This window comes from Camelus dromedarius, chromosome X, assembly GCF_036321535.1.
Source record: "Camelus dromedarius isolate mCamDro1 chromosome X, mCamDro1.pat, whole genome shotgun sequence".
NCBI classification, from domain to species: Eukaryota; Metazoa; Chordata; class Mammalia; order Artiodactyla; family Camelidae; genus Camelus; species Camelus dromedarius.
In genome coordinates, this window is record NC_087472.1 from 64586730 (window position 1) to 64730908 (window position 144179).

General features: G+C 36.7%; 1 protein-coding gene and 1 pseudogene across 3 annotated transcripts; one reads left to right on the forward strand and one right to left on the reverse strand.

Annotated features, from left to right (window-relative positions):
* Positions 1-9976: 9976 nt before the first annotated feature.
* On the reverse strand, positions 9977-106090 carry HEPH (hephaestin). 3 transcript variants are annotated; one of them, XM_031446532.2, is made up of 21 exons: positions 105797-106090; positions 99249-99451; positions 97347-97591; positions 96145-96357; positions 95240-95422; positions 93870-94124; positions 91409-91577; positions 90100-90236; positions 80445-80576; positions 77300-77511; positions 76182-76332; positions 73645-73857; positions 67236-67449; positions 65545-65684; positions 64623-64754; positions 21239-21345; positions 19917-20142; positions 17262-17401; positions 16233-16395; positions 13263-13307; positions 9977-10893 (listed from the first exon to the last, which is right to left on the reverse strand). In XM_031446532.2, the coding sequence occupies exons 1-21, from the start codon at positions 105824-105826 to the stop codon at positions 10661-10663; spliced, it is 3543 nt and encodes a 1180-aa protein (XP_031302392.1). In that variant the 5' UTR covers positions 105827-106090; the 3' UTR covers positions 9977-10660. The 3 variants fall into 3 exon arrangements, with proteins under 3 accessions (XP_031302392.1, XP_031302393.1, XP_010980298.2); XM_031446533.2 differs by having other exon boundaries at positions 9977-10890; positions 99249-99454; XM_010981996.3 differs by having other exon boundaries at positions 99249-99454.
* An 8388-nt stretch (positions 106091-114478) lies between these two features.
* LOC116151073 (U6 spliceosomal RNA) lies at positions 114479-114575 on the forward strand (annotated as a pseudogene).
* The last annotated feature ends 29604 nt before the right edge of the window (positions 114576-144179 follow it).

Genomic DNA, 144179 nt, shown 5'->3' on the forward strand with positions numbered 1-144179 from the left:
CCTTTGCTGTATGTTTACCTTTACCAGTAAGCTTTTTCATTTTTTAATTTTCATGATTCTTGTCATATCCCTTTTTTTCACCTAGATAAGTTTTTTAACATTTGTAAAGCTCACTTGTTAGCACTAAATGTTTTCAGTTTTTGCTTGTCTGTAAAGATTTTTATCTCTCCATCAAATCTGAATTAGATCCTTGCTTAGTAGAGTCTTCTTTGTTGTAGTTTTTTCTCCTTCATCACTTTAAATATATTGTGCTACTCCCCTCTGGCCTGCAGAATTTATGCTTAAAAATCAACTGAAATCCTTATGGAGGTTCCCTTGTATGTTATTTGTTGCTTTTCCTTTGCTGCTTTTAAAATTGTTTATCTTTAATTTTGTAATTTTAATTACCATGAGTCTTGGTGTGTTCCTCTTTGGGTTCATTCTGTATGGGATTTTCTGCACTTCTTGGACTTAGGTGGCTGTTTCCCTTCCCAAATTAGGGAATTTTTCAGCTATTATGTTTTCAAATATGTTCTCAGGCCCTTTCTCTCTTCTTCTTCTGGGACTCTTATAATGTGAATATTAGTGTGCTTGATGCTTTTCCATAAGTCTCTTAAACTGTCCTCATTTCTTTTCTTTTATCTTTTTTCTGATCACCAGAAGTGATTCCAGTACTCTGTCTTCCACTTCACTGATCAATTCCTCTGTATCATTTAATCTGCTGTTGTTTCCTTCTAGTGTATTCTTCAATTCAGTTATTGTATTCTTGATATCTGTTTAGTTGTTGTTTATCTTTTCTAACTCTTTGTTAAAAGCTTCTAACTTCTCACTCTGTACATCCTTCTTTTCCTGAGTTCTTTCATCATCTTTATGATCATTACTCTGAACTCTTTCTCTGGTAGACTGCTTATCTCTACTTCACTTAGTTTTTCTTCTGAGGTTTTTATCTTGTTCCTTCATCTATATCTCTTTACATAGTATTATACCAGATGTGGTCTAAGTACCCCTGGAAATGCATGAGACTCTTCCAAGGTTAAAGTATCAAAGACTGTGGAAGAAATTGAGAGTAGTGATTGATTCAGTTGTTAGAACTCAAAGGTTTATACAAATGAAGGTATTATCCTGGGACTTTGGATTAAAGCAGGAAGAGGATTGAACAGGTAGTTAGGAAGCCTAGGTTGGGGACTTCCAGTTCCAGTCGTGAGCAATGGGAGCTGGACTTATCATCTTACTTTGAATGACTAGAAGAATAAAATATATTTATATTAAATAACTGTTGTAAGATATTGAAGAACAGGCAACATAGAACTGTGATCTCTGAGACATGAGAGTGAAGTGAACTTTATGATTTCCCTAGCTTATTACCTGAAGGCAGAGACTAGGTAATAAAGCACCACAAGGAAAAACCAAAACTTCCCAGTGGTCTTACCAAATTGATGAGACAGGGAATAGAATTCAGAGAGAGTAAGGAAGCTAGAATATTCAGGGGAGGATACCAGAGAAGAGGTAGCTGATTGGAGAGGTAACTCCACAAGCTGTAGAATGTTCCTCTTCAGACTTCAGCTAAGTACTGAATAGTAAACATATGTAAAGACTCTTCCCAAAGCCAGTGAAAGAACCAAAATGATTAGAGGAAACAGTCCTTAGGTAATACATGGACCAGAAAAAATCCCTGTTCCTTGCAGCCAGACTTATAATTAATGGGGTATGAGGTAGAGAATTCAGAAGGAATTTGTCTCAGCAGCTTAGAAAATCTAGCCTTAGACTAACTGCTGCTATAAGTCTGTCTAACAAAGCCTAAAAACAATACTTGAAATAATTAAATTGTCTCCAAGTAGTTTAGCTATGCTTCAGAACAAAGATCAAAAATACTTATAAGAATAAGAAAATATACAGCATGAACTATTAAAATTTATAAACTAAGCCACCACAATTAGTAAAAACAGACATATGGATCAATGGAACAGAATAGAGAGCCCAGAAATAAACCTACACACTTTGGTCAACTAATCTTCAACAGAGAAGGCAAGAATATACAATGGAGAAAAGACAGTCTCTTCAGCAAGTCGTGTTGGGAAAATTGGACAACAGCATGTAAATCAACGAAGTACAGAATGGGAGAAAATATTTGCAAAAGATGAAACTGACAAAAGTTTAATTTACAGAATATATAAACAGCTCATACAACTTAATAAGAAAAAAACAAACAACCCAATCCAAAAATGGGCAGAAGACTGAAATAAGCAATTCTCCAATGAAGACATACAAATGACCAATAGGCACATGAAAAAGTGCTCAATATCACTAATTATCAGAGAAATGCAAATCAAAATTACAATCAAAAGTATCACCTCACACCAGTTAGAATGGCCATCATTCAAAACTCCACAAATAACAAATGCTGGAGAGGCTGTGGAGAAAGGGGAACCCTCCTACACTGCTGGTGGGAATATACTTTGGTGCAGCAAATGTGGAAAACAGTATGGAGATTTCTCAAAAAACTAGGAATAGACTTACTGTAGGACCCAGTAATCCCACTCTTGGGCATATATCCGGAAGGAACTCTACTTCAAAAAGATACCTGCACCCCAATGTTCATAGCAGCACTATTTACAATAGTCAAGACATAGAAACAGCCTAAGTGCCCAATGACAGATGACTGGATAAAGAAGACGTGGTATATTTATACAATGGAACACTATTCATCCGTAAAAATGACAACATAACGCCATTTGCAGCAACATGAATGGCCCTGGAGAATATCATTCTAAGTGAAGTAAGCCAGAAAGTGAAAGAAAAATACCATATGAGATCCCTCATATGTGGAATAATAATAATAAAAAAAAAAGATAAATGAACTTACATATACAAAACAGAAACAGAGTCACAGACAGAATACAAACTTGTGGTTGCCAAGGGGGAAGGGGATGGGAAAGGATAGCCTGCGAGTTTGAGATTTGTATATACTGACAGGTATATATAGAATAGATAAACAAGTTTATACTGTATAGCACAGGGAAATATATTCAAGATCTTGTAGTAGCTCATGGTGAAAAATAATATGAAAATGAATATATGTATATTCATGTATGACTGAAAAATTGTGCTGTACACCAGAAAGTGACACAAAATTGTAAACTGACTATAACTCAATAAAAAATAATAAAAGTAAATATCTTTTTTCATCCTTCACACTCAGCCTTTCTGTATCTTTAAAGCTATAGTGAGTCTCTTGTAGACAGCATATCACTGGATTTTTAAAAATTCCTCCAGCTGTTCTATGTCTTTTGATTGACAAAATTAATCCATTTACATTTAAAGTGATTATTGATAGGTAAGGACTTACCATTGATGTTTTGTTAATTATATTTCTGACCACTTTGTAGATCTTTTTCCCCTTGCTTTCTCTCATGTTGTCTTTCTATGTAATTTGATGACTTTTTGTGTTGTTATACTTTGATTCATCATAATCTTTTTTATACATACTATAAGTTTTCCTTTGTCATTAGCATGAATCTTACATAAAATATCTCATTGTTATAACAATCTGTTTTAAGCTGAGAATAAGTTAACATCAATACTTTAACTACTTGCCCTCTTACATTTTAGGTTTTGATGTTATAATATAAATCTTTTTAGAATTGTGTATTTAATAATAAATTTTGTAGTCATAGTTATTTTAAATATTTGTTTTTTAAATTTAAACTAGATTTGTGATTTACACAGCACTATTACACTAGAAATTATGACTTTGACTATATATTTACATTTACCAGTGAGTTTTATAGATTCATATGTGTTTACAATGTTAATTCACATCCTTTCATTTCAGTTTTATGAACACCCTTTAGCATTTCTTGTGAGGCAGGCCTTGTGATAATGTACTCTCTCAGCTTTGGTTTGTTTGTGAACATATTTATCTCTCTTTTATTTCTGAAACACAGCTTTGCCATGTTTTGTATTCTTGATTGACAGTTTTTTTTTCTTTCAACATTTTGAATATATAATTTCACTGTCTATTAGCCTGCATAGTTTCTCCTGAGAAATCCACTAATAATCCTTTGGGGCTCCCTTGTATGTGACAAGTCGCTTTTCTTTTGCTGATTTCAAATTCTCTCTTTGACCTTTGACAGCTTAATTAAAATGTGCCTAGGTATAACCCTTTTCTGATTCAACCTATTTGGGTTATTTTGGGCCTTATGAATCAGGATGTTCATTTATTTCTCCATGTTCAGCAAGTTTCAATCATTATTGCTTTCAATTGACTGTTATCCTTTTTTGACTCTTCTAGGATTCCCATGATGTGTATTTTGTTTTTCTAGTCGGTATCTCACAAGTTCCACAGGGTTTCTTCAAGTTTTTTCTTCCTTTTTTTTCTCTTTTTGATACTCTGCATAATTTCAAATGTTTTATCTTCAAGTAATCTGATTCTATCTTCTGCTTAGTTGAGTCTGTTTTTAAAATTCTCTATTGAATTCTTCAGTGCAGTCATTGTATTTTTCAGCTGTATGATTTCTGTTTTTTATGGTTTTTATTTATTTGTTGAACTTCTCATTTTGTCCATGTATTATTTTTCTAGTTTTGTTTAGTTGTATTTGTGTTCATGTGTTTCACTGAACTTCTTTAAAATGATTATTCTAAATTCTTTTTCAGATTGATTTTAAACCTACATTCTTCAGGCTTAGTTATGGGCCTTTATTAATTTCCTTTTGTTCTATCATCTTACTTGATTCTTCCTTATTTTTGTATCCTTGCATCAGTACCTGTACATTTGAGTAAGTGGTTTCCTCTACCATAATTTTCAGGTTCAATTCAGCAGGGTAAGTTTTTCACCATTCAGCTCTGTTTGGGTTATTGGATGGGTCACCTAGTAACATTCACTTGCAAGTGGGGACTGCTATTGGTGTTGCTAGCTGGATGAGACCATTGCCTGTTTTCTGTAGAAGGGTACCACTGGCTGGGCTCTGTGGTTCGGTGGGCCTGCTGGCCAGGCTCTGCGTTCAAGCAGGGTCACTGCATAGTCTCCCTGATGAGGCAAGCTTATTGGGCTTTGTAGTCAATTGGGGATACTAGCTCTCCAATCATCGTTCATTGTTTGGTGCTGTGGGCTGTGTTCAGTAATCAGGCAAAGATGTGGACTGGACTCTGGCTGGGCAAGGTTGTAAGCAGGGTTCAATGGCTGCACAGGTCACTGTTTAGGATCCCTGGTTATGCTAGGCCAGATGCTATGTTTGACAGTTGGGCAGGGATGCTGGCTTGCCTCCCTGCTTGAGTGGGGCTATAGGATAGGTTCCTCAACTGTCCAGGTACTCTGGCCTTGTAAGACTAGAGGCTATACTCAGCAGATAAGTAGGGTTGTGTTTTTGCTTCCTTGCCCATGCAGGGCTGTAGAACTTGCTTTGTGTCCAGTATGCTGGGCACCTAATTCAGGCAGAACTGCCAAGCAAGCTCACTGGTCAGACAGGGCCACCCTTTGTCTCTGCCAATGGGCAGAGCTGTTGGCTGGATTCTCTTCTCAAGTGTCACTGAAAGCAAAAATATGGCCCATCAAAATCTAAGCACTTGTTGCTATTAGTCCTATCCCCCTTCTCTATGTTTCATCCCTAATGTTTAAGTCCCACAGATTGCCCAGTGACCCCCAATAAGAATGGGCTTCCTGAGAAGCATTTTACAACTCTGGGGTAGCTGGAGATCTATCTTTGGCTCTCTTTTCTCACTGGAAAAACAATGGAATCAGAGAGGCCCTCTCAGTGTGGTGTTGTGCTGAAGGGCGAGGCTGTCAAAATAAAGCTGCTCTTCTTACCTTCTTAATGTGGCCCTTTATCTCTGTGGTCCAGTGTGATACTTCTGCTTCTCCTCCAGGTTCTGGGATTTTCCAATGTTGTCTTCTCTATAGATAGCTTATATTTGGTCTTCTTGTAAGAGGTGCTGAAGTTGGAATGACCTATGCTGCCATCTTGATGATGTCACCTCCCATGTATGCAGAATTTGCATTGATAACCCATTTCAATTCTGATAATAGTGGTTTGTAACTCTATTTTTATTTTGCCAATATTTCTAGTTTTATTACTTTTATTTTTTCATTAATGTTTTTGAAGAACTAGTTTTTAAGTGTTTTCTCTCTTTTTTTCCAATTATCAGTTTCATTGATTTTTGTCCTTACATGTATGTTTTCCTTTTTTCTGCTTGCTCTGGGTTTGTTTTCTCTTTGCTTATACTTCCTTTATGCAGAAACTTACTTTATTAACTTAGTAAAGACTTTTCCCTTTTCTAATACATTTTAGTTCTATAAATTTCCCTCTCAGGTCTGCTATGGCTATATCCCACAAATTTTGATATGTTTTGTTTTCATTTCCAATCATTTTCATGTATTTTCATTATTTCCTTTGATATATCTACTTTGATTCATGGGTTATTTAGAACTATATTGTTTAATTTCTGAGTGTTTGGAAATTTTCCACTTGTCTTTCTGTTATTAATTTCTGGTTTGGTTCCATTGTTGTCAGAGAGCACACACTGTATGATTTCAATTCTTTTAACGTTGCATTTAACAGCAATGTTGAAATAATTATTTTGTGGTCCAGTAAATAGTCTGTTTTGATGAATGTTCTATGCTTGTTTGAAAAAAAAAGTGTATTCTGCTATTCTTGGTTTCTGTTGATTGATTGTATTATTCAAATAATTTATATCCTTATTTACCCTTATTTTTGCTTTTCTATTTTTCTTTCTTCTTTCCTGATGTTCAAGGATTGTTTATTTCATCATGTTTCTTCTACTTGGGCAAATTTCTTTTAGGTGTCATATAAGGGTGGCTCTGCTAGCAACAAATTCTTAGTTTTACTTACACTTAGAATGTCTCTTTTTCTCCCTTTATTTACCTTTTATTCCTGAAAGATAGCTTCACTGGATGTACAATTTGTGACTGACAGTCCTTTTCTTTCAGTACTTGAAAAACGTTGGGCTACTTCATTCTGGCCTCCAGAGCTTCAGATAGAAATCCATTGTCCCTCAAATTGATGTTCTCCTATAGGTAATATACAGCTTCTCTTTGGATGTTTTTAAGTTTTTTTCTTTGATTTTAGTTTTTAGAAATGCAATAGGCTATATCTTGGCATGGATTCCTTTGTGTTTTCCTATTTGAGGTTCATTCAACTTATTGAATCTGTAGACATATCTTTTGCCACATTTGGGGAGTTTTCAACCACTATTTCTTTGAATATTTCAGTCATATCTTCTTTCTTCTCTTCTAGGAATCCATAATGTAAATGCTGGATTTGTTGCTTTTATTGTATAAGCTCATGGGGCTCTCTTCACTCAGTCCATTTTCTCCATTTGCATTGAGTAAATTCTGTTGATTCACCCTCCAGTCACTAAATTATCTGTCATCTCTACTATTGCACCCAACCAGTGAGTTTTTTTTTTTAATTTCAGCTATTCTCTTTTCCAGTTTCATATTTGTTTTCCTTTTTATAACTTTTATTGCTTTGCTGAGATTTTTCTTTTAATTTATCTCAAGAATATTTGTAATTGCTTGTTGAAGCATTTTTATAATGGCTGATTTAAAATCCTATTCAGGTAATTTGAATATCTGATTCATCTCAGTGGTTGTGTCTGTTGGTTGTCTTTTCTCATTCAAGTTGTGATTTTCCTAGTTTTTGACATGGTGGAAATCTGAACCATATTAAAACAATGTGTTTTAGAAGGCAAAAACCTTGTTTATGTTTAGCATGCAAGTCCTGCCATAATTTTGTTTTCCAGTGGCAATGGAATGTTCAGAGACATTCAGAGACTTTGCTGTGCTGGTTTGTTGTGCTTGATTTCTCTGATGTCACTGGGGCTCCTGTTGATCCCTGCCAGAGCCACTTATTTTCTCTGGGCAGGGAAAGGGATTCTCCAGCTTGCAGGCGCAAAGAGTGCTTCCTTAGTTGCAGCTTGCTATGTTGAGATTTTCCTTGCAGTTGCTTCCTAATATCTAACTGGGGGGAAGGGACTGTTTAGCCAGCAGAGATGAGAAGCAGCTTCCCTGGCTACTTGGTGTCAGCAAGGGTCTTCCCCAACCCCCCTTTCCAGTGTCTCCAGATCCACTGGTGGTTGTCACTAAGACTTCTCTTTGACCTTGGGCTTCATTCTGCTAGGTTAAGTGTTAGGGACATGCCCGGTTGCTGTGTTTCTCTGTTCTTCTCCAGGCTGCTTTCCTATTTCTACCTTTTCCAGTCCTTCTATTGTTGCTTCTTTTATTATTTCCAGTTTTTATTTATCTCCAGGAAGAGATGAGTCTATGGCAGCTCATCTAAACTGGAAGTCCAATTTATTTTTTCAAAAGTGACTTTTCTGCATGGAGAATCAATTGTAGAGGATAGAGTGAATGTAGAGGAAAGAAAGCAGGAGGCCATCACATAAGTCCAGGTAACAGATAGTTGTGCTTTAGACTGGGATGATAGCAATAAAAACAGAAACAGATGAATAAATAAAAGATATTTTTGAGGTAAATCAAACAAAGACTCACTTATGTGCTGACTTAGGGGATTTCTGGCTTGAGCAATTGAATGTATGAAAGTGCCACTTAATTGTCAAAAACATTTCCTATGTTCCTACAAGGATCAAACCCACCACCACAAAGATACATCCCTTCATGAAAGACATGGGCTTGAGCTTATGTTCCCCAATATGGAGCAGAATTATACACTCAGAAGAAATATATTCTCATCCCACTTACTTCTACTTGTCTCAGATTCATGACTAAGACCAAGTTAATAACTTTTCAGTTGCTAGTTAATAACTAATAATTGACTGGGGTCCCCAGAGTACACTGGCTTTTAAATAACCTCCATGTTAACAACACACTGACAGTTCTGCTGTTAAGTGCATTGATTATACAATGGCTTAAATACCCTCATTTGATTTTATGACTAGCAATCCAAATCTTATCCTGCCTCTGCTCCTGATATATTTCTGAGATTTCCAGTAAAGCTCTCCACAAAGCCATTGATCACAGTAAACCACGATGAATGATAGGCTCTGGTCTGTGTTTTAACCTCCAATCTTCAACATTATTTGGCAATTGAACATCAGTTCTGTGAGTTTCTACATTTAATCTGGAAGGATATGATAAATAGGCAGACAGGTTTGCTGAAAAGAAAGGAAAGTTGGATTCAATGTAAGTACAAATGATGGAGATTAGTAGAATTTCCATGATATAGAAGGATGAAGCAGGTATTTAGAGTCAAGTAGATGAAGACTTGAATCCCTGCTTAATTTGTAGCTGAATGATCTGGGGCAGAGTCATTTACTCTTTCTGATCATTTGTTTACTGAATCCTAAAACAAAGTAGCACCCTGAAAGAACTAAAGTAAGTCAAATGCAATCAAGTATTAGATGCTTTGTAATGTATAAACCACTATGCATTTCAGTCATTGTTTCCACTCTCCTTGATGTGTCTTCTCTTCTCCACTTGCCATGTAAAAAGGTATTATAGATAATGTAGTAAGAGTGGGCCATTGTATCCCATCCCTACTCTATCTCTTGTCTGTGTTCTCTCATCCAGGTTTTAGAGAGCCTTGAAAGGAATATTGCTTTAAATTACCAGAGGGAAGGGCTCTGTCCTATAAAGAGGCCCCCAATATCGCAAGTAGACCTCTCACATCCCTAGCTGCCAAAAGAGCCCTCTAGATCTGTGCCCACCTCTCCTTGCTGAGTGGAAAGGTTTCAGCCCAGTCTTAGCACTCTATTTCCCTTTTCTTAGCATTCAGAATACATTTGGCGCTTAAGGGCCAAAAGATGGTTCCTGCCACTCTGATGTTGAGGCTTCCTCTAGGACAGCATCTTCACTTCCAAAACAAAAACGTGAAGGGTCCACAAAGGATAGGCAGAGATTCATTCTATGTCCAACCCTAGCACAACCGTCACAAACCCTCACTCCCTGAGTGCTCTCTTTTTTCACAGTCACAACCTCCCAGAAGACACAGAGACAATCAAAATCACCAAGTTCACTCTTACAGTGTTTTAACAAGCACTTTAATGTACCAGAATTTCTGCCTGAAACATGGAGAGGACGCTCAACATTCTCTTTAGGAGGACTGGCTTCCTGAGGAGCTTCTGGCTCCAGAGGTTGTGGTTGCTCATGACAACAGTATTCCATTTACCCACTTCTCCAAAACAGTCCACTGCCAAGGAAAATCAAAATACAATTTGGATCTTCAAATCCCACCCACCCATTCCCCATAATGCTTATGTTCTTAGCTCTTAGTTTAGATGTGGATTATCTTCACAGCTCACTTAGCCTTGGTTCAGAATGAAATTGCCTAGGTCCTGGAAAGTAGTAGAAACCTAATCAATGAGCCTTACTTTTGGTATCTACTTTGTGAGAAGAATCAGCTTTTAGAAATTTCCAGAACTTCCAAGTGTTAATGGGTGATATATCTGTTGAAATTTGTGATATACGATATTAGTGGGCTTACCTATCCCCAGGTCCCAAAGTGGAGCAAAGAAACTAAAGAAAAAGAAACTAAAGAAAAAGAAAGCATATCATTTCCATGTAAATAAATAAGTGAAGAAACACTCAGATGAGTTTGATTCTCTCCTCTGCCTCTGTATCACTCACATCCCTTTGACAGTGGAGTCAGATGCTAGTCTATGGCCTGATGGGAGTGTATTCCTGATGTACAGTTCCAGGATCCATCTGTTACTGCTTGAGAGACAGAAGCTTGAAGCTGTCATCTAGGATGGACCTCCTGTTGCGCCGTAGCTTTCTCTGCCGATGCTGGTACCACACCACACCACAAAGAGCCAGAGCAATGAGCAGGAGAATAACACCCATAGCAATCAAGACAGAAGCCAGCAACTCAATATCCTTTACAGGGATCTGCATGCCCAGCATCCTCACATTGCCTTCTTCAATGTTTCTGAGGATTGCTGCTGAAATGAAACAAGAGGAAAATGAGGAGCCTAGGTTGGAGAGTACTCTAAAAAGGCATCTTTTACTGTCAACAACCAGGAGAAGAGAAATAAGCCCATCCAAATAAGACAGAAGAACTGTCTTTATCCCCAAAAGATCAGCCAATGATGATAGATTCAGAGGACAGAGAATCAGTGTAGCAAAATGTCATAGCTGAGAAAATCCTTAGGAAGCACTGAGGTTCCAATTCCCCCAAGAAAAGAGCTCAGATTCAGAGTGAGAAGGTCCTTGACATATTTCTTTAAATATATAAAGGTCTGAGATGTAGAAAAAATAAGAATTGGATTTGGTTTGCATGGTTTCAGAGGTTAGAACTGGGAGCAGTAAGTAGAAACACCTGAGAAGCAGTTTGACTCAATCCTCTAGCTTATCAATATTCACTTTGAACACTGGAGTATGACAAAAGCCTGCCACTGTGCTGTCTGATCTCTTACCTCTTTGGGTCATGGTAACACTGAAGTCACATTGATCTTTCTAGGTGAAATACCTGATTCTTTTAGTTCCTGGCTTACAAACTTTTGATGATCTCCAATTAACCTAAGGAGTAAAGCTCACACTCATCAGGCATTCCAACTCTCACAATCAGGCTCTATGGTACCCTACTCTTATTTACCTTGTTTACTACTCTTTAGCCACAACAACTCATTCTTTGTTGTCCATAATGGGCTATCCTCCTTCAGACTTCCAAGATTTTCTCAAGCTGCTCCCTTTGCCTGAACACCCTTTCTTCCTCCTCACCTTTCTATCCCCAGCTTAAACATTATAGGTCTCAGCAAAGGTTTCATCAATTCAGTTGGACAGTTAATGGTCCTTCCTTCTGTGTTTCCAAAGTACCTGTACTATTGGTACTTCAACAATTTACTTGCTTGGGCCAACTCCCCTCACTTCTGGATTTCAGTCTCCTCTTTTAAAAATAACCATACTTATTTCAGAGGTTTATTGTGAAGTTTAAGTGAGTTAATATTTATAAAGTATTTAGCATAGTACCTGGAAGGTATCAAATGCACAATAATTAATAGTTGTTATTATTATTTGTCCCTTTTTAAATAATGTATATCATCCAGCACTGCAATTATTGTTTCTGTGTCTCATTCCACTTTTAGACTTGAATCTCCTGGAAAATAGTGACTACATCTTACTTTTTTGGTGTTCCTGTAAGTAAGCATGTGTTTAGCGACTATATAACTGGATGAATGAATGTTCTTACAGAACTGAGAGAAGATGAACTATAATGAGTTCAAACAGAAACTGGAAAACATCCTGGTTTTGAGTTTGTATTCTATCACTTACTCCTCTTGTGACCTTGGAAAAATCACTCCCCATCCCTCAGTTTCTCATAAAGAAAATATTGGGTTTTATTAGATCACCAGTTTTGAGGATTTTTGTTCCCACCATGGAACTTTTCAACAAACAAGAGTTTATGAAGATGTTTGTACGTATATACACACAAATATGCACAAATGCATATATGTATATATAAATATGTATAAAAGTATAAATATATGCACAAAATATGTATATACACACAAATATCTGTGTGTGTGTGTATATATATATATATATATATATACAAAAACATACACATATATGTACAGCTCTCCACTCTCCACCTCACCTTACCTCTCCCCAACCCCTCTATGTCATACCCTAGTCCCCTGTTTGACAGTTTATAAGACTCTTAGGCAGATCATTGGGACTATTCCAAACAGAGCTGAAAAATCTCCAGACTAAACCGGTGATCTCTAACATTCATTGTTTCATAATTTTCTGAGCCTTTCTCAGTCCAGGTACAAATGGGGTGGAAAGTGAAAGCACTATTTTAACTGAGCTTGGATAAGACAAGAATCTCTATTTTCTTGAAGGGCTCTTGGTTCCAAAGAGTCAATTATTATTCCATGGATGCAAGCATAAAATTAGCCAGTGCAGACCGAATGATATTTTTCCTAGTTTCACACTGTCCCTGTGGGTAAAACATCACTACAGATAACTCCTTCACACACAACTCAGCAAGATCTTGAATTTTCTTCCCCATCACATATTAGATGGAAGGCCTAAGACAGGAGTCTTCAGCTGGAAATGAGGCTATTTTCCCCAACTCAGGAGGTTGGGCATGGGGGTGAGAGAGAATAAACCTGCTAAAAGTTTATTCTCTGAATTCTGCTGAACCTTAGGTTCTTGGCTTCTGAAGTCTTAAATAAATCTCAGGATGCTTTCTGCTAGTGTTGTGGTCCACATTTCAGTCATGTGAAACCCATCTTCTAGAGACATTGCACATTTCCCCAAATGCATAACACGTATAACTACCCACTCTATGCATCATTCTCCCTACCTTTTCCAATTTCTTCAGTGATGGTGGTGGTAGTGCTTAAGTGTTCTAGAAGGAAAAAAAAAAGAGGTTAGTCCTGTTTTTCTTCCTACCTATCCACAAGCTTGTTGTAGGATGTTAGCATTGGTTTGAAGAAACTGTCTGTGGTATAGTAAGCAAAATGATGGTGCCTTGAATTAACTATCTTATATTCAAAATCAACATTGGTATGTTAATTTAATTTTGAGCAGTGACACAAAATACGAGCAAGTGCATAGGCTTAAGAGTCCAAAAGATAAGTCACCTCTCTGCCATTATTTACATATTTATTGGCACTTTCTCAATCTCCATTATTGCTCTCTTTACTGCCCTTTTCCAGCCTCCCTTCAGGAAGCCCCTGCTCTTTGTCAAACTTATATCCCTGCATATTCAGCCTCTTCTCAGAATACTTCTTCTTGTTATTTTAATGAGGCTGAGCTCTTCTCTGAGGACTATGCTTCTTTTATGTCCTCTCAATACTGCTTTGAGATTATTTATTATCCATTCCCTTTTTGCAAAGATCTATCCCTTTTGAGGCTCCTATTATTTGACTAGAAAAACCACAACCACTTATTGCCACTGTTACCTAACAGTTCTCTTCATTCATGGAAGTCTTTGGTATGTGGCTCAATCTTACTCCTCCTCAATTCTCATCATGAGTGTTGACCTATCCAACACTGAAGCCTCACAATTTTTGGATTGCTTAGCTCCAATGACTTTCATATATACTCCAATTCTGTCAACCACTACTTTGGTCACATTGGACTTATTATGCAAAATTGCTCCACTTCAGAAATCTAAAATTTAACAACAGCATCCTATCCTTTCCATGCTCTTATGCTATTTATTCCACTTCACCTGTTATTCTGTCATGAAGACCTCTAACTCCTGGACTCTTCTATTTTTTCCTAGACCCACCAGCTTCATCCTGTCTTCTCTTCTGTCCCTAGTCAGGCTAAATTCCATTGTCCATCACTTCAACTACTAACTTGTGGGTTTTATAATCATTCACTGAAATCCCAGTAACTATGCTTTCCTTGCATTTTTTTTTTCTGGTATGCTGACTGCTGGTGGGGAAGCATCACACAATTTTAAAGATCAGTATTCTTTGTGTCCAACTTTAAGTTCTGAATGCTGCTTAGCAATAATTTATTTTCCATCACACGGAATAACTTTTTTTCTCATTTTCCAGAGTGGTTATTTCAAACCTATGCCCACTTTCCTCAAGCCCCTTATCCTACTATCTATCTATCACTCTCAGCAGATGACTCTCTCTTCCATCACAGATGAAACACAAATGAAATAGAGAGAAATAATCTACCTTTTTGTCAAGCCTCTCATCCAAATCTACACATTAATCCTTTTCTGTTTTCTCTCTTATTTTAGTAGAAGAAAATGACCTTACTCTACTTTAATCTTTTATTGTAGCTCTGATTTTCATCACCTGCTTCTTCACCAGGGTCTTTTTCTCAACAATTAGTTCTTTATTCCCTACTTGTCTTCAACTCTTCCCTCTGGTTGGCTGTTAACTCATATGTGGTTGGAACAATATCAAATTAGATCACAGTAGGGTATAAACAATCAAAAAGGCAAACAGATAAGATTTATGGGCTGGCTCATTCTTATTAAGAGATATGAGCTATCCTTATTCATGGAAGTTCTTTGATGATGTGTACTGATAGCCTCTTATCTATTAGATAGTCCATATTTGGGATGACCCACTATTACATGTGGAGACAGTCTGTCACTTTGGATTTATAGCATATTGATCAATATAGCATCAATTCATCACTTTGGTTCTGAGGGCTGACAGAACACAACAAAGAATTATGTGTGCTTGTCTGGGTGGTGGAAACAGTAGTAGAATAGTAACTGGGAGACACATTCTAGCAGTATGGGTTACCAGAGAACAAAGCTTTCCAAAGATATAGGAAATCATAGTGTACAATCATTTGTCTCCATCCCTGGGTGTAAATGGCAGAGTTGTATCTTCTACCCTGGTTTGCTAGTCCTATTTGAATGCCCAAAATGTTTTCCCACTTTCTATTCCTGCTGATAGAGTGCCAATGGCTGGGAATTCCAGAACACCTCCCCTAGTACTACCAGTTTTCAAAATAGTATGATTTAAAAAAAAAAAAACATAAGAGAAAAGAAACTCCCCTGATTCCTGTGGGTCCCAGGAGGTTCTATAGGGCCTCTTAGAAGGGGGATAGTTCTGAGTACATATTCATGTAAAGAGGCTTAAGAAGTGAGATACTGCCCTTTAATGATCCAAAGACATACAATCCAACACAACCTACCCTTCTATGTTCTTGATGATGAATGAAGATTGATTAGTAAAGAAATTACCTCAGCTACTCCTTCATTATATAACAAATGTAAAGGAAAAAAAAAAAAACTTTTTCCACTCTTGGTAGCAACTCTGGGATAAGCTGTAATTGATGGACAATATCTCTTTCTAGTCTTAGACAGAGTTGTTCCAGGACAGAAATGACTGCCTTTCACAATCCCAACAAAACAAACCAATTAAGATGTTACTTTTAGAATTATATTTCTTTTTCTTTTTTTTAAAGAACTCATTAGCAAGATTCTTTGAAATAGTCAGTGCCTCTAATAAACTCTGAAATAATAAATTTATATACAAACTAAATGTATTCAAAGGAAGCAAACCTTCACTAAGCATCAATGCATAGAGTTCAACCAGTTTCAGCCTAGGTCAATCTATGTGAACTCAACAGGTGTCAAAGAAATTAGGAGGGGACCAGATCAGGGGAGCAATAGAGAATGAGAAATATTTGTTGAGAGAATACCTTAGGGTGAATACCTTTTCTGTCTCAAGCCCTGGTTCTTCTAGGGATGAGAAGGACAGGTGCAAGACACTTCTTGGGATTATCTGGCTCCTATAAGCTGGATACAGTGCTAGAAGATAACCTATCTTGGTTAATTAGGCCTTACCTCTTTGGGACAGGACCGTAAAGAGGGTCTCCATGCCAGCATGGACATGGTCTGTAACATGGCAGTGCATCAGCCATGTCCCAGGGTTGCTGGCCACCATCTCCACAACCTCAAAAGTCCCTGGGAACAGATCTACCACATCTGCCCGGTAGCTCTCTCCACTCTGCAAGAGAGATTGGGGATGGGGGAGAGAAGATGAAGGGTATAGAGATCATCTCAGAGCTTATAGGAACTAAAGGCTTGGATGTCTACATCAGGGTCTTGAGACTCCAAGATTTGTAGACCAGAGAGCAACTTAAAAATTCCACCTTATCCATCTCCCCTATGAACCCACCCATACAAACTGACTCAGCAGAGGAGACTCTCTCATCCTTACTTTTTCATAAAGTGACCTAAGTTAAAAGCCATTCCAGCTTTCATTAGGGGGCTAAAAAACTGGTATCTCCATAATTTTCATCAGGTTTAAGCCTTGACCCCAAAAAGGATCCACATATTTCCTTTAGAAATGAAACTCAATTGTTTCTCCTCCATGTCATCACCTTTATCAGAACTTCTAGATCTTTAAGTCTACATTAATGCCTACAAGTCTGACCCTTTTTCCTAAGACTAAATTTTCTTCCTCAAAACCTACATGTTTTTCCATGTAGTTCCTAAAGTAAAGTTCTTATAATGGATTAAGGACTTTCAGAGTTTCCGAAATATCACTCTGAAATTCCTTGCTCTTAGGATGACTGTTCACTGAGTCTCAAGTCCTTGACTGAGATCCAATTACATTCCTTCAATCTCCTTATCCCATAAATGAGCCACTCATTTCTTCTATATCAGAGGGGAAAGCTAAAACCTAGAGAGAAATGTCTGACCCATGGATACAAAGCCAAACTAGAATTCCCAGTTTAATACTCCATGTACAAGAACTCTCCTCTTTTTAACTGATTATTATCTTGTTTCTTGCTATTCTCTTCTTCCTTATTGGGTATCAAATCACTTTTCTAATCATCCCTGAGGGACTCAGCCCTCTTTCCAGCTCACCCGATAGAGAAAGCTTTCTGCATGGAAATGGATAGTGTGTAGGTCAGTTTCTTGGCCCATGGCAAGCATGTACCAGGCCACTCGTTCTCCTTGGTACATGGTAAGGCCCTTGAGGTTGGCATAGAGCTTTCCATTAATGGCTGTAAAAGAACAAAAAGTATTTTATATCTCTCATTTTGACTTTCCATTGCCACTGCCCTAGAGCTAATAGCTATCATCTCTAATGATAGCAATAGCCTAACTTCTCTTATCTCTATTCCATTTGTCCTCCTTTAGTCTATCTTCCACATTGGTGTTATAAGAGTAGTCTTTCTAAATAACTAATTTGACCAAGGCATTTGGCTACTTAAAATACTTTTAATAGCTCCCTCCTGCCCAAAAGATCAAGTTCAAGACTTCTTATCTCAGTCAACAATGTCCTTTAAAATATAACCCCAAACTACCTTCCCAGACTCGCATACCACTATCCAACACATTTATTCTCATTAGGGTGATTTCTTTACCAACTCCTCTGATATGGCTCAATATTCATGTTCTTTGTGTCCTTGCTCATGCTTCTGATCTTCTCTTCCAGAAATTCTGCCTCTCTTTATCCATCTTTTCAAAGCCCAGTCATACCTTCATCTCCTCCAAGAACACTTCCCTGATCTAGCTCCTCTTAGTATCTCTCATTCCCTGCATCCTCTTCCACTTGTCCAGTACTCTCTGTACCACTCTTTGAAATTCACCAGAAACTGCTTTTTCCATTTGCTTATCTTTTTATTTGGGGAATTTCATATCCCCTCTAGGTTGCAGGTTTCTAGTTAGCAAGAAGTGAATGTATGTACTATAGTACTATAATTTCCTTGTATTCTTCAGAACAATCATAAGACACCTAAGCCTACAATAATTTAAAAAATAATACTTGTCACATTCTTGGAATAAATAATGATATTAATTCATGGGATTCATCATCTGCCTCTTCCCAGGCCACATCCTATGCTTCAAAGATGACAAACCACTTATCATCATGTTAATACACATTGTCAAAACTATACTCAGGGTACCTTCCCCCACTTTTCATATTCTCACAGAGGGAAGATAATTTCCACTCCATATCCCAAGAGGGGAAATAATGGAAGGAGCATTTATAGCCTGCTTCTGTATTTACTCTCACTAAATTGTGCATTTTGTGTGAGAAAAGGAACCAAATATGCTCAACTCAGCCCTTTCTGATTCTTCTCTCTCTTGGATCAGTCTGACCACAGAAAGCAGTGCCAATGATTTACTACTACATTGTGGAAAAGATTCTGCCCCTGTGAAGGAGGAGAACTATTGTCCCTCTATGTCAGGGACATGGGTTGAAAATCTATCCATTACAAGGGGAGTGTTAGCAAGCCCATTTAGTTGCAGAGCTAAATTCAGTTTGCCTTCTTGGTAAGTTCATATTTAATCTTAAGCATCTCGTCTTTTTCTCAGTTGGTTCAGGAATATGGAAGGAAGGGGAAGGATATTATTTATTTGCCCTCAGATTTCAACATTATTTATCTCTTTACCTCCAGTGCCTCTCTGAGTGTTCAACAAATAATTGATAGGTAGGTATATAGGTAGGTAGGTAGGTAGGTAGATAGATAGATAGATAGATAGATAGATAGATAGATAGATAGATTGATACCTGAAGATTTTGGATGAATAAACACATAAACAAGCAGATGGACATGGGCATTAGCCAAATCCCTGCACTAGCAAGATCTTTGTCCTCATTCCCTTTTTGTCTTGGGCAGTTTATTTCTCTGATTTGAAAGGAGCTAACAATTTCACTTTGTAAGATTTGTGAATCATCTGTTCCAATGTGAATCACTTATATCTCCATTAAGGGGAAATAGCTAAAATCTGTGTGATAATGAGATAGTACTTTTGAGTTCCATTAAAGTCACTATTAAAGGTGCAACATATCCTCAAATCAAAGAAATATTGCACTCCACTGCACTAAGTTCTTCCTCTTATTTGAGATTTTCTCTTTCTTCAAAAAAGAAAGATACACAAATCTCTAGAACAAAGAAAGGCTTGGATGCACAATTTCCCTCCAGAATCCATTGGAGGATCAAAAAGCTCTTATTTGTATATAATAAAAACCCAGCATGCTGCTCTCTAAGGCTCTCTCCAATTCTTCAATCTGTAAATTGAAACTTTGTTTTAAAAATAGACTACAAGGCAAGCTGTTCTTCATCTATCTATATTAGAATTTATTGAGAAAGCAGATCTCAGATCCAGAATGGTAAGGAAATAAGATAATATTGAGAAAATAAACTGAGAATTTTTAAGCAGAGGGGCCCTAATCAGCCAGTGCATCAGGTATATTGAGGGTAATGAATGTCCAAATTGCCTTCTTTAATATGTTAAAATGTGCTGGTGTCACCACAGCAGCTTTAGAGTCAACTTCCTGCTTTCTGGCACCTGATTAAATGTGGACCACATTATCTGTTCTGTGTATAAAATGTATAATACTGTAGTAGGAGATATTTCTTTTAATTTTTCCCCATTCCACCCTCCTACCTTCCTATCCTTTCAGGAATTATGCTCCCTTAGGTAGTGATGGGTCTATCAGATACCTCCATGCAATCGTGCAACCAGTAAGGACTTGTTTGGAAGAGAGGTAGGTTCTTTTCTACAGACCATGCATTTTATTGCTCTCCAAGAAAGTTTCATCTTGTAGGTTAACACGGCCTGGCTCCTGGGGTCCGTGAGTTGCCACATTCTCCTCCAGATACCAAGACTGGTTCTCATCAAAAATCAAGAATAGCAAGACAAATTCTCGGTCCATGTCACGCCGTCCTCCATAGGGCTCCAGGATGCCCTTTCGGCAGATGGTCAAGGGTCCCACCAGGCCACTATACATGTCCTGAGGATAGGAGGGAAGGGGAGAGGCTGAAATAGTTGGAATTGTTCCTGGGTGGTAGTGCTATGCAGGGAGCCAGGCTGATAAGCACACTGTGTTTCCAGCACTTCATCATAATGTCTTGCATTTATAAGCATCTAAGCTGTATTTTCTAAATTCATCCTCACAGTCATCTTGGAACACAGGTAAAATGTGTTATCTCACCTATGCTTTAGCTCAGCTGGATTATTCATTGATCTCCAAACCTACCAATCACTTTCACAACCCAGTACCTTTTTCTCAGGCTGTTTCTTCTTCCTATAATGCCCACCCCTCCACCATATCCTTTATCTTATGTCATACTGCTGTTCAGCTTTCAAAGCACAAGGTACATGTACCTACCATTATGATGCCTTCTCCATTTCTCTCTGATTCATCTCCTTCTCCAAGAAGAAGTAATCACTGTCTCATGGATCCCCCACAGCACTTTCTATTATATGGTTTTAAGGAGCTGCTAATACTGTGCTATATTTAGAATATATTATATATATATTTATACTCATATTTTAGATTTTTACTGCTAACATTATGTTTATATTCATCTGCCTCCCACAACCAGATCACACTCTTTGAAAAATGGGAACTGTATCTTACATTCATATCATCCAAAGCGCCAGGTAAAATGTCAAAAATGTAGTAGGCTCTCAATAAGTGATTGCTGATAGATGGCTGTGGATGAGTGGCTACATAGGTATGCTCATTTTCCAAATAAGTGAAAAGAGGCAGAATGACTTGTCTGAAGTCACTCCAAAGGCAAGACAGAACCAAATCTTGGCTAGAATTTCAGTCTCTTAACAACCAATTCTAGGTTTCTTAAAAGAGAACACATTGCCTTATATGATCCAAGAAGAAACAAGGAAGAAAATCCTCAGAACAAATATGAGTACATATTCCTTTCATCTCTCCTATATATTAAAATAAACTCAGCATTTGAGGAATTTCCCCAAAACCCTAGGCTTCAGGTTTGGGTTTCTTACTACATCTGTTTAATAGCTTCTTTTTTGCCAACCAGTCTGCCCATTTCTGAGACTCACTTCCAGAAAGCCAATATTGTCTTTACCTTGATGGGATCCACTGAAGAATAATAGATCCAGGAAACACAAGCAGAATCATTGGGCCCAGGGCCAGATCTCTCTGGGATGTTCCACTGGTAAGTGAGAACCTCACCTAGAAACGGTAGCAGGAGTCTAGTTGGACCAGGTTAGAAATTTCTCCCAATTCCTGGGTCTCCCTAAAAGTCTATGCTGAGTGAGTCCCAGGACCTATAAGATATTTCTCCATCATTTCCATACCAGTTTTCATTTTTTGTGACTTTATTTTTCTCCCACCTGGGACACTCTCACCCTCTCTTCTGCATCCCTATCCTAAAAGATCCAGGTCCAATCCTCTGGTAAGGCAGCTCTGCTACTGTTCTCTCTGCTTACAATGTCCTTCCTTCTTTGACTTTGTTTTGGTCTCCTTTTCCTGCTGCTGCTTCCTATATGCAGCTGTTTCTTCAAGGCTCTGTCTCTAGTCTTCTCCTCTTTTTCCATACTTTCTCCATGGAAACTTTCAGTCACTTTCTGATCTGTATGTATTGATGACTCAAATACTTAGCCAGACATTCCTTATCATTAAGTACCAATCCAAAGTTTTCATTTAGATACTGGGCATCTTTTAATTCATTTAAATTAATTAAATATTTTTGACAGGATTAACAGATACAAACTACCATACAAAAAACAGATAAGCAACAAGGATATACTGTATAACACAAGGAAGTATAGCCATTATATTGTAATATCCTATAATGGAGTATAATCTGCAAAAATATTAAATCACTATGCTGTACACTTGAAACTGACATAATATTATAAATCAAAGATCTGAGCATCTTTTGAAGATTATCTTAACACCAAAAAATAAAGTTGCTATGAACTCACATTCCTCCTTTGAAGAAAGAATGCTGTTACTAAGTCTGTGCTCCCAGTGTCTAGTAATTATGTCAAAACCCTTCGAGTTACTCAGATTCAAAACTTGAGTCTCCTTTGTCTCCCCATGGTCATACACTGAACCTCCAACCAAATGGCAAGTCTTATTGATTGTACCTCTACAATATATTTTATAACCATATACTCTTCCTTCCAATTCTCAATATTTCTGCCTTAGTTTAGACTCAGTTTTAAGATTGGACTACTATGAAACCTCTTAATATGCTTATCTCCCTCCAAGTCTTGCCCTCTTCAATGCATCTTCCAACTGATGCCATATTAATTTTATAACAGCTTTATTGAGACATAATGTGCAAACTAATTGACACATGTAAAGTGCATAACTCAATAGTTTTTAGTATACTCACAGAATTTGTAACCATCATTATGACCAATTTTAGGAAAATCATTACCACCAAAAGAAATCCCTGCACTTCTTAGCCATCATTTGCTAATCCACTCTCATACCCAAGCCCTGGGCAACAACTAATCTACTTTATGTCTCTATAGTTTTGCTATTCTAAGCATTTTATACAAATCCGATTATGCAAGAGAGATGTCAGCAAGATGGTAGACTAAGGAGGTCTCAATACTCATTTCCCTCCACAATAATGACCAAAACAAAGAATAAAGAACTATATACCCACTAAATGACTCTGAGATAGCTCCAGAATACAAAGAAGAATGTGAAGCAACCTAGTGGGACAAAAACAAAAAATAACTGAAGATGGCCAAATAAAAAAGTGTAGAGGAAATATCTTAACTATATCACTCCTGTCTGTCATAGCTAGGCATCAAGAAGGAATCCCCACTGGGGAAATGGATAACAGGAGGACACCAGCATCCCCCACCACCAGGCAGTCTTTCTTGACACTGACTCATCAACTTAACTGCCTGAAGTCCATGACCCTATGCCACCTCTACAAGAAGGAATCACCATCATGCTGCCCCAATCCAAAAAGAAGCCATAGCTTCTCTGCACCACCAAGGAGGAGCTGCCATCAAATCACATGCAAGAAGAAGCCTCCATTTCCCTGCTCTCCCCAGAGGAGCCACTGTTCTGGCCCCTACCCAAACAGTCATGGCAAATCTGCCCTTCCCCCAAGGAGTCACAGGTACTCTGCCTCTAGCTCTACGAGGAGACACTGCTGATATATCACACCAGAGAAGGAGCTGCCACTGCTCCACTCCCTTAGAAGGAGCCACCACCACTGCATCCTACTGAGAAGGAGCCACTGCCCCTTATCCTACCCCCATAAGAAACTGCTGCCCTGACAAGAAGCCATCAATGCTGCATTTGCCAGGAGAAGCTACTGATTCTTTGTCCTTCCCCAGAAGGAGCCACCACTGTTCCCTACTACCCCAAAAAGGATCTGCTTCAACTTCTCAGCCAAAGAGACACTTTGCTTCCCCAAAAGGATCAATCAACACTCCCACCCTCAAGAATGAGCCATCAACCCTCCAAGACTCAACCCCTCCAAGAAGGAGGCTCTGATGTGTCCCTCCCACACAAGGAGACACCACCTCTGTGTTTTTCCAGAGAATGAGTTACTGCTACAATGACACCCCTGCACGACGAACTGCTGCCATTTAGCCTCCCAAAGGAAGCTGGCTCTGTTCTGACTCCACTACTTAGAAAGAGTTACTACCGGTCCACATCCACTACAATAGCTACCACTTGACCCTTCTCTCTCAACAGGAGATGCTCTTCCCCTGAGACATCAGCACCACTGCAGCAGTGAGTGATCCCACACCACAAAATTCTGGAGCCAAAGCTGTTTCTGGGCATCCCAGACACAGCTGCACATGCACCCACATTGTGGTCTTGGTGCCAAGAGGAGTGCTTTCATTTATCTCTGCCCCATGGGGGAAAATAAAAAGGAGGATTCAACTAGTCTTCACCATTGAGACCTCAAATAATCCTTGTCACTACTGTGGACACCTGCAGACTTGGCCACTGAGGATCACTGCAGTATTCACTGACACCAATCTCAGTTAATGGAGCTGTATGTAAACCATACAACTGTGCCCTTCGCAGAGACAGAGCCAATGCTGATCGCCCACAGAGCCAAAGTTGCCACACTCCACCCAGCTAACACCATTGCACCCAACTGTAGGTGAAGGGCTTTCCCCATGGCAGCCAGTCCATAAATTCTGCAAGAAGAGGTGACTGATTTCTCAAAAGTGTAGATATGATTGGTTCCTATGTATCATTCAAATATCAGGCTAAATATCACTTTCTGAGGAGCCTGTTCTGACCATAGTAACCAAGCTTTAACCCTTTTATCCAGAATACATAAATAACTCTCTAAATCTAACAATGTGAAAACAAACAACCCAATTTAAAATGAGAAAAATTTGCTCTCGAGAAGATGGCAGAGTAGAAGGGCGTTCACAGCTCACCATCTCCCACAAATACACCAAGACCCACATCCACAGACCCACTCAGCCAACCAGAGCACCTGCAGAACTCCGACAGAACATCTCCCTCTTCAAAAGATAAAGGCACCAAAAATCTGGTAGGAGAAAAGGAAAAAAGAAAGAACAAAAGGCAAAGCAGAGCGGGATGGGTCCCGCGGGGAGGGAACGGCAAAGGAGGACTTGCGCTCGTTCGCTGAGGCCAGAGGGACGGAGGGGGAGCCTCCAAGGCTTGGATCTATACGGAACAGCCCTTGACTGACAGAACTAAGATAAAAGGGCACAGAGGGTCCCCCCGACACCCAGCCTGAGATGCGGGCCAGCAGTGGTGGGCAGGGCCAGGCTGCACAAGCCAGGTGGAGGACGGGGGTGGCTGCACGGAGGCACCCCCGGGGTAACGCAAGGGGCTGCGTGCGTGGCTGTGGATGCACAGGGCAGAACAATCTGGACCCTCCATAAAACAGCAAGGTTGATGTGCTCTCGGGGGAAGGGTGCATACACCCATCTCTGAAAACCCGCGGAAACTTTTCGGGGGAAGAGAGGCGGGGCTCAGGCACAGCCGCCATATCCTCCGGCGCTTAGCACCCAGGTAGGGGCGGGGGCGAATATGCAACCGCACTGAAGGGCTTAGCAGCCTCAAAGTCCAGACTGAGACTGGCCTGCAGCCCAGGGAAGATAGGATCCTTCCATCCTGGTCCCTCAGACAACTTGCTACTCAAAGACAAACAAGGAGCTAAGCTTTGGCCTGAGCAGGGACAAGGCTGTGCCTGGGTCTTCCCCGAGCCCACCTGTGGAGCGCTGACCAGGGCGGAGCGCGCATCCACACAGAGCAGCGGACCTACCAGCGCTGGGAGAGGGAGAGTGGCCCCCCGAATTTTGGTCAGGAACACAGCCCCTGACCGAGGTGCTGGGAGGGGGCAAGACCCGCCCTCATACCTGGCCAGGCTGCAACATCTGACTGTGGCATCCAGAGGGGCAGTGACCTGCCCGCCCACAGTAGAGGAGAGCTGCACCTGAACCAGTGTTAGGAGGAGGCGCGATCTGCTTGCCAACAGGTGCTGGGAGCAGCACAGAAGAGGGCGCCAACGGAGGGCCTCTGAAAACAGCAAGCTGAGCTTCCAAAAGAGGACGAAGACAAAAAGACTTCACATTAAAAGCACACAGACTCCAGGAGAACACCGACACCCTCCCCTTCTTTTTTAATCTGTTTTAACCTGTTCTATTTTCTATTACCCTCTTAATTTTTACTTCTTAATTCATTTCTATTTCTCTTGGGTTTTGATGTCCTGTTATTGATTAGACAAAGGTTCCAAATACATCTATTCATCTTCCCCCAACTTTTTTTTTAAAGGTTTTAAAAGGATGTCTCAACCCGATTGATACTCTGCTTCAACTCGCTTTTCTATTATTCATTATACACTGTTTTCAAACCCTCTTTCTCCCTTCTTTTAAACTTCTTTCTCTCTCTCTCTTATTTTTTTTTCTTTTTTTCCTAAGTTCTATTCCTACATAGGCATTAGATAGATAAAATCCTTAAGGACCAAAATAAACAACTGATACTCCATAAACCATAGTGACAAAGAGGTATGAGCAAGATGAAGAAGCAGAGAAACCTTTCCCAATTAAAAGAACAAGAGAAATCCCCTGAAAGAAAGATCAATGAAGTAGACATCGATAGCCTACTAGATTAAGATTTCAAAAAAAGAGTGATCAAATTGCTGAAGGAATTAAAAGAGATAGTGTTTAGAGATATAAAATATGTCAAAAATGAAATTGAACCTATAAAGAAGAGCCAAGTAGAATAGGTAAACTCATTGACAGAGATGAGGAATGATCTAATAGCTGTGCAAAGCCGACTAGATAATGCAGAGGAACAAATTAGTGATCTAGAAGACAGGGCAACAGAAAGCACCCATTCAGAAAAACTACAAGATAAGCAAATAAAAAATAATGAAAATAGCATAAGGGACCTATGGGATAATATAAAGCGTCTGAATCTTCGCATAATAGGGGTCCCAGAAGGAGAAGAAAGATCAAAGGGGATTCAAAAGGTTTTTGAAGAAATCATGACTGAAAACTTCCCAAACTTAAAGAAGGAATCAGACATCCAAGTACAGGAAGCTCACAGGGTCCCAAACAGGAAGAACCCAAATAGACCCACACGAAGACATATCATAATCAAGCTGGCCAGAGTCAAGGATAAAGAAATGATTCTAAAGGCAGCAAGAGAAAAGAAAAGAGTAAGTTACAAGGGAACCCCCATAAGTCGCTCAGCTGATTTCTCAACACAAACACTACAGGCCAGAAGGGAGTGGCAAGATATATTCAAAGCCCTAAATGAAAAAAAGATGCAGCCTAAGATCCTTTATCCAGCAAGGCTATCCTTTAGGATAGAAGGATAAATAAAAAGTTTCACAGACAAAAAAAGCTGCAGGAGTTTAGCAACACTAAACCCATGCTAAAAGAAATATTGAAAGATCTATTCTAAATAGAAAAGCAGCAGGATGCTACAGAAATGAGAAACTCACACTGGAAAGGTGATAACTCATGAATTACAGATAAAGTAAACACGAAATTATAAAAGAAGACATACAAATCACTGAGAGTGGGAGAGGGAGGCAGGGAAATATAGAATATATTTTTTTCTTTTTTTAAAAATTTTTTTAAAAGTAGGATGGGATTGAGATCATGTTACTATCAGTTTAATAAAAACAGTTATAGTAATGGGCTAATAGATTTACAAAAAGGGGTAACCAAAAACGTACAAGGGAGTCACAAAAATTAAATAAAATCCATGATAATACAAAGGAAAATAACCAAACCACAAAAGGAAGAAGAAAGGAACAAAGAAGATATACCAATTCAACTGCAAAGATAAGTTCAAAATGGCAATAAACACACATCTATCATTAATTACTGTAAAAGTTAATGGACTAAATGCTCCAGTCAAAAGACATAGAGTGGCAGACTGGATAATAAAGCAAGAACATTCAATATGCTGCATACAAGAGACCCACTTTAGGGAGAAGGACACATATAGATTGAGAGCGAAAGGATGGAAAAGGATATTCCATGGAAATGGAAAAGCCAAAAAAGCAGGTGTTGCAGTACTGATTTTAGACAAAATAGACTTTAAAACAAAGGCCATAAAGAAAGATAAAGAAGGATATTTTATAATGATTAAAGGAGTGATACAAGATGAGGATATTACACTCGTTAATATATATGCACCCAATATAGGAGCACTAAGTACATACAAGAATTACTAACAGAGATAAAGGGGGATATTGATGGGAATACAAACATAGTTGGAGATTTTAACACTGCATTAACAACAATAGACAGATCTTCCAGACAGAAAATAAAAAAGGCAACAGAGAAATTAAGTACTACAATAGAAAAACTAGATTTGGTGGATATTTTCAGAGCATTACATCCCCCAAAAATAGGATATACATTCTTTTTAAGTGCACATGGAACATTTTCCAGGATCGATCATGTACTTGGGCACAAAAGAAACCTCAACAATTTTAAGAAGATAGAAATTGTCTCAAGCATCTTTACTTACCACAATGCCATGAAACTGGAAATAAAAACAGAGAAACAAAGGAGAAAAAAAGGAAAGCATGGAGATTAAACAATATGTTATTGAAAAAACAATGGATCAATGAGGAAATCAAAGCTGAAATTAAAAAATACCTTGAGACAAATGATAATGAAAGCACAACCACTAAAAACCTATGGGACACAGCAAAGGCAGTGCTAAGAGGGAAGTTTATAGCGATACAGGCTTTCCTCAAAAAAGAAGAACAACCTCAAATAAACAGTTTAACCCACCACCTGAAGGAATTAGAAAAAGAAGAACAAAAAGCCCCAAAAAGCAGCAGAAGGAAGGAAATAATAAAGATCAGAGAGGAATTAAATACAATAGAGATTAACAAGACCAAGAAACAATCAACCAAACCTAAAGCTGGCTTTTTGAAAAAGTAAATAAAATCGACAAACCTCTGGCCAAACTCACAAAGAAGAAAAAAGTGAGAGCACAAATTAGCAAAATAAGAAAGGAAAATGGAGAAATTACAACAAACAAAATAGAAATACAGAATATCATACGGGAATATTGTGAAAAACTATATGGAACCAAACTGGATAACCTAGAGGAGATGGACAAGTTTCTGGAAACATAATGTCCACCAAGACTGAATGAAGAAGAATCTGAACACTTGAACAATCCCATCACTAGAAAGGAAATAGAAATAGCAATTAAAACCTCCCTACAAATAAAAGCCCAGGACCGGACGGCTTCACCGGGGAATTCTACCAAACATACAGAGAAGAAGTCATACAAGTCCTTCTCAAACTCTTCCACAAGATTGAAAAGGAAGAAATACTCCCAAACTCATTCTATGAAGCCACCATCACCCTGATAACAAAACCAGGCAAAGACAGTACAAAAAAAGAGAATTCTAGGCCAATATCACTGATGAAAATAGACGCCAAAATCCTCACCAAAATTTTAGCAAATAAAATCCAACAACACATAAAAAAGATTATACATCATCACCAAGTGGGGTTCATCCCAGGGACACAAGGCTGGTTCAACATACGCAAATCAATCAATGTAATACATCACATCAACAAGAGAAAGGACAAAAACCACATGATCATCTCAATCGATGCAGAAAAAGCATTTGATAAAATTCAACACCCATTTATGATAAAAACTCTCGCCAAAGTGGGTATAGAGGGAACATATTTCAACATAATAAAAGCTATATATGACAAACCTACAGCCAGCATAGTACTCAACGTTGAAAAACTCAAAAGCTTCCCACTAAAATCTGGGACAAGACAAGGATGCCCACTATCACCACTCCTATTCAACATAGTCCTGGAATTCCTAGCCACAGCAGTCAGGCAAGAGAAAGAAATAAAAGGGATCCAAATTGGAAAAGAATAGGTAAAAGTGTCATTATATGCTGATGACATGTTACTATATATAGAAAACCCTAAAAGGTCCACACAAAAGCTCCGAGAGCTGATTGAAGAATTCAGCAAGGTAGCAGGTTACAAAATTAACGTTCAAAAATCAGTTGCATTTCTTTACACTAACGATAAATCAACAGAAGAAGAAAGTAAAGAAACAATCCCCTTTAAAATAGCACCCAAAATAATAAAATATCTGGGAATAAATCTAACCAAGGAGGTGAAAGTATTATACACAGAAAACTATAAACCATTGATGAAGGAAATTAAAAAGATTTTAAAAAATGGAAAGATATTCCATGCTCTCGGATTGGAAGAATCAATATTGTTAAAATGGTCACCCTGCCCAAGGCAATCTACAGATTTAGTGCTATCACTATCAGATTACCCAGGACATATTTCACAGACCTAGAACAAATCATAATAAAATTTATATGGAACCATCAAAGACCTAGAATTGCCAAAGCATTACTGAAGAGAAAGAAAGAGGCTGGAGGAATAACTCTCCAAGGCTTCAGACAATAGTATAGAGCTACAGTCATCAAGACAGCATGGTATTGGTACCAAAACAGACATACAGACCAATGGAACAGAATAGAGAGCCCAGAAATGAACCCACAGACTTTTGGTCAGCTCATCTTCGACAAAGGAGGCAAGAATATACAATGGAATAAAGACAGTCTCTTCAGCAAATGGTGTTGGGAAAACTGGACAGCAGCATGTAAAACAATGAAGCTAGAACACTCCCTTACACCATATACAAAAATCAACTCAAAATGGATTAAAGACTTAAACATAAGAGAATATACAATAAACCTCCCAGAGGAAAACATAGGCAAAACATTATCTGACATACATTTCAAAAATTTTCTCCTAGAAGAAATAAAAGCAAGAATAAACAAATGGGACCTAATGAAACTTACAAGCTTCTGCACAGCAAAGGAAACCAGAAGTAAAACAACAAGAAAACCTATGGATTGGGAGAAAATTTTTGCAAGTGAAACCGACAAAAGCTTGATCTCCAGAATATATAAGCAGCTCATACGACTCAGTAAGAAAAAAATAAACAACCCAATCCAAAAATGGGCAGAAGACCTAAACAAGCAATTCTCCAAGGAAGACATACAAATGATCAAAAAGCACATGAAAAAATGCTCAATATCACTAATTATCAGAGAAATGCAAATCAAAACTACAATGAGGTATCACCTCACACCAGTCAGAATGGCCGTCATTCAAAAATCCACAAATGACAAATGCTGGAGAGGCTGTGGAGAAAGGGGAACCCTCCTACACTGTTGGTGGGAATGCAGTTTGGTGCAGCCACTATGGAAGACAGTGTGGAGATTCCTCAAAAGACTAGGAATAGACTTACCATATGACCCAGGAATCCCACTCCTGGGCTTGTATCCAGAAGGAAATCTATTTCAGGATGACACCTGCACCGCAATGTTCATAGCAGCACTATTTACAATAGCCAAAACATGGAAACAGCCTAAATGTCCATCAACAGGTGACTGGATAAAGAAGTGGTGGTATATTTATACAATGGAATACTACTCAGCCATAAAAACCGACAACATAATGCCATTTGCAGCAACATGGATGCTCCTGGAGAATGTCATTCTAAGTGAAGTAAGCCAGAAAGAGAAAGAAAAATACCATATGAGATCGCTCATATGTGGAATCTAAAAAACAAAAACAAAAACAAACAAACAAACAAAAACAAAGTGTAAATACAGGACAGAAATAGACTCACAGACAGAGAATACAGACTTGTGGTTACCAGGGGGGTGGAGGGTGGGAAGGGATAGACTGGGATTTCAAAACTGTAGAATAGATAAACAAGATTACACTGTATAGCACAGGGAAATATACACAAAATGTTATGAGAACTCACAGAGAAAAAAATGTGACAATGAGTGTGTATATGTCCATGAATGACTGAAAAATTGTGCTGAACACTGGAATTTGACACAACATTGTAAAATGATTATAAATTAATTAAAAATTTTAAAAAAATAAAATAAAATGAGAAAAGCTTTGAAAAAATATTTCAGTAAATATAACATAAAAATGACAAATAAGCAAATGAAATGCATTTAACATTTTTAGCTGTTTGAAAAATGCACATTAAAAGCAGAATGAGATATTGTAACATATCTGTCTGGCTAAAAAGGTAGAGATGACACCAAGTGCTAACCAGGATGCCAAAAAAGTGAATTTCTTATACATTAGTGGTGGGAATGTAAACTGGGAAACAATTTGGCAGTTCCTTATAAAAGTAAATATCCCCTTACTGTATGACTCAACAACCCCTTATCTATGTGTCTGCCATAGAGAAGTGAGATCTATGTTCATATGAAAGCTATACAGATACTCATAGAAGTTTTATTCATAAGTTTATAAGAACCAAACCTGGATGGAACCGAAATATTCTTTAACAGTGAATGGTTGAACAAATGTAGTTCCCTCTAGATAGATAGATAGGTAGATAGATAGATGGATAGATAGATAGATAGATAGATAGATAGATAGATAGATAGATAGATAGATAATTTCCTGGAATAAACCAACTATGTAGAAATGGAGTACAGATTAGTGGTTGCCTGGGAAGATGGAAGGTAGAATGTAACTGCCCTGATTTCTAATTATGTGGTTACTCTAATTTATACATGTGTTAAAACTCATACAACTATATATCTTAAAAAGTTAATGTTACTGAAGTACAAAAACAAAAAAACAAAAAACAAAAAAAAACCACACAGGCATTCAGAGGTATTGATCACTGGAGAAGATATTATAGGAGAGTTGAAACCTGGTCTGAATATTAAGGAATGAAAAGGGCAAGCAGAGTCAAAGGGGAAAACATTCAACTTTCTTCACTCCCAACGAATTTTCTTCACAACCAACAAATTTTCTTGAACACATAATAGGTGCTAAGTTTTGGGGGTAGAATAGTGAATAAAACAACATGATTCCTGTCCTCTTGTAATCTAGTGGGGGAAGTAAACAATATGTAAATAAACAAAAACTTGTGGAATCACAAACATGGGTAAGTGCTATGACCTTGGGAAGAACCCGACTTTCCTCCACCTTCTCTTATCCTAACTCCACTTTCTTCCTCATATAGCCTGAATCACCATAGTTAGCACTTGAAACATTCTTTTACAAATGTTCTCAACTTTCATGTCACTTGCCTACTTTGTTCTACACACTGCATACACTGTCCAACCCCTACTCCCATTCATAATACCTTCCAGTAAATCAGTAGTACTTAAAATGTAGTCCCTGGACCAGTAACATAAGAATCTACTTAAGAACTTGTTCAAAGTGCAAATTACTGGAATCCTCTCCACACCTACAGAATAAGAAACTCTGAGAGTGGGCTCTATGGTTTAATAAGACTTTGAGGTGACTCTTACGTTTATTAAAGTTTGAGTACCACTGCCCTCCCTAGATCTATTTTATAATTTTCCTCCTCTGATCTTAGACCAGGAATTGCTGAGCACAATTGAAGAAATGCACACCCCTGTGTATCGTTGCCTCCTCAAATTTATGATTTCCAATCTCAGTTGTGTCCACAGTGTTGTCTGGTAATTCTTTTACTTGCTCTTCACAGCTCCATATCCTTTTTCCTTTGATGACAATTCCAAACTATCACCTCACTCAAGTCCCATCTGTTCCTTACCTCTCCCCTTTCAGTAGAAAATTTCCATGTCAATTCAAGAGAATAATAATATTTGCAAGCACTTGTATAAAATTTACAATCTCATAACTTATTTAATCCTCACAAACCCTTAAAAGTAGATATTTAAATTATTATTAATAATGACTATTAATCATTAATATTATTATCAATAATAGATAAAGTAACTGAGGCTTATAGATGTTAAAATTTTTTCCAAAGGACACATCATAGCTGAAATTTGAATACATGCAGTCTAGCTCCAGAATTCATGCTCCTACCACTCTATGAATGCTCTCATCCCTCATATTCTCACTCCCCATCCTATCAGCATATCTGTATTCATATCCACCAAGCCCTCCAGCTCCAAAGGAGCTGAGCAGCCTCAGAGAAGCCTATTATAACTCAAGATTAGTACTTCTATGAGAACTCTTAGTCCCATTCCCTCCCATTTCTTACCAGACTCAGACCTCCTCTCCCTCTTGGATCTTCAACCTCTCCTCCAGTGATTCCTTCTCAAATATGACATATGCTCATCTCTACTTTCTTTCTCCTGTTACCTCAAGGTACTGCCTTCCCTAACTTATCTGTCTTCCCCAAAGCTATGCTTTTTGAAAGTTTTGTCAGCATTTACTATCTCCACTCCCTCCCTTCCAATTCACTGCTCAATTCTCCACAATATGGCCTCTGCTACATTTATCACTCCGCCAGAACTACCCTAGTTATAACCTCTTTTAAAGGTTTATTTGTGTGTCCTACCCCAAATTTACATGTTAAAATCTAACCCCCCAGTACCACAAAATGTGCCTTTATTTGGAAATAAAATGTTTACAGAGTTCAGTAAGTTTAAACGAGGTCATTAGTGTGGGTCTTAATCCTATATAACTGGTGTCTCTATAAAAAGGGGAAATTTGGCCATAGAGGCATACACTGAGGAAAGATGAAGTGAAAAGACATAGGGAGATGAATGGTCATCTACACACCAAGGAGAGAGGCCTGGAACAGAGTTTTGCCAACAGTCCTTAGAAGGAACCAACCCTACTAACGTCATTATTTTGAACTTCTAGTCTCCAGAAATGAGAAAAAAAATAAATTTTTATTGTTTAAGCCACCCAACTTGTTGTATTTAATACTGCAGTCCTAGAAAACTAATACAATTTCCAACAATGCCCATACTATCAAAGCCAATAGGTACTTTAGAATCCTTATGTGTTTGTCCTGACCTTGTGCCTCATGTCTCAAAAATTAAGCCAAATTACTATGCTAACACTATCACCCCAAAATACACCAAAAATCTAACACTCTGATAGTGTTCCTAGCAACTTCCCAGGAACCTTCTCATTTAGCACCTAATTCCCTTATATTCTGGTCTAGGCCTCTTTCTCTACCTCACTTACTCCTGCCTCTCATTGAAGCTTAGCTCCTGCACTTTGCAACCCAACTTTGAAAACTGAAAAAATATAACTGAGAATGTCTGACCCCTCCCATATCCACTGAAGGCCTCAAACTTGGCCTTATCCTTTCTTTTGCTCTGAGCTATTTCTTTCTTTAATATAATCCAAGCTAGGAAGTTGATCATATGATGTTTGTGAGTCATCTACTGTAATGTCAAGCAACCAACTCCCCATCAAGGAAAAGTAGCTAAAACCTAAGAGTCAATAAGACACTATGGGTCAGGCTGCATTAGAGTAATTATTACAGCTATGCTTTGCTCACAGATCAAGGATGAGAGGTTAAAGAAAGTAATCCTCTCTGGCACATCTCACACTGGATTGCCTCAATAGGACCTTCTTCCCTACTTCTAGTTTTAGCTTCTCAAAATAACTTCTAAAGCCAGCCTGTCTAGCTGGCTACCTAGATGAATGAAGGCTGCTTGGCTGCTGGAGGGTGGGAGATAGGGATAAGCATAGAACTCAGGAAGTATTCTCATCTACTACAGTGTTTGACACCTTAGACCACTCCTTGCTTAAGATTTTATTTGACATCTACATACCACTCCCACCTGTTTGACTCACCAACTTATGTTCCCTTTTGATCTCTTTCATTAGTCTGTCTTTCTCTACACATTTTTTTTCATTCTAGAATAAAAGTAATCAATAACAATATTTCAGGCTAGTAAAGTAATACATTTACACAAAATGTGTATAAATGCTTTGAAAAAGGTCTAGAAGGAAACACTCAACATTAAGAAGAAGGTTCACCTCTGGAAAGAGATCTGAGATTGACAGTGGACCAAGGGGAGTTTTGTTTATGTGTACTGTTTGAATATTTTATAATGAGAATGCATTCATTATAAAATATTACTTCTATGATTAAAAATGCATTAAAATATATACAAATAAAACATGTTCAATGTTGAATATTTTACAACTACTTAAAGTTTATAAAATTAAAGACACATTATCTCTTATATATAATGTGATATTTAAACAGTGTTTTCTTACATTTAAGTGCATTTTCTTTTACTATGTATAAATATATGTAGGTTGGTAAGTATATGTACATGTGTACATATGCCTATTTTATTATAAATTTGGATTCATAGTTTTAAATTTAGTTTTGTATCATGACTTTTATCATTTAACTTTACATCATTGGCACTTTCCAAACTTATTAAAACATTCCAAAAACAGACTTTAATGGCTATATAAATTCTACATCTTGTGTATTTGCCATAATTATTTTGTTTTCCTCTTGTTGGACATTTAGGTTACATCTACTTTTTTTCTAATACTGCAAAAGGCTTATACCATTTTAAACCCTCCAAGGGTAGTGCACATTACACTGTGTTCCCAGTAACACTGATTATTATAATTTAAAAATCTTTTATAATTTGAAAATCAAAAGAATAAAATACAAAGATACAACATCCCCCCCAAAAAAAAGTAAGATTGATTTTACTTGAAATTCATTATCTAAAACCTCAAATGGGCCCTCTATACTGTTCAACAGTCTTATTCTGTCTTTCAAAAAAGCTTTTTCCATCCTCTGAATCAACAACTTTGTACATTCTCCTTTTTCTTCAACATTCCTATTGCAGCACACACACCTTGACACCATTTGAATCAGAAAACCGAAGCCATCAGAAGAGTACTCTCATTATTCCACCACAAAATCTGCAAGTCTTTTTTATTTGTACCAGTTCTCTCTTTTTTATTGTTCTAGTTACAACTAATAAAGCATCTCTTCCTTTATCAAATATTAATTCTCCTCACACATCTTCTGGATCCTATTCCCTCCATTTTTCAGTTACCTTAATCCTTTAGTTTCTCTCTCTCTCTGTAGATCATTTACATTAGCACATGGATATGATCTAGTACAATACTGTCCAATAAAGTAGCCATTAGCCACATATGCCTAGTGCAACTAAAAATGAATTTTTAATTTTAATTAATTTTAATTTTAATAGCTACATATGACTAGTGGCTATGGCATTGGACAGTTCAGTCCTAGAATATCCCTTTTAAATTCTCCCCTGGATTCCACATTCCCTTAAAACTATGAAAACCCATCCTTTTTAGTACTTTTTACAGCCAAGCCTTCAAAGAAGTTGTTGATACTCCCTACCTTCACATACAAACCTACCTTCCACTTTTTAGTTCGTATAACCTGACTTCTGTTCCCATTATTCCACTGAAATGTCTCTTGTCAAGGTCACTAGTGACCTCAGTGGTGCAAATCTTCATTAGTTTCCTATTGCTGTGGTAACATATTACCACAAATTTAGTTGCCTAAAACATGCAAATTTATATTCTTACAGTTCTGGAGGTCAAAACCCAAAATGAGTCACACTAAGCTAAAATTAAGGTGTTGGTAGAAATACATTTTTTCTGGAGGGTCTAGAGGAGACTCCATTTCCTTGCCTTTTTTAGCTTCTAGAAGGTACCTGCATTCCTTGGCTTGTTCCATTTCCAATTTTCAAACCAGCAACAGCAAATCAAGTTCTTGTCATACTTCATTATTTTGACCTCCTTTTTTGCCTCTTTCTTCCACTTATGAGGACCCTTGTGTTTACAGTCAGTCCACTGGATACTCTAGGATAATTTCCCTGTCTAAATTCACCTTACTAGTAACCATAATTTTATTTGCAATTTTAACTTCCCATTGCTATGCTCTAGGGATTTGGATGTGGATACCACTGAAAGGCCATTTTTTTGCTTACCACACAATCCAGTGGTAACTTTTTCTTTCCAAAATGCTTCCACCTTTCAGCAACATATGACACATGTAACCACAGCTTCATTTTCAAAACACTCACCTTTTTTTGTTTCCTTGACATCACAGTCTCCTCAATTCTTCTTACCTTCTAATCATCTTCCTTTCTTTACCTTTAAATGATGCAGTTCTCCAGAATTCATTCTGGTCCCTCTTACCTCCACATATTGCTTTCAGGTAATTTAATTCAGTTCCATGGCCTTAAATATCATCTATATGTTTTTGACTCCCAAATATATATCTCAAGGTCATGACTCCTGCACTTTCATGTTATACACACACACACACACACACACACACACATCTAACTCCTTACTCCACGTAGATGTCTTATGGACATTTCACACTTAACTTTATTCACAAACTTCTTGTTTTCTCTTCAGGTCTACTCTCTCATTACCCACTTGTTCAAATTGAAAAGCCTAGGAGTCACTGTGAGTATATACTAGTAAAAGGAAGAATGTACAACATGATATAACTATTATAAAAATTTATGCACTCAGTAAACAAGTCCAAAACTTATCAAGCAACTCTTGACAGACCTTCAGACAGTAAAAATTACAACAAGAATTGTAGCTGGGTATTTTAATACATCCCTCTCTGAAATGGCTATATCAAGCAAAACCAAAATAAGCCAATATATCAAAGTGTCAAAAGTGAAATTAATAACCTTAAGCTGGTAGATAACTATCAGAATATTTCTATAAAGACTTGCAAAAAAAATACCAAAAATTCATTAATCCAAATCAAAACCCCATTATAATTTATGTGTGTGAGGCAGTAAAAAATAAAGCTTAATTGAATTCTAATTCCAAAAGAGTATAGATTGTATTATAACCATAGCTCAGCACTTCTGATAGGATTACATCTCAAATTCCTATTGCTTAAATGTGTGATGCATTTTCTCTACCCTCTTCCTCACTTCTTTCCATAAATCATCATGGTCCAATAGAACATTCTATCGTAATGAAAATGCTCTATATCTACATTGTTCATATGGTAGCCACTAGTCTCATGTGACTACTAAGAATGTGAAATGTAGCCAGTATGATTAAGAATTAAGTTTTTTCATTTTATTTAATTTCAACTAACTTAAATTTAAATATACATATGTGGTTCATGTTCACTGTTTTGGACAGTGAATCTCTAAATGTTTAGCTCTTCATGAATTCTAATACTTGCTTCTGCCAAGTACTTGGATGCACTACCAAACACTTTTTCTATTCAGATAGTATCTTTAACATATTATAGTTTATTTACCTTACATCATAATATTTAATTGTTGTAGGTTCACTGAGTTGTACACACAAACATAATTCCACTAATAAGTTCACTAAATTTTAAATAGGTAATTAATTATACAGAGATCTTTGTGGAGTTATTGTGTTATACAATACTTTAGTAATGTTTTGGGGAAATGGTTGGGGTTCTTAGATAAGCTGGGAATTCATTATTTTTCCCATTTGAAATAATGGAATATAGATTTCCACTGTCAGAAAATTCACTCTTGAACATGTTTTCAGAAATTAACTAAACTTGGGTTACAAGTGATATTTGTATATAAAAGCCTACACCCCCAAAACAAAATATACACTTTATTTTCAAATACATGGGGAATATATACAAAGATAAATTATGTACTATATCATAAAGGAAATGACAAATTCCAAAGAATCAAAAGCATACAGATAATGTTCTCAGACCATAATACAATAAAAATAGAAATAATTTTAAAAGAATAGTTTTAAAAGTCTCAGAAGAAATGATAAAGGAAGGAGATCAGTTTATAGCTCCTAAAGAAATAATGGATACAGGACTGATTAATCAATGTATAAGTAGTTTTGGCAATGCATAAACCCACCAAACAACATAATCCCTAAAAATGTGACAGCTAGATATTATATGCCTATCAAAGTAATAAAAAGGAAATATTCACAACCATGTAAACAAAGTGGAGATAAGTAATCTACCCAATAAAGAGTTCAAGGTAATGATAATAAAGATGCTCACCAAACTCAGGAGAAGGATGAATGAACACAGCAAGAATTTCAACAAAGGGTTAGAAAATAAATGAAAAATCAAATAGAGCAGAATACAATAACCAAAATAAAAAGCACACTAGAAGGAATTAACGGTAGATAATGATACACATGAATGAATCAGTGATATGAAAGACAGAGTATTGGAAATTACACAAGCTGAACAGAAAAAAATGAAAAAAAAGGTAGTTTAAGAGACCTCTGGAACAATATGAAGCATACAAGCATTCACATTATAGGGTTCCAGAATGAAAAGAGAGAGAGAAAGGAAAAGATAACTTATTTAAAGAAATAATAACTGAAAAAGTCCTTAAACTGGGAAAGGAACAGACATACAGGTCCAGGAAGCAGCAAATCCCAAACAAGATGAACCCAAAGAGGTCTATGCCATGACACGTTACAATTAAAATGGCAAAATATAAAATATAAAGAATTTTTTTAAAGGAGCAAGAGAAAAACTGCTAGTTTTATATAAGCTAACACCCATAAGATTAGCAGCTAACTTTTCAAGTGCACATGGAGCATTTCCAAGGATAGTCCACATTCTAGGCCAAAAAAAAAAAAAAAAAGGCTCAATAAATATAAAAAGATTGAAATGAAATCAAGCATATTTCCTGACCACAGTATTATAAGACTAGAAATCAACTGCAAGAAAAGAAAACTGCAAAAAACAGAAATGTGGAGTATAAATAACATGTTACTGGGCAACCAATAGCTTACTGATGAGATCAAGAAGAAATTGTTTTTAAATACCTGCAAATAAATGAAAATGGAAACACAACAATTCAAAATCTATGGGCTGTGTGTTGAGCCAAGATGATGGTGGAGTAGAGAGACTCACAGCTTGCTCTCTCCCACAAATACACCAAAAATTACATCTACAAACCCATTGAATTGCACAAAATACCTACTGAACTCTGGCAGAGTGTCTCTCATTTTGAAATACAGGAGGATTCTCACAAAATCCAGTAAGGAAAAAAAAAAGGAAAAAGAAAAAAATGGTGCCAGGCCAGCCCTGCAGGGAGGGAGTGGCATAGGAAGAAATGTACCCTCATGCTGGAACACCCCTTCTCCAGCTGGTAGGTCAGCAGGGACAGAAGCAAAGCTTCCAAGGCTCAGAGGAAAAAGTGGCAACAGTTTGGTTCCCCGCATTCCTCAGACCTAGGGCTAGCTAGCAGGGACAAGCTGGGACTGGCTGCTGGAGATCAGTGAAGACCCCAGGCAGAGGGCTGGGGCTCACTGTACAGAGACAGCCTCAGGGGACTAGAGGGCAGTATAAGCACTGACTGGGATATATGTGGAATAGAACAGCCTGGGACCCCTCATAAAAAAACAACACTGTTGATGTGTCTATGGTGGGGGGGAAGGGGGCAACACAGCTGCACCATAGCTGCTTACTCTGCTTTTGGTGTGTTCTTGTGAGAAGAGAAGTGGACCTGGATCATAGCCATCACTGCTGTGGGGAAGCAGGGCTGAAAACTGAATCCATACCCAGCGGCCCTGCACTTCACCGGCGGGACATATATTTTTACAGCCCCAGGCATAGAGGGCAAATTTACTCTCTCTGGTCCCTTTGTGGACCCTGCCTCTGGGAGGAAAAAAGAGTGACTAGAATTCTAACATATGGCAGGGGCGAGTACTGGTATTTACAACAGGCCTGCATACTGTACTATATGTAGAGGTGGAGCTGGGGTCTGCTCTGACCCTGTGGCACACCACAGATTCAGCTGTGTGGCTGCACACTTGCTATGGTGGGTCCTAGTGCCTGACACTGGTGGATCTGCACTGGTGGTTCCTGGGGCTCAGAACCTGGGGGACATCAGAGCAGGAGGCTAGAAGAAATGGACAAGTTTCTAGAAAAAGTCCACCAAGAGTGAATCAAGAAGAAATAGATCATTTGAAAAGAACAATCACTAGAAGTGAAATAGAATCGGCAATGAAAACTTCCATGCAAATAAAAGTCCAGGACCAGATAGCTTCACTGGAAAATTCTATCAAACATACAAAGAAGAGCTCAAACCAATCCTTCTCAAACTCTTCCAAAGATTGAAGAGGAGGGAATACTCCCAAACTCATTGTATGAAGCCATCATCACCCTGATACCAAAGCCAGACAAAGACACTACCAAAAAAGAAGCTATGTGCCAGTATCAGTAATGAACATAGATGCAAAAATCCTCAAAAAATACTAGTAAACAGAATCCAACAACACATAAAAAGGATCATACACCATGATCAAGTTGGATTCATCCCAGGGACACAAGGGTGGAGCAACATACACAAATCAATCAATGTGATACACCACATCAACAAGTGAAAGTACAAAAATCACAGGATCATCTCAATAGATACAGAAAAATCATTTGATAAAATTCAACATCCATTCATGATAAAAATAAAAATAAAAATTCTTACCAAAATGGGTATAGAGGGACATATCTCAACATAAAAAATGTTATTAATGACAAACCTAGAGCCAGCATAATACTCAACAATGAAGAGATGAAAGGACAAAACAAGAATGCCCACTCTCAACACTTCTACTAAATATAGTATTGGAAGTCCTAACCATAGCAATGAAACAAGAAAAAGAAATAAAAGGGATCCAAAATGGAAAAGAAGTAAAATTGTCATTATATGTGGATAAAATACTATATATAGAAAACCCTAAAGGCTCCACACAAAAACTACTAGAGCAAATAAAAGAATCTGGCAAGGTAGCTGGACACAAAATTAACATACAGAAATCAGTGGCATTCCTTTGCACTAAAAATAAAATATCAGAAAAGGAAGGTAAAGAAACAATCCCTTTTAAAATTGCATCCTTCAAAGAAAAAATAGAATTCTTAGGAATAAATCTGACCAAGGAATTGAAAGACTTATATGTGGAGAACTACAAAACGCTGACTAAGGAAATTAAAGGGGACTTAAAGAAATGGAAAGATATCCAATGTTCTTGGATTGGAAGAATTACCATTGTTAAAATGGCCATACTACTCAAAGCAGTCTGTAGATTTAATGTGATTCCCATCAAATTACCTGAGATATCTTATACAGAATTAGAACAAATAATCCTAAAATTTATAAGAAATCACAAAAGACCGAGAATTGCCAAAACATTATTGAAGAAAAAGAATGAAGCTGGAGGAATAACCGCCCCAGACTTCAGACAATACTACAGAGCTACAATAATCAAAACAGCATATTATTGATACAAAAACAGACATATGGATCAATGGAACAAAATAGAGAGCCCAGACATAAGCCCACAAACTTTTGGTCAATTAACCTTTGACAAAGGAGGCAAGAACATACAATGGAGTAAAGACAGTCTCTTCAGCAAATGGTGTTGGGAAAAGTGGCTAGCAGCATGTAAATCAATGCAGATAGAATATTCCATCACACCACACACAAAAATAAACTCAAAATGATTTAAAGAGTTAAACATAAGACAAGACATTATAAACCTCTTAAAAGAAAACACAGGCAAAACATTATCTGACATAAATCTCAGCAATGTTTTCCTAGGGAAGTCTATCCAAGCAATAGAAATAAGAGCAAAAATAAACAAATTGGACCTAATTAAACTTACAAGCTTTTGCATATAGGCACATGAAAAAATGTTCAATATCACTAATTATCAGAGAAATGCAAATCAAAACTACAATGAGGTAACACCTCACACCAGTCAGAATGGCCAACATTCAAAAATCCACAAATGACAAATGCTGGAGAAGCTGTGGAGAAAAGGGAACACTCCTACACTGTTGGTGGGAATGCAGTTTGGTGCAGCCACTGTGGAAAACAGTATGGAGATTCCTCAAAAGACTAGGAATAGACTTACCATATGACACAGTAATCGTGCTCCTGGGCATATATCCAGAAGGAACCCTACTTCAAAATGACACCTGCACCCCAAAGTTCATAGCAGCACTATTTACAATAGCCAAGACATGGAAGCTGCCTTGATGTCCATCAACAGATGGCTGGATAAAGATGAGTTGGTATATTTATACGATGGAATACTATTCAGCCCCCAAAACTGACAGCATAATGCCACTTGCAGCAACATGGATGTTCCTGGAGAATGTCATTCTAAGTGAAGTAAGCCAGAAAGAGAAAGAAAAATGCCATATGATATTGTTTATATGAGGAATATAAAAAAGAAAAACAAACAAAACATAAATACAAAACAGAAACAGACTCATAGACATAGAATACAAACTTGTGGTTGCCAAGGGGGCAGGGGTAGGGAAGGGATAGACTGGGATTTCAAAATGTAGAATAGGTAAAAAACATTATACGGTATAGCACAGGGAAATATATACAAGATCTTAAGGTAGCTCACAGAGAAAAAAGTGTGACAATATATGTATGTTCATGTATAACTGAAAAATTGTGCTCTACACTGGAATTTGACACAACATTGTAAAATGATTATAAATCAATAAAAAATGTTAAAAATAAAATAAAATAAAAAATAAAAATAAAACCTTAAAAAAACACAAGCTTTTGCACAGCGAAGGAAACCATAAACAAAACAAAAAGACAACCTACAGAGTGGGAGAAAATATTTGCAAAAGATGAGACTGACAAGGGCTTAATTTCCAAAATATATAAACAGCTCATACCACTTAAAAGAAAAAAGCAAACAACCCAATCCAAAAATGGGCAGAAGATCTAAACAAGCAATTCTCCAGTGAAGACATGCAAATGGCCAATAAGCACATGAAAAAAGGATTAATATCGCTAATTATCAGAGAAATGTAAATCAAAACTCCAATGAGGTATCACCTCACACCAGTAAGAATGGCCATCATTCAAATGTACACAAATGTCCACAAATGACAAATGCTGGAGAGGCTGTGGAGAAAAGGAAACCCTCCTACACTGCTGGTCGGAATGTATTTTGGTGCAGCCTTTATGGAAAAAAAACATTACGGAGATTCCTCAGAAGACTAAAAATACACTTACCATATGACCCAGTAATCCTGCTTCTGGGCATATATCCAGAGGGAACATTAATTCAAAAAGATACATGCACTCTAATGTTCATGGAAGCAATGTTTACAATAGTCAAGTCATGGAAACAATGTAAATGTCCATCAACAGATGACTGGATACAGAAGTTGTGGTATATTTATACAGTGGAATACTACTCAGCCGTAAAAAATAATAAAATAATGCAATTCACAGTAACATGTATGTCCCTGGAGAATGTCATTCTAAGTGAAATAAACCAGAAAGGGAAAGAAACATTCTATGTGATATCACTTATATGTGAAATGTAAAAAAACAAAAGACTAACTTATTTACAAAACAGAAGCAGGCTCACAGACATAGAAAAGAAACTTATGGTTACCAGTGGGGGATGGGATAAATTGGGAGTTCGAGATTTGCAGATACTAACTAATATATATATATATATATATATATATATATATATATATATGTGTGTGTGTGTGTGTGTGTGTGTGTTATTAGCTATATAATAAATGAAGACGTTTATAGTGTATAGCATATGAACTATATTCAATATCTTATGGTAACTTATGATGAAAAAGAATATGAAAACAAATATTTGTGTGTTCCTATATGACAGAATTTTTGTGCTGTACACCAGAAATTGACACAACATTGTAAATTGACTATACTTATAAAAATATGTAAAAAAGAAAATTAAAAAAACTTCCAAGGTAGAATACTCTACTCAGGAAAGTTATCATTCAGAAGTGAAGAAGAGATAGAGTTTTCCAGACAAGCAAAAGATAAAGGTGTTCATCAGTACTAAACAGACCTTATAGAAAATGCTAAAGGGACATCTTTAAGCTGAAAAGAAATGGCAGTAATTAGTAACAAGAAAATGTGTGAAATTATAAATCTTTCTGATAAAAGTAAATATATAGTAAAGTCTATGGATTAATCACTTACAAAGCCAGTAAAATAGATAAAATACAAAAGTAGTTAAAGTAACAATAGTTACAATAATTAGTTAAGGGATATATACAGTAAAAAGACATAAAATGTTACATTAAAAACATAAAAAATGGGGGGAAAGAGTAAAAATGCAGCAGTTTAGAATTCATTTAAACTTAAGTTGTCAACAACTTTAAATAGAGGATTATAAATAGAGTTTGTTGTATGTAAACACCACAAAGCAAAACCTAATGTAGATACACTTAAGATAATGAGAAAGAAATCTAAGTATATCACTAAAGAAAGTCACCAAACCACAAAGGACATGAGCTTGAGAAGAAGAAACAGAGGAGCTAAAAATACAGCCAGAAAACAATGAACAAAGTGGAAATAAGTACATACCTACCAATAATTCCCTTAAACATAAATAGACTAAATGCTCCAATGAAAAGATATAATGTGGCTGAGTGGTTTAAAAAAGTTGTATGTTGCCTCCAAGAAGCTCACTTCAGATATAAGGAAACCTACAAACTGAGTGGATGGAGAAATATGTTCCATGCAAATGAAACCAAAAGAAAGCTGTACTTATATCAGACAAAACAGATTTTAAAACAAAGACTGTAATAAGAGACAAAGAAGGCATTACATTAAAATAAAAGGGTCAATCCAATAAGTGCATATAATATTTATAAATATTTATACACTCAGCATGAGTACCTAAATATATAAAACAGATATTAACAGACCTAATGGGTAAGATAGTAATAAAATAACCATAGGAGATTTTTGTAACCCACTTACATCAATGGTTAGATCTTTCAGAAAGAAAATCATTAAGGAAACATTAGCCTTAATGGTACATTAGACCAGATTCACTTAACAGATACATATAGAACATTCTATGTAAAAGCAACAGAATGAATATTATTCTCAAGAGCACATAAACATTCTTTAGTATAGATCACATTGTAGGTCACAAAACAAGTCTTAACAAATTTAAGGAGACTGAAATCATATGAAACATCACTTCTGACCACAATGGTATAAACTAAAAATAATTTACAAGAAGAAAATTAGAAAATTCACAAGTGTGTGGATGTTAAATAGCATGAAACTAAACAACCAATGGTTAACAAAGTAATCAAAAGACAAATTTAAAAATACCCTGAGACAAATGAAAATAGAAATACAATATGCCAAAATTTATGGGGTACAGAAAAAGAAGTTTTAATAGGGAAGTTCATAGTGATAAATGCTCATCTCAAGCACACAAAAAATCTTAAATAAACAACCCACCTTTACACTTCAAATAACTCAAAAAGAAAAAAAAAATCCCAGTTAGTAGAAGAAAGAAAATAACAATTATAGTGGAAAAAATAAACTACCACTAAAATGACAATAAAAGGTCAATAAAACTAACAAATGGTTCTTTGAAAAGGTACTAAAAATTTGGCAAACCTTTAGCTAGACCCACCAAGAAAAAGAGAGAGAACTAAAATAAATAAAAATAGAAATGTAAGAAGATATTACAACTGATAATACAGAAATACAAATGATCACAGGAGATTACTTGGAACAATATTATGACAAACTGGACAACCTAGAAGAATGGATAAACTGCTGGAAACATACAATCTTCCAACATTGTTTCATAAAGAAGTAGAAAATCTGAATAGACTGATTACTAGTAAGAAGATTTAATCAACAAAGAAAAGTGCCCAGTAGACAAAAACAATACTCCAGGACCTGAAATCTTCACTGGTATATTCTACCAGATATTCAAAGAAGAATTAATACCAATCTTTCTCAAACTATTCCAAAATATGGAAGAGGATAAAACACTTCAAAACTTATTTTATGAGGCCAGCATTACCCTGATACCAAAACCAAACTAGGACTCCATGTAAAAAGAAAATCACATACCCATAACTTTCATGAACATAAGTGTAAAATCCTCAGCAATATATTAGCAAACCAACATCAACAATACATTAAAAGAATCATACACTATGATAGAGTGGGATTTATTCGAGGGATGCAAGGATGGTTCAGAATTCAGAGATCAATCAACGTGGTATACCACATTAACCAAAATGAAAGGCAAAAATCATATAATCATCTCAATAAATGCAGAAAAAGCATTTGACAAAATTCAACATCCATTTCTGATAAAAAAAATATTCAGTGAAGTGAGTGGAGACAGAATATACCTTAATATAATAAAGGCCATAAATAACAACTCCACATATAATAAATTCAATGGTGAAAAACTGAAAGATTTTCCTTTATGATTAGGAGCAAAAGAAGGATACTCACTCTCACCACTTTTATTCAACGTAGTATTGAAAGTCCTAACAAGGGCAATTAGGCAAGAAGAACAAATAAAGGGCATTCAAATTAGATAGGAAAAAATAAAGCTGCTACTATTTGAATGTAACATGATATTAAATACAGAATGCCCTAAAGACTCCACCAAAGAACTTTTGGCATAAACAGATTCATTAAAGTTTCAAGATTAAATATCAACAAACAGAAATTCATACAATAATAACAAATAGTCAGAAAAAAATAATAAAATAATTCCCATGTACAGTTGTATCAAAAAAACCTGAAATACTTTAGAATAAAATTAAACAAGGAGGTGAAAGACCTGAACAATAAAACCATAAGACATTGATGAAAGAAAATTAAAGAAGACACAAACCAAATGGAACAATATTCCTTTTTCATGGATTGGAAGAATTAATATTCTTATAATATTCATACCACCCAAAATGATCACAGATATAATGCAATTTCTATCAAAATTACAATGGCATTTTTCAAAGAAATATAACAAACAATTCTAAACTTTGTTCAGAACCACAGAAGAACCTGAATAACCAAAGCAATCTTGAGAAAGAAAAACAAAGCTGGAGGCATCATGTGCCCTGATTTCAAATTATATTACAAAGTGACTGTAATCAAAACATTATGGTACTGGCATAAAAACAGACAGCTATATCAATGAAATAGAATAGAGAGCCCAGAAATGAACCCACACTTATATGGGCAATTAATATACCACAATGAAGACAAGAATGTACAATGGGGAAAGATAGCCTCTTCAATAAATGGTGTTGGGAAACTGTACAGCTACATGCAAAAGAGTCAAACTGAACTACTTTTTCATACCATATACAAAAAATAAACTCAAAACAGATTAGAGACTTAAATGTAAGACCTGAAACTTTAAAAATCCTGGAAAATATAGGCAGTATACTCTTTGACACAGGTCTTAATAATATTTTATTCCATCTGTTTCTTCAGGCAAGAGCAACAGGAACAAAAATAAGAAAACAGTATTACATGAAACTACAAAAGGTTTTTCATAAAAAATACTTTTTTAAAGAAATGAAAAGGCCACATACTGAATGGGATAAGATACTTGTAAATACGATATCCAATAAAGGGTTAATGTTCAACATATACAAAGAACTCATACAACTCTCTCCCTCTCTCTCTCTCTCTCTCTCTCTATATATATATATATATATATATATATCTCATATGTGTGTGTATATATACACACATATGTATATTGTTCATATACATATATATGAACAATCTGATTTAAAAAAATGGGTAGAACACTCCCAACGGTGCCCCTGAGGGAACTCAGGATATGAAAGAACAGGATACTGGCCCTGGATATCTAGGTGCATATCAAATGAATGATTTCAAGGAGCCCAGGCCTTTTCATGTTTACATACATAGAAAATCACTGAATTCCTTAACTTGAGATATCTGGTTTTCTTTAACTGACAGTAATTTTTGATGTTCTGACTACTTGGTCCTTGTTGTGAAAACTCATATTCTGGCTTCTGCCTTGCCACTTTGGAACAGCCTCTTAGAGTGATCTGAGATGCTGTGTCCCAGGCTCAATTCCTAATAAAATATGCCAAATAAAACAGAAAAAATTGGTAGATGACTTTTTTCCAAACAAGTTATCCAAATGGCCAACAAGTACAACAAAAGATGCTCACCATCATTAGTTATCAGGGAAACGTGAATCAAAACTATGATATCATCTCATGTCCATTAGAATGGCTATTATTAAAAAGGCAAGGAATTACAAGTGTTGAGAATGTGGGAAAAATGGAACCCTTGTGCATTGTTGGTAGGAATGTAATTTGGTGCAGCCACTATGGAAAATAGTATGGCAGTTCCTCAAAATATTAAAAATAGAACTACCATATGATCCAGCAATTCCACTTCTGGGTATTTACCTGAAGAAAATGAAATAACTAATTCAAAAAGATATATGCACCACCATGTTTATTTCAGCATTATTCACAATAGTGGAGACATGGAAACAACCTAAATGTCCTTCAGTGAATAAATGGATAAAGTTGATGTGGTATGTGTGTATATGTATATATATAAATATATGTGTGTGCGTGTGTGTGTGTGTGTGTATACACACAATGAAATTCTATTCAGCTATAAAAAATGAAATCTTTCCATTTATGACAACATGGATGGAACTTTAGGGTATTATGCTAAGTGAAATAAGTCAGATAGAAAAAGTCCAATATCATATGTTCTCATTTATATGTTAAAATGAAAACAAACCAAAAAAATCCAAGGTCATAGATACAGAGAACAGATTGGCAGTTGCCAGAGGCAGGGGTTAGGGCTTGGAAAAAATAGGTAAAGGCAGTCAAAAGGTACAAACTTCCAATTATAAAATAAATAAGTGAATGGGATGGAATATACCACTTGCACATATAGTTTATAATACTATATTGTATATTTGAAAGTTGCTAAGAGAGTAGATGCTAAAAGTTCTCATCATAAAAAATTTTAGATATGTAATGGTGATGGATGTTAACTACACTTATTATGGTGATCATTTTGTAATATATACAATTATGGAATCATATTGTACATCTGAAACTAATATAATATTAAATGGCAATTATAATTCAATAAAAAAGAAGTCTCATCATACAAAAACAGAATTGTTGCTGTCATTACCAGAGATGAACACAGTGTCTATTGGAAAGTAGTCTGGGCCTTCAAAACCGACTTGAGGTTCTGTAGTGCAGTGATGGGTACCTTTCAGGAGGCTAGTGAAGAATACATGAGTTTTTTCCCAAAATCGTAACCTGTGTGCATCTTCAAAAGACAGTCTCTATCACACCCTTATATATCCAGTTGGTGAATTGGTTACAGAAAGGGTTTTACTGAAGGCAGTTTTTATGATGTCTTGTGATCAATTGTATAAAGTGCTCTAGTTTTAACTTGTGACATTTTTATAGTAAATTGTTTATAATATGTTGCAATTGTACTTAATTCAGCCCATCTTTTACTTAGGATGGCTGTTTATAGACATAAATTATGTGAGCACTGTTGATTTGTAGTTGACCACCTGTTAATTTGTGGAAGAGATGGATGATAGTTTTTGATTCTTGTGATGAATGTCTCTGTTAATAATTTGTTGCTTAGCTCTTGAGGTACTAGAATTAATATACATGTATATAGCATGCTTCTGAATTACAATTTATTATTTAATCTAGATGTTTAACAATTGGGGCCATTAAGTCTGACCACACATCAATATTAGAATTGAATAAGCAATTTGGAGTCCAATATATTTATTTAAAGGAAGTAAACATACAATAAACCTAGCAAAACAAGTCAAAGAGGGGAAGAGCTGAGTTGTTTAAGACATGGTTGAGAAAACTTGCACTCTATATGGAAAAATTTAAATGGATCCCTAGCTAATAGCACATAGAAAAGTAGATTCTGGAATGGTTAAAGATCTGAATGTGACAAATAAAATTATAAATAGAAGATAATATAGCAAAATATCTTTGGGACCAGAAGAAGGAAGGACTTTATAAACAAAACTTCAAAAGCACAGGTTATGAGGACCAAATTTGATGGATTTGATTACAAATGTTTTTCTGGTCAACAGAGAGTACCATGAACAAAATGGATGGGTGAAATATTGGGAAAATATATCTGTAATGTATAAAGCAGATAAGAGACTAATAATTAAAATACAGAAACTCTTGAAGGTCAAAAAGAAAAATCTGTCTAGAAATTCCAATCTATCTAGAAACCCCAATCCAGCCATCTACTCAAAATACATCCAGAATCAGAACACTTCTCCTTCCATTAGCTCTATCAGGCTCGTCTGAGCTTCCATCATTTTGTACCCAAATTAATCTAATTATCTTGGTCTAATTATCTTTATTGTCTCACTCCCCAAGTGATCTCATGCATATATAATCTTTAAATATCATCTACATGCTGATAACTTAAATCTCTATCTTGAGTTTACACTTCTTCTCAAATCTCCAGACATGTGTAGCCAAATACCTACTTGATATTTCCACTTGGATGTCCAATAGACATCGTAAACTTAACATATTTCAAACTGAAACCCCACCCCCTCCAAACTTGCATAAGTCTTTTCCATTTCATTAAATGACAACTATTTCCATTGGTCTAGACCAAAAACCTTGGAATCATCTTTTTCTGCTCTTTCCCCATCCTATCCCACATCTAAATATCTCATTGGATTTACTTTAAATCTTCATCCTAAATATGACCACTGCTCACCACTTCCACCTATACCATCCTGGCCCGAGCTACCATCATCTCATCATCTCTCACCAGAATTACTGCATTACTTCACAGATCATCTCCCTAACTCCTCCCTTGCCTCCTTACAGTCTCTTCTTAACACAGCAATCAGAATGATCATGCCAAAATGTAAGTTAGATCATGTCATTTCTCTGCTTAAAATCCTTCAGTGGCTTCCCAATCCACTCAAGGTCCCTATAATGGCCTATAAGATCCAACATGATCTGTTTCTTGTTCTTCTTCCACTTTAACTTTCTGATCTTTTGTCCTACCCTTTTCTCTGTGGTCCACTCAACACCAGAATACTAGCAGCCTCACTGTTCTTGATCATGCCACATGCATTCTTGCTTCAGGGTCTTTACTCTTGCTGTTCCTTTTTCTTGGAATACTCTCTCCTTCCACCAAATTTTTTCTCACAGTTGCCTCCCTAGCATTTTCTATCCCTCAGGTCACAAATTAAATGTCACTGCCTCAGGAAGATCTATACGCCTCTCCTTCCACCTTGTCACATTATCCTCTTCTGTTTCCTTTATACAACTTACCTGATTTTGTAAACATATATGTACCCACTTGGCTTCTTGCTTATTACCTGCCTTCTCCCCTAGAATGTAAAAGTTATGAGGGTAGAGGTCACACTGGTTTTATTAGTGAATTTGCCAGACTTCATTTTTATTAGTGACCCAAACTTTTTTGTTTTGTTAGACATTTGTGTTTCTTCTTTCATTAATTTCTTGTCTATATATGTACACATTTTCTTTTGCAATGGCCACTGTTTTTCAAAAAGTATCTTTCATATAGTAACAATGTCATATATGTTAAACATCCTTTTTGGGTCTCAGACTTAGAAAAACCTATCCCCACCCTAAGTTCAGATAAATGTTCACCTATATTTCTTTACAATTCTTTTATTTTTAAACTGTTTTACCTTTAATCCATTTGTAATTTATTTTAGCATATGGTAATAAGCAGAGATCTAATTTTATTTTTCCCAAGGAATAACAACTAGTCCTAAAACAATACACAGTGCTCCCTCAGTATCCATGGGGGATTGGTACTAGAAAACCACACGAATACCAAAATCCATATTGAAGTGCCTTATATAAAAATGTATAGTATTTGCATATAACCTACACATATACTCCTGTATACTTTAAATCATCTCTAGATGACTTATAATATCTGAAACAATGTCAATGCTATATAAGTAGTTGCTGGCTCATGGCAAATTAAAGTTTTGTTTTTTTTAATTTCTGGAATTTTTTTCTGAATGCAGTTGACCCATGAACAGCATGAGGATTAAGGGTGCAAACCCTCCACACAGCTGAAAATCCACATACAACTTTACAGTCTGTCCTCCAAATTTGTGGTTCCTCATCTGTGCATTCAATCAACCATGTATTGTGTAGTACTGTAGTAAATATTTATTGAAAAATCTGCATATAAGTGGACCTGTGCAGTGCAAATCTGTGTTGTTCAAGGGTCAACTGTATTTTCCATCTGTAGTTGGTTGAATCTGTGGATGTTGAACCAGTAGATATGGGGAGCTGACTGTATTGATAAATTTTTCCTTTCCTCCACTGAAATGATAGCTTTTTCTAATATTAAACTTTTATACATACTCAGCATTAGAGACAAGGGGTATGATTTCAATGCTATTGTGATGGCATTATCACAGGAACATAAGAAATCCTGGCTCTTACTCCTCTACTTGAGGCTTTTGACTAAGGGAACTATAAAGAATAGTAGCCAAATGAGAATCAAAATGCTATTTCCTTAATAACTGAGCCAGTGTCCACTAAGTCCTATTGCAGAACTCTGATAACAGATGAGTTGAAAAACTTTGACTTAAAGGACTAAACAAAGCTTCCTCTTTCTAACTCCTTGAAACTAAGATGTTTACATCTGCAGTGCAGAAATTGTCCTAGTTCATGTAACCAATTTTTCTTTATGTTTTATTTATTTATTTACTTATTATTGTATTACTTATTTTTTTATTTTGTGGGGGGAGGTAACTAGGTTTTTTTTTTTAGAGGAAATACTGTGGTTTGAACCCAGGACCTCATGCATGCTAAGCATGTGCTCTACCACTTGAGCTATATCCTCCCCCCTCATGTAACCAATTTAAATATTTGCAGGCCTAGGTCAACTTACCACATGGAAGCAGACAGTGCAATAAGGAGTGCTGAGATGAAAGAAACAGTAAACCTGCCCAGTAGTAAGACATTGTCCAACAAAGATCTTGGGTTCTGAATAATCAGATTAATAACATCTCCCTCTTGAGGACCTCTAAGGATGGAGGTAGAAAGATGAAATGTGGGCTGGTAGTGGAATTCTCACTGCTTTAGAATGAGTATTTCAATGTGGTATTCCCAGTGCTGTTGAAAAAGATGGAGTACATTAATATTTTTGCATTATAAGGGTCCCAGAAAGTGAAGAAAGAAAGGACCTGAGAAAAGTTTTGAAGAGATACTAACTGAAACCTTCCCTACCTTGGGAAAGGAAACACTCACCCGAGTCCAGGAAGCTCAGAGTCCCACATAGGATCAACCCAAAGAGGACTACACAAAGGCACATAATAAACAAATTCACAAAAATTAAGGATAAGGAGATAATATTAAAAATCAGCAAGACAAAAGCAACAAATAACATACAAGGGAACTCCCATAAGGTTATCAGCTGATTTTTCAGCAGAAACCCTTCAGGCCAGAAGGGAGTGGCATGATATATTTAAAGTGTTAAAAAGGAAAAACTTACAGCCAAGAATACTCTATCCAGCAAGGCTCTCATTTAGACTTGATGGAGACAACAAAAGCTTCACAGATAAACAAAAGCTAAAAGAATTCAGCACCTCCAAACCAGCTTTACAAGAAATATTAAAGGAACTTCTCTAGTCATCAAAGCACAAGGAAAGAGAACAAAAGAAGAAAAAGAAAAAAAAAGCAGATTGCACCTCCTCCTAGCACTGGGTCAGGTGCAGCTCTCCTCTGCTGTGGGCGGGCTGGTGCCCACTATCACCACTCCTATTCAACATAGTCCTGGAAGTCCTAGCCACAGCAGTCAGGCAAGAGAAAGAAATAAAAGGGATCCAAATTGGAAAAGAATAGGTAAAAGTGTCATTATATGCTGATGACATGTTACTATATATAGAAAACCCTAAAAGGTCCACACAAAAGCTCCGAGAGCTGATTGAAGAATTCAGCAAGGTAGCAGGTTACAAAATTAACGTTCAAAAATCAGTTGCATTTCTCTACACTAACGATAAATCAACAGAAGAAGAAAGTAAAGAAACAATCCCCTTTAAAATAGCACCCAAAATAATAAAATATCTGGGAATAAATCTAACCAAGGAGGTGAAAGAATTATACACAGAAAACTATAAACCATTGATGAATGAAATTAAAGAAGAATTTAAAACATGGAAAGATATTCCATGCTCTTGGATTGGAAGAATCAATATTATTAAAATCGTCACACTGCCCAAGGCAATCTACAGATTTAATGCAATCCCTATCCAATTACCCAGGACATATTTCACAGACCTAGAACAAATCATAATAAAATTTATATGGAACCATCAAAGACCTAGAATTGCCAAAGCATTACTGAAGAGAAAGAAAGAGGCTGGAGGAATAACTCTCCAAGACTTCAGACAATACTATAGAGCTACAGTCATCAAGACAGCATGGTATTGGTACCAAAACAGACATATAGACCAATGGAACACAATAGAGAGCCCAGAAATGAACCCACAGACTTTTGGTCAGCTCATCTTCGACAAAGGAGGCAAGAATATACAATGGAATAAAGACAGTCTCTTCAGCAAATGGTGATGGGAAAACTGGACAGCAGCATGTAAAACAATGAAGCTAGAACACTCCCTTACACCATATACAAAAATCAACTCAAAATGGATCAAAGACTTAAACATAAGACAAGATACAATAAATCTCCTATAGGAAAACACAGGCAAAACATTATCTGACATACATTTCAAAAATTTTCTCCTAGAAGAAATAAAAGCAAGAATAAACAAATGGGACCTAATGAAACTTACAAGCTTCTGCACAGCAAAGGAAACCAGAAGTAAAACAAAATGACAACCTACGGAATGGGAGAAAATTTTTGCAAGTGAAACCGACAAAGGCTTGATCTCCAGAATATATAAGCAGCTCATACGACTCAATAAGAAAAAAATAAACAACCCAATCCAAAAATGGGCAGAAGACTTAAACAATCAGTTATCCAAGGAAGACATACAAATGATCAAAAAGCACATGAAAAACTGCTCAATATCACTAATTATCAGAGAAATGCAAATCAAAACTACAATGAGGTATCACCTCACACCAGTCAGAATGGCCGTCATTCAAAAATCCACAAATGACAAATGCTGGAGAGGCTGTGGAGAAAGGGGAACCCTCCTACACTGTTGGTGGGAATGCGTTTGGTGCAGCCACTATGGAAGACAGTGTGGAGATTCCTCAAAAGACTAGGAATAGACTTACCATACGACCCAGGAATCCCACTCCTGGGCTTGTATCCAGAAGGAAATCTATTTCAGGATGACACCTGCACCGCAATGTTCATAGCAGCACTATTTACAATAGCCAAAACATGGAAACAGCCTAAATGTCCATCAACAGGTGACTGGATAAAGAAGTGGTGGTATATTTATACAATGGAATACTACTCAGCCATAAAAACCGACAACATAATGCCATTTGCAGCAACATGGATGCTCCTGGAGAATGTCATTCTAAGTGAAGTAAGCCAGAAAGAGAAAGAAAAATACCATATGAGATCGCTCATATGTGGAATCTAAAAAACAAAAACAAACAAACAAACAAAAACAAAGTGTAAATACAGGACAGAAATAGACTCACAGACAGAGAATACAGACTTGTGGTTACCAGGGGGGTGGAGGGTGGGAAGGGATAGACTGGGATTTCAAAACTGTAGAATAGATAAACAAGATTACACTGTATAGCACAGGGAAATATACACAAAATGTTATGAGAACTCACAGAGAAAAAAATGTGACAATGAGTGTGTATATGTCCATGAATGACTGAAAAATTGTGCTGAACAGGAATTTGACACAACATTGTAAAATGATTATAAATCAATTAAAAATGTTAAAAAAAAAGAAAAAGAAAACAGAAGACCTACAAAAACCAACTCAAAACATTTAACAAAAATGGCAGTTTAAGAATACACCTATCAATAATTACCTTAAATGTAAATGGATTAAATGCTCCAATCAAAAGACATAGACTGGCTGAATGGATAGAAAAAATGAGACCCATATATATGCTGTCTACAAGAGACTCATTTCAGAGCTAGAGACACATACAGGTTGAAAGTAAGGGAATGGAAAAAGATATCCCATGTAGACGGAAACCAAAAGAAAGCTGTAGTAGAAAAGTTTATATCTGAGAAAATAGATTTTAAAATAAAGACTTTTACGAGAGAGAAAGAAGGGCACTACATAATGCTTAAAGGATCAATCCAAGAAGAAAATATAACAATTGTAAATACATTTGCACCCAAAATAGGAGCACCTCAACATATAAGGAAATTTTAATAGACATAAAATGAGAAATTGACAATAACACAATTATAATGGGGAACCTTACACCCCACTTACACCAATGGACAGGCCATCCAGACAGAAAATCAATAAGGAAATACAGGCCCTAAATAACACATTAGACCAGATGGACCTAACTGATATCTATAGAGTATTCCATCCCAAAACAAAATACACATTTTTCTCAGGTGCACATGGAACATTCTCCAGAATCAACCACATGCTGGTCCACAAATCTACCCTCAGCAAATTTAAGAAAACTGAAATCGTACCAAGCATCTTTTTAGACCACAATGCTATTAGGTTAGAAATCAATTTAAAAAAAAAAAAAACTGCAAACATGTGGAAGCTAAACAATATGCTACTACACAACCAGTGAATCATGGAAGAAATCAAAGAGGAACCAGGAAGTCAAAAAATACTTTGAGACAAATAAAAATGAAAACACAACAAATCCAAAACCTCTGGGATGCAGCAAAAGTAGTTCTCAGAGGGAAGTTTATAGCAATACAAACCTACCTCAAGAAATAAGAAAAATCTCAAGTAAACAACCTAACCTTACATCTAAAGCAGCTGGAGGAAGAACAAACAAGCCCCAAAGTCAGTAGAAGAAAAAAAAATCATAAAGATTAGAGCAGAAATAAATGAAATAGAGACTAAAAAAAGAAAAATCAATGAAACTAAAACTGGTTCTTTGAAAAGATAAACAAAATTGATAAGCTTTCAGTCAGACTTATCAAGAAAAAAAGGAAGAGGGCCCAAATTAATAAAATCAGAAATGAAAAAGAAGTTACAATTGATAACAGAAATACATGGGATCATAAGAGGATTCTATGAGCAGCTATATGCCAACAAAAATGATGACACAGAAGAAATGGACAATTTCTTAGAAAGGTACAATTTGCCAAGACTAAACCAGGAAGAAATAGACAATATGAACAGACCAATTACCAGTACTGAAATTGGATCAGTAATTAAAAACCTCCCAACAAACAAAAGTCCAGGACCAGATGGCTTCACAGGTGAATTCTACCAAACATTTAAAGAAGAATTAACACCTATCCTTCTGAAACTATTTCAAAAAATTGCAAAGGAAGGAACACTTCCAAGCTCATTCTATGAAGCCATCATCATCCTGATACCAAAACCAGACAAGGATATCACAAAAAAGAAAATTACAGGCCAATATCACTCATGAATTTAGATGCAAAAGTCCTCAACAAAATACTAGCAAATGAACTCCAACAATGCATTAAAAGGATCATATAACATGGTCAAGTGGGATTAATCCCAGAGATGCAGGGATTTTTCAATATATGCAAATCAATCAACATTATACACCACATTAAGAAATTGAAGAATAAAAACCATATGATACTCTCAATAGACGTAGAAAAAGCTTTTGATAAAATTCAACATCATTTTATGATCAAAACTCTCCAGAAAGTGGGCATAGACCAAACATACCTCAACATAATAAGGGCCATATATGACAAACACACAGCTAACATCATACTTAATAGGGAAAAGCTGAAAGCATTCCTTCTAAGATCAGGAACAAGACAAGGATGCCCACTCTCACCACTTTTATTCAACGTAGTTTTGAAGTCTTAGCCATAACAATCAGAGAAGAAAAAGAAACAAAAGGAATCCAAATTGGAAATGAAGAAGTAAAACTGTCACTGTTTGTAGGTGGCAGGATACTATACATAGAAAACCCTAGAGAAGTGACCAGAAAATTACTAGAACTCATCAATGAATATGGTAAAGTTGCAAGATACAAAATTAATATAGAGAAATCAGCTGCACTTCTATACACTAAAAATGAAATAGCAGAAAGGGAAATTAAGGAAACAATACCATTTACCATCATTCCAAAAAGAATAAAATATCTAGGAGTAAATCTACCCAAGAGGCAAGAGACCTGTATGCTGAAAACTGTAAGACACTGATGAAGGAAACTGAAGATGACATAAAGAAATGGAAACAAATGCCTTGTTCCTGGATTGGAAGAATCAATATTGTTAAAATGGCCATACTGCCCAAGGCAATTTACAGATTCAGTGCAGTCCCTATCAAATTACAACCACATTCTTCACAGAGCTGGAACAAAAAAATGTTAAAATTTGTATGGAAACACAAAAGAATAGCCAAGACAATCTTGAAAAAGAAAAATAGAGCTGGGGGAATCATGTTCCCTGTCTTCAGGCTATACTACAAAGTTACAATAATCAAAACAGTATGGTACTGGCACAAATACAGACACATAGATCAACGGAAAAGGATAGAAAGTCCAGAAAAACCCACACATGTATGGTCAATTAATATACGACAAAGGAGGCAAGAATATACAATGGAGAAAAGACAGTCTCTTCAATAAGTGGCGCTGGGAAAACTGGACAGCTACCTGTAGAAGACTGAAATTAGAACATTCTCTAATACCATGTACAAAAATAAATTCAAAATGGATTAAAGACATAAATGTAAAGCCAGATACTATAAAAATTCTAGAGGAAAAATAGGCAGAACACTCGCAGACATATATTACAGCAATACATTTTTTGAACCAGCTCTGAGAGTAATGGAAATAAAAGCAAAAATAAACAAATGGGATCTAATTAAACTTAAAAGCTTTTGCACAGCTAAGGATACCATCAACAAAAGGAAAAGACAACCTACAGAATGGGAGAAAATATTTGCAAATGATGTGACTGACAAGGGGCTAATTTCCAAAATATACAAACAGCTCATACATCTTAATATGAAAGAAACAAACAACCCAATCCAAAAATGGGCAGAAGACCTAAACAAGCAATTCTCCAATGAAGACATACAAATGGCCAATAAGCACATGAAAAAAATGTTCAGCATCGCTAATTTTCAGAGAAATGCAGATCAAAACTACAATGATATATCACCTTACACCAATTTGAATGGCCATCATTTAAAAGTCAACAAATGATAGATGATGGGGAGCGTGTGGAGAAAAGGGAATCCTCCTACACTTTTGGTGGGAACGTAGACTGATGCAGCCACTATGGAGAACAGTATGGAGTTACCTTGAAAAAGTGAAAATAGACTTACCATGTGACCCAGCAATCCTATTCTTGGGCATATACCCGGAGAAAAATAAAATTCAAAAAGACACATGCACCCCAATGTTCATAGCAGCACTATTTACAATAGCCAAGACATGGAAACAACCCAAATGTCCATCAACAGATGACTGGATAAAGAAGATGTGATACATATATACAGTGGAACACTACTCAGCCATAAAAAATAATGAAATAACGCCATTTACAGCAATATGGATGGACCCGAAGATTGTCATTCTAAGTGAAGTGGGCCAAAAAGAGAAAGAAAAATGCCATATGTCAACATTTATAAAAGGAATCTAAAAAAATAATAATTACAATAATAATAAGGACACAAATGAATTACTTACTACTTATAACTAAGATGATTGGTTTCTTGAATATGTGTAAGCACATTTGACTGTCCTTTATGATTGGATTATCACATTCTGTTGATTCTTATTTTGTAGTTGGCTTTATTCCTTTGATAACTATGTAAGTTTAAAAAGCTAAACCTCTAATCTGTTCTTAGAGACAATGATCAGTACATATATGTAAACTAAAAGAAATGTGCAGTATACTGCATATATGTATTTACATGCAATATAATGTGTACATGCAGTCAGTGTAATAATTCTACTTAATAAATTGAGAAAGGAAAAAAAGTAAAATAGAACTTTGGGTCTGTTTCAGAGATTTTTATATTGTACAATGAATTTTTTTTTTTACAGTATCATGATGCTTTAATTATTGTACCTTTATAGTAGTGGGTTGTGCTAGTCTTCTCAATGTTTTTTTTTTAATTGAAGTACAGTTGATTTACAATACTGTGTTAGTTTCAGGTGTATAGTACAGTGATTCAGTTTTTTTCTGATTATATTCCATTATAGATTATTACAAAATATTGAATATAAATCTCCATGTTAACACAGTAAATACCTGTTGCTTATCTATTTTATGCATGGTAGTTTTTATCTGTTAATGTAATATTCATAATTTGTCTCTTCCTCACTCTCTTTCACCTTTGATAACTATACTTCACTAAGTATAATATTCTCTAGGTCCATTCATCTCATTAATCTTTTAAAAGCATTTCTTGGCTCTTCTTGTCCAGGTGTTCTTTATGCTTCCAAATGAACATTATATACAATCACTTCATTTAAGTACAATCATGTTCAATTGTGATTTTAATTAGAGTTGCTTTAAATCTATAAATTATTTAAGGTCAATCACCTCCTCTTAAATAATGGTATTTTACAAAGTTCCATTCTCAGCTCAATATTTTTGTCACTCTATACACTATCTCACCAGGTGATCTCATATATGATAATGAACTAGATTATCATCTATTGTAGTTACTGGTGACTGTTAAATCTCTACATCTATTCCAAATGTCTCTTCCAAACTACAGCCCTATACTCAAACTGAGTATAACTTCATATACTTATATGTGTTCTCATTTCCACCTGGATGTCTTACAGGTGTCTCATATTCAAGACATTTAAAAATAAACTTAATATCTTCACCCCTAAACAAACAAACAAACAAAAACACCCCCTACTTCCTGCATTTTTAATCTTTGTGAGTGGTACCACCATCCAGGTGTTTAATCCAGAAATTGATTTGTTATCCTTAATTCCAATACCTCCCTTATCCCCTAACATCTGTACAATCATCATGTCTTATTCATTATCTACTAACATCTTTCAAAACCCATCTAATTCTATTAATCCTCATTGCCTACCACTTTTGTTAAAGTTATTATCACTTCTATGGATTATTACAACAAACTTCTTACCCCTTGTTTCCCTGCTTCCAATGTATCCCTTTTCTCCTTTTAGTCATTTATTGATGATTTTTAGTACTTGGATCACCGTTTTCCTTTCCACCCCAATCTCCACCACTCTGCTGAATGACTTTAAAATCTATATGGATGACTCATCCAACACTCTAGCCTATCAGTCCCTTGATCTCCTTAATTCCAGTATCCTTCACCACCACTTTACTTTAGCCCTTGGTCAAACCCCAGACTATCTCATCACTTGAAATTGCTGTACTTAAGTCTTAAAATTAAAGCACACTTACTATTTCCACTCCCACACCTCCCAATTACTCTTTAGTCCATAATAACCTGGCTTCTTTTCCCATCAATTTATTAAATGCACCAGTCATTCATTTGTTGCTGTATCCAATGGAAAATTTTATGTTCTTATCTTATTTAACATCTCAGAGGAAGCTGAACATGTTGGTCACTTCATTATTGAAATGTTCTTCTTTTTAATATTTTTGATGCCGTCTTATCCTGGTTTTCCTTCTAACATCTTGCTCAGTTTTTCTCTTGTTTACTCTTCAATTAGTACTTCCCTTAAAAATTGTTTTTCTTCAGGGTCTTATTCTAGGATTGCTACTGTCTCACTGAGTATACTCTTCCACAGTGACTGTATTCCTTTGCCTTCAATTACTATTTAAATGTTGATCACTTTCACATCTATCCCCTTAGATCATACCTTTCTCTTGAGCTCCAGATCTTTACATTTATTAGAGATCTCTATTTGGTTGTATTACAGACATCTCAAATTCAAGAAATTCAAAAGTGAGCTTATCATCATTCAATGTCCCCCATTCCAAATCAACGTCTTCCCATGTTCCCTATATTGGTGAATAACATCACTATTTACTTGGTTGTCCATGCCAAAAGTCTGGGACTCATTTCAGAATTTTCCTCCAAATATGTGGGTATCATTTGAAGATCCTTCTCCTTATCACCTTCCATATCCAATTAATCACCAAGTTCTGTTCTTTCTATTTAATTGGTCTTTTTAGGACCTATCCCCTTTCTTCAATTTCAAATTTCTTCTCTTTTACTACATATTGCATTTTCTACAATTGGAGCTTCATTTTCTCTGCTTTTCTTCCATACTATCCCTTTACCTGTATACTTCTTTCTCATCCTTTACAGTAGTGGTTTTTAAAATGTAGTTCCTGATCCAGCAATGTCAGAATCACCTAGGAAATTGTTTGAGCAAATTCTTGAGCCCTATTCCAGACTTACTGAGTCAGAGGCTCTGGGAGTAATCCTAGCAAACTATGGTTTAACAAGCCTTCCAGGTGATTCTGATGCATACTAAAGTTTGAGAACTACTGATTTAGATCTCAGATAAGGCATTACCTACTCTGGGAAAGCACCCTTGACCATCCCAAATTAAATTAGGTAACCTATTCTACACCTCCATAGCACACTTATAAAACCTCTATTTAGCACTTCAAACACTGTGTTAAAATTACTACCTTACTTATATCTATTTCATAATTGCCCCAGTTTTTTAAGGGTAGGAACAGATATTATTTCCCACTGTTTCCATAACTTCTAACATTGTTCCTGTACCCATTAGGGTTCCAGTAATTGTTTATTCAATGAATGAATAAATGAATGGAAGACAATGTGGTCAAGTTTATGGTAATCCTATATTTAGTATTAGGAGATTAGTATGTGACTGGGGTTAAGATTTAGTCTGTCCTAAGGGGACAACAACGTTATATATGGCTGAGGTTCAGGATCATTTTGTGGTCTGGTACAGGCCACTTTCTAGTCATGATGATAGCCAAGGTTAACTTCATATCTAGAGAGGGTTAGAAGCTCAACCTGTATTCAGGATAAGGATGGTATAAGACTCCATATGTGGCAAGTGTTGAGGATGTTTTTGATGAAACAAAAGACCTAAGGCATATAGCCTGTTCTGAGATTGAAAGAATTAGTAGTTCATAGAGACAAATTATATCTGTGGCTTAGTCTTGGCTAATATTCCTATTTCTGTTCTCTAAGATCATATATTTTTTTAAATGAACAAGCCAGAGGGCTTAAACAGAGGTGCTTCACATCTTTTTTCCTTCAGTAAGTGTTCCTACTCACCAGGCTCAGCAGCCAGTGGCCAGCCAGTGCTAGATTCTAGCACTCCATGGGCATGCACAGAGTAGGGGCGGCTAGCATTATTCTTGAACACCACAGTTAAAATATCACCAACCTCTCCTCTGAGAAGTGGACCTAACATATGCAAAAGAAGAAAAAATCTCATTAGTGGAATAGTCAAACAGGGATGTTAAAAGAATTTTTTAAAACGTACATACATAGGAGCTCCCTAGAATTAAAGGTTTGCCCCAAGAATGAGTCCCAAAACTGAAAGTCATGATTGACTCCATTTTCAAATTCAGAAGCCCTTGAACTGATACTGCTACCAACAGGATGAGGGTATTTCAACAACAAGATTACATCTCCAATTACTCCCACTTTTCCCACCTCAGCTCTCTTTGTATAATAGCCCAAGGTTCTAGATAATCATGGCTCTGTGGAGTCATTGTTGGTAGGGAGTGAGAGTTTGGCACAGAGAATTGCTGGGTTCTCTTCAAGGGCCAGTGGGTCCCTTCTGCATAAGGACAAGAATGAGGAAACCCATTGGCCCCTATGAAACTGAAGAAACTACAGCAATAATTAAACTGGGGTGCAAGGGTAATACTGGTTCCCTGTACCATTTTTTTCTTATGCTTTGATGTTCCTAAGTTCCCCTGACTTTAGCATTAAAAAAAAATCACTCTCACAGATCCCTAGATACAGAGACCTGGAAATCCTGGTTCAGGTTGCAGCAGAATTAATGAACTACCCCATTTGATTGCTTATTTTTATGGTTGATTTAGAAAATTTGACTATAGTTCCAGCATGCTATAAGGAAAAACTGAAAACTGATAATGGGAAATGGAGAGGCCTTCCTGATATGACACAGTCTCCTTAGGAACAGCACAGGCTTCTAGACACTAGGAGGGAAGTAGAATTCCCTTACCTAAGATTCCCAAGTGCTCCTCTGCTCCAGTCCTTGGCTGTGGGATCCTGAATGTACCATCAGTGTATTCCCTGAATACAGCTTTCTTGTATCTGGAACCCAGGAGTCCATCACTGTTGCTCAGGAAGATATGACCATAACTAGAGGAATCCAAAGAGTGGTATTAACACCTGGCCCTCAACCCTTCATTTTCAGATATGTGGAAGCCACGTCAGACCTAGCCTCATATCACAGATAAAAGATATAAGAAGGAGGGAACCTATTCCATCCCATGTCAGATTGTCCACTGCATTGGCTGTATAACTGCAATTAAAGATGGCAGATTTCAATATCTATTTATATTCTCTTATTTGCCATCATCCAGATAGGAATTTATAGTATGACTAATATGGCAAGAACACCGGGATGATAATCAGAAGCCTTGGAATCTAGCACCAGCCTTAAAGATGTCACAGATGGAATTGGCCTGACAAAAGGACTAACTGCTTCTGTTGCTGGAGGGTAAGAGGTGGGAAGACATAGGAAGAAAATTAAATCTTACAGATTTCTTCTTATGAAATGTTTTCCTGTTTATAAAGAGCTTTACTTTTTATTTTATCATTTGACATTACCAATTGGCTGATGAGGTAGGTATGCCTTAGAAGTGGAGTTCAGTGATCTAGAGGTGACAGGACTTATCTTCATCGATACTGTCAGCCAGAAAAGGAGCCAGGACTTGGGTTCAAATCTGGTCAAGTTCTTTCGACTATACCACATTACTTTAAAGATGAGTAAACCAAGGCCCAGAGAAGGGAATTTTTCTAGATTGCAGAACAAGTTAGGAAGGCTTTAACCTTCAACAACCAACATAAATAATTGGCAAAGAGTAGTGAGAACACCAAAAATAAACTATGGTGGAAATTGTTAAACTGCACCTTAGTCTTCATTCTCCCCTCCTTCCTTTTTAGTAATAGAATCACTCAAGTTTTAGCTGAGCAAGTGACTTCCTAACCAGAGATTATACTTCTTAGACTTTCTTGCAGCTGAGTATGGGCATATGATTAAGTTCAGAATAATGGGGTATGAGAGAAAGTAATATATACAACTTTCAGGTCATTGCCTTACAGATGGTACTGCTTGCCCTGGATTTTGTCCCCCTTTCTTGATAGCTTGGAATCACTGCAACTGGAATATACATGTTAGTTCCAGAGATGAAAGTAAGTATTATGTGTGACTAGTTTACCTATTGACCCTGAACAACTCATATCTATACTATTATGCAAGCAAGAAATAAAATTCTAACTTATTTTATCTACCTTATTTTGGGCTTTTCCTGCTATATAGCTTAGCCTCTATCTTAATGACATTTTGCCAAGGAGCAGCTGAACTTGGGGTATTCAGTCCCTTTAGTAAACTCTCCAAAACTTTTAAGTCCTAATATAGGTGCTTCTGGCTAACCAGAGGAAAAGAGGCAAAGATTGAGAGCATGAGGGTGTGAGCAAGGTCTTTTACTTCAGCTCTACAGTATAGCAACATAGAAGAAGCACTGAGTTCCAGCTTACCTGTGTTCTAGTCCCTGCTCTACATCTGTTGGTATCTTATTAGGTGACTTTAGATAAGTGCCTCTTTGTCTCAGAATTTCAGTATCCTCCTTAACTGTAAAATGACCCAGAATCTCTGAAAGTGTGATCTATTTTTTTCTGAAGACTTACCTGTCCTTCTCAGTCTGGTTGTGCCATTCCAGTTCCCAGCTCCTGTCAGGGCAATAGTCCCACTCCACCTCTTCCGCCATGATGTAGTAGATTCTTGCAGCTTGGTAGTGTTGACGAGGGTTGGCCTGGTGACCAGGACACTGGGAGACATTATAGATTGCCCTCATCCCTGCTTCTCTATGGCTGCCTTCCTGGCAGTAAATCTCAAATATCCCTAAGGTAGGAACAGAGAGCAAAACCTGAATCAGAATAGCTCTGTGTAGTGCTTAGGGAGTTTCAGCTTCTCTATAGGCATATTGCAGAGAGTGTGTAGCTTCAGATAAGATTCTTCTATACATTAGACAAAAGATTATTATAAGTTTATTGAGAGTAATGAGCACAGAGGCTAAGAGTTCTGGTGCCAAAGCTACACTGTCTGGGTTTAAAACTAAACTTTGCCACTGGGATGACCAAAATCTTTCTGTTTACCAAGGGCTTCCCTAGTTCTAGCATTGAAAGTCCCGTGTCCTTGGAAATTCCTCAGTTCTGAGCAAACTGTGATGGTTGGTCAACCTATCTAGCACTTATTACCTATATAATCTTCAGAAAAGTTTTAAGTCTCTGTTTCGGTTTCCTCATGGTAAATGAGATAATTTTAGTTACTTTATGGGGTTGTTTTAGAATTAAATATGATAATATATACATATTGCTTGGCACAGTATATAGTAAATGTTCAACAAATGAAACTATAAGTAAATAAAATTGTAATAATTATTATTTAAAAGATGGTGTTGACCAATTTTATCACTTTTCTACCAAATCCCAAAGAAATACATGTGGGCATATACGTATACATATACAAACCTTATATATGTCCCAGTTTGCTCTTAAATGTCTGAATTGTAGAGATGCTCAGACCTGTTCTCAAGGTCCAAGTTTCGATGTCAAGGATACAAAGCCTCATATAGACTATTGGTCAGGAGAGGCAAAATTTCTTAGGACATTTTTTTCAGCATCCCTTTCCTTACTGCTCACTCTCTATCCCACCACTACAAATTCTTCTTCCAGGCTTTTAAAGGCCTCTATGAGATGGCTCCAAACTATTCAACAACTTCACTTCCCATTCTGCCCCAAATTCAACCAGTACTTTAATTGAATTTGTCACTGATTGCCCCTCTCACATATCCCATTCCTATCTTGAAATTATCACTCATGTTGTTATTACTTTTCTGGAATATACCTTCCATCTCCTTCCCCATAAACATCTATAAGAGGTTATTCATTCTCTAAGACCTAATCATGATTCATCTCTTCCAGAAAGCCCTCCCTGACTATTCTAGCCCACATTGGCCTCGACGCTCTTGGCCTCTCTACTCCTAGCATATTTTATATCTAAACCACATAGTTAAGGACTAATTGCTCCTCTCTTTAAAAAAATCCTTTCAAGAGGGGAGGGTATAGCTCAAGTGGTAGAGAACATGTTTTGCATGCATAGGGTTCTGGGTTCAATCCCTACTACCTCCATTAAAAATAAATATACCTAATTACCTCCCCCCACCAAAAATAAAATAATATAATAATAAATTAAAATAAATAAATAAATAAATAAATAAATAAATAAATAAATAAATAAATAAATAAATAAATAAACTGTCCTTTCCACTAGTTTATAGACTTCTTGGAAAAAAAAAATCTGTTCTTTTCTTTCCATATCTATTTCTTAACTCTTCTATTTTCCTATCCCCCATATCTATTCCATTAATAAATCCTATCATCTTCTTCAAAATCATCCTTCCATTTCCACTCTACTTCCTTAGTCAAAGCCACCATCATTTCTCACCTGGAAAATTTCAATAGTCTCACAACTCTCCTTTCTGCCTCTTCCCCTTCCCTCTTCAAACATTCTCCACACAGGATCCAGGGTCCTCTTTAACAAATATGATCCAGAACACATTACCCCCTTGCTTCAAATGCTCCATTCGTACTCAGAATACAATCCAAGCTCCTCACTGTGGTCTACAAAGCCTTACATCATATGACTCTTGCCAACCTCTATGATTTCAAGTCATGTCAGTCTTCTTCTAACTCACTACACTCCAAGCATACTGGCCTTCTTTCCTACCCTTGAACAAGCCATACTTGTTCCCACCTTAGGACATTTGCACTTGCTTGGAATGTTCTGCTCAGAGATCTTCATATAGCTCCTTCCTCTCACATATTTAGGTCTCAACTTAAATGTCACATTCTCATAGAGGCCTTCCCTGAATACTCTCTCTTTAATGCCCCTATCATTTTATTGCATCATTGTATTTTATTTTCTTCATGACATATATCATGATCTGAAATTATCTTACTATTTTATGTCTGTGTTTTTGTGTGTTTATTCTGTATTTCCCCTGAGAGTAATGGTCATGTCTATCTTTTCACCTTTCCACCCTAGTCTTAGCACATGGAAGATGTGCAATGAATATGTGTTGAATGAAAAAATTTCTGGGCAAATGAAAGACTATATACACTGCCCAAAAATCATAGCTTAGGAGTTGGTGTGGATAAGAAAGTATGATGATCATTGGAGGGAATGAGAACAAATAGAATACTTTCTGGGAGAATCATGTGACCTCGGACTAGCAAATTGTCTGAATTCTCTCATATGGACATTGTTTTCCTAGATGCTTCTCTTTCAACACACTTCTGCCCTTGGTATCTGAGTCTCTTCCTACCTATTTGACCAATCTTTTATCTGTCTCCTTATTCTGGCATATCTTCTCCCTCTTTCCTCTTAAATGTTGATTTTTGCCTTAAGTTTTATTTCCTATAAGTTTACATGCTTAAGAACCTGAACTATGATAACACTCAGATATCTCTCTCTCTAGCCTGGACTTCTCCTCCAAAGTATATATTTTCATCCACAGCTACCTACTATAAAATCCACACCACTTGGATTTCACTAGGAACTTAAAACTCAACATGCCCCAAAATGAGTACTTTCTATCCACATGTTACTACCCTTCCCTTGCTCCTGTGTTTGCTCATTTGGGTAATAACACCACCACCCATCTAGTGCACAAGATGAAAACTTCAGACATCCTTTCTCTTGCTCAGCCCCTTAGCAAATTCTTGTCAGATCTCTCAGATATCCTTTAACTTTGCCCCTTATCTGCATCCTTTATGCTCCCACCTATTGTCAGGCTCTCATCACCTCTTTCAAGGCCCTCCTTCTCCAGCTCCTCTTAAACCTTATTTCTTGGTATTCCTCAACAATGGTGCTATTAGCATGTTGTGTGAGATTGCTCTTCATTGTTTAAGACTTTCTTACTTATTGCAGAAAGCTTTAGCATCTCTGACTCCCATTCTCTAAATGACAGTATCATACTCCTCATGTCCACAGACATTGTGACAACTAAAAATACTTGCTCACATTTCCAAATACATTTTAGCATACTACCTTAGTTGATAACCACTGAATAAAATCAGTCTATGCAACTTTTGTAGGCAGATGCTGCTTCCAAGTCATTGCCCATATGATTACTACTGCTATAATGCCCTCTTTACCACCCATTCCATTTCTTTGCCTACTGACAGTTTATTTATCCTTAAAGACTCAGCTTGAATATCTGCTTTTCTAGAAAAGTATTACTCCAAATACAATCAGGCAGAAGTTGTTAAAACTTACTGTGTATTACCATAGCTCTTGGCTGTTAGCATTATCATAGCATTGTGAATATTGTTTAGACACCTATCTCCATTTTACACTAACTGTGAACTGCTTCATCCATCCTCACATCCATAGCATCTAGACCAACAAGTGGAAGAAAACAGATGTTTACTATGTTTGGGGAAAATCTAATTGTAAAAGAAAGGGAAAGTTAAAAATGAGGAAGAAAAAGGAGAAACAGAGGAAGACAAGGAGAGATAAAAGAAAAGATACAGATTAAAGGAAAAAGAAAAGAAAACAGGAAGAAAGGAAAAGGAAAAGGAATAAGATAAAAGAAAAAGGAGATAAAGAAACAAAAATAAAGAAGAGAAAGGAATTGAGAGAAGGGAAGCCAAGAAAAAAAAAAAAAAGGAAAATCAAAAGGAAAAAAAGAAGCAAAAAAAAAAAAAGAAGAAGAAGAAAAAAGGATGGAAAAGAGGAAAGAAGGAAAGGAAAAAAGAAGGGAGATGTAAAAAAGGAGAAAAGCAAAACAGAAAGAATGAAAAAGAGAAAAAAGAGAGAAGGGAGAAAAAGTAATGGGGGAAAAAAGAGGGTAGGAAAGGGGGGAAAAGAAAAGAATAAAGAGTGAGCTCCACTGATGAAAAAGAGGAAGGAAACCCTGAGGGACCAGAGCAGTAATAAATATTCTCATCACTGCTAAGAAATCTAACATGAAGTTGGTGGAAAATAATACATTACAAGCTCTAGCTTTTTTATCTGCCACTTTCCATGGCACTCAAAGTTCTAGTGTCAGTAGTTCTATTGGAAGACCTGAGATGTATTATTCAGGATGATATTTTTAAATACAAATGTATCATTTCTATTAAATGCAATTAATATTTAAAATTTAAATATTATTAGAATTTAAAGCAAAACAAAAAGAGGATTAAAAAAGTCACCAATAAACCTGCAACATTCACACTCTTAACATTTTGCTGCATTTTTTCTGGATATTTGTTTTCTATTGTATTAAACATAATTATGAGTACCCCATAAACAACATGTTGAATCTCATGGTGATATTTTTAAGCCACCTGCAAGGCTGCTTAATTACATATGTATATTTACCAATCTTTGGGGGTCTACTCACAATGGCCTCTCTTAATCTTAATCAAAGACCAAATTCCCAAGGGCAGAATAAAGGAGATTAGATTAAATAGATCACCAAGGAGTAAGAATCAATAGGGCTTGATCAAGAAGGGGCAAGAGGAAAAAGAAAAAAAAAACTAGAAACAACATTCCTAACCTGAGAAAATCATTTTCCCCCTCGAGGTCTCTGTCTCATATTTCCATTAGTAAAATAAGTGAATTAAGATTGTCTCAAAGGGGGTCTACCAGTTCCAATGTTCTACAATTCAGGAACTCTTCAGAAAGTGGAGAGTATGAAATGACTGGAAAATGTAAAGTTAAAAAAATGGGCTTTTGCTAGTAAGAAAACTCGGGAATCTTGACTATGAGTAAACTTTTAAGCCTTTACTCTTATAAACTCATTCACTTCCTCTCCCCCCATACTACTGATCAGAATGTTTTTAAGCCATCTACAGTCACTCTCCTAGGGCTGTAGTGTGGCACAAAAATAATTTTATTCATCCAAAGTAAGAGTAAGCTCTGGAGAGGTATATAGAACTGGCTGAGGAGCCTGTAATTTTGTAGGAAGGAGATTAAATGTAGAGTTTAGCTTTGGGGCCAAGGCTAGATAGAAGAGTCTTTCTTTTTCAGAAGTTCCCTATCCCAGCACTCACTGCAAGCATTTATTTCTGTTGTTCCTTTCAGTCCCATTAATGGTTGTTTCCAATTTGCTAACAACAACTCTCCTTCACCAAGAAAGCATCCCAAGTGGATGGGCAGAAATGGGGACCCACGAAGTCTGTGGAGACCTGATTTATGTCAAATGTTTTTCAAACCCAGTGCCACGCTGAAATTATTAATTGTTAAAGTGACTTGCTTCATTTAGACATTTTTCCCCCCAGATATGAATGAAATTTACAGAATAAAAATAAAAGTTTAGTGGGAACTGCATGGAACTGACAGATTTTCCTTACAGTCACTATTGCCACCTACTGCCTGGAAAAATAATGCACCCTAGAAACTGCAAGGGAGAAGGAGATGGAAGGAGGAAGGGAGGGAGGAAGAAAGAAAATAAAGGAAGAAAGGGAGGAATGGGGGAGGAATAAACAAAACAAGAAGGAAGAAATCTAGCCACAGAGAGTGATTAGACCAAAATTAAACAGCAAATTAATAAAAGAGCTTGAACTAGAAGTTCTTGTGTTCTGATTCCTAGGATGAAACTGTTACAGCACACCCCACCCTACTCCCACCAGAAGTTTGAAAAAAATTCTCACAGAATATCAGAGTTGGAAGGCCTAGGTATATCTCCTGGACCTCTTTCCCAATGCAAGGATTGTATCTATAGAATTTTTATTTGGAGCTATGTGGCCAAGTCTACTCTCTGCCTATATAAGAATTGTCCTGATATTGAGCAGCATCCCTACTTCTTTCCTGTTGTTCCAGAAAGAAAGCTTCCTCAGCTCTTCACTCTATTCTGCCTGCAGCTGAGAAGAGAATCCAAATAACCAGAACATGGAGTAAACACTGAGGAAAAAGAATACAGAAGTGTTTTGAAAACTTCCCTAGTACCCTCAACATGAGTCTTCTTTTCTCTTCACCATCCCCCCACCTCACCCACCCCCATGCCCAACAGTTTCTCAGCCTAGGGCCAACTGCTAAGGAACTTACCAGGGTTGTCGGGCTGCATGATGGCCATGACAAAGGTGTGAGGAAAAAGCATGGCTGCACTCTTCCTCATGCCCTGAAGCTGCACAGTGTTTCCCTGGAATGTGACCCCATGCACATCAGTCTCTGTGCCCAGGCCGAGCAGATGCCAGGCCACTTTATCACCCTTGCACATGTCCAGATTGGGCAGATTAGAGAACAGAAACCCGTTAATGGCTAGAAAACAGAAACACAAGACAGGGTGGGGAGATGAGACTAGACTACTCTGGCCAATAGCATGGCATCAGCTCTGTACTAAGATTTCCCACAACTTGAAATTTCTGAGTTATTCTCTACTCTTCTGCCTTCTTCCCTAAGCGACTTTAGTTCTACTTAGGAAGGCATTCCTCTTTGGGATGAAAGACCAACTGGCCTTTCTGACTTTACCTCCTGCTCCTCCTTTTCCATGTTCTACACTGAACTACTCTCCACTACCACAACTCCTTCACACACACACACACACACAAGTACCAATCTCTCCTGTTCCCACTTTCTTGAAACTCTCATCCTTTGGCTTCTGTAGCACCATACTTCCCTGGTTCTCTTACAACTTCTCTGATTGTTCCTCTTCCATCTTGTTCTCATTCTTCATGCCTTTGTAAAGTGTTGGGGTTCCCCAAGCTCCCATCCTCAGCTTTCAATCTGCTTCCTTCTCTTTATTTTCACTTCCATTGCCACTGGCCTGAACACCTGCAAAAGCCTCCTCCCTGGGACTCTTGCCTGCAATCTATCTTCTCACTCTCTCACACACACATATACACCATTATCCTGTGAGCTCTATTTGGCTTTGCATTCCCAAGATCTTAAACATGGTAGGCACTTAGAAAACACATGTTTACTTTTCACATGCTGTTCCCTCTGCCTGGAATAAACTTTCCTTCTCGTGTCCCACTACAGCAAATTACTACACATCCATCATGTCCAAACTCAGATGTCACCTCTTCTGTGAAGCAGTTATTACAATCTTTCTAGTTTCCTTGAAATTTTCCCCAACAAAATTCTGCTATATCACTTATCAGAATCCAATAATTTACTTACAAATCTATCTCCCACTCTAAATAAGCCTAACAGGAAGCACATCATTTTTTCTGTATTTGTGTGACTGCCCAAACACCTGACACGTTGCCTGGTACTAATCAGGTGTTTTATAAATTCAGACTGGAATAATCTTGGTTTGTAGGACTATCTTAATATTCCAGTTGATGTAACTTGCTGGTAATAAGAACCAAGAGATGGAGCCAAAAGACAACACAGTCATTCTTGATCCCCCACCACCCTCCATACTCTCCTCAAAAATATGGGAAGATCTGCTTGAAGCTGATATAATTTCAAAGTCCATACATCCACTGGGACCAGCTTTAATGAGTAACTTTATTTGATAATCTCCTGAAATGTGATAGGAAAATTGCTTAACTCCTGATTCTGCTTCCCCTGTCTATAATATTTGATTGCAAACCTATTCAAACCCCAAGTCTCAGTTCAAGTAGTCCCTTCTTCTGGGTAACCTTTAATTGGATTGTTCCTCATTAACGTTCTCCTCCTTTGAACTCTGTCACATAAATGCTGTTCTACAAAATTTAGCACTTAATCATAGTCTGTCTTAGATTGTTCCAAAAATGTTTTATGAGTGTTGTTAGGGTGTTGTTAGTCTCATTTCATTGCAAAATGTTGAGAGCTCCTTGGAAAGTCAGACCATATATCCCCACTAATTCATTCACTCACCCACCTACTCATTAATTTAGTAGTTGACTAGTTCCATAAATATTTACTATGCATTAGACCATGTAAAGGATTCACAAATAAACAACAAACAATACTCACCTTTAAGGAGACTACATTCTAGCAGAAGTCAAAAGCCATGTAACAGATAACTACAATATTGATGAGTTTTTGGAATTGTTATTAAAATGGCCTGATAAAAATACAATAGTAGTTCAGAAGAGGGTGTCATTATCCTGGGTGTGGGTGATAAGAAATTGTTACATGGAGGAAGTAGTTTTTGAGTAGGTCTTAGAGAGTGGAAAGAATTTACACAGGCAAAGAGCAAAGATGTAAGGAGGGGCATTTCAAGTGGAGGACAAAGCAATGCAAAAGTATGAACTCAGAAAAGTATAAGCTATGTCTATATAGAGAAAAGTATCTCTGGTTGGTTGGAGTATGGGGTTGAGAAGCAAGGGTAGTGAGTGATAAGGGAGGAGGAGAAGAGATTGGAAAATTATCATCCCAGCTTACTCTTCTCATTCTCCAATGGATCCTTTGTGTGTAATCATTATTTCACAGTACCTTTTTCCAGTGTCACCCGTACTCTGAAGTAGAACATAACACAAGAAGGTGCTAAGTATAAGATCTGTTCTCTTAGGTTCAATCCCTCAGTTAGCTAATCTCATGGGCAGAACTGACCAATGCTGTCAGTATTTTCAAGAATGAGTCATGATTAAGTCTAGGTTAGACTTTATTCATAACCTCTTAGTTGTAGCTCAGGGCAAAAGCACTCCCCATACCATGCATCCGATTGGAGTCTTGGAAACCCTTGGCATCCACTGAGAGCAGACGGGAATCCAACATAGCAGTTGCTTGGTTGGCATTGCTGTACCAGCTCTTGTTCTCATCCAACACAGTGAAAAGTAGAAAGAATTCTTTATCCACCCCTTTCTGTAGTCCCAGTAGAAGAGAACAGAGGGAAGAATGACAATAGTTTCAGCAATTGTGGACTGTGTAGCTCCAGACCCAAAGATCCCTGATTATTTCCCATTTCCTTGTCCAAACACAGAGCCAAGCCCATATCACCTGCTTAGAGCTGCAGTTGTTTCTAGGAAATTTTTCCGAAGGTAAATTCAAATTGCAGGTGGGTGAAGGAGGTTAGAATAGAGTGATATGACTGGAAGGGAGGGATGTATGAAAAAGGGTGGGAAAGAAGGACAAGATGAGGATTATGGAGAAGAGTACAGGGTGTTCTAGAACACAGCTTAGAGTCAAATGGGGAGAAGAGTGGGAAAGGTGCCTAGGAGATTAGGAGAGGACTCTCTGGGATGTGGGGAAGAATTAGAAAATATACTATTTTTATTATTCAGTATTAATTATAGTAATATTATTGTTATTACTGCCAACATTTATTGAGTGCTTACTATGTATCAGACACTCAGACACTGTGTTAAGCACTTTATATGGGTTATTTTAATTAATCTTCACTGAAACTGAAGATACCTTCTTCCATTGTTAACCCTTTACTATAGATGAGGAAACTGAGGCAAAAAGAAATTAAGTAATTTGCCCAAGGTTACAAAGCTAAAAATGATTAAACAGATATGAAAGAAGACAAGCAAATAGTAAAGCAGATTTAGGAATTAGGAGCAAGGTTTAGGGGCCACTGAAGTTAAAAAAATGAGGAGATAATAGGAGAATTTAAAATAGAAAGGAATGGAGACTAAGGTGTGTGTTTGTGAATGAAAGAATAGCATGCAAGATAGCATGAGATCACCAAATATTAATTTTTGATTTAATAATTTGTTTTTTTCCCATCTCCTCACCTCTAGAACCCCATTCCATTCTGAATTCTTATTCAGCAACCCAGCCTCATCCTCTTCCCAGCAGGCTTTTCAGCCAGAAACCCTGGCAATACCTGTTTGCCATCTGCACCCAAGGCACCAGCCTTGCACACCAGCAAGGGGCCCACCAGACCAGAATTTGTATCTCTTATGGGATCTGCAGCAGAGAAGTACATCCAGGTAAGACAGGCAGGATCTCGAGCAGTGGGGCCGGCATGGGTGGGGACTGTCCAGCGGTATGTTACTTTCTCAAAGGGGTTGGCCACCAAGCCGGGGTGGGATGAGCCTACAGGGAAAACATAGAATTCATTACTCACATTGGCTAGAATGAGCATCATCATCTCCAAACAGTAGAGCAAAGATTATAATCCCACAAAGGCATTTTGGGGCAGTAGTAGGAGCAGCAATAACATGGAATATAGAATATTGAAAAGGATCCTGGGTGGGAGTCAGAGTGTGGATTCTGGTTCTGCCACTAATTGTAATATGAACTGGAGAAATGTAAACTTCCCCAGGTTTCAGTTTTCTAAACTCATAGGACTTAAGAATTAAAAGGGCTTTTAAAATTTATTTGGACTATCCCTCACATAAAAATACACATTCATCTGTTTTTGTATTCCTACTTCTGCTTAAAAATATTCAGAGATGGAAGATTCACTACCTGCCATCATAGCCTGTTTCATCTTTGAACAGTTCTAATTGTTGAACACTTTTCTCTCTATATACGTATGCATGTGTGTGTGTATATATATATATATATATATATATATATATATACACACACACACACTAAGGCTGTAATTTCTTAAATGGACACAAGTAATGGTCAAACAATGCATAGAAATTTTATTTAAAAATTTAAAACCTATTAGTAATCAAAGAAGTACAAATGAAAACTGTTAGATAACTTTTTTGCCTGTCAAATTAACAAAATTTTTAAACATTATCATACTCAGCGCTGGTGAGAAGTGGTTCAAATGGCACCTACTCCTCTCACTCACCTATGAAAAGGTTAATTGTAAATGAAAATAGCCCTTTTGGAAAAAAAATTGACAGAACGTATCACAAGTCTTAAAAAGTTTATGCCCAAGAAAAATGATACAAAATAAGTACTGAAAATTTTCAACCTAATGCAAGTAAAAACGAGTTTTGTTGTTGTTGTTTGCCTTCAAGACTGACATTTTAACAAACATTAAAATGGCTGCCCGGGGGGATTGGGTATAGCTCAGTGGTAGAACACATGCTTAGCATGCGTGAGGTTCTGGGTTCCATCGCCAGTACTTCCATAAAAAAGAATTAAAAAATTGAAGGGCTGCCCTGTGCTGGTAAGGTTGTAAGAAAATGTGTCCTCCCTCTCGGTAACTGTTCATAGAACTCCACATTGATATGATTGCAAATTTTTCCATAAAGCAATTTGGACGTAGGTACCAAAATTTTTCATGTGTGTACCCTTTGTCACAATTCCACATCTTAAAAATATATTTTGATGAAATAATCATGAAAGTATGCAAAGAAACACAAAAATGTTTGGAGTATAATTTTGTTGTGGTTTTCACCTTTTATTTATTTATTTTTAAGGGGTTAATTTTATTTTTTATTGAAGTGTAGTTGATTTACAATGTTAGTTTCAAGTGTACAGCAAAGGAATTCAGATATACACACACACACACACACACATACACACACACACACACACATACACACACACACACACACATATATATATATGTATATATATATATATATCAGATTATTTTCAATTAAGGTTATTACTAGTAATTGAATATAGTTCCCTGTGCTATATGATAGGTCCTTGGAGTGTAATTTATAATATGGTGGTATATAATTTAGGGTGGCTTTAACTTACTTTTCTTATTCATTCACCGTTTCTAACTCTTTAAATTTTCAAACAAACAGAAAATTTTAAAGGATAGTACAATGATAACCCTACTACTTGGAGTTGACTGTTAACATTTTGGCATCTTTAATATACCTAAATTTATGTGTATGTATATCTACACACACACATACACATACAGTTTTTGTTTGCTTTTTCTAAATCATTTGGAAGTAAAATGCAAGCGTCATGACATTTTACTTCTGAATACATCAGTAAGTACTCCTATTTACCACAATAACATTACCACAGCTAATAAAATACCCTAACACCATCTAATATCCAGTGTATATAAAAAAATTTCTGACTATCTTCAAAATGTCTCTTTTTAGAACCAAAATCAAGCAAGGTTTGCATATTGCATGTGATGTTGTCTCTTTGATTTTTTTCCCCTATGACATTGATTTATTTTAATAGAAGTGTAGTTGTTTTACAATATTGTGTTAGTTTCTCTTATACATCCTAGTGATTCAGTTTTTTATACACACACACATACATATACACACCTATACATATATACACACACATATATATAATCTTTTTCATATCAGTTGCACTGTAGAATATTATTTCATACCAGATTTGTCTGTAACTTTGCCCTTTATGCTTTCAGTATTTTTTTAATATATTTTTGGCTTGGGATTAGCATGTGTTAATATTATTCTCAGAGAAAACAATAAATTAGTTACCCAATAATTCCACTTCTAGGATTCTCTCCTGATATAGTAATCCAAACCAAATGTATGTATTGATTCATTGCAACATGACTTACAATATTAAAAATAATGAAAGCAATCTACATGTTCAAACAACAGAGGATAAGGTAAACAAATTATGGCAAATCCATGACATAGAGTATTATATAATCATTAAAATTTTTATAATATTATAATGGCATAGAAAATGGACACAATATAATAGTAAGTGAAAACAGTATGATAAAAAACCATACAAAAATATTATCACAAATCTATAATTATATACATTTGTATAAACATGTATAATATTAAAAGGTATTCCAAAATGTAATGGCAATTTATCTATGAATGATGTTTATTTATTTTATAATTTTCCATGTTTATCAAAATTCCATAATATATACATTTTATTTTTATAACCAGAATATATTTAAATATATTTAAAAGTAATTGTCTCTTATTGACCTCAGCTCTGCCTCTCTATAATATGCATTCATTCAACAACATCCATGCATGACAATTAATTCTGCCTCCTTCTCTCTCTTTCCCTCCCCTATTTATTTATCTTCTAGAGCTACCTGCTATAACATGCAGCCACATTACTCAGAAACCCTGCCTTCTCACCATCATTGTACACAGTTCCCTCGGAGTCCTTCTCATAAAAGACCCCATGAGGCTGTATGCTGAATGGCTGGGAGGCACGGTTGTAGAAGATCACCTGGATGGTGTCACCCACCTCAGCCCGGATCACTGGCCCTATGACATGATAAGGAGAGACAATGGGAATGAAAATAAAGATGACCAGGGAGGATGGAAACAGAAGAGGGAGGGAAAGAAAAGAGAAATGAAAAATATGGAGAATTTTCCTTTCTGCAATAATAAAAATAATCCTTTTCAAGTATGTTTCAATTAAAAGTTATAAAAACACTTCAAAATCCATTATCTCATTTTGATACTCAAATATCATTCTAAAAATACAAAACAGACTATAGCTTCATTTTACAGATGAGAAAACTGCAACTCAGAGAACTGGAATTGATCTGCCCAATTTGAAATAACTGATTAGGAATAGAGCCAGGTCCTGAAGCCAGGGTTTTCTCCTGCCCCACTGTAAGGTCCAATTCCATTTCTCCTATCTTTATTCCCCCAGTTCCCACAGCTGCATTTCCTAGTAGGATACATCTAAATATCTGAACTTCCTTCAATCCTAAACTGACTCTAAGCAGATGAAATTATTTATAAACTCTATTCAGGCCCTGGACTAGGTAGTCTAGCCATGACTTCTAGACTTTTCTTTGCTCCACGACCTACCACATATAACTGTGAATGAAAAATATTGTCAGCCATATCAGTAAACAAAGATGCTGTGGCCATCAAGTCATCAGTTGCTACTGTTACCCCCAACAGTGAACAGAAGGAATTCAGGATGTGGACAAGCAGCCAGCCTGGTCTCTGGTGCCACCAATGGTGCACCCTGAGTGAACTCAGGATACTGGTTCTAGATAGCTAGGTGCATATCAAAGGAATGATTTCAATGAGCCCAGACCTTTACATATTTTCATACATACAAAACCACTAAATTTCTTACCTTGAGATATCTGGTTTCTTTAATTAACAGTAATCTTTTGATGCTCTGAATACCTGGTCTTTGCTGCAAAAACTTATATATATCCTGGCTTCTCCCTTCCCTGGGTGGAACTGCCACTTAGAGCAAACTGCGAGGTTGCCTCCTGGGCTCAAGTCCTCAGAAAATCCACTGAATAAAACATAACTTTTAGGTTGTGCATTTTATTTCAGTTGACATAATCTCGCTTGGGTCAGCTTTGAGTGCAATACCAATACTGTAGTTCAGAATTTCTGGCTTGGTATTTGCTCAGTTTCTCCACCTAATGCCCCACCCCTGCTCAAAGATTATGAACCAATACCCCACTTACAATAATGGACAAAATAACTAAATAAAACAGAATTGAGAAAAGTGGGAGACAAACCACACAACAGGCCAACTATAGCTATCATATATGGAACATTCTACCCACAAGAACAGAACACACATTCTTCTCAAGTGCACATAGGACATGTTCCAAGATAAAACAAATGTTAGGCCACAGACGAAGTCTCAATAGACTTAAAAATATATCATACAAATTATCTTCTCCATCCACAGTGAGATGAAGTTAGAAATCAATAACAGAAGGAAAACTGGAAAATTTACAAAATTTTGGAAGTCAAGCCACACAATTTCAAACAAGCAATAGATCAGAAAAGCAATCACAAAGGAAATTAGAAAATACACAGAGGAAAATGAAAATGACAACACAACATACCAAAGCATGAGATGTTAGTGAAAGAAGCGATGAGGGGTAAATTTATAGCTATAAATAATTTTAAAAAATGAAAATTCTCAAATAAACAACTTAATTTTACAACTTAAGTAACTAGGGAAAAAAACTAACTTAACCCAGAGGGGCCAAGATGATGGAGTCGAAGGATGCTGGTAGTTTACTCTCTCCCACAAATACACCAAAACTCACATTCACGGACCCACTCAGCCAACCAAAGCACCTGCCGAACTCCAACAGAACATCACCCTCTTCAAAAGACAAAGATACCAAGAATCCAGTAAGAGAAAAGGAAAAAAAGAAAGAAGAAAAAGGAAAGCAGTGCAGGACTGGTCCCAAAAGGAGGAAGCAGCAAAGGAGGAATAGCGCTCGTTCGTTGAATCTCCCCCTCTCCAATGGAGAGGTCAGTGGGACAGAATGGGAGCCTCTGAAGCTCGGTTCTGTACGGAGCAGCCCTTGACCAACAGAACTAGGTTAAATGGGCATAGAAAGTCTCGGCAACTCCCAGCCCTAGAGGCAAAGTGGCAGGTGGGGGATGGGACAGACTGCCCCAGCTGGGTGGAGGACTGGAACAGCTGCACTGAGACACCACTGGGGGACTGCAGGGTGCTGAGCACTGTGGATGAGTGGCTACACAGAGCAAAACAACCTGGGCCCTCCATAAAACAACATGGCTGATGTGCCCTGAGGGGAAGGGTGCTATACCCCCATCTCTAAAAACCCGCTGAAAGTTTTTGGGAGAAGAGAAGTGGGACTCAGCCACAGCCACCATATCCTCCAGTGCTTAGCACTCAGGCAGGGGCAGGGTTGAGACCTGAATGCAAACCTAAGAGCTTAGCAGCCTCAAAGGACAGACGGAGACTTGTTTACAGCCCCAGGCAGATAGGCTATTTCTGCCCTGGTACTTCAGAGAACTTGCACCGCCAAGACAAACAGGGAGCTGAGTTTTGTCACAGAGCAGAGGCAGGGCTGTTCTGCCATCTTCCCCGAGCCTGCCTACACAGAGGGGACCTGGGGTGGAGCTGGCAGCTGCACAGAGCAGGGGAGAAACCGGTGCCAGTAGAGGGCAGCCACCCGCCTTTCTGGCAGGAGCACAGCACTTGATCACGGTGCTGGGAGGTGGCGCGATTCACCCACCTACCTCACAGAGCACAGCATCAGACTGCAGCATCAGGAGGGGGAGTGAACCGCCCGCCCACCATGAAGGAACACAGCACCTAACCTCAGTGTTGGGAGGGGGTGCAATCTGCTTGTGGACAGGCACTGGGAACAGCACAGATGAGGGGTGCCAACAAAGGGCCTCTAGAAGCAGCAAGCTGAGTTCACAAAACAGGGCGAAGACAGACTACTCGATAAAATCAATAAGAGCGCACAGTCTCCATGAGAACACATATCCCTCTTTTTTTATCTGTTCTATTCTCTATTACCTTCTTAATTTTCACTTTCTAAACAATTGTGTATGCTTCCAGTTTTAATCCCTTTCAAATTTTCCTTTAAAATATTTTATTATTATTTTTAAAGATACACAGAATTTCATTTATATTTCTCTTGGTTTTGATCTTCTGTTATTGATTATACATAGGTTTCAAATATTCTTTTTTGCTCTTTTTTCAAGGTCTTTAAAAAGACGTCTCAACTCGATTGCTATTCTGCTTCAACTTGCTCTTCTATTATTCATTAAACACTGTTCTCAAACCTGTTTTTCCTCCCTTCTTTTAAAATAATCTTTTTATTTTATCTTTTTTTAATCTGTCCTATTTTCTATTACTTTTTAATTTTTACATTTTAAACAATTGTATATGCTTCTAGTTTCTACCCCTTTTAAATTTTTATTTTAAAATATTTTTATTATTTTTATTTTTAAAAATCCACTGATCTCCTGTTATTGATTATACACAGGTATCAAATACTGATTTTTGCTCTTTTCTCCTTTTTTTAAGGTTTTTAAAAGACATCTCAACTCGATTGCTAGTCTGATTAAAATTGCTCTTTTATTACTGATTATACACTGTTTTCAAAATTTTTTTCTCCCATCATTTAAAATTCTATTTCTCTCTTTTTTAAAACCTTTATTCCTGCATGCGCATTAGATAGATAACTAAATAAACTCCTTAAAGACTACAATAGATAACTGATACACCAAAAGCCACATTGCCAGAGAGAGATGAGCAAGATGAAGAAGCAGAGGAACCACTCCCATTTAAAAGACCAAGAGAAATCCCCTGAAAGAATGATCAATGAAATAGACATTGATGGCCTACTAGATCAAGATTTCAAAAAAAAAAAAGTGATAAAAGTACTGAAGGAACTAAAATAGATAGTGTTTAGAGATATAAAATATGTCAAAAATGAAATCAAAACTACATAGAAGAGCCAAGTAGAATTGGTATACTCATTGGCTGAGATGAGAGCTGATCTAAAGGCTGTACAAAGCAGACTAGATAATGCAGAGGAACGAATAAGTGATCTAGAAGACAGGACAACATAAAGCACATAATCTGAACAGCTGAGAGAAAAACAAATTAAAAACAATGAAGACAACATATAGGACCTATGGGATAATATAAAGAGTGCAAATCTATGTATACTAGGGGTTCCAAAAGGAGAAGAAAGAACAAAGGGGATTGACAAGGTATTGGAAGAAATCATGACTGAAAATTTCCCAAACTTAAACAAGGAATCAGATACTGAAGTACAAAAAGCTCACAGGGTGCCAACAGTAAGAACCTAAACTAACTCACACCAAGACATATCATAATCAAGATGTCCAGAGTCAAGGATAAAGAAATTATCCTAAAAGCAGCAAGAGAAAAATAAAGAGTGAGTTATAAGGGAACCTCCATAAGGCTCTCAGCTGATTTCTCTACACAAACACTACAGGCCAGAAGGGAGTGGCAAGATATATTCAAAGTCGTGAATGAAAAAAAGATGCAGCCTAGGATACTTTATCCAGCAAGGCTATCTTTAGGATAGAAGGAGAGATAAAGAATTTCACAGACAAGCAAAAACTAGAAGAGTTTAGCAACACTAAACCCATGCTAAAAGAAATATTGAAAGGTCTACTCTGAAAAGAAAAGAAGCAGGATGCTACAGAAATGAGAAAATCATAACTGGAAAGGTGATAACTACCATGAATTACAAATGGAATAAACATGAAATTATAGAAGAAGACATGTAAATCATAAAGAGTGGGAGAGGGAAGCAAGAAAATATGGAGTTTTTTTTTCTTTCTTTTTAAAATTTTCTGTTCTCAGTAGGATGGGTTTGAGCTTATATTAATATCTGTTTCATACAAACAGTTATACTAATGGGATAATAGATTTACAAAAAAGGCAACCACAAGCCAAAAACATACAACGGAATCACAAAAACTAAATAAAATCCAAGATAATACACAGGAAAATTACCAACCACAAAAGGAAGAAGAAAGGAACAAAGAAGAAATACCAAATCAACTGCAAAGAGAAGTTCAAAATGGCAATAAACACACATCTATTATTAATTACTGTAAATGTTAATGGACTAAGCACTCCAATCAAAAGACTAGAGTGGAAGACTGGATAATAAAGCAAGAACCTTCAATAGGCTGCATACAACAGACCCACTTTACGGAGAAGGACACATATAGTTTGAGAGTGAAAGGATGGAAAAGGACATTCCATGCAAATGGAAAACCAAAAAAGCAGGTGTAGCAGTACTGATTTTAGACAAAATAGATTTTAAAACAAAGGCCATAAAGAAAGATAAAGAAGGACAATTTATAATTATTAAAGGAGTAATACAAGATGAGGATATTACACTCCTTAATATATATGCACCCAATATAGGAGCACCTAAGTACATAAAACTATTACTAACAGAGATAAAGAGGGATATTGATGGGAATACAATCACTGTCAGAGATTTTAACACTGTATTAACATCACTAGACAGATATTCCATACAGGAAATAAATAAGGCAACAAAGAAATTAAATGATGCAATAGAAAAATTAGACTTGGTGGGTATTTTCAGAGCATTACAACCCCCCAAAAATAGGATATATATTCTTTTCAAGTGCACATGGAACATCTTCTAGGACTGATCATGTACCTGGGCACAAAAGAAGCCTCAACAATTTTAAGAAGATAGAAATTATCTCAAGCATCTTTACTGACCACAATGCCATGAAACTAGAAATCAATTACAGAGAAAGAATTCAGAAAAAAAAGAAAGCATGGAGATTAAACAACATGTTACTAAAAAACCAATGGGTCAATGAGGAAATTAAAGTTGAAATTAAAAAATACCTTAATAAAAATGAAAATGGAAACACAACTAAACAATATTTATGGGATCCTGCAAAGGCAGTGCTGAGAGGGAATTTTATAGCGATACAGGCTTTCTTCGAAAAGAGAAGAACAATCTCAAATAAACAATCTAATCCACAAGCTAAAAGAATTAGAAAATGAAAAGAAAGTGCAAAAGTCAGCAGAAAGAAGGAAATAATAAAATCAGGGAGGAAATAAATAAAATAGAGATTAAAAACACAATATAAAAAATCGATCAAACTAAAATCTGTTTTTTTGAAAAAGTAAATGAAGTCGATAAACTTCTGACCAAACTCACAAAGAAGAAAACAGAGGGAGTACACATAAGCAAAATAAGATAGGACAATGGAGAAATTACAACAAATAATGCAGAAATACAGAATATCATATGAGAGTATTATGAAAAACTATATGGAAACAAAATGGATAACCTAGAGGAGATGGACAAGTTTCTGGAAACATACTGTCCACCAAGACTGAATCAAGAAGAAACTGACCACTTAAACAAACCGATTACTAGAAATGAAATCGAAACAGCAATAAAAACCGCCCTACAAATAAAAGTCCAGGACCAGACGGCTTCACTGGGGAAATCTACCAAACATACAAAGAAGAACTCATACTAGTCCTTCTCAAACTCTTCCAGAAGATTGAAAAGGAGGGGATACCCCCAAATTCATTCTATGAAGCCACCATCACCCTGATACCAAAACCAGGCCAAGACACTACCAAAAAGAGGGATCAAAGACCAATATCACTGATGAACATAGGTGCAAAATTCCTTACCAAATTATTAGCAAATAGAATCCAACAGCACATAAAAAAGATACACATCATGATCAAGTGGGGGTCCATCCCAGGGACACAAGGGTGGTTCAACATACACAAATCAATCAATGTAATACATCACATCAACAAGAGAGAGGACAAAAACCACATGATCATCTCAATAGATGCAGAAAAAGCATTTGATAAAATTCAACCACTATTTATCGTAAAAACTCTCACCAAAGTGGGTACAGAGGGAACATATCTCAACATAATAAAAGCTATATATGACAAACCTACAGCCAGCACACTACTCAACAGTGAAATACTCAAAAGCTTCCCAATAAACTCTGGGACAAGGCAAGGCTGCCCCCTATCACCACTCCTATTCAACATAGTCTTGGAAGTCCTAGCCACAGCAAGCAGGCAAGAGAGAGAAATAAAAGGGATCCAAATTGAAAAAGAAGAAGTAAAAGTGTCACTATATGCCAACGACATCTTACTATATATATAGAAAACCCTAAAAGTTCCACACAAAAACTACTAGAGCTGACTGAAGAATTCAGCAAGTTAGCGGGTTACAAGATTAATGTTCAAAAATCAGTTGCATTTCTTTACACTAATGATGAATCAATAGTAGAAGAAAGTATAGAAACACTCCCCTTTAAAATAGCACCCAAAGTAATAAAATACCTAGAAATAAATCTAACCAAGGAGGTGAAAGAATTATACATAGAAAACTATAAACCACTGCTGAAGGAAATTAAAGAAGACATAAAAAATGGAGAGACATCCCATGCTCCTGGATTGGAAGAATCAATATTGTTAAAATGGTCATACTGCCCAAGGCATCTACAGATTTAATGCAATCCCTATCAAATTACCCAGAACATATTTCACAGAACTAGAATAAATCATAATAAAATTTATATGAAACTACAAAAGACCTAGAATTGCCAAAGCATTACTGAAGAAAAAGAAAGAGACTGAAGGAATAAGTCTCCCAGGCTTCAGACAATACCATAGGGCTACAGCAATCAAAAAAGCATGTTACTGGTATGAAAACAGACATATGGACCAGTAGAACAGAATAGAGAGCCCAGAAATGAACCCACAAACTTTTGGTCAACTAATCTTTGACAAAATAGGCAAGAATATACAATGGAATAAAGACAGTCTCTTCAGCAAATGGTGTTGGGAAAACTGGACAGCAGCATGTAAATCAATGAAGCTAAAACACTCCCTTACACCATACATAAAAATAAATGCCAAATGGAGCGAAGACTTAAACATAAGACAAGATACATTAAACCTCCTAGAAGAAAATATAGGCAGAACATTATCTGACATATATCTCAAAAATATTCTCCTAGAACAGTCTACCCAAGCAATAGAAATAAAAGCAGTAATAAACAAATGGGAACTAATTAAACTTAGAAGCTTCTATATAGCAAAGGAAACCATAAATGAAACAAAACAACCTTTGGAATTGGAGAAAATTTTTGCAAAAGGTGAAACTGACAAAGGCTCGATCTCCAGAATATATAAGCAGCTAATATGACTTAATAAGAAAAAAACAATCAACCCAATCCAAAAATGGGCAAAAGACCTAAACAAGCAATTCTCCAAGGAAGACATACAAATGATCAAAAAGCACATGAAAAAATGCTCAATATCACTAATTATCAGAGAAATGCAAATCAAAACTACAATGAGGTATCACCTCACACCAGTCAGAATGGCCATCATTCAAAAGTCCACAAATGACAAATGCTGGAGAGGCTGTGGATAAAGGGGGACCCTCCTACACTGCTGGTTGGAATGCAGGTTGGTGCAGCCACTGTGGAAAACAGTATGGAGATTCCTCAAAAGACTAAGAATAGACTTACTGTATGACCCAGGAATCCCACTCCTGGGCATATATCCAGAAGGAAGCCTACTTCAAAAAGACACCTGCACCCCAATGTTCGTAGCAGCAGTATTTACAATAGCCAGGACATGGAAACAGCCTAAATGTCCATCAACAGATGAATCAATTAAGAAGATGTGGTATATTTATACAATGGAATACTTTTCAGCCACACACACACAAAAAAATGACAACATAACACCATTTGCAGCAGCATGGATGTCCCTGGAGAGTGTCATTCTAAATGAAGTAAGCAAGAAAGAGAAAGAAAAATAATACATGTGATCTCTCATATGTGGAATAATAAAAAAAAAAAGAACATAAATACAAAACAGAAACAGACTCATAGACATAGAATACAACCTTGTGGTTGCCAAGGGGGTGGGGGGTGTGTAGGGACTGACTGGGATTTGAAAATTTGTAGACACTGACAGGCATATGTAGAATAGTTAAACATTATACTGTGTAGCACAGGGAAATGTATACAAGATCTTGTAGTAGCTCACAGTGAAAAAGAACGCAACCGTGAGTATATGTATGTTCATGTATAACTTTAAAATTATGCTCTACAGAGGAATTTGACACAACATTGTAAAATGACTATAACTCAATAAAACTGTTAAAAAAAGGTGTTCAATGGGAAAAAAAGGTTTCATAAGTAAAATAAATATAAGAAATGTTATATACTCTATTACCATTTTGGAGATTCAAGATGAACAAAAAAAATCCAAGCCTCTGAGAAGTCCTGCATCAAATAACAGTATTTTTAACTTAGTGTTTTTCATATATATTCAGACCCAAAACCCTTTTCACAAAATACTCATCTCTTGGGACTCATTTAGGGAAATGCTGGTCTCGAGTGTGCCTCTGAGCTGCTCACAGGCTCCAGTTTCTAAAGCCCCCCCAGTTTTCTGGCTGTATTCTATTAAATTCACAAGTTAAGGATTCCTCACCCAGTATTCCAAGATGCTTCTCTTCCTCCACTTGCACTCTTTCCTGGAATGTCTCATCTTGGAAGGCCTCATATCGAACTTTCCAGTAAGTACCTCCAATTCGGTTGGAGCTCTTCTCGAAGAATCTATGTGAGCCACTGGCATATAAGAAGGCAAACTTCACATGATTTATCCACGTATAGACTCCCATCTCACCCTTGTTCTCATCGTTGTAGGTTTTTGTGGTTATGAAGGATCTCAGAGATCATATAGGTTAACTTCCACCTAGAGAAGGTATCTCCTCTGGTGACACCACTAATCAGTGATATACAGCTTCTGTTTGAACCTTCCAAAAGTCAGGGGACTAATTCTCAGAGAATACAATTCCTCTTACTGTTGGATATGTTTAATTGTTGGAGATCTTTACGTTAGGTTGGAATCTTGCTTGCAAGTTCCAGACACTGGGACAAGTTCTATTCTCCAGAGTTAAGTAGTCTTACATCTGTTCTCAATCATCCTCAGGTACTCAAGATTCTTTCTCCCCTTAATCACTAATATCCTTCATTCAAAAATGAAAGCCCACTAACTTAGCAAGACCAGTTGCAGATTCTAAAAGTCATGCTGAGACCCAAGTGCCTACTTTCCTATGTTTTCTGCAGATCCGTTATAGTATTTCCTACTGGAAGAATGAACATGATGGATATCCAAGAATTTTCCCCTATAAACTCTCTTAGCCATCTATCAGATGCCTCTTTTGGAAAGACCTGGAATCACTGATAGCCCAGTGAGTCAGCATAACATAAGGCCTAGCAACTGATTAGGGCACTAACCTTCTGCTCTACCTTGCCCACATATGAATCATGGATGATGCATAAGAATTTGGAGAAATTCCTCCAAAAGGATGGTCATGGAATGGCCACAAGGCACGTTGCCTCCCCTCTTCCTATACTTTTCCAAGTGCATTTTATACTTCAGCTTAAATGTCTCCTTCATACTATTGTAAAGAAAGGAAGGAGCAAAGAGGTAAATAATGGTAAATTAAAGAAGAGTTTGAGAATTTCCATTTCAACTGATCTGGTCCCACCTTTGCCTTGTTTTCTGCTTGGACCTTTTGCTGGGGATATGACATAACCGTATGAAAAGCTTTATTGCTTGCTCCCCAAGAGCAACTCTTCTGGGGGCCACAAGAATTTATCTAACAGTTATGTCATGTAGCTCCAGACAGACAATGATTGTGACCCCCCATGTGAAATGAGAGATTTCTGAAGGGGAGTAATAGGTGTTTGTGGCTGGGCCCAGGGGTAGGGAGAGAGAGCCCAATGTCTCTTACCTGCCTGGCTCCCTCAAATTCTTCCCAGTACTCCCATCATGACCCATTGGGCCATAGTCCCATTGAATCTCATGGGCCTCAATGAAGTACTGCCGGACTTTTCCTGTGAGTAGGTTCATGGGAGGTGCCGTGGAGCAAGACTTGACCTTGTAGAGTGCTTGCATGCCATCTGGAAGTAGAACATCATGGCTGGCTCCATTCCACTCAATATGTATTTCCTCCAGATGGCTCACCTCTCTCTTTCTCTTAATGTTTCCCCCTCCTGTCTTCTAAAAGCTCTTTACCCCTTCCCCTAAATGGGCCAGTTTTTCTCATTCCTTAAGAATCTGTCTGGGAGAGAGGGAGCCCAAGTGGGAATTTAAGTATCTCTACCTGCTCACCACCACTGACTCATTTATATTTCCTCACTCTTTCCTCCACAAAATGCTTACACTTTATATATTTACATTATTATATACATATATATATTTTATATACCACTTTAAATATATATTATATATTTAAAATATATAATTTATAATTATGTAAATTAGATATAAATTATATAATTATATCATTAAATATATAAATAATATAGATCGATATATATAATATTTGTATATATATTACATAACCAGAGCTTAAGTCCAAGTCTTATCACTACCTGTAGGACCTTACGTAAGTCACTTGCTAAATCTGAGCTTTAACCCCTGATTTGTAAATGGTGAAAAGAGGGAAATCTACCACACTAGGCTGGTTGGAGCATCAAATTTAAAAAAGAGGAGTAAGTTAATTGTAAATTGAGAAGCTCCCAAAATAATAGAACACCTTGTACACATGCAGATAAATTTCCACACTTGCAAATGTCAGGAAAATGTAGATTCTAAGTAGTGTTTCCAAATGTGGAAGATGTTATATTGAGGCATAGTGGTAATGGAAGATACCGCCTTATATTTGCTTAGATATCTATAGAGGTCATTCAGGTACATTATATCATTTGAGTCTCACAATATCTCAAGAAGATTTGAAATTTGAAATTAGAAATCTGAGGTATTAAGAAGGAGGAAGTAAGGACATTTGCTTTTATTGAATGTGTATTATATGCCAGGCCCTGTGTCAGGTGACTTATGCATGTTATCTTCTTCAATCCTCATAACTAGCCTGTGAAACAGACTTTTAATGTCTGCTTTTACCAATGAAGGAAACTAAGGTTCAGAGAGGTTAAATAACTTGCCTAAGATTGCACAGCTAGTCAGCAATAAGGATTTAAGTACCTATCTACTAAATGCAAATTTGAGTACCCATTTTCTTCTCTTTGTATCCACTATCTTGGTCCCATCATTTTTCTAGTCTCTAAGATTCAAAATTCCATTATGTCTCTGAAACCTCATTACAACTTTATAAGGTAGGAATCATTATTTAAACCTCAGATGAGGAAACATAGACTCAGAAAAGTGATATGACTTACCAAAGTTAACTAACTGGTGGAACCAGGTTTTGAATCCAGGCATGCCTGGTTTTAAGGCTCATCCTTGCTCTACTATCACACAGCATCTCTAACCTCCAACTATATTCATATTCCCGTACCCAGTTACCTTTGGGACTGAGGGCAGACCCTGGATGACAGAACATGAATAACTGACCCTTATTTGGTCAAACCTACCATTCCAGTCTCATTATCCCACCAGTCTATAACTCCTCACCTATTCAAATCCACTTTCATATACTCATATATCACTTTCCTGACACTCACCTAATTTACTATACATCAAATAATTCTAGAAAGTGAGAGCTGAAGAGGATCTTAGAAACTATTTAGACAAAGTCCCCAATTTTATATACATGGCAAATGAAGCCCAGAAATGCAAAGGAAAATTTCCAAAGTCTTGCAGTGATTCTTTCAGAGCTGAGACAACTTAAACCTTCTAAACCTTCATCTACCTAATACTCTTTCCATTGCCTCATATGCTCTTCCTTACCTCTGATGCTCCTCAGTGTACTGTGCCATCACTTCAATCATTCTCCTTCTGAAAACCAAACCTTCTACACCTATTGCTGTTGGGTTCCTACTTGTGTCATTACTTGCCCACAATATTCCGTGATCTCTTGCAGAATCCTTACTCTTTTTTAACTAATTTCTCCTTCACTCCCTGTCTCTCTGTTCAATCAGCAACAAATATTATCAGGTCTTAATTCCTTGGAATTCTGAGCAAAAAAAAAAAAAAAAGGCACCTTAAAATTCCACTCATCCATTCCTACACTATCTTACATTAGAGAAGGGGAAGATGAAACCCAGAGAGGTGTGCCCAGGTCACCCTGTAATTTAATAGCTAAGCCAGGAAAGAATCTTTTTCCCCAGAATTCTAGACTAGTGTTTTATAATTTATACCCAACTGTCTCACCTGAAAGACCAATTTTATGGCCCCAGGCTCCTGATAACCATTACTCTTATACTTGAAGGATCAGAGATGCTAGATCTCACCTTGCAAGTGACTATTCACTTGACAGCTAATTAACCAGGTGCCAGGTTCCTGAGGCACCATTTCAGTAGTCACAAAGGTGGCTGGAAAGATGTGAGCCACATCAGTTCGGTGACCTCGAATGGTCAGCATCTGTCCATGGAAGAAAGCTGTGTGGACATCTACCTCATTGCCCATGCCAAATAAGTGCAAGGCCACACGCTTCTGTGCACACATGCTTAGCTCTGGTAAGTTTCCAAAGACAAAGCCATTGATTGCTGAAAAAGAACACCCAAAGAAAATATCAGAGTTAGGAAAGGACAACCCAATGAGAGAAGCCTTATCATTTGATAATGATAATAGATAACATTTAGATGAGGTTTTAAAGAGCATACTGGATGACCATATGCATTATCTCATTTAAATCTCACAAACAGCTTTCAGAAATAGGCAGGTATTGTTGGTCTTATGTAAAAAAAAAAAAGAAAAAAGAAAAAAGAAAATCAGGCTCAGAAAGGCAAAGTTACTTCTCTCCCAAGGCCACAGAGTTATTAAGTGGTAAAGCCAAGATTTCAACCCCACAACCTGAGGACGCTTTCTAAGAAATGTAGTTTATTTCACAAACTGTTCTTTCCTTCTAGGTCAATTTCCTTCTGAAATTTCCACAGGACTGTTGTCAAGTTAGCTGACTAATTATCATGGTTATTACATGCAATTGGTATAAAACCCAAGAGAAATTTGAGCTGTCAAAGCAATCCTCTGCCTCTTCCCTCTGAGTTTTCACCTCCCCTTGGGACTCTGATTTTGAGCCTACCTCTGTCACCAAGGACAGGTAAATCACTCCTATAATTAACAAAAGCCAAATCAACTTGTTTCCATTTCTAAAATCAGTACTCTGTCTATGCCTCAGGGCTTTTGTGCCTTTAGTTTGTTTTAAATTTAATTAAGATGATAAATTCCCTTATGGGAAATCATTTTTTTTCTCCACAAAGTGGGTAATTTTCTCCAGATTGCATCTTTTTAGAACAATGAATGATTAACTAATTATATTGGCAGGCAACCCCCACCAAGGTGACGGAGCACATGGTGCATGACTTTGGTGTCAACAGCCTGAGCCATTCCACTTTAGGAGGCAGGGTATCTGGTGGCAAGAGCACTGTCTATGCAGTCAGATAAATCAGGGTTGGAATTTTAGCTGTGCTATTTATTTTCTGTGTAATACTGGAGGTTCAGTTTCCTCCTGAGTAAAACAGGGAAAAGCTGCCTACTACTCCTGGTCCTTGTGAGGATTAAAAAGGACCAGATGTGTGAAAGCACCCACTAAACACTAGGCCCAGTGGAGACCCTCCATCAGTGTTCACCATCATGGTATGGCCACCTCTTTCCACCTCACCATGCATCTTATTGCTCTCCTGAAAGGCTTCATCTTCTTTGTCTACTGAGGCAGGGTCTGAGCAGTAGGTGGCAATGTTCTCATCAATATGCCAGCTAAGGTTCTCATCTACCACACTAAAGAGCAGGAAGAAATCTTTGTCCACGTCTTGCCGCCGAGGAGGGGAGTTCCCATCCAGGGTTCCTAGGGCAAGTAAGAAATATACCCTTAAGAACTTTCTTTCTTTAGCAACAGTAAGCTGCAAGGGATACTCATAAGAAAAGAATAGAAAGATAGGGGCCTTAAGGGTCTGTCAGAAAAGTTAGATAGAGCCTTCTGCTGCTAATTTATATTTCAAAACTCCCCAGATAAAACCACCAATTCAGTTGAGCCTTGGGCTTGAAGGCAGGGTGTATAGGATCTAGAATAAGTTCCTTCCACTATGCCTGGCTATGTCTTCAACCCAGGGATCTAATCTGACCATACTTAATCAAAATACCCAGTTCTTCAGGTCTGATTATACCTTAAACATACCTTATTTCCAACCAAATTCACAATTCTCTCCAAATCCTGATGGCTTTCAATCCTATCCACATAAACTGTTAACACATGCTTTACTTTTATGTGACTTGACTTCCATCATTACTAATCAAGTTTTTCAAATGAAATAAGAAAAGAAAAAAGAAAGTAGCAACGTGTTTTTTGGTAACATTTTTGGTTTTTGTTTATTTTTAGAAACAAATATGTGATGAAATAGAAAAAAGATAGTTAAAATGGTGTTTGGCAGGATTTATTCCTGCTAATAAACCTGGGTGCTAAATTAATATGCCTCAGGCTTCTGCTCAATATGTAGGTAACTCAACTATATCACTGCTTCCCCTAGAAACTTCAAACTGCATCTCAGAGCTCACACTTAGGGTCTATACCTCTTTTACAGGTTATAAGGGGTCCAATGAGGCCAGTAGCAATGTCTCGTGGAGCATCTACATGAGAATGGTAGATCCAGGTGAGGCATGCTGGGTCAGCTTCAGTGGGTGCATGACCTTCTGGAATGGTCCAGTTGTAGATGTGACTGCCTCCCGGGGGAACAGAGTCATCAGTTTTCAGCCAACCAGAGGAACCATCTGGGTATAAGGAGCCTAGAAAATAAAATTGCACATGCCCAGTCCCAGAGTGAGTCAAAGGGAGCCTGGCAGATATAGAAACCTAGAGAAGTTGACATATGGGACACCTAGTTCTAGTCTTATGGAGGGTAGACTTCTAAAGTCCAGCATAGTGTTGCTCACAACCTGAGGAGGGCACAGATTCAGGTAATTCAGGTAGTCAAAGAACCCTAGATCTCACATCAACAGTGGGTGGAGAGGTGACAGCCCTTGGGGAAGGAACTATGGCCATGAAAAGTGCTGCACAGCCTAATCTAGTAGTGCCCTGGTGCAAAGCCAATGACATGGAGGCAAGAGAGAACACAGAATTTCCTTCCTTCAAACATCACTTTGGAAAACAAACAGCAGACAATCACAGAATTTCAGTCTAAAGGCAACTTAATGATAAGTTGGTCTACTTCCCATTTTATGGAAGAGGAAAAATAACTTACCCAAGGTCATACAGTGAGTTAGCAGCCAAGTTAGAGCATTCTGACTTCCCTCTCTATTCCACTTACTCATTGTTGTGTCAGTATTATAGGCCATTGGGCCTGGGATAGTGGGAGATACAGATGAGTAACACAAACTCCCTCTTAAGAAAAAAAAATGGATCTTTTGGAAGACTGTGGCATTAGAATAATGCTCCCTTACTTTCAGAACAAACTCATCTCTTTTCAAAGCACAACTATTTTAGGGGAATGTAATTCAAGTAATTATTTGTGATAAAAGGTGAATTGAATCTCTACATTCTTAATGAAGAATCTGAGGTCCAGAGAGGGGCAGTGGCTTGTGCAAAGTCAAACAGAGTATGAATAGCAGAATTGATAACAGTATCCAGCCATGTTTTCACTGAGGAGAGTCCATGACACCTCAGATCAATAAGGAAGAAAAGACTATCTTTGTTCCCAGCTCTTCTCTCTCAGATGGCAGTAATGGAAAAAGGATATTTGTTGTGGGCAGGAAAAAGAAAGGGCAAACTGATTTACCTTCTGAGTCCTTCTCATAGAAAACACCATGGGGGTGTATGGTGTAGGGACGAGTGGCAAAATTTTTCAGGTGAATAAGGATGACATCTCCCACTTCAGCCTGCAACACTGGCCCCAGGAAGCCCAACCAGGCCGGCTGAAACATTTCATCCATGTATGAGCTATCCATATACTCCTTGTAGATGGTCTTCTTGTAGCTGCTTCCTATTCGGTTCTTGTCAGACTTTAGGAAGCTGGAAGCTACTCTGGGAAGGAAGGAAGGAGAGTCACAATTTTGTCTTTTTTTTCCAGAGGAGGCTGACTAAAAAGTCAGAGCTCACACTTAGGGCCTATACCTCTTTTACAGGTGTCCAATGAGGCCAGTATCAATGTTTGTTGCCCTATCTTTGTTTAGGGCAAAACAAGAGGAAGTGGGGTTGTACTAGTCAAAAGATGAAAGCTTTAGGTTAGAATCTAATTGTGAGAAGTATTAAGTTAAAGCATATGCATGTATTTGTATTTCAGCACTTTTAACCTACAAAATGGCAATTTCATGCAGTACAACCTAATATATGGTAATGGGGAGGCAATAACTATGGACTGACTCTTTAAGTGATCAACTCCCTATCCATGTGCCTTGACTTAGTGTTGTCCTGCTATATACGGGAAGTCTTACAGCATAGTGGTAAGATCACAAATGTGGAGCCAGGAAGTTTCAATTAAATGCCATTGTTGCCATTTCCAAATCTGTGGGACTTTGAGCAAGTTACTTAATTTCTCTGTACATAGTTTCCCCATCTGTAAAATGGAGATAATCACAGTACCAATTTCAGACAGTTGTTACTGGTGACTTAAGTAATCAAAATATCTAAGAATTTAGAAAAGCATCTGGAAAACAGTAAATACTTAACAAATGTTAACTGTTGATTCAAAGTATTGGGGATAGGGTATAACAAAGTTATCTGTTAAAGACACTTTTAATATAAAGACTCTGTGCCTCCAAAACTAGATAAGTTGAAAGATAGTTTGTCAAAAAAGACAGCTGATTTTCCTACTCTAATTCTTCCTAGAGAGATCTGAGATGTTACAATCAACTTTGGAAAACTCTGAGATTTTTAAGAAACAAAGCAATTCATGATCACAAAAGATTTTTAAAATATATTCTTTTGATTTTTTTCTCAATAGATATTTGTGGAACACCTGCAAAGCTCTAAGATTAAGAAAAGTTAATCCTGTGGGATCTTTGAGAGGCAGAATGGTGAGAAGAGTATGAGCTTTGCATCCACATTACCCAGGTTTGAATCCTAGCTCTCCCGTGTACTAGCTGTGGAACTTGGGCAAGTCACTTGATCTCTCTGAGCCTCAATTATCTCACCTACAAGAATATTCATACTCTCCTTTTAGAGTTTTTGTAAGAATCAGGTTAGACAAAGTATGTAAACTTCTAGTATGGTGCCTGTCACAAAGTGTTACATAAGTGATAGCTACTACTATTCTTTCCCTGATTCTAAGGTTGATATTATATTTTTACAACTTCACATATCTCAAGTCAGTATAGTTCCACTGAACATGGCAACATACCTACAATACACACATCTTACAAACCCTGTATATATTTCAAGTTTCTTGTTTAAAGGCTAAACAGCTATTACTAAAACAGCATTGTGGATATCACCTTAGAATCAAGGCAATACGTAATGACCTTTTGAACCCTAAAAATGTTGAGGCATTTCAGTATGGAAAATCAGACTCCTCCTGAATCAACTATTTCTCGTCTCAGGAAATGTGTCATTGGAGGTACAACACAGAGATCAGGAGCAGTTTGTAACCACACCCTGGGAAAAGGTCCTCAAGAGCTACCTATTGACCTCAAGGGTGTCCCTCTACAACTCCAGCTCTAATTCCACAAGAGATTAAACCTACGTGTCACTGTCCAGAGGCTGGTTCGTGATGACATTTCTTCCCTTTGGAGCATAGTTCCACTGCACATCCTGGATGCCCAGATAGTAGACTCTAGTGGCCCCATCAGTCAGTTGGAGCCACAAGGGTTGCATGAATAGCAGAGCCCAGAGGAGACGGCTTGATTCCATGGCCCACATTACTCTGGGGAACAGGCAAATGAATAGCTGCTGGTATAGAAGAAAGAGAACAAAAGTGCTTTGCATGTATCTGGAAAATGAAAGAGGCAAGAGCCAGACAGAGTGACTGAGAAAACAAAACCCAATGAGCCCAGAATATACACCTTTCCTGATTCTTTTCAACAAGTGTTCAAGGATCTCTAAACATTGGACTTTAGAGGGCAAAGTTAAAAGTTCACTTGTACTGACAATTATGTATTAGTTCCTTCAGAAGAGAAATCAGGATCCACTTCAGCAGTGTATAAAGAAGAATATACTCTGTTCCAAAAATCAGGAGACAGGCATCAGAAGCCTGACTGAGTCATTGATTCACTTGGTATCTGAATCAAGTCACTGATTCTGCCTGTGTCTCTCTCTGCTTTCATCATTGCCTCTTTCCATCCTCTATTAACTGCATTTAAAGGCAAATGAGAATTCACCAAAAGACATTTACTAGAATGTTCATAGACTCACACTGGAAACAGCCAACATGTCCATGAACACTGTAATGAATGAGTAAATTGCATTTTATTCATGCAGTGGAATTTTATATAGCAATGATAATAAACAAACTACAACTATATGTGAAAATATAGATGTCTCTCACAAACATAATGCTGCAGAAAGAAACCAGACAAAAAAGAGTACACACTGTATAACTTCATTTATGTAAAGTACAAAATCAGGCAAAATAATCTATGCTGTTAGAAGCCAGGATAATCTTTGCCCTTGGGGTAAGGATCAGTGACTGCTAAGGGAAGGGGAGAAAGGGTTCTAGGTAATATTCTGTTTCATGATTCATTTACTGGTTACATGAGTGTGTTTAGTCTGTGAAAATACATTGAGCTGTGAACTTAGCACATTCTCAGAAGAAATGTTCTCTGCTGGTTCTCTGCCAAGCACAAATTCATTTCATGTGTCCAATCCTGAGTCAGAGTTAGAATTAAACCTCTAGCCTCTCACTCCACTACATCAGTCAGGCAGTTAGGCTTCTTAGGGCTGATATGAAGTACTCAGTCATACCAGACACAGCCACAGTCAATCCCAGAAACACAAATAATGTAACACAAACAGACATAGATATACATTTGCATACACTTAGACACATGAAGTCTTATCTAAAAGCAGAGGTGCACAAACTTGCATCCAGACATAGAACCACACTGTCACATAGAGTCTTAGTCACTTTCATCATCATCATCATCATTACTGTCATCACAGCAATATTTATTGTGTGATCGTGGCATGTCAGGCATTGTTCTAAGTGTTTTACATAGATTAAATCATTTAATCCACACAACAACACTATGAAGCAAATGCCAGCATTATCTTCATATTATAGAAGGAGAAACTGCAGAACAGAGGTATAAGATAATCTGTCCAAGCTCACCTAGTTAACAGTCAGTAGCATTGGGTTGTAAGCTCAAGGAAGTATAGGTCCAGTATCTGTTTTTTTTTTTTTTAATTGAAGTATAGGTGACATAATATTATATTAGTTTCAAGTATACATGTTCTTAATCACCATGATATACGACCTTCTACAAAATATACTTGTGCACTTACATGCATATACACAGAGAACATATACAGACATATCTTGTTTTATTGCACTTCACTTTTTTGCACTTTGCACATATTGCGCTTTTACAAATTGAAGATTTGTGGCAACCCTGCATTGCCAGATGATGTTTAGCATTTTTTAGCAATAAAGCATTTTAAATTCAAGTATGTACATTGTTTTTTTTCTAGACCTAATGCTATTGCACACTTCATAGACTACAGTATAGTGTAAACAGAACTTTTATATGCACTGGGAAACCAAAAAAATAATTTGTGTGACTCATTTTATTGTGATATTCACTTTATTGCAGTGATCTGGAACCAAATCTGAAATATCTCCAAGGTATGTTTGCATATGCCTATAGCTGTAGTCACATGTGGGAAAACTCCATACACTCTGAAACATGCAATTACATGTACTTATGATCACTTCTAGAAACAGACACATATATTCAAATAGGCAGAGATACATCTAATCAATATCATTCATAATGATGATAATAATGATGGTAGGTATCATTCATCAAGAGATTACTACATGCTAAATACAATGCTCAGCTTTTTATATGAATTATTTCACTAAATTCTCAACCTAAGCACATAATATAGAGACTATTAATCAAAAATAGAAAACCAAATATATGCACAGACTCACATATGGATAGGAAATTCCCAGATATTTACCTTGATTGATAAACAAAACTTCTCACATTCCTCCACACACAGTAGTAGCCCAAATATTAATCCTTAGTCTTTATATGACATTTGGCAGAAAGCCCTTGATAGCTGAAAAGTCTTGTTCTTGGATTCTTCTTTCTAAAGCTTGGCTTTCTCACTGACCAGCTGTGTAGCTTTGAGTAATACTTAACCACTCTGAATCTGTTTTCTTATCTACAAAATATGTATAATAATATAAGCCTTGGAGGAGTAAGTTAGAAAACTTGCATGAAAGAGCCCCAGTACAATTAATACTTAGAATGTAACAAACAGTAACTGCTCATTTCCTTCTTCCTTCTCCTTCTTGGCTACCATTTGTTAATTGATTCATCACTGTCTCCCACACATCATATGTTCTGTATTTCTACTCTAAGGACTAACTTAAATCCTCATTGCTCCAGAAAGTTCTCTCTAGCCTCTCCATTTTACTGTCCTCTGAAGGACTACTTACTCTCTATATCATCCAATTGCATTGTCAGACTTTGTATTATTATCTTTCTGTCTCATAAGCTGCCTCATGAACTGTCTTTATTTACCAGATTGGACTATAAACTCCCTGAGGGTGGATGTCACATCTTAGAAGTCTGTATATTTATTGGCAAATGTGGTGATGGGAGCCTTGTAAGTGTAACATTAACAGCTACTGTTAAAGTGACATAAAGCAACATAGACATACATTTTTCCCACCAGGTAACTCTAGTTCAAGTTCATCACTGGTCCAAAGAGTGACCTTAAGCAAGTTACTGCACCTTGGTGAGCCTCAGTTTTCTCATCTACAAAATAATGGAGCTGGACAAATAGTGCTTACTCTTTTGGGGTCATGGATGTTTGAGAATATTATGAAATGCAAAAACACAGAACTACAAAATGTTTTATATAAAGAGCTCTCAAAGAGTCCTTCTAGCTCTCACATTCACTGATGAAACACAGGTGCAGTCACATGTACCAACATATAGTACCATATATTTTCACACAAACAGCCATGTCCTCAGCAGGGAAAAAGTGTCTTTGATTCAATGAACGTCTGAATGCAACATGCAAACCTCCTTTAAACTTGCTGTTGTGCCTTAAACTTAACTAGAGATAAACTTGTCCCAGGTAAGAGCACCACAACTGGAGAAGCACGTGGTTAACTTGGAAATATTCCCAGAAAAGACTGGTACAGAAGTTCAGCATACAGTGAACAAGTATTCAAAGGTGGTGATTAATGAACAAAAGGACTAGACAATAAAACCTGAGGAAAAATACAACTTAGATTTTGCCTAACACTTTCCAATCTACAGTATGTTTTTCACATCTGCTATCTTATTTTATTCTCAAACTCTTATGAGATAAGGATTTTCTTCCCTATTTTGCATCCAGGTAACAGCTTTGGAATCAGATTACCTAAACGAATCTTGGCTCCACTTTTCTTAGCTGTGTTACTTGATAAAGTACTTCACTTCTCTAACTATAGTGTTTTCATCTTTGAAATGGAATTAATACTATTTGCTACATCTCAGAGTAGTTGTGAAAATTAAATGAATTAAGATCTGTAAGTGCATAGAACACAAATAAGTACTCAAGTGCACAAGTAAGAGATCAAAAAATATTTGTGACTATGATTATTATAGACAAGGAAATATGTTTAGAAATGAAAATTGCCAGGAACACAAAAGTGTAACATTTTAGGGATAGCTGCAATGCATACACACTCATGAGTTCTTTTATACAGTAACACATACCAAGCATACAGGCACATGTAAATGGCTGAGATTAGATTCTTTGGAAGCAACATTATATAATGGAAAGAACCAAAACTTTTGAGTCAGATAAACTGAGGTTTGAGTGCTGTTTTCAGTTGTCTTTGAATGAAATAACATCAAGGACTTAGTAGGTATCTGATAAACATAAGTTTTCATTCTTTCTAATCACTAACTTCCTTTTTTATTTCCAAAGCTGCATTTGTTGTTGTTATTGTTGTTGTGGTTGTGGCTTTTAATTTAGTTTTACCATATATTATAAAAACAGAAGAAAATGATAACATTCCTTTAGAATTACTTGGATATTTCATGGTAAGATTGAAAAATTTAGACTCTAGAAAAAATAGTTTCTAGTTCTTGATTCACCATTTATTAGTTGTATGACATGGAGCAAGTCACCTAGTTTCCTGAGCCTCAGTTTCCTCATCTCTTAAATGGAGATAATCTCTGCTTTGGGTTCCTCATTAGTTTGCTATAAAGATTATATGAGATGAAGGATTTGAAAACTCTGTGCAAACTTTTCACTTAAGCAAGGCTATTTCCTCTCAGCTGAGCCCACAGGAGGAAGTCTTATAGAAAGGCCAGACTAAAGAGGAAAAATAAAAGGGAAAGATAAAAGGAGAAATGAAATAAGTGAAATAAATAAAATAAGTAAGATGAGCAAGAATCATGGAGGAGAGTAAAAAAAGAAGGAGAGAAGGAAGAGGTGCTCAAAGGAGGAAAGAGAGAGACAGAGAGAGATTTCTAGGATTCTTCAAATTAGACATAGTTTATTTTATATACACTGAGACCAGTCAAACCTTACTTTCCTATTATCCCAATGTCACCTGGGCCCGGTCCCCATCATCCATGACAGTTTGTGTCACTTTTTCCCCTAGAATTTGCAACTTGTTCCTTTGGTGTGACAATTTTATTTTCTCTCTGAGTTGGAATAGACTGGCTTCTATAGGTTCATCCTAGACAAAGGATCACTCAACTGGACACAAGAATGCTGATTAATACTTGAGGTTTTGTATGTAATCTCAGTAGCCTTCCTAATAGAACCCTCCATCAAGACTGATCTTTTGGCCTTCTAGTTCCTTGAAGCTTTGTGGCTTTTTCTTCACCTTGTGACTCAAAATAGGTCCCAGATGGGGATTTTCTCACCTTCTGTGGGTATGGGAATTTCTTAACTTGGAGGGAAAATGTTGTAAGCCTCAAAAGTTTCCAGATAGTACAAGCACAATTTATATTATTATTTAATCATTATCACTGTATCCTTGCATGTCAGAGTTGGGTAAACTGAGGCCCACAGAAGAAGGGGTTCACCTGAAGACCTGAGAGCTAGTACTAAGGCTCCTGATCCTCTAGCCTGGCAATCATGTCCAATATATCATCACCATACTGTTCCTGGGACAAGTGATTTCACTATATAGTTGCATTTTTTAAGGAGGATACTTCATTTCCTCACACCCCAGTTGTGGTATCATAGAAAATATACTGATTTAAAATTAGAAGACCTGGATTCAAATCCTGTTTCTTGCCTTTCATAGCTATGTGACTTCAACAAGTCACTTTCACCTATTTGAGCCTCACTTTTCTCATCTAAAACTGAGAGGGTATTTATTTCACACAATTGTTTTGAAGCTCAAACAAAGTAATTGATAGATGAGCCCCTAGCAAAGGACTTCAACAGATGCTCAGTAAAAAGAAAGAATGTATTACAGATTTATACATCCATAAAGACCTTTAGAAACTAGCTTTTTTCAGTCCCTTGATGTTATGTATAGAAAACTGAGACCAGAGAGATGAAGGGGTTTGCTCAAAGTCAAGAGGCAGTTATTTATAAAGCCAGAATCTGAATTTATATTTTCTAAGATATTTCTTCTGTTTCGGCACTATGTGTGAGAAATAATTCAGATTTTAAACTGATAGCTTAGTTCAGCTATTATTTATTGCCAATCTGGATGTTAAAGTATAAAACTAAGTGATTATTTTTAAGTGCTTGATCTTCCCATTTATGTAGTCCTCAGATATGTCACCTCACAATCCCACAACCTGTGAGACAGAAAATGAGCTCACTATTTAAACAGGAAAATTAACTACTCTCTACAACCCCAGGATCATCTCTGAAACAGTCGAGCCAGTGTGCTCCTGGCCATTTTGGCAAGAGGAACAAAGAAAGCCTATTGTCCACTTTAACTTCCTTGCTCACCCAGGCATGCTTCCTCCAACTTCTCAGCCACTGGCTTTCTCTCCTAGTGGGCCAGGACTCCCCTAAAAGCAGCTGAATAAAGATTTTCACAAAGAAAAGGAGACAAAGTAGGGCTTGGAAAGAGAGGAGAAAAAATCTTACCTTTGCTGGAGAAAACCCTTCCATATTCATGTCAGCGGCCTAGTGATGCTGAACTGCAGACCCCAGCGTGAGTCTGCCAGGCCTGCTCATTCAGTATCCTGGGTTACAGGGCCTTTCTCATAAATTAAATTCCGGGCTCCAATTTGGCTGGTGTTACTGGGGAGTGGTGAATGGAGGCAGGGGCATTTCTGGGTGCCCTCTTTTCCAGAAACTAAACTACTGGAATGTCCTGTTCCGGGCCTGGTTTGGTACAAAACCCGGGATGGTTCTTTGACCATATCCGGGTGTTTTCCAAATCCCGGTTAGGATCCCAGGAGGAATTACAAGAGGGTGGGCTGCATTCCTGTTATCTCAGCTTGCTAGTTGGTATTTGCTGAGAAGGGGAGGAAATGCACTGTCAGTGTGGCCAATCAGAGCTCATAGAAGGATTCCAATAGCCCTATTTAAGAAATAGAGCCCTCTGTAAGGGTTACAAGATGTGGTAAGATCCCCCATCCCCACCAAATTTTTCCTTTCTTTCTGTGAAGTACAGTTATCAACACTGCCTGTTATTCTGAGGCCATGTTTACTTGGTAGTAGAAAAAAATAAAACTGGTAATAAAACAAAGAGCTTTCTACATGTCAGGCTCTATGTTAACCACTTTACATGCATTCTCTCATTTAAGTTTCACAATTATCCTGTGAAATGGATACTCTAATTCTCCTTATTCTACAACTGAAGGAAAACAGGCTCTGAGAGGGAAGGTAACAGTTGAAGATCACACAATTAGGAAGTAAGAGAGGGGGGAGTTTTATTGGATTTGTCCAGACCTTTAGAGTCCACACTACCACATTGTGCTACTTCAGAGGGAAACACAGAGCCCTTTTGCAATGAGGGAAGTGACTTCAACCCTATTGAGTGCCGGCTGTCCACAAGTTACTACTAGATTTTTAAAAATGTACATTAACTCTGCCTCTGCCATTTTTAGCAGCTCCTAGAGTGAAACCCCAGGGCTGTATTAATCACATTTTCCATCAAGTAGACAAGATGTAGTTAGAAGATAGCCTGGATTAACATAAGTCAACATCCTAAAATCTAAGAAGGCTCAGAAGAATTGGAAATATTAAATTAAAAAAAAAAAACCTAAACTTAAAAAAAGGTAAAATGGGCCCTAAAATTTCAGGGTGTAACTGGAGTTTGATTTATTTAAAACCAGAAGCTGTACTTGTTCCTGCTGGAAAGAGAGGATAGTGAAAATCACTGGTCTGAGCATAATGACCTAGGTTCCAGTCCTGGTTTGGTCTTGAAATAATCAGCTATACAGTCTTGGGTCAGGCCCTTCTCTTCTTTGGGCCTCAGTCTTTCCATTTGTACAATGAGGACTTTACATATGGACCCTCCCAGCTCTATAAATTTACATATCTTTGATTCCATGAAGAAAACACATTCTAGATATTACGAGTGGGGGAAGAAAGAGTTAGTTTTAAAGATAAAATGTTTAAGAAAAGAATGAGTAGAGTAATTCATGGAGAAAAAGGTGAGAACCCCATACCTCTTTGGAAAAAACTATGTCTACACACCAGAACCAGGTATAAGAAGGAGACAGGTATGATGGCTGTTCTACCACCAGATATCCTTACATTGTGATGAGGAGATCTTGGCTAGGAGCAGATGCCGTTCCCCAGGCAGTCTCGGCACATTTTTCTCTCCTGGGTTTAAAGAGTCTGGAGCAGGGTCCAGGGAGGAAGACTTTCAAAGACTTAGCTGGTGGGGCAAAGTCTGGGTCATAAACCACTGGAGTTGCTTAAGGGTGCCTAGATACTTAGGAGCTGCTCCCACAGCCTGCACCCCAGGCTAAGCTAAGTACAAACAACAATAAGGAGAAGAAATGAACTACTATTTCTTCAGTTCCTTTGGAAATGATCAGTGATCAAAGGAAGCTAGATCAGGCCACAACAGCCCGTGGGGTTATCTGCCTCTTCCCAAACTTGGCATGTGCATGAACCTGGAAGCTAGAGGGGGAAGGTGGAGTTCAAACCCATTAGCTGGGATCCAAGTACAGGCTTAAAGACATTTATGACAGGGAGGGGAAGGGATAAGGTCTCTGTTCTGACTCATGAAAGACAACAATAAACAGATCGTATAGACACACTTGAGTCAGCACAGTGAAGGCTGTAGGAGGCCAGCTAAGCTAGATTTCTGAGACTGTATTATTCATTTAGCAATTCACTGAGAGGGCACACAGTGCTTACTTATGCAAACCCTAGGCATATTTCTGGTGCTTTTCCTCAGGGGTCACCTAAAAAAGTTTAAGTTTATACTTATAGACCAAGGATTGATAAACTATTTCAGCAAAGGGTCAGTTAATAAATATTTTATGGGCAGAACATAGTTTCTTTCTTTCATAACTACTAAAATAGGCCATTGTTGTACATTGGGTACATCTATATACCAATAAAAATTAATTTACAAAAACAAACAATAGACCAAATTTGGTTCATGAGGTATAGTTTGAAAATTTCTGCAGTATAGACATTTGCAATAGGGCAACATTATTAAGAGTGTGGAAACTAGAATAAGACATCCTGGATTGAAATCCCAATTCTGCCACTTCCTGATTCTGTGATGTTGGAAAAGTCATTTAATTTTTCTAAACCACAGTTTTGCCTCTGTAAAATGGTGATTATAATAGTATCTATTTCATAGGGCTGTTATGGGGACTGAAATAAAAATTTACATGTAAACTGTTTAGCACACTGACTGGCACATGGTAAATGCACAAAAATGAGCTTTTCAAAAATGTTCTCCTAGAACAGTCTACTCAAGCAATAGAAATAAAAGCAAGAATAAACCAATGGGACCTAATGAAACTTACAAGCTTCTGCACAGCAAAGGAAACCATAAGTAAAACAGAAAGACAACCTATGGAATGGGAGAAAATTAATACAAATGAAACCGACAAAGGCTTGATCTCCACAATATATAAGAAGCTCATAAGACTTAAGAAGAAAGAAACAAACAACCCAATCCAAAAATGGGCAAAAGACCTAAACAAGCAATTCTCCAAGGAAGACATACAAATGATCAATAGGCACATGAAAAAATGCTCAATATCACTAATTATCAGAAAAATGCAAATCAAAACTACAATGAGGTATCACTTCACACCAGACAGAATGGCCATCATTCAAAAATCCACAAATGACAAATGCTGGAGAGGCTGTGGAGAAAGGGGAACCCTCCTACACTGCTGGTGGGAATTCAGTTTAGTGCAGCCACTGTGGAAAACAGTATGGAGATTCCTCAAAAGACTAGGAATAGACTTACCATACGACCCAGGAATCCCACTCCTGGGCATATATCCAGAAGGAACCCTACTTCAGGATGACACCTGCACCCCAATGTTCATAGTAGCACTATTTACAATAGCCAAGACATGGAGACAGCCTAAATGTCCATCAACCGATGGCTGGATAAAGAAGTGGTGGTATATTTATACAATGGAATACTACTCAGCCATAAAAACCGACAACATAATGCCATTTTCAGCAACATGGATGCTGCTGGAGAATGTCATTCTAAGTGAAGTAAGCCAGAAAGAGAAATAAAAATACCATATGAGATTGCTCATAGGTGAATCTTAAAAAAAAAAAAAAACCCTAAAACTAAAACAAAAAAAACAAAGCATAATACAAAACAGAAATAGACTCATAGATATAGAATACAAACTTGTGGTTGCCAAGGGGGAGGAGGGTGGGAAGGGATAGTAGGGATTTCAAAAGTGTAGAATAGATGAACAAGATTATACTGTATAGCACAGGGAAATATACACAAGATCTTATGGTAGCTCACAGAGAAAAAATGTGACAGTGTATATATATATGTTCATGTATAACTGAAAAATTGTGCTCTTCACTGGAATTTGACACCACATTGTAAAGTGATTATAAATCAATAAAAAATGTTAAAAATTTTTTTCAATAAAGAAATACATCTAAATTCTGCTTTTCTCATTCTTAGAAAACAAGTTGTATTAATTTATGGTGAAAAGAAAGACTGTTTCAAGAACCCTAGTTTTAGTTACCCTACTAAAGAAAGTACAGTGATTTTGGACAACTTGTTCTGAGTCATGAGACTGACTCCTTCACCTGTAAAATGGAAAAGGGTCTAGATTTGTGGTTTTTCAAAATTATTTTTGGTGACAGAACTATTTCCCCAAACAGAATCTTATAGTAAACATCCACTATCTATGTAAGGTGAAAGTGGTTTTATTGGTAGGCCTAAGAGGAAGAAAGGAAATGGGCAGGGTTGCGTATACCCAGATGCCTACTCATATGTATGTTTGCCCACACGGACAGTGTGGTTAAACCTGGAGCAACTTCATTGGCACTAAAAGCATATTTGAGAAGAAGAGGAACAGAATGTGCTTAAGGTCCATCACGTCTCAAATTCTGTCACTAACCCAACCCTTCATTTATTCATTTACTCAGTCAACATTTCCGGGTAATCTGTGTATGGACAATAACAAGAGCATGGCCCTGAAAACTAAAATTAGAGGATCACAGGGAACTTTATGCTAGGAAAACACTACCCAGTGTGAGAAGTATGGAATTTGAAGTCAAAAAGACTGGGGTTTGTATCCTGACTGGCTTCTTCTGAGTTGTGTGACCTTGGGCAATTCATTAACCTTTTAGGGTATCTGTAAGATAAGAACAATAACACTTCCATGACTAAAATATTGTGAGGATTAAATAAGCTGGCATTTGCATAAACCCTTGGCACAATGCTCAACACCTTAGGGACCTCCAATAAATGTTCCTTTTCTTTCACTCTTTCCCACAGCAAAATTTACTGGCAGTATCAGGTACCTGGTAAAAAACAAAAAGCCACAGGCAGTGCCCTGGCATAGCCAGTCTACCTGCTTTATCTCAGGAATCTCTGATGAGCTTTCCCTTAGCAGTTCTTAAAAGGAAGGCCTCTGTGGAAAAGTGGAGGGGCTCAGGGAGGAGGGGGCTGTCCCCTAGAGACTGCACCTCTGAAGCCACTGTTCCTTCTTTTCATTCGCCACCACCACTTCTGATCATCAGGCTCCATCATGCTTTGAAAGGTTTGACCTACACTGCTGTGACATGTTACTCTCCTGGGTTCCCTCAGGGGACACTGTCTGGTTTTTGAGCTCTGGTTCTTGAATTCTACTTGCTGCTTTCTTTACTCCTTCCAAGGCAGCAGGTGTCACACTTGAAGATGCACCAGAATCCCTTGGAGGCTTTGTTAAGACATCGAGTTTCTGCTTCAGTAAATCTGGGATGAGGACCGATAATTTGCATTTCTAACTAGTTCCCAAGGGATGCTGATGCTGCTCACATGAAACTGCACTTTCAGAACCACTGCTTAAGGCTAAGGGACTCTGGATTTTTTTTTTAACATTTTTATTAAGTTATAATCATTTTACAATGTTGTGTCAAATTCCAGTGAAGAGCACAATTTTTCAGTTATACATGAACATATGTATATATATATTCATTATCACATTTTTTCTCTGTGAGCTACCACAAGATCTTATGTATATTACACTGTGCTACACAGTATAATCTTGTTCATCTATTCTACACTTTTGAAATCCCGACTATCCCTTCCCAACCCCCACCCTCTTGGCAACCACAAGTTTGTATTCTATGTCTATGAGTCTGTTTCTGATTTGTATTTATGCTTTGTTTTTTTGTTTTTCTTTTTGTTTTTGTTTTTATTTTAGATTCCACATATGAGCGATCTCATATGGTATTTTTATTTCTCTTTCTGGCTTACTTCACTTAGAATGACATTCTCCAGCAGCATCCATGTTGCTGAAAATGGCGTTATGTTGTCAGTTTTTATGGCTCAGTAGTATTCCATTGTATAAATATACCACCACTTCTTTATCCAGCCATCGGTTGATGGACATTTAGGCTGTCTCCATGTCTTGGCTATTGTAAATAGTGCTGCTATGAACATTGGGGTGCAGGTGTCATCCTGAAGTAGGGTTCCTTCTGGATATATGCCCAGAGTGGGACTCCTGGGTCACATGTTAAGTCTATTTCTAGTCTTTTGAGGAATCTCCATACTGTTTTCCACAGTGGCTGCACTAAACTGAATTCCCACCAGCAGTGTAGGAGGGTTCCCTTTTCTCCAAAGTCTCTCCAGCATTTGTCATTTGTGGATTTTTGAATGATGGCCATTCTGTCTGGTGTGAAGTGATACCTCATTGTAGTTTTGATTTGCATTTTTCTGATAATTAGTGATATTGAGCATTTTTTCATGTGCCTATTGATCATTTGTATGTCTTCCTTGGAGAATTGCTTGTTTAGGTCTTTTGCCCATTTTTGGATTGGGTTGTTTGTTTCTTTCTTCTTAAGTCTTATGAGCTGCTTATATATTGTGGAGATCAAGCCTTTGTCGGTTTCATTTGTATTAATTTTCTCCCATTCCATAGGTTGTCTTTCTGTTTTACTTATGGTTTCCTTTGCTGTGCAGAAGCTTGTAAGTTTCATTAGGTCCCATTGGTTTATTCTTGCTTTTATTTCTATTGCTTGAGTAGAGTGTTCTAGGAGAACATTTGTGAGATGTATGTGAGATAATGTTTTGCTTATATTTTCTTCTAGGAGGTTTATTGTATCCTATCTTATGTTTAAGTCTTTGATCCATTTTGAGCTGGTTTTTGTGTATGGTGTAAGGGAGTGCTCTAGCTTCATTGCTTTGCATGCTGCTGTCCAGTTTTCCCAACACCATTTGCTGCTGAAGAGACTGTCTTTATTCCATTGTATATTCTTGCCTCCTTTGTTGAAGATGAGTTGACCAAAAGTTTGTGGGTTCAGTTCTGGGCTCTCTATTCTGTTCCATTGGTCTATATGTCTGTTTTTGAACCACTACGATGGTGTCTTGATGACTGTAGCTCTATAGTATTGTCTGAAGTCTGGGAAAAATATTCCTCCAGCCTCTTTCTTTTTCTTCAGTAATGCTTTGACAATTCTAGGTCTTTGATGGTTCCATATATATTTTATTTTGATTTGTTCTAGTTTTGTGAAATATGTCCTGGGTAATCTGATAGTGATTGCACTAAATCTGTAGATTGCCTTGGGCAGTGTGACCATTTTAACAATATTGTGTAAATACAGGACAGAAATAGACTCACAGACAGAGAATACAGACTTGTGGTTACCAGGGGAGTGGAGGGTGGGAAGGGATAGACTGGGATTTCAAAATTGTAGAATAGATAAACAAGAATACACTGTATAGCACAGGGAAATATACACAAAATGTTATGATAACTCACAGAAAAAAATGTGGCAATGAGTGTGTATATGTCCATGTATGACTGAAAAATTGTGCTGAACACTGGAATTTGACACAATATTGTAAAATGATTATGAATCAATAAAAAATGTTAAAAAAACAATATTGATTCTTCCAATCCAAGAGCATGGGATATCTTTCCATTTTTTAAAATCTTCTTTAATTTCCTTCATCAATGTTTTATAGTTTTCTGTGTATAATTCTTTCACCTCCTTTGTTAGATGATACTCTGGCTTTTAAGCTTGCCCACCCCCACTAGTTAACTTGCACTGCAGACCGATCTCTACAGCTCTCGACAGTCCTGGTTTTCAAGTATTCAATCTTTGCTTCCAGATCGAAAAAATATATTTTATTTAGCCTCCTGGTACGTCATTTATGTGGAGTCTCCATGAGTGTCCTCCCAACACCTACTTGTCCACTGCCTTTGCCTCAGACCCTTCCTGGTTGCCTTAGTTGAACCTCCCTTTCTCCTCCAGTCTCAGTTAACATGTTTTTTTTTTTTTTCTGGCTGCCATCCTTGAACATCTCTATAAGTGACATCAGATTCTCCTTCCAACTTTCCTCTATATTCTCATGTGATTTCTTGAATATGGGCTCTGGGCACAGTTCTGGCTGTAATCTTGGCTCTCCCTCTCCCTAAAGTATGTGATCTTGGGAAAGACACTTGAGCTCTCTGAGCCTCAGTTTGTCATCTGTAAAATCAGGCTGGGAAAAAAATGTAAGAATGTCTGTAAAAGGGCCCTAGTACAGCACCTGTCACATAGTAAGATATTGGTAAATGTTAGTCTCTTTTTCCTTATTTCCTCTACTTTCCTCACATCAGCTTACCTGCACTCCCAACAACTAGAGATCTGGCAGCATATAAGAAGGATAAAACAATTCAGAAATAAAATCTTTAATTAGTGTGAAAGAAAATGGTAAGTGAGAGAAGGACGTTCCGTACAAATTACTATAACTTTTAAGACAAGGAAGAATTCATTTTCAATGGGTGGGCCTAAGAGTACATTTTATGGATGACTGAATGGTATCATTTTCCTTCCCACTCCCATTTCTCAAGCCAGAAATCTGAATGGCACCCAAGATTCCTGACTTCTCTCTCACTCTCCACACCCATTTTAACAACAAATCTTGTCACATTTATATTTTAAATATATTTTGAATCCACATACTTTTCTCCATCTCTACTGCCATAACTTTCATCTGAGCCATGCTCATCTCTTGATTGCATTACTGTAATAACCTCTTCATTGTTCTTTTTACCTTCATTCCTGCCTCCCACAATCAGCTCTTCAAATAACAACCAAAGCTGTTTTTTTTTTTTTTTACAAAACACAAATGTGATTATGTTTTCCCCTTACCTAAACCCTTCCAGCAGTGCTTGCCTTATTGATTGAAATTAGAGTAATACAGAGATTAGCAGGGCTCCTGGGTAAGTATGACATTCAAACTAGTGAAAGTTTCCTCGTGTGTGTGTGTATGCACATATGGAAATATCTACAAAATATATCATTAAGTAAAAGGTAAGGTACAGAAGAATGAGGATCTTGTGTTTGTTTCATACATACATACACACACATACTTCTCTGTGTATACTCAAATGGGAAGATAAGGAATTTTTCTTCTGGAAATCATCACAAAAATATTTTTAACAGTGATTTCCTATAAGGAGAGTGACTTAGTTGGGGAGGAGAGTGAATTTCATCTTTTATTTTGAACTGTTTGAATTTTCAAACCCATACATCAACTTATTTTTTAAAAAGGTTATCTGGAAAGTGAATATAAATTGACCTTTGTTTCTCTCTTTGTATTTCTATGTATGAGAAATTTATAACTGTTATATTCAGGAAATTAACGACTTCTCATTTTCTCTAGGATAAAGGTCAAACTCTATAACATGGCCTATATAGCCCTTTGTGACCTAGACCCTCCCAATCTTTCTAGCTCACTGTTTGCCCTTCCTCACCTCATACCCTATGCTCCACACATGCCAGAGTTCTGTCAGTTTGTCAGTTTTCCAAAGTACTATGTACTTTCTCTTACCTCCAGACTTTATATGTTGTTCTACATGGCTCAAACACTCTTCCCCCTATTCTTTCTCCCACTCATCTTTTGAGTCTCAGCTTAGAATTCCTTTCCTCCAAGTGATCTTCCCTGACTTCCTGTGTTTCTCAGTTAGGTGGTCCTGCCATGTGCTCCCAATGCAAAATGTATATTTAACCATAGTTTATTAAAATTACTTGTTTAATGGCCTGTCTTTGCAGTTTATAACAGAAGCTCTGTGAGTTCAGGGATCACATCTTTCTTGCTTCCCATTGTAGCCTAAGAGCCTAGCATAACACTTGATATAGACTTGGTGCTCAATGAACATTTGCTAGATTAATAAATGCATAAATGATGGACAAGAATCAATAAGACATCCTTAGAACATGGTCAGCAAAATCCTAATAGAAAACAGCTACATTTGTAAACTTCATGTTTCAATGTTTGGGAAGATGACTTAGGTGGAAGTTTTCCAATTTTAAGGTTGACTTAGTTGTACCTGATAGTTTCACTGTTTGACCAACAAGTCTGTTCCCAAAAAGAGTGTATCTATCACTGTTAGTCCTTCTGCTATTCTAATTGACCCATTGTAACCAGCCTGTCCCTATTTTTCTGAATACCTGACCCCCAAATCCTCCTGGGTTACCTAGAAGAATATTGAGGAAAAGAGGCCTCAGAAAGCATGAAAGATGTTTGCTTCCCAATTAGGTTGCTTCACGGGGCTCTTAAAGGAGCTCTTACTTGTTTCATATTTTAGGTTAAGCAGCCATGTAGACCTTAATTCAAAAAAAGAGTTATTGGCAAAATAAACCTGAAAACTCACAATACAATTTTCTTTCTTTCTGGCTTTACAAACTCTATTTGGATGCCTCCAATAACTGAGAGCTCACAATCTTCCAAGACAACTCATTCAAATTTTGGGTTACTTTTCTTTATATTTAAATAGCCACACATCTGCCTTCTTCTACCTTCTGTTTATTGATAACTTTCTCCATTGAATTCAGGACTCCTAAGCAAAAATTCTAGTCAATGCCACCTCATTCCTTTTCAATAGCAAAAGAACTAGTTGTCTTGGGGAGAATATTTCTCTTCCTGGGCACCTACAATGCAGTGCTGGTTCCCAAGTCCCACCTTTTCTTTGTTCTCATTCCAATAATTATTTTGTTCCCAGAGAGCTGTGGTAATAAATGCCACAATGGTGGCTGGCCTAACCACTGGCTGGAGGAAGTAGTCATCTCCATGATATGATTTAAGGGACTCAAAAACATCTTCACTGCCTCAAAAAAATGACAGCTTAGTTTAGTGAAAGTGTACCCAGTGGTGAGAGTCATATTCCAGACCTCACTATGCCATAACCCCATGTGTTACTTGAGGTCAGCTATTTTCCTATTTTGGTCTTAGTCTTCTCACTGATGGAAGGAGAGCCTTTCATTAGCCAGTCTTTTAGATCCCTCCCAGCTTTCACATCTTGTATTTCTGTGATTCAGTCTTTTGGATTAGTGCCCACCAACATCCAGAAAGCATACGCAGGTGCCTAAACATGATTTATAGGCACTCTGTTTGCATGTGTGACTTTATGGCAAGTTCACCATATGGGGAAATAAATTATATGCAGTTTCAAACTCTGAATTTCTATTCACATACATAAAATGCAGGTATTCTCACAATCCTCTTAGAGGATTGTAATACTGGGCAGATTTCTTTACCTCTCTAAGAGGTAAAGCTAAAGGCAAGTAAATACATTGTTTCATAGAGGCTCCAGAAGGAATGTAACCCTGTTGACACCTTGATTTTACCCCAGTAAGACCCATTTTAGACTTCTAAACTATTAGAAGTATAAGATAATAAATATGTTGTTTTAAGCAACCAAGTTTCTGCTAGTTTTTTATACCAGCAATAGAAACTTATACAAATGTCAAGAGACTTAATTCTGAATCACGCTATTGCCATATATTAGCTGTGTATTATTGAGCAGATTACTTTACCTCTCTGAGATTTAGAGTCCTCATCTATAAAATGAGGAAAACTACCTTTCTTGTTAACATCACAAGTAGCTCTGAATACCAAATAAAGTACAAGTGCCATAGAAATGTAAGGTGGAATACTTCTGTGAAATAAAAACATCATAAGAAAAGTGGAAAGATAATCAGTAGACCAGGAAAAATATCTGCCACATATACAACAGGTAATGAATTACTATCCAATTACCCAGAATGTCAAAGTACTTGATGAAAAAAGAAAACCCAAATGGAAAATAAGCACATCTTTTCAAAATTGCTCAAACTAGTCATCAAGGAAATGCAAGTTGAAAATCAAAGCAGCAAGTGATACCATTTTTCACCAGCCAAGTGGGTTAACATTCTTAAAACATTTCAAAGATTGATAAAAGTATGTCAATGTGTGAGGTAAGAAACCCTCTCATACTCTGATGAAAACTATACATTGGAGACACCACCACAAAGAGTGATTTGTTAATATTTACTAATATTTAAAATGTATGTGCTTTATACTGTAGCATTTTTTGTTCTTAGATATTCACCAAATTGAACACAAATGGACAAGGATGTTCATTGCAACATCATCTATAGTTATTGCTGTAGTTAAGACAAATAAACTATATTATTACAATAATATGGATTGCTATGAAGCAATTTAAAATTAGGTCAGGGATTTCTGGTCAAGATCGTATAGTAGGACCACGAGCTTGCATCGCCTTGTGACTACAACAAAACCACAACTGACTACTGCAACAATAACAACAAGGCTGGAACCCAGCAAAAAAGATCTTCTTAAACTGGGAAAATAAAGAAGGAACCACAGTGGGATAGTAGGAGGGGTGTGCTCATGCTATAATCGGGCCCCATATCCCCCAGTGGGCAACCCAGAAGCTGAAAAATAATTAAATCACAGAGGCCCTCCCACAGGAGTCAGAGTTCTAAGCCCCATGTCAGGATCCCCAGCCTGGGGTTCCAGCATTGGAAGGAGGAGACCCCAGGATGACTGGTTTTGAAGGCCAATAGGGCCTAGCTCCAGGAGCCCCACAGGACCAGAGGAAACAGAGATTTCATTCTCTCGGGAAGCCTACACAGAATCTTGCATATGCCAGGTCCAAGGGCAGAAGCATTGATTCCATAAGAACTTCGGCCAGACCTACCTGCTGCTTTTGGAGGATCTCCTGGGGAGGTATGGATGGCTACAACTCACCTAGGAGACAAAAAAGCTATTGACAGACATGCCAGGAGTGTTCATCTACATGAGCTTTCCTGGAGGCTGACATCTTGACTGGATCATTAGCACCAAGACCTGGCCCCACCCACAGCTTGTATGCTTAAGGGCTGGGAAGTCTCAGACCAAACAATATACTAGGTGGGAATACAGTTCCACCCATCAGCAGACTTCCTGAGCCACAAACACCTCTAGACATGGCCCTACCCATCAGAGGTCCAGGACTAAGCTTCATCCAGCAGTGGGCAAACACTGACTCCTCCTGCCAGGAAACCTGCATAAACCTCTAGTCCAGTCTTATCCACCAGGGACAGATACCAAAAATAAGAAGACAACAATCCCAAAGCCTGTGGGAGGAATCCAAAAACATAGGCCAGACTACATTAGGATAAGCAAGACCCTGGTCCTTGGGTGACAAGAGATTAGTGTACTGCTAGAACACATAGGACATCTCCCACAGACAGCCACTTCTCCAAGGTCAAAAAATGTAGCTGACCTACCTAAAAATACAAATAGAAAGATAGAAAATATGAGGAGGCAGAGGAATATCTCCCAGGGCAAGGAACAAGATAAAATCCTAAAAGAAGAAATAAATGATGAGGAGATAAGCAATTTATCTGAGAGAGAGTTTAAAGTATTGATGGTGAAAATGTTCAGAGAACTCAAGAGGAGTATAGATGCACAGAGTGAAGTTTTTAGCAAAGATTTGGAAAATATAAATAATACCCAAACAGAATTAAAGAATAAATTCATTGAAATGAATAACACACAGAAAGAACCAAGAATAGACTAAAAGCGTTAGAAGAATGGATCAATGAGCTAGAAGACAGATTAGTGGAAATCACTATTGCAGAACAGAAAAAAGAAAAAAATAATAAAAAGAAATGATGATAGTTTAAGAGAACTCTGGTACAATATGCAATGCATTAATATTCACATTAAATGGGCCCCAGAAGGAGAAGAAAGAGAGAGAAAGTACCTGAAAAAATTTTTGAAGAGATAATAACTGAAAATTTCCCTAATTTGGGAAAGAAAACAGTCACCCAAGTCCAAGAAGCACAAAGAGTTCAACACAGGATCAACCCAAAGAGGAATATACCAAGGCACATAGTCATCAAACTGACAAAAATTAAGGATAAGGAGAAAAAAATAAAATCAGCAAGAGAAGAGCAACAAATAACATACAAGGGAACTCCCATAAGGTTATCAGCTGATTTTTCAGCAGAAAATCTACAGGCCAGAAGGGAGTGGCACGATATATTTAAAGTAATGAAAGGGGAAAACTTACAACAAAGAATGCTCTATCCAGCAAGGCTCTTGTTCAGATTTAATGGAGAAATCAAAAGCTTCACAGATAAAGAAAGCTGAAAGAATTCAGCACCACCAAACTAGCTTTACAACAAATCTTAAAGGAACTTCTCTAGTCATCAAACCATAAGAAAAGAGAACAAAAGAAAAAAAAAAAAAGAAGAAAAGATCTATAAAACATTGCTTTGGCAGTTTGGGGTCTTTTATGGGTCCATATAAATTTTAGAATTGTTTGTTCTAGTTCTGTGAAAAATGCTGTGAGTACTTTTACAGAGGTTGCATTAGATCTGTAGATTGCTTTGGGTAGTACAGTCATTTTGATAATGTTGATTCTTCCAGTCCAAGAGCACAAGATATCTTTACATTTCTCTGTATCATCTTCAATTTTCTTCATCAATGTTTTATAGTTTTCAGAGTATAGATAGCCTCCTTGGTTAAGTTTATTTCTAGGTATTTTTTTTTTGTTTTGATGCAATGGAAATGTTTATGCCAGATATAAAATTCTGGTTTTTGAAGTGAAAAAAAAAGTGAATGAAAGGCCACAAGTGGCAAAATATCCTTCTTTCTAATGTGTGAGTTGTATTCCATTACATATATATGCTACATCTTCTTTATAAATCGATCAATCAATCAATCAAGACTTTATTTTTTGGGGGGAAAGGAGGTAATTAGGTTTGTTTGTTTGTTTGCTTGTTCATTTATTTATTTATTTATAATTTATTTATTTATTTATAATGGAGATATGGGGATTGAACCCAGGACTTCATGCACGCTAAGTACAGACTCTACCACTGAGCTATACCTTCCCCTCAAGAAAGGTTTTAAAAAGACAATTTTTATATCCAAAATAAACAACTGTGCAGAAAACAAAAATAATCATAGTACATACTACATAGCTCACCTTACATAGCTTTTTGGAATCATAATATAACTAAAACTTGATATAAATAAAACCTTAATTAAAATAAATTTCAATAAATGCAGACAAGCCATATTTGTGAATAGAAAGCCACCTTGAACACTCTTCCCAGTCAATGTGAATCAAAATGCCAAATGACTTTTTGTCTTATTTTCATTAATTTATTCAAAATTTCATATGAAAGAATGAGGTGGGATTTTGTATGAAAATTCTGAAAACAGAATTCTTTGACAAATACTAAAACCTAATTAAACTGCAATAATATTTAAAAATGATATCAAAAATGAAGATGATTGATGGATGGATAAAAGAATGCATAGATGGACATGGGATAAAGCAATCAAGCATATTAAGATGTTAATGTTAGAATCTAGGTTGTAGGTATATTGATATTCTCTGAAAAGTTTATTAAAATTTACTATATGTTTGAAATTTTTCATAATAAAATGATGAGGGAAGAATACATTGATTCGAAAAAACATTGACAACAAAAACTAATATTCATATTTGTGTTATAAAGATAGATTATATTTAAGAGAGACTAGAACAGGTGCAGAATGATATGACACCACTCCTGTTCAAAATATGCTAATATAACAGTATTATGCATTTTCTTTAGTTAAAATATGTATGTATTCGTACAGTTACAAAACAATACATACAAATGCATAAATTACATATACCATCACAGAAGATGTATCGTTTATATAAAACACACAAACAGAAAAACAAATAAAATCATAACAATAATCTAGAGGGAAGAGGACAATGTGTGTATACCAGGAATGAGGTGATGGTCAAAAGGACATTAGCTTAATCTGTAATGCTTTAGTGTTTTACAAAAATAATGTTGTCAGAAATCTCTTTAAAAGTAAAAGCTAAAATTATATAAAATTATAAATATATTATAAATATATATATATATATTTTTTCTCATTCTCCTCATTAAGGACCCAAGCTATCTGTGTCAGGCATGAACTATGAATACTTATTGCGCCTTACCACAGCATCTTCCCCCATGATTCCTTTCCTCCTTGGGCCTAACACTTTGTCTCTACCTCTTGGGAGACTAAAGAAAGCCCTCTTTCCCTTCAACCCCTGGTCAAACCTATGAAGTGATTAATTATGAAGGCTCTGGAGACACCCCACAAGTAAAGAATTTCACTTTGATTCTCTGCTGCTTCCTAGGTGTGGCATTTAGGCAAGTTTCTTAAAACCTCATTGTGCTTCAGTTCTCTCATCTATAAAATGGAGATCATAATACCCCACAAGGTTGTTTTGAGGATTACATGAATAAATATATGGTAAGTATGTAGAATAGACCCTAGCACATATAAGAATCTTAATAAAAGTTGGCTAGTGTTACTCATAAAATCTGCATGATTTTTACTAATAGTTCTGACTGCTATGTTTTAGCCAAAGGAATCCATCATTCCTGCTTCTCTGATTCATTTTAATTTTATAAGAAATTTAAGGAGACTTTTCTTTCTGAGGCAGTGGTTAGATACAAAAAGATTGTAAAGCAAAAAAATTATAGATGCCAAAAGGCAATGTCAGTTTACACCAAGAGCCTAATTTGGGAGTATAAACATGTTTGACTGCAGCATCATCCTCACTTGAAATGTTTTTCTTTTCACTTTCCACTAAGCCAAATCCTTCCTGTCCTTAAAGGATAAGTGGAAATTCCATCTTGTCCAGAAAGTCTTCTCTGGCTCTAGTCTTCATGAATTGCTTTCTCCTCCAAATTCCTACAGCATTTTTAGTTGGTATCATGATAGCATAGCTTTTAGTCCAATGATACCTCATATAACTTTCTAGTAATTCATTGTAGGAATTTTGTCTTAGAATGATATCTATCATCTCCCTAATTACCAGGACTGAGTCACGTGACTCACATGCAGGTTACCTTTCCTTCCTTACTACTCCTAGTAATGGAAAGAAATGCAATGAGCATTGCAGACACACAGTAGTCTGATTGCCAAGCCTTATGTGAAGGAAACTGTGTACTGTTTAAAAACAGATTTACTGAGAACTCCTAATGGCAGGTATAATGTTCTGCACATAATAAATATCTATTGGATGAATGAATAAAAGAGCAGTAATGCTGGCACACACTACAAAAAGTATAAAATAGATAAAGCAAAATCTAATGATCTAATGAATACTTAGATTAAAATGGCTATTCTGGCAAAAGGAATGGTTTTACGGAAAGTAAACAATTTGTTTCAATTGTTTTTTAAATTTTTTATTGATTTATAATCATTTTACAATGTTGTGTCAAGTTCCAGTGTAGAGCACAATTTTTCAGTTGTACATGAACACATATATATTCATTGTCACATTTTTTTCTCTGTGAGCTACCATAAGATCTTGTGTATATTTCCCTGTGATACACAGTATAATCTTGTTCATCTATTCTACACTTTTGAAATCCTGACTATCCCTTCCCACCCTCCTCCCCGTTGGCAACCACAAGTTTGTATTCTATGTCTATGAGTCTATTTCTGTTTTGTATTATGCTTTGTCCTTTTGCTTTAGTTTTAGTTAGTTTTTTTTTAAATCCACCTATGAGCAATCTCATATAGTACTTTTATTTCTCTTTCTGGCTTACTTCACTTAGAATGACATTCTCCAGCAGCATCCATGTTGCTACAAATGGCATGATGTTGCCGGGTTTTGTGGCTGAGTAGTATTCCATTGTATAAATATACCACCACTTCTTTATCCAGCCATCTGTTGATGGACATTTAGGCTGTCTCCATGTCTTGGCTATTGTAAATAGTGCTGCTACGAACATTGGGGTGCAGGTGTCATCCTGAAGTAGGGTTCCTTCTGGATATATGCCCAGGAGTGGGTTTCCTGGGTCGTATGGTAAGTCTATTCCTAGTCTTTTGAGGAATCTCCATACTGTTTTCCACAGTGGCTGCACCAAACTGCATTCCCACCAGCAGTGTAAGAGTGTTCCCCTTTCTCCACAGCCTCTCCAGCATTTGTCATTTGTGGATTTTTGAATTATGGCCATTCTGTCTGGTGTGAGGTGATACCTCATTGTAGTTTTGATTTGCATTTCTCTGATAATTAGTGATATGGAGCATTTTTTCATGTGCCTATTGATCATTTGTATGTCTTCCTTGGAGAATTGCTTATTTAGGTCTTTTGCCCATTTTTGGATTGGGTTGTTTGGTTGTTTCTTCTTAAGTCGTATGAGCTGCTTATATATTCTGGAGATCAAGCCTTTGTCAGTTTCATTTGCAAAAAATTTTCTCCCATTCCGTAGGTTGTCTTTTTGTTTTACTTATGATTTCCTTTGCTGTGCAGAAGCTTGTAGTTTCATTAGGTCCCATTGGTTTATTCTTGCTTTTATTTCTATTGCTTGAGTAGACTGTTCTAGGAGACATTTGTGAGATAATGTTTTGCCTATATTTTCTTCTAGGAGGTTTATTGTATCTTGTCTTATGTTTAAGTCTTTGATCCATCTTGAGCTGATTTTTGTGTATGGTGTAAGGGAGTGCTCTAGCTTCATTGCTTTGCATGCTGCTGTCCAGTTTTCCCAACACCATCTGCTGAAGAGACTCTCGTTATTCCATTGTATATTCTTGCCTCCCTTGTTGAAGATTAGTTGACCAAAAGTTTGTGGGTTCAGTTCTGGGCTCTCTATTCTGTTCCATTGGTCTATATGTCTGTTTTTGTACAACTACCATGCTGTCTTGATGACTGTAGCTCTATAGTATTGTCTGAAGTCTGGGAGAGTTATTCCTCCAGCCTCTTTCTTTTTCTTCAGTAATGCTTTGACAGTTCTAGGTCTTTGATGCTTCCATATAAATTTTATTATGATTTGTTCTAGTTCTGTGAAATATGTCCTGGGTAATCTGATAGTGATTGCACTAAATCTGTAGATTGCCTTGGGCAGTGTGACCATTTTAACAATACTGACTCTTCCAATCCAAGAGCATGGGATATCTTTCCATTTTTTATAGTCGTCTTTAATTTCCTTCAGAGCAGTATTGCTGGCACACACTACAAAAAGTATAAAATAGATATAGCAAAATCTAATGACCTAATGAATGCTTAGATTAAAAAGGCTATTTTGGCAAAAGTAATGGTTTTAGGGAAAGTAAACACTTTGTTTCCATTTTTTAAAATAAAAACCTTCTACTGGATAAATCTTGATCAAAAAATGAAATTTTTGGTAGAAGTCATCTGTGAAGCTATCTGGTCCTGGGTTTTTATTTTTCGGGAGGTTTTTGATTACTGATTCAATCTCCTTTCTCATTGTTGGTTTGTTCAGATTTTCTATTACTTCATGATTTAGTCTTGGTAAGTTGTGTTTTTCTAGGAATTTATTCATTTCTTCTAAATGATATAATTTGGGGCATATTATTGTGCATAGTAGTCTTAAGATCCTTTGGATTTCTGCAGTATCAGTTGTAATGTCTATTCTTTCATTTATAATTTTTCTTCTTAGTCTAGCTAAGATTTGCTAAATGTGTTTATCTTTTCATAAAATCAACTCAGCCAGTCTTCTCTATTGGATTTGTAGTCTCTAATTCATTTATTCTCACTCAAATCTTTATTTCCTCCCTTATGCTAAGTGAAATAAGCCAGAGAAAGAAAAATAATTTATGGTGTCACTTATATGTGGAATCTAAAAAAGAAAAACATGTCAATTTCTTAGAAGCAGAAGATTAGAAGGGCACTTGTTGCCAGGAGCTGAAGGAAGAGGAAATGTAGGTCAATAGTTAAACATTTTAAAAGAATAAATTCTGAAGATCTACGGTACAGTGTGATGACTATAATAAATACTACAGTGTTGTATACTTGAAAGTTACTGAGAGAAGATCTTAAAAATGCTGACCAGTAAAGAAGAAAAAATAAAAGAGTTAGCTATGTTAACTATGTGAGGTGATGAATAGATGTGTTAATTAACTTAATCTTGGCAATGTTGAAATTCTACAATGTATATGTATATCAAACTGCCACCTTATACACTTTAAACATATACAGTTATATTTGTCAATTATTCATCCATAAAGTTTAAAAAAGACAATCTGTAAATCAAAAAGAAATAAAGATTTTTTTGATCAATAGAGGGAAGTTTCTGGAAGTAAGTTTGAGCCCTTGTTATGTGACAGTTTTGAACAATAGAAGAAAGTTTATGGCAACAAGGATCCTGTTTTGTGATCTGAAATAAGAATTACCAGTTTATAATACAAAATCCAAATTCTCATCAATCGCAGAAATGACTTAGTACTAAATAAAACAGTTCATTCCATTAGGAGATTGGAGAGAAAACAATTATGTATATTTAAATAATGTAACTATGAAATGCATTTTAAAACCAGCTTCTTTACAAGAACTCAGTAAATTCACTTTTTTTATTTTTAGAGTTCTCAGCTAGAAAAGAAAAAGGGGAAAAGTTACAAACTCTGGTACCCCAAGTGAGTCATTTCTATGAGATATGTGTTGGAGTTTTGTAAATTTTAAAGTAATAAAATAGTATATAAACACAGGAAACTTTTGTCTGCATTTCTCCATCATTCACGACTCCTAGTTAACTATATGTCATGATTATGACTACAGTTTAGTGCCCGATTACACAGCTCTAAGTCTGGAATGCATTTAAGAAATGAAAATAAGGAGCAAGATGACCTCTCTTCTATGTTTCATAGATCTCTTACTTTTCAACAATATTTTTCTCCTCCTTCCCCGTCTGTCTCCTTTCCTGCTTCTCTCTCATTCCTTTCCACCATTAATTCCATTTCATTGCACCCCTTTCTACAGACTTCTTTTTCAGCATCTTGTTTCTTTCTCTTCTTCACTCATTCCCATTTTCTCCTGTTCTTCAACCTTCTTTGCTGTCTCAATCACTCCCTTCTTTGACATCTTTCACAACTCTTATTTCTGTACCTAGCTTCTTGTGTTTGTCTCTGCCTTTGTTTCTCTGTATTTCTGTTGTTCTCTTAGTCTCTGTCTCTCTTTATCTTTTGCTGACTTTTTCTTTAATACACACCAACTGTGCTCAAATCTCTCAAGTTCTAGATTACTCAATAGGAACTTTAATCTAAAAATTTCGACCTATAACTTTACATCAGTTGGTAGTGTTTCATGTTAATCTCCACCCATCATAGAGCAAATTGCTGTTATTTATAGTAATTTTAAAGGATATCTTTGTAAAAAATTGACTTTTTTTTTTCAATGTTGGTGACTCTTTAAATGCAGTTTCTCTAGCTGTCACAACAGCAAGGCAGGAAATAATTGCCTAGGCTGAACCAAATCATTCAGGAAGACTGCTTGAGAAGCTTAGGTAAACACTAAGGAATTAAGACTCTGGGCATATTTGTTTCATTTTGTCTTTTCTATGACATCAAACTGTAGTGAAATGTCAGGTGGCCAAAATTTAGTACCAGCTTTGGCACTAGTTTTTTTCATCTCTTTATGACCTCAGAATTTTCATTTAATAGCAAAAGCCTTATAATCCCCATCTGATAAATGAAGAATAAAAGCCCCTGGCTGCCAGATGCAAATACAGCCTCTCAAGATCAAGTGAGATAATAAATATGAAAGTATTATGGGAAAGCATGATGCCTTTTACATGAGAGTTCAACATTCTTATGATCTTTAATGACTCACTCATCTTAGAATAGATCTAGGATCCTTACCTAAAAATTAAAGTTCAGCATCATAAAGACTAAATAAAAGCATTCTAAAATGTACCCAATAATGAACTCTGAACTGAACATACCCAAGGCTGGAATGCTGAAATTCTCCCTGATGACTTAGATTTTGATGAATTGGCTGATAGTTAGCAAATGGCTTTACTAAACTGATATGGAGAAGGAAATAGGCCTTTACTCTCTTTTCTTCCTTTCCCGTGAATGTGTCTCTCTCATCATCATCATAACAGCAATGATTATGCACACTCTTCTTCCTTGTGCCATGTCAAGACTGGTTCAAATATAAGTGCCCTCTGATCACTTACAACCTAAGACAAACAATACAAATGAGGTGGTATTTTTTTTTAATTGACATTCAAAGATAATAAGGAACATAGATGAGAGTGGCAACTTGGCACAGTGAAAACAGCTAGGAGTCAAATGTGTATTTTTTTAGTTCAGGTAAAATTCCTGATTTTCTGTGTGATTTAAAGCCAGTTGTATCATCTTTCTGAGACTTGGTTTTCCCACTGTGAAAGGACAGCCTGAGACTAGATTATCTAAGAAACTCTTTAGTCTTGGAATTCTATGAGTTAACAATCAGATGAGGCATTTTATTTTTTTCTTTCCTTTCAGGTCCTGATGACTACCAATAGTGAGTGAAGTTGTAATTAAATGCTTTTTTTCCTAGAAAATGGTGCATATAACTTCCTGCTCCACCAATATGGAGTAATTCCATTCCCCTTAGGTTCTCCCACTTACAACAAAAAGTTCTTAACATAAGAAAAACTAGCCTAGGAAGAGTTTGAAAGATTTAAAGGAATCAGGCTTCCTAAGGACCATGAGACTTGAGGAACAACACAGGATATGATAGTGAATTCCCTGAGTTTGCTGATTACCCCTCTGCACATATCCTATGCAAGACCTTCCAGAATTCTTCTACTTAGAACCACCAACAATAGACAAGCAAACAACAACAACAACAACAAAAACAAAAACACACACATTTCCAAGAAAAGTCTATTTCTTTTAGCCAAAATACCTGGGAAATTGTGTACTAACAACAGAAAATCTCTCTGGCAATTCTCACCCTACTTTAGCTAAGCATCAATGGAAATAAAACACAACTATATACTTACTTTATTTTCACTTATTTTCAAACCCACCTCACTCCTTCCATTCCTATCCCAATAAAGCAAGTGGTACTATCTCCTTCTGGGTGAGATCATCAGAAGAAAACCAGGAGCTAATTTTCCATCCTCTAAACAGAGAACTAATCTTTTGGTGGTGCCAATGGGGCCCAGAAGGAAATTTATCTTCCACCCCTGTCTAAAGAAAGTAATCAGGCAGTGCTCTGATTCCTCCACAAGGGTGGTGTCAATGGGTCCATTTAGAAACTGAGTCAGCTAAATGGAAGCATACAGTGGTGAAGTGAACTTCCACCTCCACCTAAGCAGCAATAAGACTTAAAGAGGTTACCATTAGACTTTATCCTCAACCCCAACCTACAGGTGGAGAGCTAAGCTTCCACACCCACTCGATATCAACAAAACAGTACAAATGAGTACTCCTCTTTCTTCTTAACCTGATGTTAGTGAATCCCAGTGGGGAGCTGAATTTCCATCCCCTCACAACATCAAGGAGGCAGAATAAGATGGCAGTAAGCAAGTTGAAAATGAAATTTTTAAATAATTTAATTTGTTATATAATCAAAAATAAAAACACTTAGGAATGAGTTTAACAAAATAAAGTGCAAAATTTGTATTTTGAAACAAAACTTTATTTGAAAAAGATTGAAATAAATGGAAAGACACTTCATGCTCATAGATCACAATATTTAATATTATAAGATGACAATACCCCCCTCCAAACTGACTTAGAGATTCAACATAATCTCTTTCAAAATCTGAGCTGGCTTTTTTTGCAGTAACTGAAAACTAAAGCTTATATGGAAATTTAAGGAACCCAGCAAAACCAAAATAGTCTTGAAAGAAAAGAACAAAGTTGATAAACTTAAACTTTCCATTTCAAAATTTACTTCAGATCTACAATAATCAAGATTGTAAGGTACTGGTCTAAGGACAGACATATAGATCAGTGGAATAGAATTAAGAGTCCCATAAAGTTATAGCTCATTTATTTTCAACTGGGTGCCAAGAAGATGCAATGAGGAAAGAATAATTTTTATAATAAAAAAATGTAGGAACAAATAGACATTAAAATGCAAAAGAATAAGTTTGGACCTTTACTACCTTGCACTGTATACAAAAATTAACCCACAGTGAATCAGACTTGAATGTAACAGCTAACAATATTAAACCCTCAGAAGAAAATATAGGCTTAAATCTTGGCTTAGTCAATAATTTTTATATATGACACCAAAAGCACAAGAGACAAAAGAAAAAATAGATAAATTTAACTTCATCAAAATAAAAATATATTGTGTTTTTCAAAGGACACTATCAAGAAAGTGAAAATATAATTCAAAATGAAAGAAAATATTTTGCAGATTATATATCTGATAATGAACTTGTATCTAGAATACACAATGAACTATTACAACTCAATAATAAAGATACAAAAAGACATATAATGCTATAAAATATGGGCAAAAGATCTGGATGGACCTTTCTCCAAATAAGATATGTAAATGGCCAATAAGCAAATGAAAAATTCTAAACATCATTAGTCATTAGGGAAATGTTAATCAAAACTACAATGCAATGAGATACTACTTCACGTCCTCTAGGATGACTATAATAAAAAAAATAATTACATAACAAGTGTTGGCAAGGATGTGGAGATATTAGAACACTCATATATTAATGGTGGAAATGTAAAATGGTACAGTCATTGTGGAAAAGTTTAGGAGTTAACAAAATGTTTAAAGATTGAGTTACCAATAACCCAAAAAGTCCATTCTTAGATATACAACCAAGAGAAAAGAAAACATATGTCCAAACAAAAATTTGTACATAAATGGTTATAGTAGCATTATTATTAATAATAACGAAAAAATTAGAACAACCTAAATATACATCAACTGACGGATAAGTTAAAAAATATGTCATATACACACACTGGAATATTGATCAGCTATGAAAAGCAATGAAGTACTGATAAATGTTACTTCATGGATGAACCTTGAAAGCATTATGCCAAGTGAAAGAAACAAAAGTCAAAGAATCACATATTGTAGGATTCCATTTATATGAAACATCCAGAAGAGGAATTCATAGAGTTAGCAAGTAGATCAGTGCTGTGCTTAGGCCTTGTGGTTTGGGGGTAAATCTAGAGTGAATGCTAATAGGTACAAGTTTATTTTTGTGGTAATGAAACTGTTCTAAAATCATGTTGATACTCACATAACTCTACAAATATAATAACAACATTAAATTGAACACTTTAAATTGGTTAATTATATGTTATTTAAAATATATCTCAATAAAGCTATCATTAAAAAAATAAAAATACCTTGAACTAAATGAAAATAAAAATCATTCTATCAAAATATGTAGAATATAGCTAAGGCAATGCTCAGAGATAAATCTTCAACACTAATGCTTATATTAGAAAGGAGGAAAGGTGTGGGAGGGTATAGCTCAGTGGTAGAGTGCTTAGCATGTAGGAGGTCCTGGATTCAATTCCCAGTACCTCCATTAAATAAATAAACTCAGAGTGCTAAGGACACAAAGCAAATAAGACATGAAAAGAGCTCTCAAACATATTGTGGAATGGAAAAAAGAAAGGAGGAATAGTTGAAGCTGTGGTCAAGATGGCGGAGTAAGAAGGCCATGAGCTCAATTCTTCCCCTGGGCACACCAAAATTACATCTACAGAGTGACTATTGATGAGAAAAGCTGAAAGACTAACAGAAAAGATCTTCTATAATGAAAATATAAAGAAGGAACCATAATGAGATGGGTAGGAAGGGCAGGGACACAGTATACTCAAGACCCATACCCATGGGGATGGGTGATCAACAAACGGGATGATAGTTACAATTGCAGAGGTACTCTACAAGGAAAGAAGGTTATATTCAGCAATAAGAAGGCTACAAATTAATTTTTCTGTCTGAGTGCAGTGGGAGAAACAGCTCTAATGTCACTAAACCTATTTATTTTCTGAAGTCAACCTGTGCCCCAAGTTCCTGGCAAAACATGTTCACTGGTTTTGCTCTGCAAACTATTGGGTCTGTCTGTCCTTCTCTTGGCCCAAGCATCACTTGATAGCACAGCTTCCAGGTTTCCTCATCAGCCCTTCTGGTCAGATGGGGTTAGAACCACAGTGGGTTGGGCTATGTTTCAGCTCTTTTACCTGGGCAGGGAAGGGTGGGATCACTCCAGGTAACTCTTAATTATCCTAACAGGCTCTCTGGTTGGGAGGTGCCAGAAACCACCCTCAGACTTTGCTATGAACTAATCCCCTTGCCTTTCTGTAGCAAGGGAATGTATTGGCTTTTCTCTGGGAGTGATCAGCTCAGCCTACCTGCCTCATGGCTGGAGCACCACTGGGCCACACAGTTCCAGGTATTCTCTCCAGCTCTTCCTGGAACTACATCAGGTAGGGCTATGTCTCAGTTTGCTTTCTTGGACAGGAAGGGAAGGGGTCACTCCAGGCAATTCTCCATTTCCCAAACAGATTCCTGGTTGGGAGGGGCTGGGAGTTACAATCAGCCTTGTCTATGATTTAATTCCCCTGTCAATTTTTAGCAGGCAAACCCTTCACACCTGGTGTTGGCTTTGATTTGGGGGCAATCCTCTCTGCCCATCCACGTTTTGGCTCAAGTATTGCCAGACTACATAGCTTCCAACTGTTCTTGCCAGCCTCTCTGGTCAGATGTGGCTGGGATACACTCCCCAAGGTGGCTGGGGCTGTGACTCAGCTCCTGACATGGGCATGGGCTAACTAGGCTCTAGGGACTCAAAACTCCCCATTTGAGGTTCTGCATCAAGCAGATTTGCACCTTGTTGAGTCCTCTAGTCATATTGTGCCACAATTTTGTTCTGCAGATAAGTAAAACCATTGATTAAGATTACTTCTTGGATACTGTAGATATGACTTGGATCTGCCAAGATTCATTCATGTGCTGGTTGTTACAAGCCTCTGCTCCCTTCTCCAACACAGATTCCTCACAGATTCTCCTGCAATCCCGATGTGGCAAGATCAAAGTAGGGGCTCTCAGAAAGTGACTAAAATGCTGCAGAGTTCTCCTTGTTCCCCTGGGTTCTCATTTCCCACTGGAGGGACAGTAGTCAGTGGAGACCTCTCAGTGTGATGCTGCAGTGGTCTTGGAGAGGAGCAAAGCAGTCAGCATGTAGTTGCTCCTCTTACCCTTCTAATGTGGTCTGTCTCAGTCTCTGTGGTGAAGGGGGATGCTTCAGGCTAACCCCTGTGTTCTAGGATTTTCTCAATGGTTTATTGCCCAAGAATAGTTGTCAGTTATTCTTCTTGTGAGGGGGCATGGAGTAGGGAATGTCCTATGTTGTCATCTTGATGATATCACTCTATCAGTCTTTCACTAAGTATTATGTTAGTTGTAGGCTTTTTGTAGATGCTCTTTATTAAGTTGAGACTATGCTCTGAAATTATTCCTAGTTTGCTCAGAGTTTCCTAATGTTAAATCAGCTTTGACTACTTGGAATGGATCCCACTTGATCATGCTGTAAACTGCTTTTTATATATTGCTGGATTCAATCTGCTAATATTTTGAGACTAAGAACGTGAGAAATTTCTCTGTAGTTTTCGCTTCCTTTTTCCCCCTGCCTTCCTTCCTTCCTTCCTTTTGTTCTTTCATTCTTTTTTTTTTTTCTTTCTGTACTGTTTTCTTCTGGCTTAGTATCAAGGTAATAGGGGGATCATAAAATGAGTTGGGAATTGTTTCCTACTTTTCAATTTTTTGGAAGAGATTTTACAATATTTGTGCTAATTATTCTTTAAGTACTTGTAAGAATTATTCAGTGAAATCATCTGGACCAATAGATTTGATTCCAGGAGATTTTTTAAAATTACAAATTCAGGTTTCTTAATGATTACAGGACTATTCAGAGGCTCTATTTCATCTTAGTTGAGTTTAAGTAGTTTGGGTTTATCAGTAAATTGGTCTATTTAACCTAAGTAGTCAAATTCATCCATGTAGAGTTGTTTGTAGTATTCTCTTATTATCATATTTATGTATGTAGGATCTGTAGATTATCCCATTTTGTGCCTTATGCTGTTTATTTGTGTCTTCTCTCTTTTACCCTTTGTCAGCATTGCTAAAAATATACAATTTTATTAATATTTTGAACATCTAGATCTTTGCTTAACTGATTATGTCTATTATATTATTAAATAACATACAACAGTGTTAATTATATTTATCATGTGGAACATTGCATCCCCAGTATCTTTTTATTTTATAACTTCAACTTTGTACCTTTTGACTACCTTCTTCCAGTTCTCCCTCCCACCAACACAACACGTTTGGTAACCACATATCTGATCTCTATTTCTCTGAGTTTTCGTTTTTGAAATATAATTGACCTACAACACTGTTAGTTCCTATAACACAATATAGTGATTTAATATTTCTGTAGATTTCAAAATGATTACAACAATAAGTCTAGTTATATATCACTATACAAAAATATTACACAGTTATTGACTATGTTACCCACACTGTACATTCCATATCCTTAATACATTTATTTTGTAACTGGAAGTTTTAACTTCTTAATCTCCCTATATCTTTCTTCTTCCACACCCTTCCCCTCTGGCAACCATCAGTTTGTTTTCTGTATCTACAAGTATGCATCTGGTTTATTAAGTTTGTTCATTTGTTTTGATTTTTGATTCCACATGTAAGTAAAATCACAGCATTTTTCTTTCTCTAACTTATTTCACTTAACATACTACACTCTAGGTCCGTCTACGTTGTTGCAAAAGAAAATATTTGATTTTTTATGGCTTAATAATATTCCATTGTGTGTATATATATATATATGTTATATATTATACACACACACAAGCACATCTTATTTATCTAATCATCTAGTGATGGTCACATCAGTTGCTTCCATATATTAGCCATTGAAAATAATGCTGCAAAAAAACATAGTGAGCATATATCTTTTCTAATTAGTGCTTTAATTTCTTCAGATAAACACCCAGGAGTGGAATTGTTGTGTCATATGATACTTCAATTTTTAACTTTTTTCAGGAATTTCCATACTGATTTCCATAGTGGCTACACCAATTTACATTCTCATTAAAAGTGCATTAGGGTACCGTTTTCTCCACACCACTGACAACTATTGTTTGTTATCTTTTTCATGATTTCCATCTTGATAGGTGTGGGGTGGTATCATAGCATTGGTTTTTTCAATTTTTAATTTTTTTATAGAGGTAAAGTTGGTTTACAATATTTTATTAGTTACAGGTATACAACAGATGATTCAAAATTTCTATAGATTGTAATTCATTTATAGTTATTATAAAATATTGGCTATATTTCCAATTTTGTTTTCTTTTCAAGAATCAGCTCTGAGTTTCATTGATCTTTTCTAGTATTTTAGTGTCTATTTAATTTATTTATTTATGCTATGATCTTTATGATTTCTTTCCCTCTACTAATGCTGGGTTTTGATTTGTCTTCCTTTTCTACTTCTTTAAAGTATAAGGCTAGGTTGTTTATTTGAGATTTTTCTGTTTTCTGAGATAGAGTTGTATAGCTGAATTTTACTTTTTGAACTGCTTTTGCTGCATCTCATATATTGTGGATTGCTATGTTTTGTTTTCACTGGTCTCCAGGTGTTTTTCATTTCCTCTTTGATTTCTTCAGTGATGTGTTTGTTGTGTAGCACCATATTGTTTAGCTTCCATGTGTTTGTGTTTTTTGCAGTGATTTTCATATGATTGTTTTCCAGCCTCATAGAGTTGTGATCAGAAAAAATGCTTGATATAATTTCAATTATCTTAATTTACTGAGACTTGTTTTGTGGCCTAGCATATGAACTATCCTGGAGAAAGTTCCATGTGCACTTGAAAAGAAATATATATATAGGAGATAGGCCAAGATGGTGGAGTAGAAGGATGCTCATAGCTCACCTTCTCTCACAAATACACCAAAACTCACATCCACAGACCCACCCAGCAAATCAGAGCACCTGCTGAACTCCAAAAGAACATTGCCTTCTTCAAATGACAAAGACACAAAGAATCTACCCCAAGGAGAAAAAGAGAAAAGAAAGAAGAAAAAGCAAAACAGTGCAGGACAAGTCCCATGGAGAGGGAGTGGCATAGGAGGAATAGTGCTCATTTGCTGAGTCTCCCCTTCTCCAACAGACAGTTCAGTGGGACAGAGGGGACATCTCTGAGGCTCGGATCTACACAGACCAGCCCTTGACCAACAGAACTAAGTTAAATGGGTACATAGGGTCTCTGCAACCCCCAGCCCTAGCAGCAAAGTGGCAGGTGGGAGACGGGACAGGCTGCCTGAGCCAGGGAAAGGACTTGGGTAAGCTGCACAGAGGCAACCCTGGGGGACTGCAGGGTACTGTGCACTGCTGATGAGTGGGTACACAGAGCAAAACAACCTGGGCCCTCCATAAAACAACATGGCTGATGTGCCCTGGGGGGAAGGGTGCCATACCCCCATTTCCAAAAACCTGCAGAAAGTTTTGGGGAGAAGAGAGGAAGGGCTCAGCCACAGCTGCCATATCCTCCAGTGCTTAGCACCCAGGCAGGGGCGGGGTCAAAACCTGAATCCATACCTAAGGGCTTAGCAGTCTCAAAGGCCAGACTGAGGCTTGTTTACAGCCCGAGGCAGATAGAATCTTTCTGCCTTGGTACCTCAGAGAACTTGCACTGCCTAGACAAACAAGGAGCTGAGATTTGGCACAAAGCATGGGAGGGGCTCTTCCACTGTCTTCCCTGAGCCTGCCTATGAAGCACAGACTGAGGTGGAGCAGACAACTGCACAGAGCAGGGGAGCAACCAGCACTGGGAAAGGGCAGATGGCCACTCACCTTCCCAGCAAGAGCGGAGCACCTGACCGTGGGGCTGAGAGGGGACGTGACCTACTTGCCTACCTTGCTCTAGCACATCATATGACTACAGTGTTGGGAGGGGGCACGACTTGCTCACCTATCTTGTGTGAGCACACCATCTGACCACAGCATTGGAAGGGGAGTGACCTGCAGCCTAGTGTGCTGTTGGGAAGGGGTGTGAACTGCTGGCTTTCCCTGCACGATGGCAGTATCGGGAGGGGGCATGACCCGCCTGCCCCCCATGTAAGAGCACAGCACCTGACCACAGTTTTGAAGGGAGGGTGATCTGCTTGCTGACCTGCACTGGGAACGGAGGGTGATCTGCTTGCTGACCTGCACTGGGAACAGCATAGACCATGGGCGGAAATAGAGGGTCTCTGGAAGTAGTGATGTGAGTTTGTGCAGCAGGGAAAAGACAGAAAGAACTGTCTATAAAATCATTAAGAACACAAAGTCTCAATGACAACACAGCCAACTTTTTTTTTCTTTCTGTTTTACTTTTATTTTATCTGTTATATTTTCTATTAACTTTTTAATTCTTACTCTCTAAACAAGTGCATACGTCTACATTATAATCCCTTTTACATTTTTCTTTTAAAATATATATTTTTTAAATCCACCTCATTTCATTTTTATTTCTCTTGGTTTTGATCTCCTGTTGTTGATTACACTCAGGCTTGAATTTTTTTTGTTCTTTTCTCCTTTTTTGAAGATTTTTAAAAGATGCCTTAACTAGATTGCCATTTTATTTTAACTTGTTGTTCTCTTACTGATTATACATTGTATTCGAAAATTTTTTTTTCTTTTTCTCTCCCTGCTTTTACAATTATCTCTCATTTATTAAGTTTTCTTCCTGCATAGGCTTTATATAGAAAAATAAGTAAACTTGTTGAGGACCATAATAGTTAACTGATACTCCATAAACCACAGTGCCAAAGAGAGATGAGGAAAATGAAGGAGAGGAATCACTCCCAATTAAAATAACAAGAGAAATCCCCTGAAAGAACAATCAATGTAATAGACATTGATGGCCTATTAGATCAATATTTCAAAAAAGGAGTGATCAATGTACTGAAGGAACTAAAAGAGATAGTGTTTAGAGATATAAAATATGTCAACAATGAAATTGAAACTATAAAGAAGAGTCAAGTAGAACTGGTAAGCTCATTTGCTGAGATGAGAGCTAATCTAAAGGCTGTACAAAGCAGACTAGATAATGCAGAGGAACGAATAAGTGATCTAGAAGACAGGACAACAGAAAGCACACAATCAGAACAGCTGAGAGAAAAACAAATAAAAACAATGTAAACAATGTAAGTAACCTATAGGATAATACAAAGTGTGCCAATCTATGCATAATAGGGTTTCAAGAGGGTTAGAAAAAGCAAAAAGGATTGAAAAGGTATTTGAAGAAATCATGACTGAAAACTTCCCATATATAAAGAAGGAATCAGATATCCATTATACAGGAAGCTCAGAGGGTCCCAAACAGGAAGAACCCAAACACACCTATACCAAGACATAACATAATCAAGATGAACAGATTCAAGGATAAAGAAATGATCCTAAAGGCAGCAAGAGAAAAACAAAGAGTGAGTTACCAGGGAACCCCCATTAGGCTTTCAGCTGATATCTCTACACAAACACTACAGGCCACAAGGGAGTGGCAAGATATATTCAAAGTCCTGAATGAAAAAAAGATACAGCCTAGGATACTTTATCTAGCAGGGTTATCCTTTAGAATAGAAAGACAGAAAAAGATCTTCACAGACAAGCAAAAACTAGAAGAGCTTACCAACACTAAACACATGCTAAAAGAAAAGTAGAAAATTCTACACTAAATAGAAAAGAAGCATGATGCTACAGAAATAAGAAAATCATAACTTGAAAGGTGATAATGAATTACATGAATTATCATGAATTACAACTGGAATAAACATGAGATTGTAAAAGTCATGTAAATCATTAAGAGTGGGAGAGGGAAGAAAGAAAATATAGAGGGTTTTTTTTTCTTTTTTAAAAATTTTTTTCTCATTAGGATGGGTTTCAGCTTATATTTATATCAGTTTCATACAAACAGTTTTAATAATGGGTTAATAGGCTTACAAAAAAGGGTAACCACAAGCCAAAAACTTACAAGTGAATCTCACACACACACACACACACACAATCCAAGCTAATACAAAGGAAAATTACCAAACCACAAAAGGAAGAAGAAAGGAACAAAGAAGAAATACCAAATCAACTGCAAAAATAAGTTCAAAATGGCAATAAACACACATCTACCATTAATTGCTGTAAATGTTAATAGACTAAATGCTCCAATCAAAACTCATACAGTGGCAGACTGGATAATAAAGCAAAAACCTTCAATTTGCTTCATACAAGAGACCCAATTTAAGGAGAAGGACACATATAGATTGAGAGTGAAAGGATGGAAAAGGCTATTCCATAAAAATGGAAAAATCAAAAACCAGGTGTAGCAGTACTGATTTCAAACAAAAATAGACTTTAAACAAAGGCCATAAAGAAACATAAAGAAGGATGTTTTATGATGATTAATGGAGTAATACAGGATGAGGATATTACACTCATTAATATATATGCACCCAATATAGGAGCACCTAAGTACATAAAACAATTACTAACAGAGATAAAGGGGGATATTGATGGGAAAACAATCATAGTTGGAGATTTTAACACTGTACTAACACCACTAGACAGAACTTCCAGACAGAATATAAATAAGGCAAGAGAGAAATTAAATGATACTATAAAAAATTAGATTTGGTGGATATTTTCAGAGTATTACACCCCCGAAAATTAGGATATAAATTCTTTTCAAGTACACGTGGATTATCTTCTAGGACTGATCATGTACTTGGGCACAAAAGAAACCTTAACAATTTTAAGAAGACATAAATTATCTCAAGCATCTTTACTGACTACAATGCCATGAAACTAGAAATCAACAACAGAGAAACAAAGAAGAAAAGAGGAAAGTATGGTGATTAAAAAACATGCTATTAAAAAAACCAATGGGTCAATGATTAAATCAAATTTGAAATTTAAATACACCTTGAAACAAGTGAAAATGACCACAGAACCACACAAAATTTACTGGATGCAGCAACGGCAGTGTAAGAGGGAAGTTTATAGAGATACAGGCCATCCTCAAAAAACAAGTACAATCTCAAATAAATAATCTAACCAACCATCCAAAAGAAGTAGAAAAGGAGTAGCAAAAAAGCCCAAAAGTCAGTAGAAGGAAGGAAATAATAAAGATCAAGGAGGAAATAAATAAAATAGAGATTAAAACCACAATAGAAAAAATCGATCAAACCAAAAGCTCTTTTTTTGAAAAAATAAATAAAATCGACAAAGCTCTGACCAAACTCACAAAGAAGAAAAAAGAGAGAGCACAAATTAGCGAAATAAGAAAAAAATGGAGAAATTACAGCAATTAACATAGAAATACATGATATCATATGAAAATATATGAAAAACTATATGGAAACAAAGTAGATAATCTAGAAGAGATGGGAAAGTTTCTGGAAACAAACAGTCCACAAAGACTGAATCAAGAAGAAACTTACAACTTGAACAAAACTGATCACTAGAAATGAAATCGAAACAGCAATAGAAAACCTCCCTACATTTAAACGTCCTGGACCGGATTGCTTCACCAGGGAATTCTGCCAAACATACAAAGAAGAACTCATACCAGTCCCTCTCAAACTCTTACATAAGATTTAAAAGGAGGGAATACTCCCAAACTCATTCTATGAAGTCACCATCACCCTGACACCAAAACCAGGCAAACACATTACCAAAAAAGAGAATTATAGGCTAATATCACTGATGAACATAGATGCCAAAATCCTCACCAAAATATTACCAAATAGAATCCAAAAATACATAAAAAAAAATGATACATTATGACCAAGTGGGGTTCATCCCAGGAACACAAGGGTGGTTCAACATACTCAAATCAATCAATGTAATATATCACATCAACAAGAGAAAGGACAAAAATCACATGATTATCTCAATAGATGCAGAAAAAGCATTTGATAAAATTCAACACCCATATATGTTAAAAACTCTCACCAAAGTGGGTATACAGGGAACATATCTCAACATAATAAAAGCTATACATGGCAAACCTACAGCCAGCATAGTGATCAACGGTGAAAAACTCAAAAGATTCCTACTAAAATCTGGGACAAGGCTGCCCTCTATCACCACTCCTATTCAACATAGACTTGGAAGTCCTAGCCACAGCAATCAGGCAAGAAGGCAAAATAAAAGGGATCCAAATTGGAAAATAAGAAGTAAAAGTGTCACTAATGCAGATAACACGATACTATATATAGAAAACCCTAAAAGATCCACACAAAAACTTCTAGAGCTGATAGAAGAATTCAACAAGGTAGCAGGTTACAAGATTAATGTTCAAAAATTCGTTGCATTTCCTTACACTGATGATGAATCAACAGGAAAGGAAAGGAAAGAAACAATCCCCTATAAAATAGCACCCAAAGTAATAAAATACCTAGGAAAAATTTAACTAAGGAGATCAAAGAATTATACACAGAAAAGTATAAACCATTGATGAAGGAAATTAAAGAAGACTTTAAAAAATGGAAAGATATCCCATGCTCCTAGATTGGAAGAATCAGTATTGTCAAAATGATCATACTTCCCAAGGCAATCTACAGATTGAATGCAATCCCTATCAAATTACCCAGGACATATTTCACAGAACTAGAACAAGTCATAATAAAATCTATATGGAGCCACAAAAGACCTAGAATTACCAAAGCATTACTGAAGAGAAAGAAAGAGACTGGAGGAATAACTCTCCCAGACTTCAGACAATACTATAGAGCTACAGTCACCAAGACAGCATGGTATTGCTATAAAAACAGACATACAGATCAATGGAACAGATAGAGAGCCCAGAAATGAACCCACAAACTTTTGGTCAACTAATCTTCGACAAGGGAGGCAAGAATATACAATGGAATAACAAGAGTCTCTTCAACAGATGGTGTTGGGAAAACTGGACAGCAGCATGTAAAGCAATGAAGCTAGAACACTCCCTTACATCATATACAAAAATAAACTCAAAATGGATCAAAGACTTAAACATAAGACAAGATACAATAAACCTCCTAGAAGAAAATATAGGTAAAATATTATCTCACATACATCTCACAAATGTTCTCCTAGAACAGTCTACACAAGCAATAGAAATAAAAGCAAGAATAAACCAATGGGACCTAATGAAACTTACAAGCTACTGCACAGCAAAGGAAACTATTAGTAAAACTAAAAGACAACCTACGGAATGGGAGAAAATTTTTGCAAACAATGAAACCGACAAAGGCTTGATCTCCACAATATATAAACAGCACATATGACTTAATAAGAAACAACCAAACAACCCAATCCAAAAATGGGCAGAAGACGTAAACAAGCAATTCTCCAAGGAATAAATACAAATGATCAATAAGCACATGAAAAAATGCTCAATATCACTAATTATCAGAGAAATGCAAATCAAAACTACAATGAGGTATAATCTCACACCAGTCAGAATGGCCATCATACAAAAATCCACAAGTGACAAATGCTGGAGAGGCTGTGGAGAAAGGGGAACCCTACTACACTGCTGGTGGGAATGCAGTTTGGTTCAGCCACTATGGAAAACAGTATGGAGATTCCTCAAAAGACTAGGAATACACTTCCTTAATCATTACTTTGCACTTCTCAGTATATGTGTTTTACATCTTTTGTCAGATTTATTCCTAAGTCTTTTTTATTTGAATTTATAAGGTTTTTTATACTTTCCTTTTCTGTTATTTTATTGTTAGTATAAAGAAATTCAATTGATTTCTCTATGTTAATCGTATCCTGCTACCTTGCCTAATTCTTTTATCAGCTCTTATAGATTTTGTGGGGAGATTTTAGGGTTTTCTATATATAGTAACTTGTCATCCACATATAGTGACAATTTTACCTCTTCTCCTCCAATTTGGATCCCTTTTATTTCTGTTTCTTGTCTGACTGCTATGGCTAGGACTTCCAATACTATGTTGAGTAGAAGTGGTGAGAGTGGACATACTTGCCTTGCTCCAGATTTTAGGGGGTAGAATTTAACTTTTCACCATTGAGTATTATGCTGGTGATAGGTTTGTCAAAAATAGCGTTTATTATGTTGAGACATGTTTCCTTTATACCCATGTTGGTAAGAGTTTTCATCATAAATCGGTGTTAAATTTTATCAAATGCTTTTTCTGCATCAATTGAGATAATCATTTGATTTTTGTTTTTTCTTCTGTTGACGTGGTGTAACAAGTGTATTGATTTGCATATGTTGAACCATCTTTGTGTCCCTCGTATGATTCCAAATTAATCATAGTGTATACTTTTTACTATGTTTTGTTGGATTCCTTTTGCTGCTGTTTTGCTGAGAATTTTTCATCTATATTCATCAAAGTTATTGGCCTGTAATTTTCTTCCTTTCTTTCTTTCTTTCTTTCTTTCTTTCTTTCTTTCTTTCTTTCTTTCTTTCTTTCTTTCTTTTTCTTTTTCTTTCTTCTTTCTACTATAATTATCTGCTTTTGGTATCAGGGTGATAGTGGCTTCATATAATGAGGTTGGGAGTATTTCTTCCTCTTCAGTATTTGGAAGAGTTTGAGAAGGATTGGTATGATTCCTTTGTATATTTGGTAGAATTCCCCAGTGAAGCCAAATGGTCCTGGATTTTGTGTGCCAGGAGTTTTGTTTTTGTTTCTGATTGTTTGTTTTTAACATTGCTGATTCTTTTCCACTTCTAGTGACCAGTCAGTTCAAATTATCTATGTCTTTTTGATTCAGTTTTGGTGGACTTCATGTTTCTAAAGACTTTTCAATCTCTTCTAGTTTGTCCAAATTTTTGGCATGTATTTGTTCATGGTATTATTAACTAAAAAAAAATTAGTGATTTATAATAATTTTACAATGTTGTATCAAAGTCCAGTGTAAAGCAAAATTTTTAAGTTATACATGTACATATGTGTGCATATATATATATATATATATATATATATATATATATATATATATTCACTGTCATATATTTTTCTCTGTGAGCTACCATAAGATCATGTATATATTTCCATGTAATATACAGTTTAATCTTGTTTATCTATTCTATGTTTTGAAATCCAAATCTATCCCTTCCCACCCCCTGCCCCCTTCGCAACCACAAGTTTGTATTCTATGTCTATGAGTCTGTTTCTGTTTTGCATTTATGTTTTCTTTGTTTGTGTTTTGTTTTCATTCTTTATAGATTTCACATATGAGCGATCTCATATGGTATTTTTCTTTCTTTTTCTGGCTTACTTCCTTTAGAATGACATTCTCCAGCAGCATCGATGTTGCTGCAAATGGCGTTATGTTGTCAGTTTCTAAGGTTGAGTAGTAATCCATTGTATAAATATACCACCACTTCTTTATCCAGCCATCTGTTGATGGACATTTAGGCTGTCTCCATGTCTTGGATATTGTAAATAGTGCTGCTATGAACATTGGGGTGCAGGTTTCATTTTGAAGTAAGGTTCCATCTGGATATATGCCCAGGAGCGGGAATCCTGGGTCATATGGTAGGTCTATTCCTAGTCTTTTGAGGAATCTCCATACTGTTTTCCACAGTGGCTGCACCAAACTACATTCCTACCAGCAGTGAAGGAGGGTTCCCTTTTCTCCACAGCCTCTCCAGCATTTGTCATTTGTGGACTTTTGAATGATGGCCATTCTGACTGGTGTGAGATGATACCTCATTGTAGTTTTGATTTGCATTTCTCTGATAATTAGTGATATTGAGCATTTTTTCATGTGCTTATTGATCATT

Excerpts from the sequence above, each read along its gene's own strand:
- HEPH (XM_010981996.3), bottom strand. The coding sequence starts at position 105,826 with ATGAATATGGAAGGGTTTTCTCCAGCAAAG. Across the intron at positions 99,455-105,796 it reads AAGGGTTTTCTCCAGCAAAG|CAGCTATTCATTTGCCTGTT; the intron begins GTAAGATTTTTT and ends CTTCTATACCAG. Across the intron at positions 67,450-73,644 it reads CATGCAGCCCGACAACCCTG|GGATATTTGAGATTTACTGC; the intron begins GTAAGTTCCTTA and ends TTCCTACCTTAG.